This window comes from Vidua macroura, chromosome 7 (assembly GCF_024509145.1).
Source record: "Vidua macroura isolate BioBank_ID:100142 chromosome 7, ASM2450914v1, whole genome shotgun sequence".
NCBI classification, from domain to species: domain Eukaryota; kingdom Metazoa; phylum Chordata; class Aves; order Passeriformes; family Viduidae; genus Vidua; species Vidua macroura.
In genome coordinates, this window is record NC_071577.1 from 4,415,246 (window position 1) to 4,554,841 (window position 139,596).

Consider the following 139,596-nt stretch of genomic DNA (forward strand, 5'->3'; position numbering starts at 1 on the left):
ACTTAAAGAAAAAAAAAACCTTCCATTTATATTCCAAGAACAATCAAGATTTTAATTCAGATGCTGCTTTCTTCATATTTTTAATGTTGTTAAGAACAGGGCATTCAGAGATGAGGCTGGATGAGTTCTGTTATATTTATGAAGTCATGGAAATGGAAGCATCTGGATACAGTATGGAAATCCTCAAGCAAAAACTTTTTGAAATTATTACATTTTAATGTAATCCTCCAGGCTTACTCCACTAAACTGTGTGTTTATTGGATTTGGATGGAAGATGAGGCAAGAATCAAACTGATATTGTGGAATGTCAGTTAAGACTGCATAGCCTTAGGGAAGTATCCCTAAGTGTGAATGTTAATTGTATGCACTTTTCAATATGTTATTGATTCACAGCCATCATGAGCATCAAACAAATCAGCTGCAGAGCAGTATCTGTTCAATGTGCAACACTGAATCAACATTGGGTCATGACCTTCTGCTTTCTGAAGTATCAGGTAGCAAAGAAACAAAGTGAACTGTGTGCATGGGCCTGACGCTGCAGTGCATCACTCCTGCTTGGCTTATTTGGCATCAGTTCCTTAATTACCAAGTGGGAATAAATAATAAATAATAATAAAGAATAAAACCTGAGGCACCACTTGGGATGTGTTGTCCCAGGAGGAAAAGATTCTCCCTGATTCTCTTTCTGTGTGTCCCTACTGCTGCTAAACCCCAGCAGACAGAATAATTCAGCATGTGCTATCAATGACCTGTCCTAATTATCATGTACCTCCCCACAGGTTAATTAAGCTGCTGATTAATGTGGCTTTCACTTTTTCCACATAGCAGCTTTTTCTTTAATGGGATTTACCCCTCTGTAGCTATTTCCAAAAGAATTCCCTGAAGTGACTCAAGAAGTCACTTGAAATGATTCCATGAAAAGACAATGGGATCGCTATAACATTTATTTCTTCCTGTTTGCCAGGCCAAAAGGAGCTGGAAAGGAAAAGAGGAATGCAAACAGGTATTCAGGTGTGTTGCTCCTCATGTCAGGACCTTTTCTGCCACTAGCCCACCAGGATAGCTGGTGACACTTCACTGGGGATATTCCAGAGCCATCTGGACACAATCCTGTGCCCTGGGATGACCCTGCTGGAGCAGGGAGGTTGGACCATTGACCCACTGTGGTCCCTTCCAACCTGACCCATCCTGGGATTCTGTGAAACTGAAGCCAGCCAAGGACTGGAAGAGAGTTCCCATTCCCTTGAAATTCTCTCATCCTAGTCCAGGCTTGGGGGATTGCTGGACTAAGGTAAGGGTGACCAGAGCTACCTGTGAAGCTGCTGTGGGATAATGGCTTCTATTTGAGCTGGAAACTGTTGGATCCGTTCCCAGCAGCAGCTATGGGGATGGCCTGCAGGAAGCAGCTGAAAGCAAACAAACACTGGGTTTTTACTGTTTCTGAGAACTGTCTGGGTCACCTCCTTATCTGTGATTTGTATTTCTCAAGAATAGGCTGCTCAGCTCTCGGGATAAGCGGACTCACTGCCTTGGAATTACAGCTGGGAAATGCTTTTGGAAAAACAGAAGATGTGCTGGAGGAAGATAGTGTTGTCTCTCTGGCCTGGCAGGTTTGCATAGGTTTGGGGCTTTTTTTTTCCATTAAGATGAGAAATTGATTATATTATTTGGAGGGAGGTATTCCTTGGAAAACTCATGATTTCCTCACACGACACGTGTGTGATGTTCTGTTGCTATGACCTCAAAAGAAACAAACAGCTTCCTTGTCAAAAAGCCTCCAGCTCTCTTGAGCAGGCTGTGTCCCAAGAGGTCTGACTGTCTCCCTCCTCCTGAGGGTGTCTCCTGCTCCTTCCTTCAGCATTTCTCCTTGTTTCCTTTCCTTTATATAGGTCTGTGATGATCTGGTAGATCTCAGAGTCAGTCCACAGCTTCCAAAGTAATCGTGTGTTTATAATATTCTGGGAGGAAAAAGATTTTAGCCTGGGAGTAAAGCAAGATGACATTTCTACTGGCTTTTCTATTGTGTTTGACTTTGGACTGTGCATTGCATTTTATATTTCACTGTGTGTTATTCCTCACCCCTTGTGGACTACAGAATAGGAGGGAAGGAGAAGGCATAATGGAGGATAACTGGATTAAAACCAATATTTGTTTGTGGCCATGTGATGCTTCTTTCTGCCCTTAGTCTGTGAATTTATAGCAGAGGGCCAAGCAGAGCCCAGTGTCAGGGCTGAGTGTGGGGGACAGTGCTGAATCCCAGGAGAGACAATATCCTACTGCAGGGTGGGATAATCTGCTCCAGGTGGGAGCACAGTGTCTCAGAGCACTGTTACTCCATGCAAAATGTTACATTAGAGCATTGCAGGAGTGGATTCTGCTCATTCATTTCAGCTCTAAGGGCTGACAGTAGTGAGGAATTCTGTGCCAACCACACCTCCCTGAGGATTTCTTGGCTCTGTAATTCCTTACATGCTGGAGCAGATGATCTGCAGCAACATGGGGCTTCCCCTTTTTGGGGTGGCTACTGGGATTTCCCAGCACGTTCAGGCAGAAATGAATCTGCTTCTTGTATGGAAGGCCCATGTCTGCTCTGGATGTCCAAGCAATGTGTGCACAGCTCTCTGAGAGCTGGATTTCCCAGTCCTCATTGTGCAGCTCTCTCAGACACGTGAAGAAATCTCCGACTAATGCAGGAAGTTTTAATTGTTTTTCAAACTCACCCTGTGGGCAGGAAAAAAACACAAATGGAGAGAAATATGACCTTATCTGACAGGCTCTAAGCTGGGACTGATTTATATTCTGTGGTGCAACGTGGCCCAGCCCTGAGCTGCAACAGAAGGAAATTTGCCTTGCAATCAGAGAGTTGTTAAAAATGTGTCTATTTCTGTCAACCCAAGTGGGGAAACCTTTGGATCCCATTCAACAGGTTGGGATGACTCAACTCCCAGCTGAGTTGGTCACCCTGCCCCAGTACATACAGTATGTGACACAAGGATTGATTCCTCTTGGCTTGCTCACTGGGAACTTTTTTTTGTGGCATGTTGCAAAATCCTGTACTCTTAACCCCCCAGAAGCCTCGTGGTACAAGCTGGACCTTCATTACCCTCAACATATGATGAGGAATAGGAAGTTTCTGACCTAATTCCATCATCTCAGTCTCCTCCTTATCATCATTCCCAGGTTCTGTGGGACATTTCTTCCAGCATCTCATCTCTTATGAGCTCATCTCTTATGGCCTGCAGCAGGGAACAAGATTTTCCTAACCCTTTAGCAGCTGTGAGATGGAGGATGGGATTTTTCCAAAGCACTCACCCCGTGAACTGCCCTTCTGTGGAAATAAGTGGTGAGAAGTCTCAATTTTTGTGGGACCAGGGTCAGAGCAACAATAGGATTTTTGTAGAATCCCACAGATCAAGCCAAGATTCGAGCACTCAACCATCCTGAATTCTCTTTAAGGACAAGAAGGGAAATCCCAACAGGAGACCCCAAAGGAACATAACATTTTCCCTGCTCGTTTCAGCACACAGTGTGGGAGCAGAGACCTCTTGTGAACTTGCCTGAATGCTCCTACCTCTGTTTGTTGTGCAAAAGATTCTGAACAAACAGAATCTGGGCTTTTTCAGATATATCCCTGTGTGATCTTGAGTTAAATGAGCTTGGTCTTGAAGTACCAGGACATTTTATTATGAATCACCTTTGCTCTAGAGTGAAGACAGTGACATTGGTCTTAGAGGGAACAGGTTTCTCCCAAAATTATCACAATGACAATAATACAAAACAAAAAAACAACAAAAACAACAACAACAACAACAAAAAAGAAACCCAACAACAAAAAACCAAAACTGGGTAAGTTATATTTCTCTTACTTATTTTAATCAAAAGATTGGGAATTTTCAGCCTCTGATCAATGACACAATGTGAGACTGAGACTTGCAGATAAAGGAAGTGAGTGGCTCCTGTCTGAAATATTTGTAATGTAAATGGATCAAGATGATGATGATGAGGGAGGGGGGCATAAAATGATACAGTTGGTTGAACAATATGTCTCCAAGTGGTTACTTGATTAGAATTTCCACCAGAATTCAGCCCAGGTTGATTCATCTGCCTAAGGTTGTGTTCTCCATTGGTTTGAGGAATGCTGTTTCACTTCCTTGCTGCCCAGGGGGCCACAAGCCATGTGTGGTTGAGACCATTTCTTGGAGGAAGGCTGAACTTCAATTCCACTCCTCCAGGGGCCTCTTCTTGAGTCCCAACTAGAAAATGTTGCATCCTCTCAAACAGCTTTTTCCTGTAGCTGATTAAAATAAAGCAGTGTCCTCAATATCACCTGGCTTGGCAAAAACCCACTGAAATCTGAGTGAAAAGCCAACTTTTGTTGAAGTTCTCCCTGTCCCAGATGTGAAGGCTCCAGCTGTGTCAGCAGCAGCACAGAGCTGCCTCCTCCCAGTCTGTGCAGCTCCTGGCTCTGCATGTCAGCATGGTAAAAATAGCCCTGTTTGAAATCTAAGTGGAAATATTAAGGGCTTAATTATCATCTGCTTTGGAGCTAATTTTTTTTTCAGCCGAGACTGAGGAGATTGGAAGAATCTGGCTGCTGTTCCCTGCTCCTGCACCACCCAGCCACACTGAGAGCTAAAGCAACTCGGTGGCTCCTGTATTTTTAGTGGCCCATCTGGCAGGAAGGGATGAGAGGGAATTGCAGCTACTTCAATACCCCCTTGTTCCAGGCAGGAGTGTGTGCCTGTCCCCAGCAGACCCCTTGGCTGTGTGTAGCTTTATGTGAAAGAGGGAAAGTAAAATCTATTTTTAGGCAGTCTGAGTGGCCTGTTATTGGAGGCAAGGTTGTTGACTCATGCCCATCTGATATCATTTAAAGGGTTAGATATTGCCAGCTAACAAAAATAAATGCTGTTACTCCCTCCTAGTCAATAGAATTAGCTGTTCTTAGCCAACATTTGCTTTTATGGCAGAAGCTGTGCATCCCCAGGGCCCTGTTAATAATGTATACATGGCTGAGAAGGTGAAAATCTGGATTTTCTTGGGATTGTGGTGATGGAAACAGAAATATGAAGGCAGCAGTGTTGCCAGGGAGCCTTCAGCTCTCTATGTTCATCTCCATTCAAAGAACCTGCAGAAATTGTAAAGGAAGGAGACAAAAGGCTGCTCTGTGAACACCAAGGGCTCTTCCCTTTCCGTGGTAGAGTCTTGGAAAGGCCCTTCCCTCCTCCTCTTCACCCCAGCCTGCCTCAGGAGCATTCTCTCTGTTAAATAGAAACTCTTCTGCTTCCTGTCTGTTGCTTTTTGATGTCAGTTTTGAAACCCTGAATTGCTCCCTGGGGATGAGCACTGGAAAAGTGATGGGAACTGGTTTCCTATCAGCAGCTGAGATGCAATTCCTGGCTCCACTTTTCTAGGGAAAAGTGTGCAGACCTGGACAGCATCATGTGCACAGTGGGAGAGACCAAGCACCTCTCGTGGGCTGAGTGTGTGAAATCCTGAGGCAAATACTTCTTGCAGACTCAGGGCACGTGGGGGATGGGAGGGAAAACATCAGCTCAGAAAGCTTCGCCTGCTGGCTCAGGAGCAGGGAAAGAAATGCATAAAAAGTGAACATGGTTCTGTTTCTTTTTTAGGTCACAGCTGGAATTTACCATGAGGTATTTAACAGTGAAGTGGAAGAGAAGGATGAAACACCAGGAAGAGGAACTGCTTGAGAACTGGTGAGCCAAATGTCCCTTTTGAACAAGGAAGATGAAGGATTTACTTGGTGTAAGGTCACACTGTCTACAAAATCTTTGTCTTTCCTTCCCTCAGCTGGGATAAGGAAAGCCAGGGCTCCAGGTATCCCACCTGAAATGTAACATTAAGGGGAGATGTGACAGGCAGGTGGCTGTGAGTGAAACAGGCCTCCCAAATACACCTTCCACTGCTTCCACTGCAGCTGCTGTGGCCAGGCTGACTCTGGGAAACCACAGCAGCAGCCAGAGAATCCCAGAAAGAATTCCAGAGTGGTTTTTTGATGGGAGGGACCTCAAAGCCCATCTTGCTCCACCCCCTGCCATGGGCAGGGACACCTTCCACTGTCCCAGGTTGCTCCAAGCCCCATCCAGCCTGGCCTTGGACACTCCCAGGGATCCAGGGGCAGCCACAGCTTCTCTGGGCAACCTGTGCCAGGGCCTGCCCACCCTCACAGGGAAGGATTTCTTCCTAATATATAGCCTTAACCTGCCCCCTGTCAGTTCAAAGAATCATGGAATTCCATTGTGATTTAGGCTGGAAAAGACATCCAAGGCCATCGAGTCCAACCTGTGCCCAATCCCCACGTTGTCACCAGCCCAGAGCACTGAGTGCCACATCCAGGCTTTCCCTGGACACCTCCAGGGATGGGCACTCCACCACCTCCCTGAGCAGCCCCTTCTGGTGCCTGACCACCCTTTCCATGGAGAAATTCCTCCTGAACCTCCCCTGGCACAGCTTGAGGCCGATTCCTCTCGTCCTGTCCTTTGTTGCCTGGGCAAAGTTGCCAATCCCTACCTGGCTCCTGTTTTAGAGCGAGGAGGTTTCCCCTGAGCCTCCTTTCCTCCAGAGGCAGAGCTGAACTCCTCCCCAGAGCTGCCCTAATCCCTTCAGCTGCCCAGCTCCCAGCGTGATGGCCATTTCTCCCATTGAAGGAATGCTCACAGCTGCTCTCTGGGTGCACTCTTTGGCTCACCAAAGTGCCTTGATCACACTGTTAGTGTTCAGGCTAATCAACACCAAATGGGGCCTTGCTTTCAGAACAGATTTGTTTCTGTACCGTGATAAGAGGAGTCATCTCAGAAATATTCCTGGAAAGGGCTTGTTTTTCTCCCCCATGAAAATGGGGGCAGAGAATGGCACTCTAGAGCCAATATCTGAGTCAACCCCAGCCCTTTGTGGGGTTTGGAAAGGCTTCTTTAAAGTGCTGCTCAGTGTCACTGGATGGGTAAAACAAAATTTATGCTGATCCCCAGGTTAGCACTGCACGTGCTGGCATGTGTTCCCTTTCCCCTAACTAGAAAATTTACTCCAGATCTGAAAAAAAAACCTCTTCCTCAATGTAGATAAATTCCTTTCTAATAAAAACACATTTTATTTTTCTGACAAAACAAGATTTTTCACGAGGGGAGTGGGGGAAAACTGCATTCAAAAACACACAGCAAGAAAGCACATCATAAGAATATAGGCCAAGTAGTCATCAACAATTAGAATAATTTCTTGGAGAGGGCTCCAAAATAGCAAAAAAAGCTTCTTTATTTGTGCTGTGTTGATTAATGATACGCTAATAGCTGAGGCATGTCTTTAATAATTATTTGGTTTTTTAAAAACCTAAGCAGAGCCAGGATCCTCTTTGGGCTGAAGGGGCATTTGCAGTTTTCCAGCAAGGCAGACCCTGGGACCACACCCAGCAGCTCTTGGGGATCACAGCCATGCTCCCACAATGCCCAGAAAACACATGCCTAACTTTACCCTTCCTCCATAAAACTTGTGGCACACAGTGCAAAAGAAATGCTGGATAAAGGGAGAAAGGATGGAGCTGGCCAAGTCAGGCAGGAGGCTGCTGCTGGAGCCAGGAGCTGAAATCACCTCTCCTGAGGATGCTCTTTACCATCACTGCCAGAGGCAGAGCTGACCTTCCCGTGGCTCCCTGTGCACGATCCCAGGCTCCACAGGACCTGACACTTGGTTCCAGCTTCTCCCTTTTATCTTTTTTGCTCCTTGGCCCTCAGGCTGCTTTCCGAGTGGACCATAAGCATTGCTGCGAATTCCTGTCAGAGGGCTTTTCCAAGTAGAAAAGAACAAACAAAACCAAACAAAAACCACAAGCTATGACCAAAAACCTTCCCTGAGGGTTTTTTAACCCAAGCTCCCGAAGAAGTTTAATGCTCTGGTGGAGGACTTTGTCGTGCAGTGTGGTCTGAAAGGTGGGGAGGAGAAGGGAGAGCAGGAATTAATCCTGTGGCGTGTGGTGAGCAGGATGTTCACCTTGCAGACAGATGCTTTTCAGCAGTTAGTGGGGATGCAGTCCCTGCCTAACTGCCTTTAGCCAATCCCTGACCTTTTAGATCAGTGGGAAGAGCCCCAGGCAGTCAGCAGACTTGGGAAAAAAAGCCCCAAATGACAGAGAAAATTAGACTTTGGGAGCTTTGAACTGTTATTGTTTGACTCATGGCTGCGGGTATTTTCCTCTCTGTGCAGCTGTTGGGAGAACTGGGGGTGGCTACTGGGAGATGATTGAATCCATGTGACACCCCCGAGGTGAAAGAGCTCTGTGGTGAGGCCTTCAAATGTTACAGCAATCCCAAGAACCAAGAATCCTGACTGGCAACACTGGGGCTGGGAGAGCTCTGCTGTGAATTTCCTGGAGCTATTTGGGCAGTGGTAGCACCCACTGCCCCGGGCTTATGCGGGAGAGGCCGAAGGGATGGGTTGTTGCTCCCAAGAAACCGCTTGCAAGAGAAAGGAGAAACAGAAATGGCTGTTGCAAATTTGAAACAAGAAAACGGGAGGGTTGGTCAGATGTGGGGGCTAACAGCTCCTCTGGCTGCTTTTAGGTGCCTCCTTGGATGAGCTGACTGTCTAAGAAGGGTTTTAATGAGGTGAAAAGGAGCTCAGCTGCTCCAGAAGTTAGGACCAAGGATGGCTGTATCCTTGTAAATCCTGTATCAATTGCAGAGAGGAAGAGAGGCTCAGGAAGCTGCATGGCTGTGCTGCTCACAGCTGCTGATTCCTCCCTTCCCAACTCTGCTTCCAAGAGGGGTCAGAGCCAGGGCAGCAGTCAAAGTGCCAGGGAGAAGTTTCAGTGCTGATAGCCATAGTTTCTCCTCCATCTGCAAAGCTGAAAATGGAGAGAGACCAAGAAAAAGTCTGAAGTACCACAATGATGATAATAATAATCCCCAATTCCCTCGTAGTCAGTCTCATCTCACCCCACCCTTTAATTCTTCTCCAGAAATCCTTTTTCCCCAGGATTGCTGGCACCCTGAGGAGGACAGATCTGGTGCAGGAGTCGTGCTGGGGGTCAGAGAGATAGGATGGGATGTGGGTTTCTTTCAGGACAGCAAGTTCAGATCATGGTTTGCCAGAGGTTTTTCCGTGCAACCTTAAGCCTACCTTTTAAACTCCTCTCTGCCTCCATTTTCCAGCAATTAAATGGGGTGGTACTTTTCTCTTTAGCTGTTTGGATTGTCAGCTGTCTAAAACAGAGGCAGTTCCATCTCCCAGCGTGCTGGCTCCTGGCTGCAGCTGCTGCCATGACATCCCTTTTAATGAGGGAACGAGCCTCTTCCTCTCTCTGCTCAGAACCAGCACCAGGGACAAGGAGCCAGGATTTGCCTCTGAATTGCCAGATCCCAGCACGGATTAGCCAGGCACATTTACAAAAAGCCACAGGACAGTCTCTGCTCGGAGAGGGAGCCTCCCTGAAGGTTTTGTCCCAGCCCACAGTGTCCCCAGAGCAGCTGGGTCCCTCTGGACTGCTGGGCTCTCACAAGCAGGGCTGGCCCGAGGGCTCCGAGCAGGTGTTACAAATTTTCCTTCTTTTGTGGTTTTTTTTCTCAGTCAGGGCAAGACCATCTGTGACGCTCTGAGGTCATTAATGGTTTCCAGGATCGCCAGGAAATAGAAAATACTTGTGCAGCCTAGGACGTGTAGGGCAAGCAGATACTATGCTCACATATGCAGGAGCACAGAGCAGGGTGTAGGGGATTGTGAAACATTCCAGTGGTGTGGCTTCCAGCGGTTTCTGCCTAAAGGAAGATGCACAGCTGTTCCGAGCTCTCGGGGAGATGAGCTCTATTTGCATGACAAAGGCAAAAACAACGCCGTTGTCTAAGTCACCTTTTTCTCTGTGTGCCAAGCAGGGCTCCCTTCCAGCTCCTTGCTGGGACTGCTTCCACCTGCAGCCAAGGATCTCCAAGGTGTTAACCCTCAAACCCACCTGGAGACCTCGGGTGTTTTGGGCTGTAGCCCAAAAATCCAAATGAAAGCCTGCTGGAGCCAGTGGGAATCTTTCCATGAAATGCTCAAGGGTTTGCTTTGGATTTCATTTGCTCTCTGCAAAGCTGAGCCGTGGCCAGTGGAATGACTCTGCTTTGGGATACTCTGCCCCTGGAGGGCTGTTTCAGAGGTTAGGAAGAGTCTCCAGGCAGGAAGCAAATCCTACCAGGAGCACCGGGGTCTCCTGGATTCAATCACTCCCTGAAACCTTGATGAAGCTCCTTAATGGGGCAAGGCCACTTGGTGCTGCTGTCACTTGTGCACAAATCCTTCGTGGTCTGGAGGGAGCTGAGGGTGCTTGGAGGAGAGCTGGGATGTGCTTGTGTAGTTTTGTAACTGCTCATCAACATCTCTCTCAGGGTCAGTATTCATGGGGCAGCTATCAGGAACCTGGATCAAGTGGGAGGCATTGTGATAAAATGTCTGGATGTTTCATTTGCAGCCAGGAAAGGGAGCTGAGTTTTTCTCGGCTGGCGTGGATTTCTTAGGCTTTGGCAGAACAGTTTTTTTTTTTTTTTTTGACACTGTCAAAACATTTCTCTTTTTTTTTTTTTTTCTGTCCTTTTTGATGGCGATGCTTTTATCAAAATCTAACTTCAGTATGCTACAGACTGTGTGATTTTTATAGTGTATTAATAGTATTAATAGTATTATTGCTTAGCTGTTAGTGCACCAAACTATTTCTACATCTTTGAGAAGAAGAGGTTTTATGCTATCAGAAAAAAGAATCAGCTTTATTAAAGCAAACTTTACTGATATTTCTGGGTGGTTTTTTAGCAATTCACTAAATAATTTCTACACTTTTCATTTTATTTGCCTTTCTAGGAGCTTACAGAAAAATACTGGGGCTATCCAGAGACCAAAAATTATATCTCCTAGCCCACATGAGTGTGGTTCTTTCTGCAGGATGCATTTTTTGCATCCTTTTGTAAGGATGTATTTATTTCACAGGTGAGGGAGTCCCTTTGTAAGCCTGTTTCATGATCCAAGTGGTCTGGCAATAAGAACCTGCAGTAATTTAATGCTCCTGATTTTGTATGTGTTATTACACGTAGCTGACTTCACCCAGGGGGGTTTCACTGACCCCAAGGCTGGATGCCATACACAGCCAGAGGGATATTGCTAATCCTCCTATTATAACCTGGGGAATTTGGGAATTGAGACAGCAATTATTTTCCAGAGCTGGTGCAGGGAATCAAAGGGAGGTGAAACCATGAACACTGGTGCCAGAACTCCCACACAGCATCAGGACCCCCAGCAGGTCCAGCAGGTGCTACCTGTGCTTTTCATTTTGTCTTGCCAATGTTTTTCCCAGATCCCAGCCTTCTGTTGAGAGAGGCCTTGTAAGTCTCTTTCAGGAGCATCCACTCTGTACTGTTTAAAACTTTGCTCTGTCCTTGAGGAAACAGAATTTTTCCTCCCTCTCTTGAAACTTGTGCTCTCTTCAGCTGTAGCATCACAGGAAATTAATTGACATGGTCCTGCATGAAACTGTTTTCTCAACAGCTTCACCCCATCCAAAATTCTTACTCTCTGAAGAGGAGAGAGATGGACAGCACATGCATATTTTTGAATTTGCTCACAGTTAGCAGCTTACCAAGATTGTTCCAAACTTTAAAGCCCAGCTTGGGTGTAGTAAAGGGCTTAAAACAGTTTATTTTGGTCCTGCTCAGGTAAAGAAATGAATCTTTGCAGCACATGCATGGCCTCTACCCCAGTTTATCCAGAGGAGAGCCTGATTTCACTGCCAGCAGAGTTTTGACTCCATCTGGGTGAAACTGGATGGAATGGCAAGGACTGGGCAGCCAGATTGCAACAGGAGGGTGAGGGTTGGAATATCTGTGGAATGCCCAAGCAGGAATGTGGTGCAGTGGAGTCTGGCTTGAAGTGGAGACTGCCAGCCCTGCCTGCCCTGGAGAAATCCTGCAGTCCCCTGTAAGGAATTAGAGGGAGTTACCCAGTGCTTTAGGACAGATTTACAGGGGGGGATTGGAGACAGACAACCCTGCAGCAGCCTTTGTTTGGGTTTGCAGCTTTCAAGGTGCTGTAATTAAATAATAATAATAAAAATAATAATAATAGCTATTAAACAGCTGTTCCTTTATCCAAGGAGACCCTCCCCAAGCTTCCCCAGCCCCATGGAAATCCAGGAGTCTGGAGACATTTCAGACTGGCCTTTGTGCTTTGTGATGTCTTGCCTTTTTCAGGACCTTTAGATGCTACATATAAGGCAGATCCTAAAGTGAAAGATCTTAGGAAGGGGCTTGCCCTTTCCATGCACTGAGAAATGCAGTCCATTCTCCAGCTTTTGCCCATATTGCAGCTACCCAGGCTTAGAATGATCTGGTTTAAGATAACATGATAACATTCAGCTTGCCAGGGGCTGCTTCCTTCAAGTGTTACCCTCCAAATGTTTGGGCCAAGCCAGTCCCATTCTTTGTGTTGTTTGGGGTTTGGGTTTTTTTCACCATTCCCTGAGCTTTCTAGGAAAAACAGCTTCCTCTGCAACCAAATATAGTTCTAACTGCTCCACTAAGAGCACTTTTGATTTTGCTGTTCAAAGCAAATCCATCAGAACAGAGTTTTGTTAACAAAACTCTGGAGAAACAGGAGGTCAAGTGACTTGAGTAAATAGACTTCTCCTTCTCTTTGGAGCTCCCATTCAAAGCCAAGAGGAAATTTTCCTGACAAAACCACCAGTTTTAACTTTGGAGATTGCTCTTTGAGCCACAAAGAACTAATGCATGTGAGTGGATTGCATAAAGACACTTATCCACATCTTTCCAGCGCTCCCAGATGTACCCGGGGACAACGATTTTATTTTTATAAATATACTTTTCCATCAAAAGAATGAAACCCCAAACCCTAAGCCTTAGAATTTTTTTGGTGTTTCTTAGGTCCAGACATAATTTCTGATTTGAGCCAGAGGTATTTTGTTTGAGGAGGAGGTAAGGGTTTGCACAGGAGAGCAGCTGGCCAGGGCTGTCTTCACCTCTGTTTCTGACATCTGCTGGGTTTTGTTGGGGTTTTCTTTCTCCCCAGAGAGAAATCTGTGCTACTGCTTTCTTTTGCACATGGCCCAGTGCTTTTAGCTGACTTTCCACCCTCCTCTTCACATCACTGAGATGCTGCCAGCATGCAAAACACCACGTCTTGCAGAAAATTCATGCCCCAGACACTTTATATGGGACTCACACACAGGTGCCCGGGCGTGGGAAGCCTTTCCTGATGCTGTCACTCCCTTGTTTTCCCCAGGATGAGGAACCAGAGGTAAGGATGGCCGAAAATCTCATTTCAGATGGCACACCCAGCCCTCTGGCTTATATCTCCACCTCTTGTCATTCAGTAGCCTTGAGCTGCTTGTCAGGGTGGGGACCACCAGCAGTGATGGAGAGATGTGTTCAGCTCTTGGAAAATATCATTTTCATGTAGCCACAAAGCCAGGGCAGTCACTGCTCCCTGCCACTTCCTTCTCCCAGTGTCCAGAAGTGAACTTGAAGAGTCCATTTGCAGGTTTTTCAGGCCTCCAGAAATGCAAGAACTTAAGCCAAAAATATCTGGCTTTCTCTCCCAAATCTTGTGTGTAAGTGAAATACCTTGGCACAGGCACTGTGGGTCCTCAGCCTGGCAAAATCTGTATTGTGTGCAAGATTCTGGGCCCCAATGTTCCCATGTAACCTGAACTTATGATTTCTGTCAGGAAAGCTTGAATTAAGGGAAGCCTGTGGTATTCTTCAAGAGATGAAAAGGAGTAGGTTGGAAAAGCCCCAGCCTATTAAATATCCACTTGCTGATGGGAAGGGAGTACGTGGGATAGACTCTGTGGGGATTTTCTCCCTTCTTTCCACTCCTTTGGCTCTGTGCCTTTTGCCAGCGATTTCCATGGCTGTCATTCTGGTGACGTTCCTGTCAAATTCCCCCTTGGCTCATCAGACTCACTGGGCAAAAATCTCGCTCTGGTTTGGCTAAAGACCTAACTGGTCACTGTTCCCAGTCCCTGCACAGATTTCCATGCCCACAGCTGCCCGTGGCTTTTCCAGATTTCCAAGCAGCCCTGTGAACCAGCCACATCCCCATGTCCAACAAGGGGCTTCCCTTTCCTCCAAATGACTCATGGAAAAGAGGCCCTTTCTTCCAAAAGGCTCCCAAAGACATTGCAGATGTTGCAAAAAAAAAAAAAAAAGGCAAAAGGTTCCTGGAAATTACTGCATTGTTGGGATAAAATGTAAAATATTGCAAAGTGGGGTTTGTATTCCCAAGGGAATGGCAGGCTGGCTCAAGTATGCATTCCTTCCACCTAGCTTTGGAAAGACTGACTCGCCCTGTGGGGCTGCTTCTTTCTCTTTCCATCAGTTGCAGAGTCCTGCACGTGTAGCTTAGGTGGGCATTTAACTTCCAGGGTCTGTGAAGGACTCTGTAATATCTTAATTTCTCTTTTCAGGTTGGTAATGGCCAGCCCAGCTCCTGGGCAGCTGTCTTGTGCTTTAACCATAAAACGAATCACAAAATTATAGATGGTTTGGGTTGGAAGGGACCCCAAAGCTCATCCCATCCCACCCCCTGCCATGGGCAGGGACACCTTCCACTAGCCCAGGTTGCTCCAAGCCCCATCCAACCTGGCCTTGGACACTTCCAGGGATCCAGGGGCAGCCACAGCTTCTCTGGACAACCTGTGCCAGGGCCTGCCCGTCCTCACAGGGAAGTATTTCTTCAGTAGTGCAATAAATAGGTTACCAACCCAAAACCTTCTTGTTTTAAGCCAGGCACAATTATCTGGGTGCATACCAATGATGTTTGCAATTTTGGGGCTAATGTATCTGAAGGCAGAGCTTGGATTTCAAGACAATTTCTTTGTGCTGAGTGAGAGGATGCTGATTTTACTAAAGATACTTTTTGCAGGGTTTTTCATATTTCTCTGCACTGCACTGACTTAAAGAACAGCCCTCACCACAAGCTATTACATCATGAACTCGATATCTCTCCCTGGGAAAAGAAACACTTTTTAGGAAAAAAAGCAAATGGAGCATGGAACGGGGGGGAAGAAGGAAGTGCTGAGGGGAGTTCAGAAAGCCTGAGATTCCTCCAGGGTCCCCAGCTGTGCTGTATGTTGTCCCAGCTGACCAGCAGACATTTCCGCTCTGCACATTAATGCGTTCACAGCGAGATCAAAGCGCCTGCCCTGGGCGTGCTCCGGGCCAAGTGTGGATGGATGTCCTTCCTCCAAACAGCCTGATCCCAGAGCTGCCAGCCCCTTATCCCTGCCTCCTGGTACGCCTGGGGCTGAGCACGGGCTCTCTGGAGCTCATGATGGACAGCTCTTCCCAAGCGCCGCGGTCCCGGCGGCCTGGAAGCCGCATCTGCTGCCGGAATATTTCGGGTGACGGAAGCAATTTTCCTTCCGTGTTGAGGGGAAGGAGAGCAGCACACCTCTGATGGTCCCACCACACCACAGGTCCCATGCTGCCACTCTTCAGAGGTGACTCTTTGGAGGCAAGTGCCGGTGGGTGGCCTTGGGACAGCCCAGCTCATGCAGTGTTAGGAAGCTGGAGGAATCCAGTCTGGAAGGCTCCACCAGCTCTGTTGCCCCACAGGGTTGGTTTGTGATACAGCCCAGATCAAAGCCACATCCTTTACCAAAGCAGTATTTTACATCTCCACGATATTTTTTTAGAGGATGGTTCTGAAATTACAAAGTCACAGTTGTTTGGGTTGGAAGGGACCTTAAAAATCCTCTTGTTCCAAGCCCTGAACAGGTAGACTTTCCACTAGAACCAGTCCTGGCATCTTGCCTTTCTCAGTGCTCTGAGCAACCATCACTGAGCACAAAGGGACAGGAAGATCTGCTGAAAATTGAAAGTGCTGAAGACAGTGGAGTGTGTTGTGCAAGGGCTCTGTCCCCCATCAGTGTCAAATTGCACAAATCAATGTCGGCCAGAAGAAGTGAAGCAACAGCTCACTCCCTAACATGGGAATGTCCCCATATGCTGCTCCTGGCTGAGGACTGGGGGCAAGAGCAGCAAGGGGGTGGCAGTGACTGCAGAGTGTCCCTTGCCCCCACAGTGCCCAGGGGAAGGAGAACAGCACTGTTTGCCCTAGATCTGACAAGTACCAGGCCACTTTGCACCCTATAAAACCCCCCTGATGTCACTTTAAACCTAAATAATGTATCTTCCTTGAAAAGAAGCTGCTGTTCTCTGGGATCCAACCTCTTCTGGTTAGATTCCCTGGGGCTTGAATGTTTCAGGCATGTTGCTAGCACAACAAGTTAAAATGGGAACTTGTAAAATCCTATATTTGGGGTTTATTTGCATGGTTGAGCAGCAAAAGACTGTTCTTCGAAAGGGGAGAGCAGTCAAGGTCCGTCTGTGCAGTGTGGGGAAAACAACTGGTAGGTGCCAGTGGAGGAAACCCAAATATACCATGGGACTCCTCACCCTGGGGATGAGCCACCATTCCATCCAGAGGAGCATGCAGCCTCTCTCTGCCTGGCATTCTGAGGTTGCAGGTTTATTTTGATTTTAGTTTTAACTGTGCTCACCATTTAGCCCTGTCCCAAGGCTTTGGGCAGTGTGACCTTCCTGAGACTTGAGTTGCTGCTCGTGTTCTGTTCCCACAATTTTTACCTCTTTTTTTTTTTTTTTTTTTTTTTTTTTTTTTCCCTCAAATGGCCACAGCTGGATTGTATCCTGAAGGTTTTTCCAGAAGAGTTATTTAGCCAGATGGCATGTTTGTTTAGCAGTAGCTCTGGACACCAGTTCCTCCCAGATGTCCTTGAAGGAGCAGAGTGTCTTGCCCACAGCTCATCAATCCTGTGGTCTCTGCATTGCCAAAGCTTGTGGACAGCATCTGTCCTGATGTTGCTTCCAATGTATCCCAGCATTTTTTTCCATTTAAGGGCTAGGGATTTGGATTGTTTCTCCTTCCACATGAGTTTCCCCATCGTTTTGACCAATGCAAGCTCTTACTTTGCAGTGAACTTCTCCCCACATTCATTTGTTCTCTCCGATCACGACTTGCCCACTGAGCACTCCAGAATTTCCTCTCTCGCTCATTTTCTTCCTCAAAGATCCCTGATGGTCTCTGTGAACCTCTTGTTGGAGCAAAACTCCTCTCTTTTGTGAGAGTTTCATGGCTTGCCCTGCAGTCTAGCTCAGCTTGGCATTTTATCCATGTCAGTCCCCCCAGCTCTCACCCACCTCTTACATCTCCTGGCTCACTGGAGCTTCTCAAGACATCCAAAGGCATTCAAAAAGCAGGGGTTTTTTTTACAGAATTTATGAAAATGACATCCAGCCCACAGCTGTTCATGCAGTGGACATTTGCAGCCTTGCCTTCCAGCCCAATGACCAGGGCATGGAACTGGAGGGGTGGGGAAGGTGTTGGGAAACCTGAATTTTCACCTGCCCTTGCTCCATGGCAAGATTTCATTTCAGCCCTCCTTCTGCAGTGACTGGTTCAGGTGGTGTCAACAGACAAAGTAGGAATTTCTGCTTCAAAACCAAGGAAAGCATTTAAATTGTTTTTTCTTTCGCTCTGTTTCTTCTTTCAGAAATAAGGAAGCGCAGTCACAGGTTGTGGAGCTGCCTGCTTTAACACACAGCTCTGGGATCTGCCCTGAAATCCCAGCTTGTGGGGAGTTTCCAGCCCTCCTGGGGAAGGATTCACAGGTGAGTTTCAGCATGAAACCCCTAATGGCCACAGGAATAAGCGGAACAAAGATGACACCAATTTTTCTTTAAAACTCCTATTTTTAAGGCAATATCAGGATTTTCCTGAGGTTTGACTTATTTTCTTTTGCAAGAGCTGAGGCAGAGGTGGAAGCACAGCTTCCCAAGGGGCAGTGGCGAGGCTGGAGCAGGAGACCAGAGGGAGATGAGATCTCCAGCATCAGCTGCTCCAGGGAGGGAGGATCGTTGCCACTTCCTTGAGGCAGAGCTCACGGAAATTGGGAAAACTGGGAAATACTCAATAACACAAACTTATTTTGAAAGTCCTCAACTTGTGGGGTTTCCTGATTTGATCACTGGCCTAAAACTTAGGGTTTTTTGAATTGGAGGTTTCTTTTATTTAACTGAAAGGGTGGCTGGGTGGCTAATGGGATTCCTGGGCTGATTGTGTCCATAGCTTGTTAGCCCTGGGCTGGAATTCAGTCCCTCAAGAGGCTTTGAATGGGGTTGTTTTCATTTCTGTCCTCCTTGGCACAGGATGGACAGAGGCCATGACTAAACTTTTCTGGTTTCTGTGCCAGTGCAGTCATATGAGAGGTTCAGGGGCTGAAGGAAATGCTGACGTCTCTCACATGAAAAAGGAGAGGTTTTTGCACATCGGATGAAAAGGAGCAACCTCAGGCAAAATTCGGGGGACAAAAACCATCCAGCCCTTCCCAGTAGTGGTCAGAAGTATCAGCAACAGCAAAGGGTAAATGCAAAGGGAAAAAAGCTGGATCCAATGGAAACTGCTGGTCCAAGATCTCCCAGCTGGGTATCTGGCACCGTGCAGACTTGGGAGACTTCAGCAGCAACCTGAAAATGAAGAAAATTAAGAAAAAATTAAGAAAAGGCTGGCATTGACAGTGAAGTCACGGGCATTACAAAGTAGGTACCTCACTTGTGCATTGCTTAGTGACTCTAGAGAGTCCCTGCTCTAAAATCCTACAGTCAGTGCTTATTAGAAATATCCCTCTGTCCCTTCTCCCTGGAGATGCTGGGGAATGCCAAGGCATTGAGACAAACATGACCTTGCTTGTAAGATGCTGGCCTTCCTGGGGCTGAGTTCCCCCAAGCTCTTGCAGAGACCTTTGGAAGTGGCTGGAGGAATGTGCCAGTATCCCCTGACACAGGACCTGTCTTTTGTCCATGTTTTCCTAAAAACCAATGGAGAGCTTCTAAAAACACCACCCTGGCACTTCTGTGTTAAACCAAGTCCCACCTCTGCATCTTCCAGTGGCTTGGCTCCAGCTGCACTCAGCTCAGGCCACAGCAAACACTGCAGAAAGCTCTGGAATGTGCTGAAAGAAAAGGCAAAACCAGCCAGAACAAGGCCAAGCATCACCTCCTCTTAGTTTGGTAACGTGCTCCCAAGTGGGGACCCAGAAAATCCATGTCACCCCACTCCCTGGCCAGCTTTCTGCCTGCTGCCAATCCCCTCGACGAGGAGGCTGAACTGGGGGAAGGTTTCTTGCCATGCTTAGATGGTCACTGCCCCATCAGCAGCACCATCCATGCCTCTCACCATCCATCTCCCACCCCCTGGGCTTCCCTTTGGGCATCCCTTTTGGAATCCACCCAGCTGCCCCTCATCTGAGGGAGTTGTGTCCCTCACCATCATCAAGCTGTGCCATCTTCTCCTCCTTGATGGCAGAGATTTGTTGGTCCTGTGGCCCTGCCAGCCACAGGGCAGGATGTCCCTGTGTGCACTCGGGGCTGCACAAAACCTGTAACAGCAAACAGTCCCCACCCAAGGTGTCCAAAACTGTTATTTTGGAAGCAAGTGGCCAAAAAGTAAATACAGAAATAGAAAAATCAGTTTTGGCCTGCGTTGTTGGCTTTTTTTTTTTTTTTTTCTTTGTATGAGCATTTTGTGCCAGGCAAATAAACCACCCAACAACATAATCTCAGCAGAAAAATAAGTGAGAAAAGCAGTTGGGCCATCAAGTGCTATAAAAGCAGCTTTCACAGAAGGAAGTGGTGCTCTAAAGCAAGGATGTGGCACTGCTGCTCTGCACTGGATGGTGGGGCACCTTTAGTCACCGAGTGACCATCACCCCTCCCTGGGGTCTTTCTTTTTTACCCAGTGATTGCCAGAATAGGATCAGGCTCCCGTGGAAATAAATCCCTTCTGATCCTTGCTGCTGTTTGGTGATAGTGGAAGTGAAGGGGCAGCTGCTGGATTTATGGGAAAGCAGGATGATAAGGAGTCAGGGAGGAGACTTTGGCTCTCACACCGGATTTTGGGGCAAAGCTGGTGTGTTTCAGCAACACTTGTCAGCCCTGCTTTAGTTGGTGCCCAGCAAATGTGGAACTGAGCAGCACCCACATGGCTCCAGGCAGGAGCAGAATTTTAATGAGTTTTAAATTAATGACATTTAAATTAATGGATTTTAAAGACCTTTGCAGGACTGTTGTGCTGTCACACACCTGGCAACATTAAAGCTGAGCTGAATCAGTCTGTTCCAGCCACCAGAGAATGCAAACTCAGTTTTGCAGTGGTGTGAAACAGGATCTTTTGCATGGGTGGGAAGAGAGGTCTGTGTCAGGGTGACATTTAGACCTACAGTGACATTGTCCAAGCCATGCCATCCCCCAGCACAGCAGCGTGTTTGGCTCCTTCACCCATCAGTCTGGCCTTGGCAACACATCCCTGGAGATTGCCTGATTCTTATCCGTGGCCATGATGGGGAAGGAACTGGGAAATCTTGCTGCCAGCTCGGCATCTCCCCTGTCTCCTCATGGTTTGGGAACCTTCCTGCCCCCGTGAGAAGCGTGGCAGTCAGACTTCCACTGATTTGCTTGCTTTAAAGCTGTTTCATGGAAAAACTTGGTTTTTTCCTGTCTGCTAGGGGAGGACTGATCCCAGCTTTCAGCTCTGGGTGGGCTCAGAAGTGGGACAGGGGTGTTTCATCCAGCACAGCCCAGCAGAGTGTGCAGCTACCTGCCAGCTTCACGCCCCATGTGGCTGCCAGGAAAGTCGGGCTCTCACGCCTGGCTTTGATTTGCTGCAAAATATTGTTTGATCTGAAAAAATGACAGGGCAAGCAGCCAAAGAGCAAAGCTTTTGAGGACACGCTTTGAGCCAGCCCTGTGCCGCTGGGACACGGAGGAGGAATTCCGGACAAGCAGGTTTCTCCTGTGGTTAAAGGCCCCAGGGAATCAGAGGGTGCAAAGTTAAATTAAAGCTTGAGGTTTTTCCCATCTTAAGGTATTATTAGATTAAGTATTACTAGAAAGTGCTGAGTTTCTTTAAGCCCAGCTTGGGCTGTTTCAAGAAGGTGTTTGGCTGTCCCCGTAAAACACGAGTCACCACATGCTGCAGAAGAGCTCTCTGCAGAAAATTGTGTCACTGAAGTAAAGGAAAAAGATACTAATTGGAGGGAATTACTCGAATTTCTGCCTTGGATCAGCCAGTACCAACCCCTGCATTTCTGGAAAACAGCGGAGCCAAGGGCTCGGAGTGCTGGAGGAGTTACTGGCTTGTTTCCTGAGGATTAGCCACGTTGGTAGGCTTGCAAGGGAATCAAAGCTCATTTAGCAGCCTGGTTAAGGGCTGGGATAGTGTGGGAACACTGTGAGTTAAAAAGGCATGGGGGGAAAGCTGCAAAGTCAAGGGAAGAAGGATGGAAAAGCCCCATCCCGGTGCCAGTCTCCCACTTTAGGGTAGGATCACAAGCCTGCAGGGCATGAATGGAGAAACAGCCCCCTACTCCACCCCAGGCTCCCCACAGCACACCTCTGATTCCCACTCTCATGGCAGATGGCTCCAAACACGCTTGAGCCTCACTCCTCACACATTTTTCAAGATCGTAGCAGGGCTGGGCTTTGGGAGAAAGATCTCCTTTTCCACCTTGCCTCACTAATAAAATCATTCCAGAAAAATCACAGTGCAGCTGGGCTGTAGCTACACAAGGGCTGGGTTCTTCTCAGTCCCCCTGTGCTGGCATCACCAGCTTTGTTTTCTGGCTCTGGGTGTACAATCCCCCTCCATGGGTGTCCTCTGAGTTGGCTCCCACAGGGACAGTACAGACAAAACCATGTCTTGCAGGTGTTTTCCCAATTCCCAGAGGATGTTTGAGGTTTCTCCTGAGGTAGGGTGAGGACTGCTGGAGTACCAAGCTAGGATAGGTGGGGTTTTGGTAGTTGAGCTCATGAACATCACATTTCTGCCGAATTCGGAGGATTTTTCTGGGAAATGTAATGGTGTTTTCCCCTGGATGGCCTGGCTGTGACGTGGAGAGGTAGAGGATGAGCTGCCCCATCAGCTTTCCCGTGGGATCCTGCTCCATGATGCCATCCCAAGTGTGCAGGAACCAGAGCAGACGATGGTGATCTCAGGAGCATTAAACTTATTGGGGCTGTTGACTAAAGTCTCCTTTTTTTTTTTTTCCACCGGAGCGGGGACGGCAGCCGGAACGTCAACAAGGGACCTCTTCCAGCTCTCACGCAGCGATTCACGGCCACAAATCATCCCCCTGTCTTAACCAGCCCAGAGGGAAGCCCAGCCATGCAGGGTCTCTAGAAACACTTGGCTCTGCACTGATGGGTTATTTCCTCACATCCCTCATTGTCTGAGTGCTGCTGTTGTTGCCCTCCACCAGTGAGCAGAGAGGTCCTTGAAATCCAAAAAGTCTCCTTCCCGCCCCTTGCACGGGCATTTCCCTGCTCATCCCTGTGTTCAGTACACACAGGGCTCAAAGCATTCATAGGGGCTCTAAAGACATGGAGTTAGGATGATTTCTCCCCCAGCTGGTGGGGTTGGCAAGGGAACTGTTTTCAGCAGAGAACAGGCTCCTTTTGCCCTGCCCTGGTCCCCATCCCTCTCCTTGTCCCCTCTGGGAGTTCCTGTTGAGCCGTGTGGATTTGGCCTCAAGGTATTTCGTTCTTTTTCTCTTTTTTATTTTAAATTTTTCTTCTATTTTATCTTGCTCCTTTTTCCTGTTGTCTTTTCCCTTTTTTCCCTCTTCCTTCTTTCTTTTATTTTTCTTTTTTTTCCCTTTTTTTTCATTTTCCCTTTCCCCTTTTTCCCTTTCTTCTTTGTCTTTTTCCTTCTCCCATTTCCCTTTCTCTTTTTCCTTCACCCTTCTCCATTCTCCCTTTTCCCTTCTTCCTTTCTCTTTTCCCTTTTATTTATTTTGATAACCACATGCATTTCCCATTGCCCTTTTTTTGTTTCCTCTTTCCCTTTCCCTTTTATACACTTTATTTAAATACACATGCATTTTCCTCTTTCCTTTTCTCCCTTTTTTTTTTTTTTTCTCTCTAATCCTCCTTGTTCTCGTGCTGCCTTCCCTCCCCTGTCTGTCCCTTCCCTGCGGGGCCGGGCTGGCGACACCCCAGCCATGAGCTCATGCAGCTCCCGGCTGGATCCCGGATCTGCGTGGGAGGCGGGGAGACGCTGCTCAGCCCAGGGCTGGCCACATTTGGGATCGGTGGGGGCTGATCCCGACATCCAAGTGCTCTTTGTGGCTCTGAGAAGGGATGGCAAAAGGCGGCTGCAGTCTGAGCTTGGGGTCAGACCCAGCTTCTGGATGGAGGAGTGCAAGGGAGAAGCAAAGGGATTGCGCTGTCTCCTTTGGGATAACCATCCCAATCCGTTCACAAGTGGCTTTCCAAAATATCCAACATATCCAACATATAAGCTTCCAGCGATGCTCCTTGGAATAAGTGTGTGCCCATTTCAAAAATGCAGATATTTGTCTCCTCAAACATGCCCTCCTTGAAACTCAGAGGTGTCGGTTGTGTTTGAGAACAAAAGTTCTCCCTGGGGCTCCCTGCTGAGGCCAGAGCGGGTGAAACTGCAGTGAGGGGCCTGTTGGACCTTCAGGGCAAATCCAGGACCTGTGGAGAATATTTGTGGTTTGTGCTTCCCAGTTCTGAGCTTGCCAGTCCATGGGAAGCTCATTGCCAGCCTGCAAACCCCTGGCAGCGCCTCTTCTCCCAGGAACAAGGGACAGGATGAGAGGAGAGGGCCTCAAGCTGTGCCAGGGGAGGTTCAGGTTGGACATCAGGAAGAATTTCTTCGTGGAAAGGATAGTCAGGCATTGGAAAGGGGGTCCCAGGGAGATGGTGGATCCCACATCCCTGGAGGTGTCCAAGGAACACCTGGACATGGCACTCAGTGCCCTGGGCTGGGCGACGAGGTGGGGTCAAGGTTGGACTCGATGATCTTGGAGTTCTTTTCCAACCTTCATGACTTTTTCCAGCCTTAGTGATTCTATGATTTGCTGCTTGGCCACTGCAGCATTGTCTTTTCCAGCTCTTCCAAAGTCAAACATGGGCTGCTAGCAACATTCCCAGGCCTTTACAGCTGGGAAATAGCAGCGACCTCCTGAGAGAGCCTGATGTCACAAGACTTTTCAGCCTGATTTCCAGAGCAGTGGTCTGGATGTGCTTCAAACTTCTGACTGCTTTTTCCAAGCAGCCTTGTTGTTCAGGATTTTTGTCTCTCCTTTTTTTTCTGGACTCAACCTTCCCCAGCTCTCAGACCTTCTTGTGCAATCCATGTCCCATCGTAGACACGTCTGGGAGAAACGCGGAGATTTCCTGAGAGCGCTGCCATGGAAATTCCTGAGATTTCTGCTGTGGATGGGCACGTAGGGAAGGAGGAGGCAGCCATTTAGGAGGTGCATTTTCCACAGAAATGAATCCTTTCTGCTCACCCTCCGTACTCTGCACCTGCCAAAGGGTTTTTCACCCTGTGGTACCCCAGAACTGAGGGAAGGCTCAAGCATTCGCCGCTGCGCCAACTTTTTGTAGCTCCGTTGTGCCTCTGGCAGGTTGAGAGCTCGGAAATGTGGCTTGGAGCTCTCCCTGCCTGCTGGAAATACCAAGAGAGCAAAGGAGTGATGAAAACTCCTGGGGAGGTGGTGGATTTTGGCAGTGGGCTTCTCCCATGCTGCTGCTGAGGCTGGGAAAACTCATCACGTCCGCCTCTGGCATGCCTGGAGGAGTTTGGTGGGATGCACAGTTGTGGGGCGTGTAGCAGGGGAAATTAGAATGGAATTAGATGATCTTTAAGGTCCCTTCCAACCCAAAGCCTCCTGTGATCCTGTGAGTCAGGATGACCCATCTGGGAAAAGATTTGAGCCCACACTGCCTCGTGGGCACCCAGGGATCAGCACAGCCCCCTTGGGAAAGCATTCCCTGCCACAGGCTGCCAAAGGAAATGTGCAAGGGGGATGTTCTCCTCCCCATCCTTACGTGACCACCAGCATCAGATGTTCCCAGGATGGGACACAGCTGTAGGGACAACGCACGGGGCTGAGCAGAGTACAGCCTGCTCTTTTGCAAGGAGCTTGGCTCCAGACTGCAAGCAAAGCTGCCTTTTTATTCCCAAAAATAAGATTATAAAAGGGAGGCAGCGTTCCAGCTGCTGCCTGTTGCAGCAGCAGGAGAGGAGGGGTGGAAAGGATGAGCAGTTTTCAGTCTTCCCAACCCAGCAATGCCCAAACTCCTGGGGCAGGGCTGGGGGCTCAAAGTGGGGGCTTTGAATGGAGAGGGGTCAAATGGAGGGGTTAAAAAAAGCTATGGAAAAGCAGAAAAAGACCTTCTAGAGTGTTAAGTGCAGGTGTGCAGGTGATAGTTCCCAAAGAGATGGGGAGCTGCAAGCCCAGGTTAGGAAGAGTTGCCAGCCCTTTCCCTATGCCCACACCCCTTCCCAAGGCAGCTGGGGCAGGAAAATGGGGCAGATGTGGCTTTGGTCAGATTGGGGGGGGGTAGGGAAATGCTAAAATTGGGAGGTAACCCTCAAGTCAGAATCATCAAATCACAGAATATCCAGAGCTGAAAGGACCCACAAGGATCATGGAGTCCAACAATCCCACCCTGGGCATCCCTGGCAGCACTGTCCAAACCCTCCTGGGCTCTGCCAGCCTGGGGCTGTGCCCATTCCCTGGGGAGCCTGGGCAGTGCCCAGCACCCTCTGGGGAAGAGCCTTTCCCTGATCTCCAGCCTGACCCTGCCCTGACACAGCTCCAGCCATTCCCTGGGTGCTGTCCCTGTCGCAGGGAGCAGAGATTGGAGCTGCCCCAGGGTGAGGTCTGACCTCGATCTCCTCACCAGGCTGTTTAATCTGAGATTAACCCCATCCCTGCAGGCCCATGCCCTGCACAGCCAGCACACCTGGCTTCCTTCCTCAGCTCCCACTTCCAGGATGGAGCTGGCTTTAACCCCAAACACTTCAGATCTCGTTAAGCTCTAACCCGTATTTTTCTAGCACTTAACAAGGCCTTTGCACTTGGCTGTTAAACCTGGCTCACCTGCCCTGTCCTGCTGGGAAGGAGCAAAAAAGGGGCTCTGGGCTGCGTCAGGAGGATGCTCTGACTTGGCCAACTTCAAGAAATAGTCCCACAATGGGAAGAGAATTCTAATTCTCCTTGCTTAGTCTGTGTCTTAGCCCTGTGTGACGAGCTGTGGCTGTTCTCAGACACCCAGGGGCTTGTCCATTGTGGTTTTGTAGGGTAACATTTCCATTTGTAGGTTTCCTGTCGCCCAACTTGCTGGTTTTGATCCCAGATTGACACCTACAACCTGCAGGCTTTGAAGGTAGGAAGAGGGGGTGGCAGCTTCCAGTGCCCTTCTGCCTTTCTCCCATGGCTCTTTCCATCCTGGGGGAGAAATGGCATTCCATAATCCATCCTGAGGGAGAAATAGCATTAAATATAATGCCCCTGACATTCTGGGGCCACCTGCATCCATTGCAGAGCTGAGCTGCTTTATAAGCCCATGGAAAAAGGATGGAAGGTGAGAAAGCACAGAGAAAAGAGGGAGAATTATGGTGCAGGTGGGGATTTTGAGTGATTCTTTTGGAAAAAGCTTTTGGATCTCCAACTTTTTGCTGAGTGTCAGGTGTTTAACCCAAAATCCACCCCTTCATAACTCCAGACACTGGGAGTCCAAGGATATGGATGTTTCACCCAGCAAGCCGTGCAGGGACCCCAGTAGCCAGGGCAGGATTTTGGCTTTTCCAAAATAAATTCTCATTTCTAGCAACTTAAAAAAAAAAAAAAAAAATTAACTGGGGTGAAATGCAATGCCATGAGATCTGTGGAGCTGTGGGAAAGGTTTGGCTCACTGTATGTAACCCTCCTACTGCAAAACTGCTCTTTTAACACTTTTTACTTAGAAAACCATTCTTGCCCCGAAAATCCCCAGAATTCCAGGGATAAATATGTGAGCAGTGAGTGAGCATATTGACTCCCTTTTCCAAATGGCACTAGGTTAAGCTTTCAGCTGCTGGACAGTGAGTGGTAATGCTGTCACCCCAGATTTGCCATCAGCAAATGGAGGGATGTTCTAAGGGCTGGAGCAGGGAAGCAGCAGGGGAGCCTGGAATCCAAACACTACAGAGGAGCAGCCACAGTGCTCCACTTATTTCCAAAGGCTGTGTCACACCTCTGCAATACTCCAGTCAATCTAATGCAATGCTCATTTTTTTTCATTAACCTCCAACGCAACCTCCCCATCTGCTGAATTAATCACTGCTGGAAAGCCAGAGGAGTATTTTAGAAATAACAAACTACTGATTCTGTCCCTAACAACCTCTTTTTGGTTTTTTTTTTTCTTCAGGCCTTTCAGTTCCACTCCAGTTCATTGACCATGCTCTTGCAGAGCCCATTTATAAGGCATAAATATAAAATATAGATATTAACTCTCACACATTTAAATGATTTCTGTCTTTTTTCAAGAGCAGTGGTTTATTTGGCCTTTGCCTATTAGGACACTCCCATTTCAGAGGCGATCCCCAGCAGCACATTGGGGTGCTTTCATCCCAGGTTTGGAAGCTAATTTTTGGTGAGTGAGAGCTGGATGTTATTCCTAGAGTGTTTCCCTGGCTGCAAGGCACGGAGCTATGAGTTTGGAAAGCATGGAATGGTTCAGGTTGGAAGGGACTTTAAAGCTCATCTTGGTTCCACCCCCTGCCATGGGCAGGGACACCTTCCACTAGCCCAGGTTGCTCCAAGCCCCATCCAACCTGGCTTTGGGCACTTCCAAGGATCCAGGGGCAGCCCCAGCTTCTCTGGGCACTGCCCACCCTCACAGGGAAGAATTCCTTCCTAATATTTAATGTAAATCTAATCTCTTTCAGTTTGAACTCATTCATGGCACTTTGAAGCCATTCCCCCTTGCCCTGTCATGCCAGGCCCTTATAAAAAGTTTCTCTCTGTGTTTCCTGTAGGCTCCCTTTCAGGTACTGGATGGCCACAATTTGGTTGCCTCAGAGCCTTCTCCAGGCTGAACAATCCCAATTCTTTCAGCCTTTCCTGACAGCAGAGCTGCTCCGTCCCTCTGATCATCTCCATAGCCCTGCTCTGCACTACTCCGTGTCCCCCCTGCCCTGGGGACCCCAGAGCTGGACACACAACTCCCCATTTTGTGGTTTTCCCTCAGCAGAGCCTTTTCCTCTCAGGTGGCCCTGGGATCCCCAGGCAGCACCCATCACTCTCCCACATCCCTCCCCCTTGCATCTTGCTGCCTGGCTGGGAAAAACCCCAAAAGATGGGGGTCTGAACCTCCTGCCCTTCCCAGCCCCGGGGAGCAGAGCACCAGGTTCATCCTCAAGCCCCTGCCCGGGTTATATCTTTATAATATCAGGGTCATATCTTTACATTATCAGGGTTATACCTTTATAATATCAGGATTATATCTTTATAATATCAGGATGATATCTTTATAACATCAGGATGATATCTTTATAATATCAGGGTTATATCTTTACATTATCAGGATTATATCTTTATATTATCAGGGTTATATCTTTATAATATCAGGATGATATCTTTATAATATCAGGGTTATATCTTTACATTATCAGGGTTATACCTTTATAATATCAGGGTTATATCTTTATAATATCAGGGTTATACCTTTATAATATCAGGATGATATCTTTATAATATCAGGGTTATATCTTTACATTATCAGGATTATATCTTTATAATATCAGGGTTATATCTTTATAATATCAGGATTATATCTTTATAATATCAGGGTTATATCTTTACATTATCAGGCTTATATCTTTATATTATCAGGATGATATCTTTATAATATCAGGGTTATATCTTTATATTATCAGGTTTTACGGAGCAGCAGGGTGAGCTCATCGCAGCCGGCCGCGCTTTTATTTCGGCGCGGTCGCCGCGGCAACGGAGGGCGAAACAAAACACGGGGTTGAGCGCAGCGAAGTTTCCTGGCTGCTGGGGCTCATTTTTCTTCGTGAGCTGGCTTTGGGAGGCTGCGGAGCGGCCGCTCATGGAAACTCAAACGTCTTTCCCTCTCCCCTGTCTGCTCCCCCGTCTCTCTCCGCAGCGATGGAGATAAAGGTTACACATCTGGTTCGGATCTGCTCTGTTTAACCAAAAAAAAAAAAAAAAAAAAAAAAAAAAAAAAAAAAAAAAACCGCCCCAAAAAAGCCGTGCTCCTGCTGTCCCATAAATCATCCCGCAGCTGGAGCGCACTCCCGGCTCTCGCTGGGGCTGTTTATCCCGCCACGTCCCACTGAGCCGTGGGGTTTGCTTTTGGGAAGGCTGCGCTTCCCGAGAGCTGCCTGCTGCCATTTTGAGTGATCCCCGGCCTCTGGGCAAGGTCTGAGAAGTTTAAAGTTATGGTGGATTAAAGTTTGGGGATTTAGAACCAGCCGGGATGCTCTGCTCGGCTCAGGGGATTGACACTTGCTTGCAGTGAGCTCCCTGCCAGGTGCTGCTCCCCAGGAGCACCTATTCTGCCCCAAAACACTCATGGGGCTGCAAAACATAGGCAGAAAGCAACAGAGCACCTAGAAAATCTAGGATCTTCCAAATCCCCTTCTTTTACCTGATCATCTCCATCTTACTGCAATGGTTTTAGGGTTGGGAGTTGCAGTATTTCCATCCCAAAAGCAGCAGACCCCAGGCCAAGGAAATGCCCACACTTCTGTCCCCATTTCCTGAAGATCCTTTGCTGCAGGCTCCAGGTTTATCTGCATCTCTGCTCAAGCACTTGGATACAGTCCTGATTTCCAGGAATGCCCAGCATGGAAGACATCGTTTCCCTTGAACTCCTGACCTTGCAATGTCAACACTGGCCGTGTAGGGCATTGCTGGAAAGCCCAGGAAGGATCTGGGCAGGTACATCTGAGCATCTGTAGACTTCTAGACTGGCTTCTTTTAGTGATGCAATAAATTTAATAGTGGCTAATAAAATGTGTCAGAGCCACTTTGCCTCTCCTTGTAAAGGTCTCCCTAGAAGGCTGTGATTAACTGCAAAGCTGCAGCATTGAGGGAACCTAACCAAGCATTAAATGCTGGTGCTGTCCTAAATTTAAGGGTCTGGCTTCAATGTTGAACTCTAGGACACATCCTGCTCTTCATTTTAATGACACCACTGGTACCATAAGTGGTTATGTCTGTGCTCTAGGGTTGATCCCTGGAGTTCTCAACAGCAGGCTCGTTGCTTTCTGGTCTCCAAGGGCAGCAGAGTCATCCAGAACCCTCTGGATTTCACCTGGGAAAAGTGAGATTTGACAGTGACTTTTTGTAATAGTTTGTCCCAGGGACTGTCCACTATCACTCTTTAAGGACAAAGTGTGGGTGTAGGAGGGAGTGTAGGATTTTGTGTCTCCTTCTGGGAAGCCTGACTGTGAAATGGTCCATAAGGAAATTCCCTGGTAAAATAAGGACTGGTGGCTCTGCTGATTACACCTCACCCATCTCCCTTCAGGACCTGAAGGGGCAATTACAAGAAAGATGTAGTGACAGGACAAGGGGGAATGAATTCAAACTGAGGCTTTAGATGGGATATTGGGAAGGAATTCTTCCCTGTGAGGGTGGGGAGGCCCTGGCACAAGGTGCCCAGAGAAGCTGTGGCTGCCCCTGGATCCCTGGAAGTGTCCAAGGCCAGGCAGGACGGGGCTTGGGGCAGCCTGGGCTAGTGGAAGGTGTCCCTGCCCATGGCAGGGGGTGGAACAAGAGGAGCTTTAAGGTCCCTCCCAACCCATCCCATTCTGTGATTGTTTCCTTGGCACAGAATTAGCACTCAGATTTGAAGACACAGCATTACACTCAAGGCTCACCTGCACTTTATGCAGGTCCCTGAGGCAGGGTCACCTCAACCAACACCAGCCCTGTGAAGGTTTCCCTGACCCAATCCTGGAAAAGTCCAGAGATTTAGAGCAACTCCAGTGACACTTTCATCTCACAACGTGCCCTCAGCTTGAAGGGGAATTCTAGGCTGGAGTCTGGCTCTTATGGCAATGGCCATCCCCATCCTGGGGACCTTTTGAAGCAAGTCCAGGGGCTTTTTTAATGCAGGTGAGGTCTACATAAGAAATCCTTCTTAAAGGGGGGTCTGAGGCCACCCCAAAAGCAGCAGGGCGTGGCTCTGGGGGCTCCCCAGCGGCAGCCGGGAGCGGCACGCGTGGCTCGGGCCATGCCGGGCTATTTTTACTCCCGGTCTGGTCCCGCAGCCACGCTGGCAGATGCGCTCCCAGCTGCAGATGACTTCCATGTGCAGCCCCTCGTGGCCGCTGGCCGGGGGCCCGGGGCGTAACGCGCTTCCTAAAAAGGCTCGGGAGGCGCCTGCAACGCCCCGGGGATGGGAGGGGATGGGAGGGGACGAGGGGCCCCTTCCCGAGCTTCCTTCTGCCCCCGGCGCGCTGAGCATCCCCGGGCTGCGCCCTGGCATCCTAGAGGGCTGCACGGGCCGTGGAAAGCCGCTTCCCGGGAAACGGAGGCATTGGGAAAACCTCTCCCGTGCTGCAGAGGGCTGGGAGGACGGAGGGAAGGGTCAATTTAACCTAAGTGCAGCTTTTAAACCCCGTGAGAGCAGAAAGGCGGGGGGGCTTGGCCATGCCCGGTGCATGCAGGGCAGGCTCCTGAATCCCTCGGAGCCATTGCAAGAGCCAGTTACAATAATAAATACAGAAATAAATAAATAAAATTTGCCCATTCCCCTCGTTTTCTAACGAAGCCCTTGTGGTGTGCTCGGGGAAGGTGCCAAATAAACAGCGCAGCTGCCACGGCTTGGCTCATCCCCTGCCGAGCTGTCCCCTGTCCCCACAAGTGGCTCTGTGCTGACAGGAAGTTTTAGGGTCTGGGCTGCCTGAACTGTAAATCCCCACGAGGACAAAGCCCAGAGCAGCCCTGTGGGCTCTTCTTGCAGCCTCGGAAGCCCGTGGATCACTCAGAAACTCAGTGTGGCAAAGGGTGTGGTGAAGGGCAGATCCCCCTGGGAGACGCCTCCAGAGGCGTCCTTGCTGTGTGTGCAACACGCGTGGAGCATCTCCTGTCGTGGCCCAGGGGGACCTGCCTGAAGTGCTTCAGAAAGCAGCAGGACAGCACCAGGTGGTCTTCTCCTCGTGACAGTCCCACCCGTGGAAGAGCACCTGGATAAGCCCTGAATGGCAAGGGTCTCCTTCCCAAGATTCAACCAATCCGACCCAGCTTTCCAAAAGAACTCTCCCAGTTCTCCCTCAATAATGCCCTGGTGTTGGTGTTCCAGCTGCCCTCTCCATTGTAGTATTCACACATCCTCTAAACAGAAAAAAAAGCTTTCTCAGGATTTTTCCTGAGAGAAGCAGAGAAAAGAATGATCAAAACAATTCTTATCTCACTTGCTACTACTCGTCCTTGTACAGATGTAAAATGTGTTATAGAGATTGTTTATCCAAGGTAATTACTTGATTAGATTCTAGTGATAGTATTTTAGATTAATTAACCAGTTAAGTCACAGTTGGGACTCTTGGCAGAGAGTCACAGGTTTTTCTTAGTAGTGATATAGTTCTTATTAGTATAATATAGTGTAATATAATTATAGTATAATATAGTTGAATAAAATAATTAATTAATTAACCCTCTGATATCATCGAGTTCTAAACATCATTTTTCCTGTCGGGCACAAGATTTTACTACACTCCATGGCATGTGCCTGCAAGGCTCATTTTTTCTTCTGGGCACCTCCAGCAGGCCATGGGAAGCGTTATCAAGCCCTGCCTGGGGACAGCAAAGGAGGCCCAGGGAAACTGAGGACGTCAGCCCCACAGCCCAGAGCTGCCCTGTGCCCTGGGGTGGCCACTTTCCTCTGCTCTCTGCTTTCAGGGGGGATTTTTGAAGGGGCAGGGCAATGTGAATTGGTTCTGGGAATTTTATCTTCCTTGGGTGAGCTCAGAGAAGGAGAGGAAGGGTAAAAATCATGGCTGTGGAAAGCAAAGGAGACAGATGAAAATACTTATGGGGTCATTGAGTCACACAGGGACACCCAGGACTGGCTCAGGCAAAGTTGCTAAATGCCATGTCCAGCTGAGTTTAGATTCCTTCAGGATGGAGATTTCACAACCAAGACATCTCTGTTTCCACCTTTTTTCCAAGCTGGAAGTCTCCAGGTTGCCAGCAGCCTCTCAGTGCTGTCCCCCTGAATACCCTTACTGCATCTATCCTCCCTTTGAGGCACAGTGGGATTCCCCACCCCCCCCCACACAAAATAATTGCTTTCCAGACCCTGAAAATTTATTCCATTGATACCCACACTGGCTTTAACAAGACAAACCCACAAGTTTCTCAAAACCTCCATTAGACTTTATTTAAAAGTTCTTTGTATAGACTTCCTGACACAGTATCCACAATAAAAATAAAAACCCCCCTCCCTCCCACTGCTCCCCCTCCCCAGACTGCTTTGCTTTGTATTTTATAAAACATACAACATCAGAAGAATGCCAGAGGCATCCTACACCACAATTTAAAGATTTGTTAACTGAGGCCTTGGTCCCAGCAGTGCATTTGCATTTGGAAACTTTGCTTCCTTTTCCTTGCTAGTTCGGTTGGCCACATGTGGTACAAATGCATACAAGAGATCTAGTCTGAGATCGAATCCAGCAAAAGGAGAAAAAAAATTTTAAAAAAGAGGAAGAGTGAAAATGGAACCACTTGTTTATCAGAATCAGCCACTCCCTTACACAAAGGCTTCCCCTGTAAAGTTACGTTCAGTTATGAGAAGGATAAAAGCAAGCAGGTAACGAGTTGCAGTGAAATTATTATGATTTTTTTTTTTTTACTCATTTTTATGGTGCCTTAGATAGGCAGACAGCCAGAACTGGGGGGAAAAAGGCTAATTTAGAGACGTGTTGAGAGACAATAACAATCTGCACTTAGGTAAATATTTGGCAATGTTGAAGCTATACAATATAACCCGGGCACGTGTAGCACTCAGTCCACAAACAGTTTAGCACCATATTGATAGGTCATGCAGCAAAACCCTCTCCTCGGGGCTTGCTTGGGAGTTAAAAGCATGAAATATTACAGTGCAAGGTTGTCTATACCCTTAGCTTCTATAGGGGCAAGGTGGCAAAGGTGATGCTGTCTCAGAGGTAAGTGTTGGCCAGCCCCTGGCTCTATGTCCCCATCGTCGTCACCGCGCCGGGGTTGATGGTACCTGGTGGGGAAAGGAGGAATGAATAAGGTTTTGATGCAGGATATTGAGGGAAGATAAACGAGGTAACTGCCAGGAGCCCAACCCCACGCAGCAGAGGGGGAATGCCAGGGATTTGGCTGGTGCCTCTTACCAGGGGTGCAGAGTTTTTCACATTCTTTCTGCGTGTTGAACCTGTTCTCGTTGCCGCCGCAGCCGCCGTACCAGAAGCGGGCGCAGCTCTTGGTCTCGGGGTCGTAGTACCACTTCAGCACAAAGTTCCTGCACGTGCCCTCGTCCTTCTGCAGCCGGCAGATGTCCATGACTGTGGAAAAGAGCAGGAGCAACAGTGGTCAGTAGCACTCCTGGGTGAAGAAGCCTTTTCTGAGTGAGTCTGCAGGGCAGGGCTGGAATGCAAGCTGAGAAAGGGCACCCGCATCTCAGACTGTGCACATCTCCTGGGGCTAAATCCCATCTCCATCTTTGCAAAGAGAACCTCTTTCCCTGGGGGCCACCAACCCCGGTGTCTCCTGTGTTGCTGCCATGCATCCAGGAGCGATGAAGGAAGAGTGTTGCATGGCTGTGGTTGTCTGCAAATCCCTTGGATCTCTAAGAAATGTGTTGGCAGGTCTCAGAGCTGGGAGAGGACTGGCTGGGCTGCAAGGCAAGAAGTACTGGCACCACTAAAATGACTGACTTCATTTAAAAGAGAAATTTTCCATGGGAAGATGCTCCTGGGTCCACCACACGCTGCCCATGGCATCTTGCATCCCTCACTGGGTGAGCGGGGAGCAAAACAGCAGAGCTCTTGGATTGCGGCAAAATGAAATTGCCAAATAATTTTTTAAAAATAAAATTTAAAAAAATACCTGATATCAGCCACTGATTTGCCATCAGGTCACACAGCTCCCTCCACACAGGAAAGCAGAAGGAGCTTGTGCCACCTCTGCTCAGCACAGCATAAACACCACAGATAAGGGGGAGTCAGAAATCAGTATTGACCTTACAGTTCAGCTTTGCTTCTGGGCTCCTACAGCCAAAAGCTTCCCCAGGCCTTAGGCAGGCTCTTTGCCTTTTTTATATTCAGATTTTCTTTTTCCAAAGCTCATCTCCCTTCTTCCCCACCTTCCAAAACACTGAAATCCATCAGATGTGAACACAGGAATGACTTTACCCCAAACCCTGCACAGGAATGAAATCCAAACACTAATCAAAACAGAAGAATTTCTTTTGCATATATAACCTAATTTTCCCCTATTTCAGTCTGAAATTAAACAAAAGTTAACCCAAAAATTTCCAAGAATTGATGGAGAGCAAGAACTAGGGAGTTAAAATGTGTTTTAAGCTGTAGCAGGTTGAAAAGATGGGAAGAGACAGGGTTTTAAGTCATCCCACAGTGAAAATGTGCCTGGGCTCCTCAGTTACACTTAAGAATTACTTTTGTCATGGTAAAAAAGTTAGTTACAACAAAAAAATAAAACCATAAAATCATTAATGTTGGAAAAGTCCTCTAAGACCCTTGAGCCCAACCATTACCCCAGCACTGCCAAGCCCACCACTAAACCATGCCTCATGTTCCACATCTACACATGAAGAATGATATCAAAAAAGTCCATAATTAAAGGGAATCACAGCATTTAAAAGCCAGAGCTCAACTTCCAAAGAGAAGTGGGTCTGGTGCACGTTTTTGCACCCAAAGTGCCTTAAGGTTTGGGAGCTCAACTCATTTCTCATTGTTGCACCTGCTGAGGGCTGAACCCAGAGCCTGAGCCATCACCCAGCACCTTGAAAGCTGAGCTGCACTGAACTCCTGTGTCCATCTTCCATGTGGATTCAAGCTCTGGCTTTGCAGAAAATGGAAAGGGAATAAAGTGAGCAGAGCACAGCGGGCAGAGACCTGAACATCCCTCCAGGGCCCCTTGGCTGCTTTTCTTGACTCTGTGCCCAGGGCAGAGCAGTGCCAAGTTGATGAAATATCACTTCTAGCCTCAGAAACAGTTGCTGGAAACATCATCAAAGCATGTGACAGTGATCAGAAGGTGCTGGCCCGTGGGACAGGGCTAGCAGGAACATGCACCCTCCAGAGAAAACCTCATCAGGGAGGCTTCCCTGCTCTCCCAGGGTGGAATCCTGCTCTGGAGTGAAGCTGTGCACTGCTTCCTCTGGCAACAAAGTGCTCAAACTACAGCCAGGGGATCCATGATGCCCATTTGCGTCCCCAAAGCACCTTGAGATCCCCTTTTGCCACCCCAGACATTTCTGTGGCTGCTGGTGGCCGCCTCCTCCTTGCCTCCACATCTTTGCAGGGCTGCCAGTGACAAAAATTCCCAAACGTGATTTAAGGACCCTAAAATGAACCTAAGAAAGTCAAATGATGTGGAAGGGTCTGTAATTTGCCTTTTCAAACCCCGTCATGCCACTGCAAGGACTAAAGCCCTGCCTTTAGGTACCAGAGCTGTCTTCACTCCTTGGTTTCCCTCCCAGCTCCACAAAGGGCCCCAAAACACCTCTGGGAGGGGGAGGCTGCTCTGATAAGGATTTTCTGGGCTCTGTTCCCATCCCAACCCCTTGCTGAACTACCACAGGTGATTTCAAGCTTCTTCTCCCTTCCCAGGTCTTGCAGAGGTTTGCAAACATAACCCCTTAACCTCAGAAACTCCTTGAGGAGAGGAGGGCATCGCCGTTGTCCTGCGGGCTCCTCCCTCAGCCTTGACTTTTCTCTTTTGGTGATGAAGGAAAACGTCTCCATGCAATGCCTGAGCCCCATGGAGTCACTTTCCATCAGGTGCTTTGGTTACAGGCAGCGAAATGTTGGGAAATCTCTGCATTCCAGCAGAGGGGTGGTACTTCTTGGTCACACAGAGGTAACACAAACTGGTTTGGGACCGTGCCGTGCTCCAGTTCAGCAACCCCAGGTCCCTCATGAAATCCAGTGAGCTTTGCCACTCAGGCTGTGCCAACACAGCACGTCCTAGTGGGACAACACACATGCAAAGTGACTGGCTCATGCAAAGCAGATGGAAGGGCATGGTTGTGTGAAGGAGCAAGTGAAAACTAAGTCTGTGCTACTTTTGATCTGGGGTTGGACAGGCTTGGATGCATGCTGTGGAATGGTCAAGGTGAAATAATGGGTTTGCTCTGTTTGTGATGATTAATTTTTTGGGGGATGTGTTACCTGATGATAATCTTTTCTCAAGGGGTGGCTGCTGCATGGCTTTCTCATCTGCTGCTGGAGGAGGAAAAAGTGCACGGGTTTGGATTTTAAATGGTGCTTTCTCTCTGATCCAAACATCATTTGACAACAGGACAAAATGCAAAAGGGTGAATCCTCATGGGGTACTTACATGGCTTTAAGCATTTGTTATTGCACTCAGCTTCGGTCTCAAATCTATTGGCATTACCTCCACAGCCACCATACCAACCCTGGCTGCAGAACTTGTGTTTGGAGTCAAAGAACCACACAATCTGATAGTCCTTGCACTGCATGCCCATGTCAAAGTCCAGCAAGCAAGGATCTGGCCAATCTGCATGGCAAAAGGTGCAAAGGTTAAGTGATTCTGAGAGGGTTAAAAGCTGAAAAAGCAAAGAGATTGAAAAGAGAAAAAAAGGGGAAATAAAGCCTGGTTTGGGACTGGTAGCATTTCCCTCTTGTTTGTTTTGTCTTGCCTTGCTGGATGCAAACCTTCCTCAGCCTCCACTTTACCTCTTCTTGCTCTTGGTTTTGTCACAGATCCAAACCCCAGATCCTTGGAGTAACATAGTGGGAACCCCTTACTCCCCACTGGTGCACTCAGGACTGAGCCCTCACGCAAATCCCCCCACTCTCTTTTCAAAGCTCTTTGTCTTGGCAGTAACTTCTAGTCCTTAAGTGTGTTTATCTCTAAAGTTGCACCTGGTATATGTGAAGGCTCAATGAAGGCTTAAATATATGTTCCTTTCCTGTTCCAAAAATGATAATTTAGGTCCAAATCCCAGAGTTTTTATTAGCTGTGCTGGGCCATCCATGCTATTTTACCTATATAAGGAGGGCAGAGTGTGGGCTTTCCTCGAAGGTCTCTTGGAAGATTTACACATGGGTGTCTCCCATGAACTAGAGGAGGCTCAGCTAAACCCATCCCCAATTCCCTGCCCTCTTTAGAGTCTTTATCCTGTTGAAAACCTTTGGATTAGCATCCTTGGGGAATGCTCCCCCCAGATTGCTGGCTGCCATAAATCCTCAGGCAGAGGCATTTGCTGAACGTGGGCCAGCAAATGGAGCTGAGATGGAGAGGTCTGTGTGGAAGTGCAGAGCAGGCACACAGCACATCCCTTTTCCCTGGAGCAGGAGAAGCCCACATTTTCCCATGGGCTGGTGCCAAGGGGTTAAACAAAGCCAGGGGGTGCTTGTCACCTGGTGGGAACAAGGGGGGGATGAGGGGGATGTCAGTGCCAGGGAGAGGGGCCAAATGAGCAGGAGCACATGGGAAGGGAATGATGAAGGGTCATGCAGGAAGGAGAAACGAGTTGGTCCCGCACAAGCCCTTGGCCCCTAGGCTGCACAAAGCTCCAGTGGTGCCACCAGCCAGGCACGAATGAGATCCATGCTCATCCCACTCAACACCAGCAGCCAGAGCTCAACAGCAGCTCCACAACTCCTGGCTGAACACACTGAGCAGCAGCATTTCCCAGAGCTCTCAGACCACTTTGTGAAGAAAATGAGCCACAGCGCAAGCAAAATGTTTGAAGGAAAACATGGGAGCGATGACTCAGGGATGAATTTTGGACAACAGATCAATTGTTGGTGTGCCTGCAGTGGCTGTGCTGCTTCATGAAGGCTGAGAGCCCTTTCAGTCCTGGAGGAGGGGTTGTGACACTGATGGTACCACTGAGTGTGACAGCAGCGGTGTGATGAGCTTGGTGTCACCCAAAGCCATGGAATGAGGCAGAGACCCCAGTGCAGGGCTCTGACCCGTCCTGCCAAGGGTGTCACCAAGGCCATGATCAGCTGGCTCTGCAAAGCCAAGGACTTGCAGATCCCTTGGTGTTAGTGGGACTGTGAGAGCCCCCAGCCCAGCAATCCCCCCGTGGCCCGCACTCACCACTCTCAGGCCCTTCCAGTGGCTCAGTGTTGAGCATCATGTTGGCCAGGGACACCTGGGCCTGCGCCGGGGTCTCTGTGGACGAGAGGCAGAGGGTCAGTCAAGGGGGAGGGCATCAGCAGCAGCACCCTCAGTGCAGTCACAAACTCACTCCCTGGCCCCAGCCCCAGCACAGGGGCCAGATCTGGATCTGTTTAGCCCAGCACACACTTAGGAGAAATGTTTATTGGAGGCAGCTGATGGGATGAGCAATCCCCAACAGCCCGGCTGCACCAGGATGGGATCGCCTTCTGTCCCCAGCCAGTGGCTCTGCTTGGGCTCATCCTCGGGGGTCACCACAGAGGAGCAGCCTCAGGGCCCCGTGTGACTGCTTTGGATGGCCCCACTTACCCCCCAGCATCGACAGGGCAGGGGTTCAGGAGCTGGATGTGGCCTCTCTGGAGCCAGTTTAGCTTTGGTCTCCTGGCCTTGGAGATGGCAGAATAAAAATGGCATCCCCCAGGGGAGCCAGTCCATGATGGATCTCTACTCTCTTGTTCCCTCAAGGGCTCTTTTGGACCACACTCCTCCCATCAGGCTTCACATCCCTCTAGGAGCTATGGTGAGGATTGTCACAGGTGAAAAAAATTCCATGGAGGGGTCTGCAGCCACAGGAAGGGCTGGATTTGCTTTTCTTTACTATATGGTTTGGGTGTGGCTAAGGGGGGCAATCCTACTCAGTGTCCAGGTCACAGCTTGCCACCACTGCCTACTCAGTTTATTCCCACTCAAGATTTATTCCATGGGAAAAGCAGCTTCCCTGGGCATTGGGAGCTCCAATTCAGCACATGCTAATGTTACTTCTACCCACTGATGTCTTTTCTCAATATTTTTGTAAGCATCTTTGTTGCTTGCAAAGGTAAGGGACTGGTCCAAACCCACTGAAGCCAGAGGAAAGGCTCTCCATGGGCACTGGAATTGTCTTGGAAGTGCCAGAGGAAGCCAGACACAGCACTGGCAGAGCCAGCACAAACTTCCCACCACTAAGCCAAGTCACCTCTGTGCCAACTGTATTAAAAAAACTTGGCTGTGTCTTAGACAGCAACTTTTGGCCATGCCAGAGAGTTTGGTGATGGATCTGCACACATGGAGTTTGGATCCCCAAGGGACTAAACCTTCCTTTTCATCTCCTCTTTGTGGGTTTTTCTGGATAGTGTGGGAGGCAGATCAGTAGCTATGGGAATGGCTATTAGGGAAGCAGCTTTTATTGCTTATTTTGAAATGGGGCTGGATTGAGTTTACCAGTTTGACTCATTATTAATTGCAGTAGTGCAGGCCGGGCCCCCTTCTGCACCGATGTACAAACCCTCCAGCACGTAACAAACCCACTCTGGGACTGCCTTTAATTATCCCACATTCTGTGCTGAAGTGTAAACTCCCATTTTTCAAAGAAACACATTTGCCACGTCTCATACCCTGCTGATGATGACAGACATGAGGTGACACGACTTAGCACAGCCAGGGCTGGGATTGTTGGTACCAACTGATTCCTGACCCCTTTTTTTTTTTTTTTTTTTTTCCCTCCCACTTTTTGTGTCCACTTAATGAAAAAAATAAATGCCCCCATGTTTTTAAGAGTCACTTACTCGTGCTGAATGACCCTGTGTAGGTTACTTTGGGCTGGGATTTTTGGTAGCCAGTGACGACGACGACGTATTTCTGCCCGCTCCTGAGCCCTCGGATCACGTGCTCGGTGCCAGTCAGGTTTTGCCTCTGCACAAGGGAGTGGTCGTGTGCCAAGGTGACAGTGACATCAAAGGTGTTGTGGGGCTCGGGGCTGGCCCAGCGCAGCCTGGCGCTGCTCTCGGTGACATCTGTGATCTGGATGTCGTGGGTCTTTGCTGCAGGGCAGAACCAGAAGGGACAGCAAGCAGTGAATGAAGAGGGAAAGATCTCAAGGAAAAAGTGCCTCATTGCTGCAGAATCTTCTTTCCATGGCAAGTGCAAGCCAGGCTGGTACTTGGCTGTGTCAAATGCCACTGCAGGGGAGGCTTGGTTTTCCATAGCTCAGATGATTCACCAAGTGGTTTATTTATCTTTAATAATCTGTTGCAATCTAGAAATTCAAAGTCCTTTCCCGCCCCGCCCCCCCCAAGATTCTCACAGCTTGAAATTCCCAGCACTTTCCCAACAACTGTAAATGTGCCCAGTCAGATCCTTCCTTCTCTAGGGTGCAATGGATTCACTGAGCTGCTGAAGACCTTCAAGCCAAGCCTGCCTAAGAGTGAACATAAAATCAAAGCCTGGTTGGAAGGGACCTTCAAGACCATCTCATTCCAACCCCCATTCCATGGGCAGGGACACCTTCCACTAGTCCAGGGTTGCTCCAAGCCCTGTCCAACCTGGTCTTGAGCACTTCCAGAGATGCTAACCTTAACAGGTCAAAGAAGTTACTATGGAAAGGTTTTCCTGCTCTGCCTGGATGAGACCTTTATAAATAAACACTGCTTGAAGCACTGGTAGGGCAAGAAACACCAGAAAAGTTTATTTCCCTCAACCTGATAAAAGCATTAGCCTTGCAAAAGCTGATTGCTTTTATTTATTGCTTTTTATTATTTATGCAGGGACTTGCCATCAGTGACTGGATGAGCTTCCCTGTGCTTGGACACACTCTTTGATCCTTGCTCAGCTAGTGCAGACCTGCCTGAACCCCCTTGCAAAAATTCCTGGGAAACCCCCTTTGCATGACCTGTGCTCCCATGAAAGAGGCTTGGCATTCCCAAATAGATCTCCACACTGATCCATTGATGAACTAACTATTCCTATTAGCTGAGAGTTCAAACAACACCACTATATGAACCACCATAAATAGCAAAACTTGGCCAAGGGGTGATGCTACAAGGAAATAATGGAAATAAATGAGCCACACTAGAAAGAGAAGCTCTCTCTAGAGGGATGGATTGTTCCTGCTTGTGTTTTGCCTAGGGGCACCCATTTTTTGCACAAAATTCTTAACACAAGCTGACAATGCCCCAGCGCAGACTTCCTGATTTACACCTAAAACCGAAATTTGGCCTCTGGGTGACATTTCCCACAGGAGTAATCCTGTCAGGGGGCAAGAAGAGCCACAGCCTGCTGTGGTTCAGCCTAGAGGGAGGCAGTGCCCACACGGGGAGAGCTGTTCACGTACCACTGTGTCTCCTCCTGCCGCCGGCCGCGGTGGCTGTGGCGTTGCCGGTGGCCCGGCCGCTGGCTTTGGTGTGGGTGGTGGCACTGGCCGCTCCCTGGGCAGTGGCGTTGCCCTGGGCCACGGAGCTGGCCGGGGTGGTCTCGGTGGCTCTGGCCTGGGCCGTGGTGCTGGCAGGGGTGGTTCTGGCATGGGCGCTCGCCACTGGCCTGATGGTTGCGCTGACCGTGGTGCTGGCAGTGAAGGTCTGGCTGGCGGTCGCGTTGGGAGCCACGAACCTGAGCAGAATTTTGGAAGTGGAGATGAGCTGACGTAGAAACCATTGGCAAGAACCCACCTGAGGTCAAGAGTCTTTGCCAGCTTTAGATTTGCCCACAGTGAGGAGTGAAAACTGATCCAAGGAGTGAAAAGTGCCCCCAGTGGAAGGCGTCCCTGCCTGTGGCAAGGGGTTGGAAGAAGGTATTCTTTAAGGTTCCTTCCAACCCAAACTGTTCTGCGATTCTCTGATAAGGGTGAACTCAGCAGACAGATCTGTAGCACGCCTGACTTCCAGGATCTTGGCCTTCTAAAGCCAGGACAGCTCTGTGCCACCAGTGAGTCTGGGTGACACAAGCTTTCACTTCTCTTCAGAAAATATTAGCATGGGTGCTGTGTATCAGATAACCCAGGGCAGCCCAGCCTCTGAAAATAATGTTTGGAGTAGAAAGCCCCAAATTCATAGTAATTTCTGGAATTCCTGACCTACACGATCAAAGTCAGCATATACCTCCTTCATATTTTTATACACATATAAATTTACCCCAAATTTAAAACTATACATCATCCTTCTCTGTAAGATATCTCTATTGCTCTTTTGACACATCACTGGAGAAACCAGTAATGTTAATTGAAATATTATTAGAATTATACTCATTAAAAGATAATCCTGATTTTTGAAAGTGAAGTTGCTTTTTCTTTCCCTTTTCCCCAAAGCATTACTCACACTGCTTTCTGCCCGATGAGCACGGGGTGCTGGCTCTGAACTTGCTGACCATTCTGGAGCCACTCACATTGTTTCCTTATCTCTGGAGACAGGTAGAAAGCAAATTCACCTGGAGACAGAGAGAGACATTAAATACTGGAGTTGAGGATGGTGGATACCTACCACCAACACATTACATTTATTTCTTCTTAAAACAAACAAACAAACAAACAAAATAACTTTCCTTTTCTTGCTTGATGTTTGGGTACTGCAACACCCTGGGCTGGGAGATTTGTTATTCCAGTTTACAAACATGAGGGCCTTAACTACAAGAGGGCTGTTTGCCTGAGTCTGTCACTTATAAACATATTTCGTGTAACAGGACACTTCCAACCACACAGGTAATGTTATTTTTTCAAGAGGTAGAAGTTTCCAGGAGTGCTGTAAGCAGTAAATTGAAAAAGCAAACTGATATAACCTAAACATTTATTTCCAGATGTTTGCTTCCTATTTGGTGCGAGACATTCCTGAACCTGTGGTATATCAGCCCACTAATCTGGTTTTCAGGAATTTTTGCTAAAACCTAGATTTCCTAAAAGAGGTCTAATTCTTATCCTCGCTGGATGGGTATGTTTAGGATCTGTGGCAGCTGGAGGTCTAGCCTGGGTTCTCTAGCTAAGCTGAGATGTAGATTTTTGAGGCACAGCCAGCACATCCCAAATACAGCAGCTTTATTTATCCCTGAGCAAAGAATCCTGTACATCTGGTCCTTAAATCTGCACAGAGCAACTCCAGATCTCAGCCTGAGCCAGCCAAGGGCCTGCTGGGCATGACGTTTATGCAGAAGTCGGGAAGAAAGATCTGCTGGGTGTTCAAGGAGCTCCAAGGAAGTGCTGCAAAGGGCCTCAGCAGGACCTATGGGAGAGGTAGGCCAGGTGGGATGAGATCAGAATCCACAGGTGAGCCCATGGAGACCAAGGCAAAGTGCACTGAAGTGCAAACTCTACTTGGTGGATCAAAATGGAAGGTGATGGGGAGGCCAAAGCGAACTAAACCCAGACATACTCAACGAGGTAAATTATGAGCAGCCCAAATTGCGCCAAACAGTACAAACGATAAAAAAGAGACTGATTTCAGTGGGTCCTGCTGCTCAAAACCTTTCAGAGGCCACGTGTTGCCCCTTCCGTGACACTCGGGCTGCAGGATGTTACACTTACTTCTGATAAAGGACGGCAGCAGCGTCCCAAAACGCAGCAAAGGCTCTTCATGGAGCTCTCCTGGTTTATCAACCAGCTTGAAGAACACGTCATTTGGCTCGCTGGCAAGGCTGTAGATGTTCTTGGCATTCACCTTCCTGCCAATGCCCAAGACAACAAAGAAGTACCCTTTGCATTTTGCATTGATGACAACCCTCTGCAGGTGCTCAAGTTCTTTTTTGTTCACTTTTCCAGTCATCATCAGAACTATGACTTTTAGGTCCCGAGGGCTCGGCACACTTTCAAAGACATGAGCAATTGTGTGTTCAATTGCACTTCCCAGAGCCCTCGTGCCATGAAGCTGGGTCATTTGGTTGTGGAGGTAATTAATGATCTTCTCTTTGGATGCATAATCGGTTAGTGAGAACTCAGTTTTTACTGGTGGGAAGCTTGAGTTGGTTTCGTGTTCATAAGGAGCTTGCTGGAGAACGGCCACTCTGGCGTGGTGCTGGGATACTTTTGGCTCTGAGCTGATTTCCAGGTTAGTTACAATGTGGGAAATGTACTTCCTCATCTCGCTGAACTGCAGAGGGGTGGTGGACTCGGAGCTGTCCAGGATGAAGGCTATGTCCGTGTCCACGTCCGTGGGGGCTGCCCTTCTGTCTCGGAATGCAGGTCTCTGGCCAGTTCCAACACAGCTGGGATGGGGGTCACACACATCTGGGGAAAAAATACAGGGGCTTTCACCTGCAGGACCCAAATAAAACTCTCCCTCATCACTGTAAACATCTCTTGTGTCACATGAAACACCATCAAGCCCTGGACATTCACTGGTCCATTGCTCGATACCAAAGTCATTTCATCCCACAACACATTCAGTTATGTGTTCAGCATTTTTTTATGTGCTCCTTTGTCCAAGGGGATCCCTGAAGCACTCTGTCATAAGTGGCAGAAGGCCATCTTTTACAGCACTTAGCTATCAGTATTTGGGCTATGAAAGTGGCAACCACACAAAAAAAAGGAGCTTCTCTTTACAAAGCAGAGAACGCCCAGCAAACCTCATTCACAATGCCAATGTTTGCCTCTCAACCCAAGAATCCCTTGTATCCCTCAACAAAAGGGCCGACTCCCAAGCTGGGCTTCCCTTCTTACAACCGGCTGCTGTGTGGCCAGAAGGATTTGGAGCTGCCTAGAGGAGAAATCGGATGCTTTACCCAAACAAATGTGACAAGTCAAAAGCCTCTGAATGGTTTGATTCAGCTGACCGCCGCTGGTTGGAAGAACAATGGCGTGACCGACCGCTGTGTTGTTGATCTGGTGAGATGGAAACAGAAACACACGGAGTCAGTAACGCTGCCTTCTGTTGCTCTCAGCTCAGAGGAGGGCAGGGTAACCCACGGCTCTGAGGGATTCTCTGCTCAGCACAATGCTCTCGGTGGATCCCTTTTGGAGGAGCCTAGTGTCCCCGATGTCACTTTAGAGTCATAAACTCCAGGAAAAGGGACCACTTGAACCAGTGCTCAGTGAGTTTATCTGGGGCTTTTTCGTGGGTTTCAGTCTCTGCCCATCCACTCTCCCTCTGCCAACAAAGCTAATGTACTCCCACCTTCCCTCTCTGTCAGACTTTTCCTCCTGTTTCATCCCACACCTGGCACCCTGGAGCCATGGCCTGGGAGAAGAGTGACTCCTGAGAGTCTCACTAGCACTTCCCAGCATGTGCTATGGCGATTACGGAATTAGGGTTTCTCTCCTAATGGGTGGATGCGTTTGGCCAGCAATACTCTCTTCCACATTTGAGAGGCCTATGAAAGCCAAGCATTGCTTGTGGCATCCAACACCATGAAATCAGACCGAGGGCATGAGCAGAAAATAAAGAAAGGGTGAAGGACCCCAACCTCCAGAGCTCTGGCAAGAACAGCATCCTGCCTGCTGGTGAGGAACACTGGCACAACCCCGGCGTCGTAGAGCTTCAGCACAGCATCGTTGAGCTGCGGGGACGCCCTCGTGTCCCCGTTGCTGAAGAAGACAGCCACCTTCCTCATCAGGAAGCCACTGCGGGCACGCTTGAAGGTATTCCTGGCCACGAAGGACATGGCGGTCTCCAGACTCCGTGGCTTCGTGGTCAGAGTTGCCTGGAAGTTTTGGATCTGCTGGAGGAGGCTGGATTTCTTCCTGGCGTCAGCAAAGCGGATCTCGGTGGTGACCTCGTTGTTGTAGGTGACCAGAGCCACCCGTGCTCCCCGGGGACAGTTGCTCTCGGCGATGGTTAAGTTGTTGACCACCCTGAGCACGGTTTGCTTCATCCTGTTGAAAACCTCCCTCACGACGCCCGAGGAGGTGTCAATAGCGAAGGCCAGCTCGGTTGGGAAGACAGGGCACTCCTTGGGACCTGTTGGGAATGTGCATCGGGAACAAGTCATGCCTCAAACAGCTGTCAGGATCCAAGGACAGTGTCCTCAGCAGGGGTAAATCATTCATATGTGGGGAGAGCAACAACTGTGACAAGCAGCCACCCTGGGGGTTTAAAGGACCGAATGAGACTTACCATAGCAGCAAGCTGTGGAGAAGATGGAGAGAAAAAAACAGCTTGGTCAGTGCCATTCTTGTAACGTGATGGGCAAATAAGGGTAGAGAGAGGGGCTTAGCAAAGCACTGAGGAGGTACTCACGGCATTTGTCTTTGATGTTCCGCACCAGCGCACATTGCTTTAGGAAATAAAGAAAGGGGGGAAAGAGATATGTCACACAGCCAACCCAAGGGTGTTCCAAAACAAGAGAGGAATTATGCCACACTTACATCTCTGGATTCTCCTTTCTCGCCTTTAAGGCCCTGTTTCAAAGAATGAAGAGAAGTTGAGTGCAAAGTGTATCTCCAGGGTGCCTTACGAACCCTGTCAGAATAACTACTGAGCCATGGGTCATGCAGGAGACAAGGGAAAATCTGTTTGTTTTCAGCTGTGTTTCCAGCAACAGAGTGCAGGGCTCTTCTGTGTGAGAAGTAAACCTAGCTGAGGACAAACCCAAAAGGGAGGCTGGAACTGGATGGTCTTTAAGATCCCTTCCAATCCAGACCATTCTATGAGTTACGATGCTCCACGTTCACCTTGGCCTTTCTAGGGAGCCTCGTTCCAGACAGATTTGGTCATGGCCTATATCCTGTGTGGGGTGGTGAATGATAAAGAGATGAGAATCTCCTAGAAGGAATTTTAAGGGACATATTGCCATGGGGAATTCCTAATGCCTGGTAAAAGCATGTCTCTTTGACTTTTTCCCTTGGTTTGAGGAAGGGTAAATATCTGTCAGCAATAAACAGCTGCTTAAAAATTTATAGAGACACATCCAAGACAAATAAAGAGGGATTTCCCCAACTTGAAATCAGCAGGAGACAGTGATGGACTTATTTTTCAATGCCTGGCACCCACAGGCACTGTTACATGAAGCCAATCAGCAATGCAATGAACACTTACAGATGGCCCAGGGTATCCAACCTCTCCTTTCTGACCGGGTGTCCCAGGTACTCCTGCATTTCCCTAGAAAGAGAGAGCAGAGAAGTCCTCTCCATGAACATCTGCAGGAGGACTCCCAGGAGCACTTGGAGGAAAAGGTGTGTCCATCTTTCAGGGCATTCATGCAGAAGGGAAAATTTGTACCATGGTCCAACTTACTCTGCGGCCTCTGTTTCCTTTGGGGCCGGGGCCTCCAGCGACACCACGGTCACCAGGTCCACCCTAGGAGGGGAAAACCACAAACAGCAGCTCTAAACCTGCACAGGCCCATGGAAAATTGCTTGGAAAATAAGTGCACAGCTCACGGGCTGCACCTACCTTTGGCCCTGCGTAACCTACAAAGCCGCGTTCTCCCTGAAACAACAGAAAGGTTAATTTGGATATGTTCTGGAAAATGCCCTCATCCATCTGCGCTGGAGGTCTTGGCTGCTTCCTTGTCCTTCTTGAGGAGGTGGGAATGCTGAGTGTACACCTACCTTCCTGCCTTTAGGACCCGGGCCACCAATTCCATCTCGTCCATCATCGCCCTAAAATTGGAAAGGCAGAGTCATTAATATGTAAATGATATGTCATATGTAAACAGCTTAAACCCCACAGATCCAGCAGCACCAATAGAAAGAACCCACTGAAGCCACAGGCCTTTGTGAAACTCTTAAATGTTCCTTGAAGTTCCTTAAGTGTCCTTAGAGGTGTGAGGGCATGACCACACTCACCATCTCTCCTCGTGGGCCCGGCTGTCCGTTCGGCCCTTTGGGTCCAGGGTTTCCAGGCTCACCCTAAAAGGAGGAGCATCTGTTAAAGCATGTGCTGGAATTCCAGGCTGCTCTGAGCCTTCCCCTCTCCATCAACACTGGTTGCTTCCCACAGAGCAATCTGCAACTCTCCACGTGGCAGAAAGGCATGAGTGGACCTACACAGCCCGAAATACTGCCACGTGCATGCTCTTTTGTGGGATCTTTGGTGATTTCAGGAAAGATAAAACCTTCCCTCGTGGGCATTTTCTGAGAATGTGCTCAGGAAAGTTGACTGGGGAATCTCAGTTGCTCAGTTACTTTTGCCTTTCTGTTCTCTGAAATGTGAGTCTAACGAGACAATGAGCACAGAGTTGCCTCTCTCCACACTGTGAAAGCCCAAGAGGTTCATCTCATGTATTTCTTTAAGCCCACGCAAAATTCAACAGCTTTTCAATGCAGCTTTAGTTGCTGCTGCCCAGTGCTCCTGAAGACATACCTTTCTTCCCAGGGGACCAATCCTGCCACGTTCTCCTGGGGGTCCTGGGGGTCCACTCCCAGCCTGGAATGGAAATGGGGAGAGGCATGTTGGCAACGTTCAAGAAAACTCAGAGGCCAGGAGCTAGGGAAGTGGATGACCATAGAAATCATGCATTGACTGCTCGGGCTGGTGTCTCTCAAAACACCTCAGGAAATTCAGAAGTCTGCTTCATGTTTGGGAAGAGCTGGAGGTCCAGCTCAGTTCAATGCAAATGCCAGCAGCAATTTATATTGTCCCTAAGAGAACACCCACAGGAAAGCAGGAGGGGGGAAATCGTGCTGGGGGTGGGGAAATGCAATATGGCTTTGTGTCAATAGGTGTGGCTGAGGAATGCAGCAGGAGGGAGAAATAAATACATGGGGTGGCCCCTGCAGGCATGTGAGATGGTCAAGCTCTGGCTTCAGAGAATGAAACATCACAGAGATGCCCCACCAGTCACTCAAGGATCCTCTTTAACTAAAATTGCAAAAATGGGCCAAACACTGAAGGCCTGACCCCTCTGTGGTTGCTTTTAGCTCTTTCTCTTCTGTAACTCTTGATCAAGAAGTCTTAAGCATAAGCTGAGAGGAGAATCACGCTGGAAGAGAGTGTTAAAAGAGAGTGGAGCAGAGCTGGAGCCCTAGGAGAGGGGAATGTGAAGATACATAGGAATCTTATTAGTTCAACAACAGTATAGTTGGGCCAAGGTCTGGGAAGCAGCAGACTTACCCTGGGTCCAGGGACACCCTGCTCTCCTCTGATGCCTGGTGTGCCAACCTGGCCAGGGGGACCCTGTGTGGGAAGAAAAGAGAGGCTGTCAGCACATGTGGGCAGAAACACGCCAAGATCCAAGGGGAAGCAAATGCTGCAGTGTCTGAGGGATGCTTTGCAGACACGTCACACCTTGGCTGGCGTGATCACAGTGGGACAGCCAGGCCACAGCACACCCAAAAATACCCAAATCCCAACAGTCTTTGTGGGTGAGACTCTTTGGGGAAGTGGCTGTGATGAAGTGACACCACACCATCATGAGGCAAGGGCTTTCCTCTGCTGTGAGCTCACTGACCTGTGGCCCCCGCATGCCTTGCTCTCCAGCTGGCCCTGGCTGACCAGGCGAGCCCTTGGTGCCCTGGAAGTATAAAACAGCACAGTGCAGGTTAGCATGAGAGGACGTGGTCAGCACCATGGGAAGGGAAAGGGGACATCAGGGTATCCACAGCTGCACAAAGAGCAGGGAAGAATGGATTTTCAGCTGGGCTTTTTCTTTGTTGTTTTTTTTTTTTCCAAGATGTGGTGATAGCAGACAATAAGCACAGTGACTGCCCCATTGCAGGGGGCAATTTGCCTCCTGCAATCGATAGCCATCAACCATCACGCCTTGGCCCTGTTACACTGCTCCAGCAGCACATGGGGACAAAACATCCAACCAGGGAATGCTGTGGGAGACAGGCAGGCACGTGGACAGCTGGTTCTGCACCAAGGAGCACACAGGGAGATGAGCCTGAGGAGGAGGAGGAGGAGTTGGGAAATTTGGAGGAGAGAGGAGGCAGAGGGGAACAAGAAAAGCCTGCGTGTGCCTTCTCTTGGCAAATCCCTCTGGGTGCTGAGGCTGCCTGGCCCGTGGTATGGCAGGAGCCCCATGTGTTGTCCCATCACCACCTACCTTTACTCCTATAGGCCCCCTTCGTCCTGCCATGCCCTGCAAATGAAGGAACAATGAGGTTTGTTGATCTAACATGTAAGCACACCTTTCTCTATTGCTTTTAGATAAATGCTTCTTATCAGTGCTTCTTATAGTCCAAAAATTACATTTGGCTGTTTTAAACTGCTGGGGGGAAAGGGAAATCCAGATGGTCAGATCTCTTAAATCAGACCTGGGCATGTTTTTTCCCTCCTCACATCCCCCACGTAGGTGAGCTGCTCCCTCATGCATGTCAGGAGTGTGTCACCATCCCTGGGACGGGAGGGACAAGCAGCAGGGAACAATCCCAGCTCAAGCTCCATTTTTGCCTTTCCAAAAGCAGCAGCCAAATGCAGATGCATATCATGGAATCACAGATTGGTTTGGATTGGAAGGGACCTTCAAGACCATCTAATTCCAACCTCCTGCCATGGGCAAGGACACCTTCCACTAGACCAGGTTGTTCCAAGAACTATCCAACCTGGCCTTATATATAAATCATGTGTAACTCCACTAATCTGAGCACTGAGTTACTTGCATGGGAATAAATTTGACTTTTAAAGTCTCTACAACAAGCCAGGAAGGCATGAGGAATCTTCCTTTTGAGATTTTTGTTCTTTTTTGGGGGGTGGCTTATTAGGTTTTGTAGTTGAATTCCTGATGTCTGTGAAACAAAATACATGGAAAGGAAGGAGGGGAAAAGTTATGGTCAATCTAAGCTTGGGCCTTGCTGACTGGAGGTCTGGCAACTCACCCTCCTCCCCACTTCACCATCTTGGCCCTCCAGCCCTGCCGGTCCAGGATCTCCCTAAGGGAAAAACAAAACACAAGTGAGAGCCCTGAGATGAGCAGGCACTGGGAAAACACATTCAGTTCTCAAAAAATGGCTCCTTTCATGCTTCAACACAAGTTAATAGTCCTGCCTTTGGTGGGAATCCTTCTAACAACTCACAGAGACTTTCCATCAAGTTTCTGAGCCAGCAGAGGTCAACATTCCTATTCTTTGGGAAATGCCTTCTGAGAATTTAAGACACATTTTTTTATTGTGAGCTGATGTGAAAACAGATGGGTTTTGAAATTTTCTAAGGAGCTTGTGGGGCTTTTTTCCTTGCAAAGGTGAATCAGGAGGTTTAGATTTGGTGTCATCTAATCAGTTATCTGCTTTTGTATATGACCCATGAGACCATACAAAGGTAATTTCCAAGTACAAAGTTCTTTTCAGAGGCAATATCCCAAAAATGCATTGTAAAATAATAGTAATTTTTTTTAAGGTGCATTTTAGACAAAACATCTTCTAAACTGACATCTTCCCAGAGAAAGTTTTGGTTGCAAACCAACAACATTTTCTAGTGGAAAAAAATATTCCATCTGACAAGGCACAATGAGTTTAAGGAACTTGCATCTTTTTGGCAGCATCCTTTTTTCTCCCTTTCTCTGGCCCATTCTGTTGTAAAAACCAAAAAAACCAACACAAGACAACAAAGAAATTTTACCATTGGTCCAATTTCACCCTTTTGTCCTCTGGGGCCCCGTTGAGTATTATCAGCTCCTGAATCTCCCTGAAAGCAACAGAGCAATGAGAAACACCTGTGTAAGTGGGACATGAAAATCAAATTTCATAAACTGAGAGAGTTCTTTGCTAGAGCTGAGAACCAACTTTTCTTTTTTTTTTTTCCTTTTGTGACTGAAATAGATGAAGTATTGCTGCTGTTTTCAGACAGACACAGCTTTTCAACTGAGAAGTAATACCGAAGAAGATGAGGAAGGGGAATTTAATACGGTGAAGCAGTGATTGATGGGTTGGTGTAACATGGTATCCATGTGTCACTTCTGAGTCCTTGCCACTGTGAAACAGCATTTAATAAGCCAGAGCCACCCTCTCTGATGACCCCAGGATCAGTGGAAAGTGGGTGGAAAATCAAGAAGATGCCTTAGCAGTATTTACCGGATCTCCACGGAGCCCACGGTCGCCTCGTTCCCCTCGTTCACCCTTAACTCCCTTATCTCCCTGAGGGAAGAGATGGAGAGTTAGGAAGAGCAGCTCTTGCTTCTTGAAAGCATCTCTGCCCAGCCCTCAGCCCTGAGGGGAGCACGATGGCTTTCCACCCTCCCTTGGCTCAAGTCTACCTCTACAGCATCATTTATCCCTACTGTAAAAGAGATTAGAGCCTACCCTCCTGCCAGAATATCCCTTCTCTCCAGAGGAGCCAGGCAAGCCCTTGTCTCCCTAAAAAAAAAAAAAAAGAAAACTATTTTAGAATATTTGCCACTTCCAAGGTGCTTTTTAGATACTTCACTGAAGCATCAAGCCATTAAGAGAAAAACGATTAAAATTACTGACCTCTTCTCCATCAATGCCATCCAGACCCATTTCTCCCAGTTCACCCTGTGGAAGGGAGGCAAGGGGCAAATGCTCACTGAGAGGGAGGGGGAATGAGGAGGGGGATATTGATGTGCCACACACTCACGCTCACTGCTGTGGCATGAGGAAATAGCTCCCTACCTTCTCTCCTGGGAATCCCCGAGAACCCTAAGGAGATAGAAAAGAGAGTTATTCCACTTTTGTCCAGCTCACTGCCATAGGAAGCAGTGGAGAAGAAGGGCTGGGCTTGGTGGCAGACACAGAACCACAACCAGGAGAGGACTTTCCCTAATTTCTCTTATGTCAATGTTTGTCTTCAGCTGCCTCCCCAGCACTTGTGCCAAGATAAAATATGTGGGGCATGGGGATTAATCCAGCTGATCCAATAATATATCTCACTCCTTGCCACAACTCTTCCTTCTGACTGACTGACAAACTGACTTTAGTTTCTCCCTGCACCCATTTTTATGTTAATCCAGAGCCACTCCTAGTGCCTTTGTCCAAGGCTGAACAGATTTTTAACAAGACTCAGTATCTCAGCTAATGGGCTTGGTTCATGCATTCCTCTTCTCCCTGCCAGAGGATCATGTGGTGAGAGCAAATGGTAGGAAACATCCCCTTAATTTCACTACTTCCCATAAACATTATATGTTTCACCACCTTTTCTGGCTTGGGGTGCAGCTGCTGTCCTGGACCATTAGCTCAAGGTTCCCCTTTAAAGCCTCAGCCATGGCTCACTTGTCTCCCTCTTCCCCAGCAGCAGAGTTCCACCCACTCACTGTCCCAGCCCTGTGCCAAGACACGCACATCCATCTCTTCCCAAATCTTCCCCCCAGAGCCAGACTGCAGAAGACAGATCATCCTTGTCTGTGGATTGAGCCTGGGTCTCTGGGCTGCATTTTTGCTCTTCATAGCAACACCAAAGCCACAACAGCCTCTGAAAGCCCTGGTGCCTGGCCAGGTGGACACAACCACTCAAGGGCACGTGGCAGAGGTTGTGTGAGCTCCTGAAGCAGCAGGAATTACCCCTGGGGGACTCCCACCCACTGCACTCTGGGTCTGCTCTGTCCAGGCTTGTCCCACACGTACCTTTGTTCCTCTGTGCCCGGGACATCCCTGGAAACCTTGTGTCCCATTCACACCCGGTGGTCCACGCTCACCCTGGTGCATAGAGGGGAAAAACAACAGTCAGGAGTTGCCTGCTAAGCCTTTTTCTGTGGCTGTCTGTCACAGGAGGTGGCTTGGAGGCACAGGAGCAGCAGGTTTTGCCTGGCAACTCTTGCCCACAACCTTCCTCATGTAGAGACCAACTGCAAGTCTTCATCATTGAGAGAGAAACCTCCTTCCCAGTCCCTCAGCTGTGAAAGAGCTTTGTGAAACTTCTCTTTCAAAACTAAAATGACAAGAAGAAGCCCTCAGAGTTCTGCACAGATGTCTAATCCCATCCTGACCTTCAAGCCCCAGGGAAACATTGCCCGGTGGGCGATGTCTCACAGCAGCCTTTGGCCCCTGCCTGTGCTGTTGGAAAAGCCATGAGCACCGTCAGCCCCTTGGCCTCGGCTTCAGCCCTTGGGAGTGATGCATGGAGGGATGTTTATTCCAGGGCTGACGTGGGAGTCATGCAGAGTTTGGATGAAGAGTGTTAGTAAGAATTCACGGGATTCACATTGTCTGCTGTGTGAGGGATAGGAACGTCACTCTTGGTTCCGCTTTTGGACTAACTCAAATCTTTCAGCTGCAGGTGGTATGGATAACTTTGGCATAGGCTGCAGATTTGATGAAGTTGATTGAGGATTTTATTTGCCTTAGGGAATAGCACAGAGATGGGTGACATTAAATAATGGGAGTTATTCCCCCATCACCCTTCTCCAGCTCTCCAGAAGCTCCCTACTGACTTTCTCTCGGGAGAAGCTGGGACCAGCAACTCAGCATGTCAGGTGTGGGAAAGTCAGAGTTCTGCTGTCTCTTCTAACCCACATCCACATTCCCAGCAGAAAAAAATGTGGAGGCTTTTCATTTAGTGGAAACACCTCCAAACACTTGACTGTGGTGAGGTCCCCATTTGAACAGGGGCAGTCACTCACCGGTCCTCCTTCATCACCAGGGTAGCCTCCGTAGCCAAGATCTCCTGTGACACCCTAGAAGACAACAAACAAAATTGTGAATTTCCTTCATAGTTCTGTGATTGATATTCAAGGTTTTCTTAGGTAAGCACAAAGCAGCTGCTTGGTCATATGCATTAATGAGAGATACGATCTCCTTTTGATGTCCCTAAATTGTTTCACAGGACGTTTCACCCTGTCTTTCCAGACATTTGTCCCTGCTCTCTTGGATGTTTTGCAGCATTGAGGCTGTGGTGAAAGGGAAGAAGAGCCCTCAATTGCTCTGCATATCCCAGGGTCAGTTCTCAAATGGAGGAGTAAATGAAGCTGACCTCCCAATTAACAGCATCCACTGCAACTACAGGACCTGCACGTCACCACCAGGCTCCCGTGCACAGGGACCCTTCATCCCCAGATGAAGTGACTTACCTTTGGTCCTATAGGGCCAGGCACACCTCTGTCCCCTCTCTGTCCTGAGCACTTGCAGGGAACCTTGCAGCATGTCCTCTCTGCGATGTTGTCCTGCAGGAAAAATGGGAAGTGAAAGCGTTAGAAACCTCCCAGAGCCCCAACACCTGATTTTGGACACCAGAGGGAAGGGTTTAATCAGAAACTGCGTGGGGCAGAATTCACTGAGTGCATGTAATAGGACATCAGTCCCCAGAGCTCTCTTCTGTCACTGAAGAGAGAAATCTCATCATCAAAGGAAAAAATTCCAGTCTGTGGAGCAGGCCACGAGAAAGTCACAGCTCACCAGCAACCCGCAGGCTGAGAACAGTTTGCAAGCACACAGTAAAGGAGAAAAAAAAACTTTAAAAAGAATGGTATGGACTCAGAGAAACCACAGCTTGGTTTTACATCATCCAACAGAAAGAAGAGGAAAAAAAAATCACTTTCTTTTCCAAGTACATTGCTGGCTGCAAACGTTTCCTGCCAGCTTCGCACATTCACATTTTGGAAGGATTTTCCTAGGCTGAATTACCTGGGGAGGGGATGAGGACCAACTCTTATCCCAAAACCCAGGGCTCACTCACAAATGGCCACACTTTGATTTGTGGGTAAGGACCCAGCAAGGTTACCACAGGGACCAGTGGTTAAACCCAATCTTATTAAATCTATTGGAAAAGGATCTCAATCATGCTGGTAGCAGCTGAGAAGTTGGGAGGAACTAGACACACAGAGGTTGACAGCAAACTAACTCAACACTCGAGAGGGACTCTGCATTGGGAGTAAAGTAAATCTATGAAGAAGAAAGAATCATGGAATGGGTTAGGTTGGAAGGGACTTAAAGGGTAACGCCTTCACTTGTAAAAGCATGTCTAAAATACAGGCAGTGCATGAGATCAGGGAAAGAAACCTCGAAAGCAACGCTTCTACAAGAGGTTTAGCACTGACCAGGCACGACAGGGCATTACTGTAAGGTTAAAAAAACCAACAGTGTAAACACAGGCAGAGGGCGGGGTTTTGGCACTGCAGCTTTTGATGGCATCTTATCCCGTCCCATTTGACCTAAAGCCTCGGCTGGAGTAGGGTTTCTTCAGGAGTGGGAAGAGACCGTGATCTGCTCTGAACTTTGTTTGCTGTGGCATCTGTGAAAAGAGCTGACGTGAGGCAGGGAGGGGAGAGGAGCAGAGCCAAGAGGGTGTAATCCAGCCACGGCTCAGCCCCGCAGGAGATCCAGCCGTGGGCTTTCCTCCAGCATTACAAGGCAGCACTGCCTGTGCCAAGTTACTTACGAGCTGCTCTGCCAGCTCAAAATCCAAGTCCAGCAGATTAACTCTGAGTGGTCTGTTGTAGGTGAACCCACGGCCAAACTCCAGCTGCATCACTCTGTCAAAGTTGGTCACTCGGTCCAGCCCGATGAAGATGAGAGCGTTGACTCCTGGCAGGGAGAAGCAGAAGGGGATTTGTGATGGGGAGAGGTGCTCTGGAGGGCCTACACACCCTCCCCTGGGATAACACATGGTTATGCACATCTTTGATTGCAAACAGAGCCTTTTCAATAGAGAACAAGGATTTTCAGACACATCCAGTGTAAGCTGCCCACATGCTTAGGTGGCAGCAGGCAGCTAAACATCACAGGAAGGCAGTGAAGAACAGCAAGTTCATGTAGAACTCACAAAATCCTTAGCCCATACTATCAAAAGCAGATGAATTTAGGAGAAATGGTGGTAAGATGGGCTACATGTTAACATGGACTATAATCACTGCCTGGAAGAGCAAAAAAATTACCTTCTGAGTGTAAAGTAGACGAAGCAGCCTCCAGCTGATTTATTGGCTCATCTACACCATCAGTAAAATGGATTATGACCTGGGAGAGAAGCAAATTTCCATCAGGACCCAGAGTATTTCAGGTGTGAATCACAATCAATATGCAACCTGAAGGGCCTTTCTCCAATGCTTCATCTGAGAGAACGTGAGGGGACTTCTACACCTTTTCCAGGCCATGAAGCTCTGCATTCCTGTGCCAGGTTCCTGTACGTTCCTGTTGCTGTACATCATGCAGGTGTTGCTAGAGCACAACACAGGAAATATCTGGAGAGTGATAATTTGCAGCTAAGCAGTGATTGTGGGAACTGGCTGCAGTGATGCTCATCAATTGTCAGGACAGGACCACGACAACGCAGGCAGAGTGCAGCAAACAAGTAGGGCTTAAGTGACTAAATTTATGGTGAATAAATTCAATTAATTTATTTTTTTTTAATTATTATGAGTTTACAGTTTCTTTACCAACCAAAGGACATCAGAAGTCAGCTTTGCTGGCCAATACCACCCCAGAGGCCTTGGCCCTGACTCACCTTGGTACTGCCAGCGGGCGAGGATCGGAATTTGCTCAGGTAGGACCTCAGTGTGTCGGCCCTGAGGTAATAGGGCCCGCGGGTCCGCATGTCCAGGAACCTCTCCAAGAGCTCGGGCCGGTACTCGGAGAAGTCCAGCCCCTCCACGGGTCCCCCCTGGGCCTGGGCCATGATGGCCACCCTGACGTTGGGTGCCTGGTTGCCAGTGCAGCTGATCTTCTGCATCTGCGTTATCCTGTTCAGCACGGACTCCACTCTCGACTCCAGGCCTCGCTGGGAACTGAAGATGTTTTGACCGGGCCCAACATCACTGACATCAAAGCCAATTATCACGTCTAAGTCACAGTCTGAGAGGGGAATGAAGAAAGAGAGAAGAGCATCATGGAGCAATGCAATGATTGGTTTTCAAGTAATGGCTTTTCTAATTACTCTTTTAGTAGTTAATGAGGGCACTGCATCAAGAACTGACACCACTTGCCGCACAAGTGCCTTCTGTTTCCTTTCACCATAGCAGTGATAACCTGGGAAAACTTGCGTTTTATTAATTTACTTTTTTTTAATTTTAGCACTGGAACAAGCTGCCTAAACCAAGTCCAAGAGAAATTTGCATTTTCATCAGGCAGCTAAGACTGCTTCTCTCTCTCCAGCACATGGAAACCTGTCAGTACTTGTACAGTGTGCACCTTCTGCCTGTGCTGGAAGTGATGCTCAGAGAATCACAGGGAGGTGTTTGAATTTTCTTTGATACTAGCCACACTGCCTGGTTAATATCTTATCCACTCTTGGGATAACTTAATACCACCAGCAGGGGTTTGCTTTTCCCAGCACTCAGTTTTTCTTCTCAGCTGAAGCTGCTGCTCAACTCAGGGCTGTTGTGCCTCTCTTTCCACTTCTCCAGAGGTTTAGGAGACGCCTCTGCTCAAAGTCAGAGGGCTGAGCTGTGATCAGCCGTGCTGGGAGTAGGACTGGCTGTAATGTAGTAAGTAAAACCAGCTGCTGGGAGTCTGATCCGACAGCAATACCAGCTCACTTACTCACCACAATTCCCCTGCTTGGCTTCTGAAGTAGCCAAATCATGGGATTCCTTCTTAAGGCAATTTTACCTTAAACTACAGCCACTCATGCTCTGTTTTTTTTCCTCATATACCTGTCATGAGATCAGGTGGGCATCCAGGATGATCTGACAAGGGAAATTCTGGTTTTCCCCTCCATTGTCTAAAGGGGTTACAAGAGAGCTGGGACATAGGGTCTGGACAAGATCTTGCAGTGACAGCAGGGGGAATGGCTTCCCACTGCCAGAGGGCAGGGTTAGATGGGATATAGGGAAGAAATTCTTCCCTGTGAGGGTGGTGAGGCCCTAGCAGACGTTGCCCAGAGAAGCTGTGGCTGCCCCATCCCTGGAAGTGTTCAAGGACAGGTTGGACAGGGCTTGAAGCAATCTGGGAGAGTGGGAGGTGTTTCATGGCAGGGAAGTTGGAACGAGATGGTTTTTGGGGTGCCCTCCCACTAAAACTATACTAGAATTCTGTGATTTCCTGCATACCATGCATGCAAGAATGGCCAAAAATTTCAATTATATTGTAATAGACACAGGGAGGGGAAACAACAGCCATCACTTTTCATTTTGGCAGGAAACAAGTTGGTCTGTCAAGATAATACTGGTATCATGTCCCTGTGAGAAAGTCCAAAGTGGGATTTAGTCCAAAGGCTAAATGTGGTGGTAGGAGGCCAATGATTTAGTGCTGAAATGAGTTCCACCACGATGGCACCTCTGTGGTGATGTTACTCCAGTCATTCACAGGCTGAAGGCCATAGACAGGGAACTCTTGTACCAAAAGTTTGCAGCCTCCATCAGACCCCTGGAGGAGAAATGAGCCCATCCTGCACCTCAGGCCATAGGCAAAGCACAACAGTAGGACAGACAAGTCCACCAAAACACACTGGGCATTAAAAGCCACCCCTGAGAATGACCTGAGAACATCATGAAGGGATTGTCCTTACCTCTTGTCACATCTGTTGGTGCTGGGCACAATCTCTCCTCCATGGCAGCTTCCAGCGTGACCAGGACCTGCTCGTTCAGCTCTGACAGCTCCTGGGCTGTGGATGCCCTGAAACTCATGGCGCTCTCACTGGCCAGCAGGCTGACTTCCTTCAGGTCAATGTTCTTCACGCCGACTGCGAACACCTTGACGCCTTTCTGCGTGATTTCCAAGGAGGCCCTAGGCCCATCATCCATAGACCTCCCACCCGTGACGATGAAGGCGATCTGGGGCACCCTCTGGTCAATCCTGCTGCCGGCCTCCTTCACAAAGTGTCTTTCCTGGATGTGCTTGATGGCCGCGCCGGTGTTCGCCACTCGCCCGCCTTTGTAGATGACTTTGTTGATAGCATCTAAAATCTGAGCTTTGGTGGAGTGGTCCTTGAGGAAAAACTCATCAGTGACATCCGAGTTGTACTGGGCCAGTCCTACCTGGATAGAGTCGCCATCCCTGTAAATGGCATCCACCACGGAGTAGACAAACTGGAGAACTTCTTGGAAGTTATCTCTCCCCAGATTGATGGAGCCATCCAGCAAAAACACAATGTCGGCCTGCTTTTTACCTCCTGAAAAGATTACAAAGAAAATACAGTTGTTAGTAATTGTTTGCAGCATCTATAACATTTAAGCCTCTCAGGGCTTTGTGAAGTAGCATTTTGCAAATGAAATTTCTCTCTCCTCTCTACCACTTTAATTTCATTGGCCCTTGGTGGGATTTTACATCCATACAAGACAATTTTCGTATAACACTTCATACAGCATTACTTCTGATAGGCACCCTCATCTCCTTTCAGATTTAATTATATTCTTTCCTAACTCAACAACTTCAAAGAATTCTTTTAATCAATGGAGCTAAAGGTTTGGGAATCAAAAGGTGTTATTACAGCATCATTTTCACTTTATACAAATACCATCTATACTCTGTTCAGAAAAGTCTCCAGGATGAATAGCAGCCTTACCAGGTGGGAATGGTCCAGGTGAGTCTGTTGTAGGTATGGGGAGCTCATCAAGAATGTTCTGCACCCTCTTTTCTAAGGTTGAGAGTCCCGTGAAATCCTGTACCACAAGCACGCGCCCAGGATCATTGGTAATGACCTGCAGCTGGTCCCTGTCCACATTCCTGGCTCCGACACCCAGAGGTTTGATGCTTGTGGAAGTGATCACTCTGGCAGGTCTGTCCACATCATCCTGGGACCGGTCTCCAAGGATGACGACCAGGTGCTGGGGCACTCCGTCTTCTATCCTGCTCCCCGCTGACTTGATGAAGTAGTTCTTCACCACGAAGTCCAGGGCTTTGCCAGCATTCAGGGGGGACCCACCTCTAAGCCTCAAGCGGCGGATGGCTTCCAGGACGGCATTTTTGGACTTGTGGGTCTTCAAGTAGAACTCGGGGAACACACCATTGCTGAACTGCACCACCCCAATCCGCACTTTGTTCGGCCCCACTTCCAGCTGCTGGACAATTCTGCTGATGAAATCCCGAATATGAGCAAGCCCATCCGGCCGAACGCTGTCAGAGCTGTCAATGAGGAAGACTATGTCCTTTTCATCTCCAGAAACATCTGCGGGGAAACGAGAAGAGAGGAAATTATTGGCGTGCCAAGCCTTTGCTTAAGCTTTGCTGGAGGATTTCTGTGCGATCTGCTGTCATGTGAGGTAGAACCACGTGGCATATTTTGGCCAACTTGAGGCACGATGCTTCAGGGAGCCTCTCCAAAAGGGCCTGTGTGCAAGTGGGAATGTGTGTCTGCCTAGTGTTTGAGGCATGCATTACTCAGAGCCTTGTCTGTTTCATTCATCAGTACTCTTCTCTGGATTTGTCAAAGTTTCCACCTTTATTTTGCCCCAGATTTATGCCTGTTTCCTAGAAAGCTTCTAAGTGGGAATAGGCAATTGTATACATTGTGTATTTGAATTGAAATTGACCCAAATAGGTGTCATGTCTAGGTACTTGACTTGAAAATCATAGGTTATAATGTATTTAGGTACTTGGGTAGAATTGCCATCTGTCTAAAGCTTTCCTTCTAAAATTGTATATGTGCTACGACTCTGTTTTTAACTAAGGAAAATCTTGACTTAAAGAGGAGGTCTTTTGGGCAACATCTGTTTGAGTAGCAGCCCAGAGAGAGCCAGTGCCTTACCTACGGGGGGTTGCACATCTCCCAGCAGCCGCCTGATTTGGTCCACAGTCAGGGTTTCAATTGGAGTCAGCAGCTTCTGCTCGAGGCTGGGCAGCTCCTGGAAGCTGGAGACTTGGAATACATATTCAGGACTAAGGGAAATCTGTATCATCTCTTCAGTATCCACGTTCTTTGCTATCATCATAGGTGCCACCCCCACTTGCTTGACTTGGAGGGATGGATACTCCAAGTCATCGTCGGACTTGCGGGAGGAGAGGATGACCAAGAACTGCGGGACGCCCTCCTCTATGCGGCTCCCGGAGGGCCGGGTGAAGATGGTCTTGGCCACGAACTCCAGGGCCTCCCCCACGTTCACCAGCTGGCCACCTTTGGAGCGCAGCTGCCTCACGGCGTTCTGCACCTCGTCCTTGGTGGAGTGGGTGTTGAGCAGGAACTCCACGTGGGGATGCTCGCTGAACTGGACCACCGAAATCCTGGTGGTGTCGATGCCCACGTCCAGGTTGTTCACGATCCTCCCGATGAGGTCGCGGACGAGGTAGAACTCCTGGGCGGCGTAGCGAGAGCCATCAACCAGGAACACGACGTCCCTCTTCACACCCGCTGCAGGAGAGAAGGCATCGGTCAGAAGAAGCACCAGGAATTGCTTATGGAGAGCAGCTAAGCTCATCACCTACACCACTGACCCATGCCTCTGGCCATGGGGATGGTACTTCTTTGTCTCCCTGCCTGGGATAACTCCTGGGAGCCCCAGCAGGAAGTTCTGGGTTCAACCCAGAGACACAACCAGTCTGCTAGATACATCCCAGGGAGTGCAAGAACAGCAAATTCTAGAGCAAAGGAAGCAAGAGGGACCAACGGGACACCTGGAACAGTAATTCCTTGTGAGATCTCCACCCAAGAAAATGTAGCCTGGTGGTAGTCCTTACTCAGGGCGGGTTGCTTTACACTCAGAACCACCACCCTTTCTTTGGCTTTGCCTTCTAGGAAAGATTCTATCTTATTATTCTCTCAGCTTCTGCCTTTCCAGGATGATTTTTTGATTCCTAATAAAGTGTTTTCTGCAGTGGTAATTCAGGTAATTCAGAGCCTGAATTATCGCAGAATATCACACTGTTAAATGGAGATGGAGGGAAGTGGTCTAGCTTAGAAGGGAATGAACAGGGTAGGACAGTGAATTTCTAAGGAACTGATACGGGCTGGATACTCTTCATCCAAGGCATATGCTGGCTGGATTTCATTCCCAGGGAGACCAGAAATATAAGATCTGATCCTTCTCCTGATGCCCACTTCCAATTTCCCTTTCCTCGGTGAATGAGGGAGGCAAAAGTAGGAAAAATCAGCATATCTTATATTTAGCAGAAAGCTGACCTTGATTTGTAGTAGTGTGAAGGTGTCCCTGTAGCATATAAATGACACAATTTCCATTCCAGAAGGAACAGCATGGACTTAAAAATCCATCCACTTAAAATAAGATTAAGGCAATAGCATTCACTTTGTGGGTCTTCCATGTGGATACGGCATGGACCACCTCGAGGGGCTGGGCTTAAAGGTGGCTCCGTTTAATTGCACAGCTCCTACCAACCCTGAGTGCACCAACAGGGGGACCACGACAGACTTGGAGTCTTAGCCATGACCATCTTTGCTTTTCTCAGTTTGTGTTGCAGCCATGATGCTACTAAACATCATATTTTGCCACTGGCTCTCGGTGCAGACACAAACATCTTCTCACCTGGGCTGGGTGATGTAAAAACCAGGTCAGGGGCAAGAGATTCTATCTCTTGCTTGGTCAGCCGGATGACTCTGTTGGAGACGACCTGCTGCACCGAGTCCAGCTGGCTGAAGTCGGGCACAGAGATAGCAAAATCTGGGAGGAAGGAAATGGTCTGCAGCTCTGTGAGGTCGGCGTTTCCAATCCCAATGCCGAAGGGCACCGTGCCACTCGTCTTCAGGACCACTGAGGGCCTCCTGACATCGTCCTGGGACCGGTCAGCAGTCAGCAGGATCAGGAACTGCGGGACGCCCTCCGCTATCCTGCTGCCGCTTGACACCGTGAACACGTTCTTGATGAGATAGTCGAGGGCTGCCCCCGTGTTCAGAGGAGACCCTCCCATGAGCTTCAGCTGCTGGATGGCGCTGACGAGATCTGCTTTGTCCTCGTGGGTGTCCAGCAAGAACTCGGGCTGTATGGTGTTGCTGTACTGTGCGACAGCCACACGCACCTTGTCACGGCCAATGTCCAGGCTCTCGACAACTCTTTGGACAAACGTCTTCAGGAGAGGGAAACCTCTTCTGACACCATCCGAGCCATCGATCAGAAACACCACATCCTTCTTCTCACCTCTCTCAACTACTGTTTGAGACAAGTAAGGGAAGGGGGGGGGCGGAAAGTGAGATTCTCTTTTGCAGTGGTTAATATTCTCCTCATACATTGAACCGAAGGAGAACAAAGCTCGGGGAGGGGAAGGCGAGGTGTCAGGAAAGGTGGTTCGGTTCCTTTGCCACTGGATGCAGTCCCTGGTGAGGGGGCAGATGGGTGGAAGCTGGTGGAAACCGGAGGGCAGTGCACTCCATGCCTTACCCACCGAGTCGTAGAATCATAGACCCATAGGAAATAGGGCACCAAGGGACTTCTGGGTGCCACCTGCTACCTGAGGCTGGGAGAAGCCAAAGCTCCCAAGGGGCATGGGAAGGTGGCATGTGGCTTTGCAGCATGCAACAAGAGCCTGGGATCTTTTGTTGGCAAGAAACAATGAGTTTCTGGATGAAATGGCATATGGGGAGTGCTCACAGGGAGATGGTGAAGAGAGGGAGAGAAAAGCTTTTCTGGCGCATTACTGAACTTAGAAATAAATACTTCTGAAAAGAAATTAAGAAATTTCTGGAGAGGACATCCAGCTAAAAATGCTGAAATGCTCTTCTAAAATGCTAGATACTGGTCCTTTTTTTTTTTTTTTTTCTTCTTCACTATCTTCAGGAAGAAAAAAACATGCTAATTGTGACCAAACTATTCTTCTCAAAAAAAAAGTCAAACAAAAACCACAAAGAAACAAACAAACAAATCTCAAAATCAAGACCATGAAGTGTCAAAGATCAGAGAACTTTGACCTGTTATGCTATTGACCAACAGAATTGCAAAGCTTTGGCTGGGCCAAGCAGAAAACATCACAGCCTCTCAAACACAGCAACTGCTGGATGACATCCCAAAAAGTACTGTTGGCTTGTTTAGAGCAAGGTCGAGTGGGACAAACAGGAGCATGATCTGCCCCTCTGGAGAAAATATTAATTATCTACTTACGAATGATTAGTTATATAAAGAGTAAACAAGGGCAGTTGAATTCTTAATTCAGACTTCAGATCAAATTTATTTCTTAAGAGGATTGTTGGAAATATGGTGAGTTAATGCATAGGAGAGGAATATTAATATAGGTGGGAAGAGGGAGCAGACATTGCCTGGTGTATCCCAGTTTCATATACTTCCTATAAAGCTCAGGAACAATGGAAAAGTCCTAATAAAAATCCCTGTGTAGCAGATAAAGAAGAAAAAAGTATGGTTGCTCCTATGGAATGGATGTCTTTTAGCCAAGAATACTAGGGAAACTGGGTGGGTGCTGCTGTCCCTGAGTAAATAGCACAATTATTAATAGTCCTTGGTGGTCAAAGGAATTCCAAATGGTCTGGACAAGACAGAAATGGTTTTAAAAGGGAGGATGGAATTCAAGAGCACTGCTTGCACAAGTCTTGGTTGAGACAGAAGCTGCACAAATATGGGAAGGGTCATGAATCTGCATGGAAAGGATGGGGTAAGAGATGACCAGGGGATGCCGTTGTGACGCTCTGGTCATTTGGAGCAGGCTGATGCTGGGGAGGCAAGAGTGAAAAGGTAGAAGAAAACCTACAAGACCTACAAGGAAGGATTGAATGAGCTGGGTACACAGCTGGTGACATGAGGACTGAGACAAGACCTATATGTCAAGCCTAAAGTAGATGAAAAGGCTGCAGAAAAATCTAAAATCTTTTCATCTATCTAAAGTAGATGAAAAGATGAAAATTCAGGAACAAACTGGCATCTGTGTCCTCCTCAGGTTGAAGGAGATGCAGAAGACTTCAGCTGTGACTAGGGAGACAGAAGGGTGACGTGAAGGGTAAGTGTTGTCTGATAAAAGCAGCTGCACAGATTGGCTATGGAATCTGGGAAGTCTCCCCCAAAGGGTTTCCAGAAGAGATCAGATCAATGTCATTTGGTTCTGGGCAAAGCGATCCTGCTGGGGGACAAGGGTGTGTAGCAGATGGCACCCTGAGATTCCTTCCAGCCCTATTTCTTTTTTATGTTTCTATGGTTCTAAGTCCATCTGCCCCTTTATGGAGAGAAGAGATGGATGTTATTACACTTTTCCTTGTTTCCACCTCCTCTTGGGAGACGAGCTAATGCTCCAATTAGGGCTGCCTCAGGAAATCACACAGCTGGACATGCATAATTTCCAGTACTGCGGTGTGAATTTGTTGCTGTGGCCATGGAATTCTTTTAAAGACTTTTTAAAAATTATTCTTCAATTAATCCATCTCATCTACTGAGCTTGAATGGTAACTGAGTCAAGAGCATCTGATTTATTGGTGTGTATGTAGAAAATGTAGAAACTGCCATCATATCCTGGAAGAGATAACAGAGCAAGAGTGAATCCAGTGTGCTGGAATCCACTCCTCCAGAAGAGGGAAGATGGAAAGAGAAATTGAGACAAGCCAGTATTTGCTTCTTTTAGCTCTTGCCCAGCATTGCACATCAATTAATGCAACATCTCTGGGGCAACAATGTCCTGTTATTTCAGGTTTGTCCCATATTTTACACACTGGAAACAGCGCCAGCAGCAGCTCTTGCTGCTGAACAAAGGCATTTTCCCCATTTATCATCAAAATTTGGTTTGGCACTTAATGCTTTGCCGGATCAGAGTGTGCGCAGAGAAAACTCCAAGTACAGCAGCAGTTTCTACACAATCTTTTTAAACATCATCAGACCCAGATGCTCCAGTTACCAACTGAGTGGGGCATGTAAGTCGTGTCTTTCAGCCTCTTGGGAACCCCGAGGCTCCCTGTACCTGTTGGCTGAAGCTGGACTCTTCTCAGCAGGTTGACTATGTTTGGCTGAAGCTCTGCAATCCGTTGGAGGGATTCGACGTTCAGAAGGAATTCCGGGGCGTAAACAATCCTTTCCAGCTCTACGGGGTCAGCATTTTTGGCTTTGATACCAAAGGTTACAACTCCAGCATGCTTCAGAACATCTGTTGGCTCCTCCACATCATCAGTTGATCTCCCAGCAACAAGGAGGATCAAAAACTGAGGAACCCCTTCTTCGATCCTGCTTCCAGCTTCCTTCACAAACAGCCTTCTTATAGCCTCATCAAGTGCAGCTCCAATGTTCAGTTGCTTCCCAGTTTTTAACCTCATCCTTTTCACTTTGGCAAGCATATCTTGCTTGGATGAGTATTCGGCAAAGTCAAATTCGACTTGGATGGTGTCGCTGAACTGAGCTACAGCGACTCGCGTGGCATCGGAACCCACGTTCAGGTCAGAAATGACTTTGTGTACAAAATCCCGGACGGCAGGAAAGCTGCCCAAGAGGTTGGCTGAGCCATCAATCAGGAATAAAACATCTTTCTTGCTTTCTAGAATAAATTCACAAATGAAAAGAGGGAGGGAAAAAAAGAAATGAAAGCATTTTTCTTCTCATACGTCATCCTAGACAATTGTCTGCAAGTTAGCTGGGCTTCAATCCTTCAATATTCTCATTTACCAAAGTATTCAAAGTCTGCAGAGCTATACAGCACCTGAGGAAGAAGGGGAAGCAAGGACATGTCTGTCCTGAGACTCAATAAATTTGGGCACCAGACGGAAATATCATATATTGTATCACATCAGCTCACATCATGAATTGGCTGGTTCAATGATGTTTTAGGTCTAGCAATATGTTGACAATACAGACATGAAGTAAAGCAGCAGTGGAGGGTTGGTTGGGGTTTTTTTTCCTATTTAAAGGCTCAGTAGACAACAAATAGATAGTTCATGCACATGTACACAAAGCGTTTTCTGGATCTTATCTCACTTGCATCACAAGGAGCATCTAAATCCATAAAGCCTTTCACCTGTTTCAGTTTGATGCCCTTTTGATCTCATTGAATACCCAAGGCAAACCCAATCCTCTTGCACCTTCATATTAATCTTAAACCGTCTCCTTTCCATACTAACTCATCCCAGTTGTTCCTATGTCTTCCTGGACACATAGCCACAATAATGGAATTCATGAGAAAATACCTGTTTAAAAAGAGTTAGACTTGCCAAAAGCCTTTGTGTTTAATATTGGAGGATAACTTTGAATTTCTGGAGTCAAATCCAGCCTCTGTGACAGCCTGAGGACATCACTGACCAAGTGGCTCTGGGGATGGATTTGACCACCTGTTCCTGGCTAGACCTCTGCTCCTGTGTGCTCTTTGGCATGATTTTAACCTTTCCACACTGCTTCTTGTGGTCAAAATCTCATGCTCCCATTGCCTGATTTACTGCACAAGATGCATTTACAGGTTGTGGCCCTATTATGGGAGCAGCAAGGGATCACCAGAGTCAGTGACTGGTGGGCACAGACTTACTCAGGTCCTCCTTTGGTCCTGACCTACCAAAAGACTTTAAACTGTGCTTTTAAGGTGTGGTAGCAATGACTTGAACAAAATTAAGAGCTTCCAGCGTCAAGCCATGTATTCATAGAATCATAGAATGGTTTGGTTTGGAAGGGACCTTAAAGATCATCAAGTTAAGCACAGCCATAACCACTTTGATGACTCAGGGCTTGGACACGTGTCAAGGCATACAGCGGAAACAAGAAATTTACTTAAACAAGATTAACTTCATGCAGTCAGCATGCAGGAAGGTAGGTATTATTACCTGTTGGGGCGAGTGGAACCTCTTCCACACCTCCACTAACATATGTTGTTATAGGCTTATTTAACTCCTGCGGTAAAGCTGCCAGAGCACTGAAATCATCCATAAAATACACCATTCTTGGATTAAAGGCAATCTGTTCAAGTTCTGCCTTATCCGCATTCCTAACGCCAACAGCAAAGGTCAGCACTCCGGCCCGAGTTAATTCATTGGAAACTTGGAGGAAGGGATCGGCAGAGCTCCCTGCCGTCACCAGGACTAGGACCTGGGGCACTTGTTCATTTATTCTGCTCCCACCGGCCTCCGTGAAGTGATTTGAGAGCACAAAGTTCAGCGCGGAGCCAGTGTTCAGCACCGACCCCCCCTTGGGCCTCAGCTGCCCCAGGCGCTGGATTATGTCAGATTTGGTTTGGTAGGAGTACAGGGAGAACTCGGTTTTGGGGGTGTCGCTAAATTGCACTAAGCCAACTCGCATTTTGTCACTGCCGACATCAAGGTAGTTAACTAGGGTGGCAACAAAGTCCCGCACAAAGGGGAAGTTGGCATTTCCGACGTTGAGTGATCCATCCAAAAGAAAGATGATATCCCTTTTGGTTACTTGAACTGCAGTAGAGCACAGAAAACAACATGAGACATCACAGAAAACAAAAAAATGGAAAATTTTTTATCATGTGTGCATGCAGCATACGCTGTACACGCATGTGAACCGTGTTGCGGGGGGGGAGAGAGAGAGGAGCAAGGGTGTGATCAGCACAGAAGTAACAAGGACCTTGCTGGAAATGACTGAATTGGGCAGGGAAGGATTAGCATCTCTTTTAAATGTCAGGCTCAACAGCTACATGAGGATATCCGCCTTCTTGAGCTCTGCACTTTACTGTCTTTTATTATGGACATCCATTTCGTGGGCTGTTGAAGGGGAAGAAATTTCCCACTTTTGGCAGCTCTCAGTTCCTGTTTTTAAGGTTAAATCCTTCCTGGGCTATCTCCAAGCATCTGAGCTCCAGGACATAGGTCTACACCCCAAGACACCACAGAGTCATCACCCTGTGCTCTTTTTTTGCTCTAAACATGTCCAGATCACAGACCAAAATGCCAAGCTTTTATGCAGAATCTCGGAGAACTGATGTCATCCAAGACATCCTCCTAGATGCCTTCCTCCAAATGAGTTATTCAAGGATTTATTTATGCCCATTGCTAATTCTGCCCATTATATTTCTGTTTAAATAATTTCTGGCTAGATTAATCCATTTTCTATCTTGCCTTGTCCCTGTAAGCTTGCTGTTCTGTATATAAAATATATAAATACTGAGCTATTCAGAACAAAAAGGAAATAAAGGGCTCTTCGGAATACAGGGATTGCTCTCAGATTTTACAGATTGCCTTGGCTTTCTGTATTTTATATTTTTCCCAGAAAAGTGTTGTTCAAGGCCCAGGGTGAGACAATAGCAGGTTAAAATGCAACTGCCCAGTGTCAAAATCAATTTTGTTGCTACCAATAATAATTTGCAGGGGCAGGATATGGTCCCGTAGTTATTGTGTGTGAATAGCTGTGAGCACAAAAAAAGGACTGGAAAAATAGAGAAGCTGCATGAATGATCTTTAAAGAATGAGAAAACACAGGAACATTTTTAATTTACATTGAAAAATAAGCACATCAGCTTTGGTGTATAGCCATGCAAAACTGTATTAGCTGGAAACACACTCTGAAACAAAGCTTATTAAATGATAAGTCCTGTGATATTCATCTTCATTAAGGACAAGTATTGGCAAACTGATTTCAAAATGTCTTCTTTTCATGTAAATCAGACACATGCTTTAATCCTTTCAGGATTCTTTCCAAACATTCTGTTTCTTTTCCACTGCGGTTTATAATTGTAAATTACGTGAGAAACTAGAAAAAATATGGACACAATTCAACAGCTACTTAGGCCAGTGGGAGCCTCACTATTGATCTTACTGGGAGCTGGAAGAAATCCTGGTTTTCTAATGTTCATATGCCATGAGACAGAAATACAAGGTTCAAATATGATCTAGTGCAACATGGATTTCGCCTCAAGCATCTCTATTGTGAAGAAATCCTGAGAAATTTGGTATAAAATCTCTATGCACCTAGAACATCTCTTGAAATGCAGGGGGAACTTCCTCAAAAGCCATGACCCTATCAGTTGGTTTCTTCCAAAGTCTACTGAAGTCAATGGCAAGGACAATTAAAAAGAGTCTACTGGCTTCGTGGAGCTTTGGATAATCTTCCAAACAGATTAAATGAAAATACTGAAATATCCTTGCATGCCTCTTAGGGCTCGAGCTGAACAAGTCATAAGAAAACTAAGTATGTTGTTAAATGGTGAGTTTCCATCCAACAGTGTCAGCTGTGAATATCTCCACAAACAAACTGGCTTATGTTCTTTACACTCCAAAGAAACCTCTACTCTCCTGAGCAAGCACCCACTATAGATGATTCCCAAACTGAGGAAGAGACTTCAACAATCACAGGTGTCCCATTCATATACAGACCCTAAGAAGAGCAAAACCCTCCACTGAACAGTTTGGGTACCTAACTAGTAAAGCACATCTTCCACATCCAGGCCTTTAAATGTTGGTGACAAAATCAGAATGGGAAAAAAATCTCCAGGAAGGAACCATAAATCTGTAATGACAAGCACACTACCAAGTTCACTGACCTGTTCATGCACTCACATTTAACCATGCTGGAACATGCATTTGGTATGGTTTTCCCCATTATCTTTACATGTCATAGAATAAGAATTGGCAAACTTATAAACCACACCTCCTTAATTAGAAAAAGGCCTTTAATTACCTGAGGGTGGCTCTGGGACAATCAGTCCTCCAGAGAGTGTCCGGATAGGTGACAGCACTTCAGGAAGGATGGCTTGCATGAACTGAAGGCGGAAGTCGTTCGGGTTGAACACAAAATCTCGTTCATGAGCAATTTCTTGAAGCTCTGCCAGGTCAGCGTTTCTTGACCCAACGGCAAGGGTCACTATCCTGTTCCTCTTCATCTCTGCTGCAGCTTGGTCAACAGCATCCCTGGACTTACCCCCAGTGATGAGCACCAGCATGGGGAGCACCCCTTCCTCCACCCTGCACCCAGCAGCACTGGTGAAGAAGTTGGTCCTCACAAAGTCCAGTGCCGAGCCAGTGTTGAGTGTCGTGCCACCCATGAGCTTCATCTTCCTCACATTGGCCATCACATCCTTCCTGGTCTGGTGGGTGTTAAAATAAAACTCTGGCTTCACAGTGTCTGCGTACTGTGCCACCGCCACTTGGATCAGGTCGGGTCCAACCTCCAGCCTTTGGACAATTTTGGCAACGAAATCACGAATTGCATTAAAGGGGGCGGCCCCCAAAGCAGTTGAGCCATCTATCAGGAAGACTATATCCTTCTTGTTCACTTCAATAACTGCAAGTAACACATGAACATCATGTTAGCCTTCAGAACACTCCGCATCAATTCTGTGACAATAGCTCAGCAATGTTCAGGACCTCTTGTTTGCTTGGAGTACTGTTACTCTAAACGCCTTTAAAAAGGTCTTGCTTTCCAAAAAGAATTATTATTTTAGGCTCTAGCAGAGGAGTAACAGTAAATCTGACTCTTTCCCCTTTCTAAAACACCAAAGAGTTGAAGAGTTGCAAATACTGTTATTTTTTACACACCTGGACATTAAAATACATGTACATGTCAAAGCAAGAATGAAAGGCAGTAAGGAGAAATCTTGGCATTCAGAGGGCACATGAGATAAAATAAGCAGGTGATGCTCCTTCCATCTGCAGAGTAACCACCTGAATGGTGGTGGTTTGGTACGAGAAGTATTAGGTTCCTGAGAGCAATGACACAAGGAAAGAGCAGCCTCCACCTACTCAACATACCTGGATTTTGGGTCTTTCCATCCTAAATCTTATTCCTCATCTAACAAAAACAAGTTATGGTTTTTCTTGGCACAGCTGGCCCAGTCATGGATGAGCTGGATTATGTTCTGGTGGCTATGTCTTTAACAAACAGGTTCCCTGGCTTGTAACTTCTGAAACTTTATTATTCATGATGGCACAAGACACAGAAAGGGCACAATTGTCTTTCCAGTACCCTGGCTAAGTTTGAAGAAGGATAGTCAGGGAGGAAAAAAAAACCCTGCTTTGTGGCATTGGAACTAAAGCGTGATGGTTCCATCATCATGATATTTAATACAGCAAATATATTTTTTAAAAAGGTAGATATTAACAAGACCAATACGATTGTGATAACAGCATTATATATGACTATTATGCTGCCTAACCTTAATACCATCTTTTAGACAAATCCTCTCACATCATCACCTCCCTGATCTCATGCCATTGACCTGAGAAAGGAAACTTTGTGTTGCTTCCAAGCTATGCTGGAGCACTATGAATCATTGTGTTATGCTGGATTTGGGGTATCCTTAAATCACCCACCCACCTAAAAGCTCCTGAGGTGGGTTCAGGATTCAAGGAGGCAGGTCCATCACCTCCCAGGCTTACTGCCACCCCCAGTGCACAGCCTGCTCCCGCGGGGATCTCGCATTCCCCAGGGCAAGCGGTAGCAAACGCTGCCTTGCCCTGCCTGGACGGAGAAGAGCAGCCCCCAGCCCATCAGGGCTCCTCTGCGTGGAGGCTGTTTACTTTGGATTTCAACAAAGAACAAAACTTTGGCTGCAGTCCTCCTTGGCCAGACACCAGCTGGCCATGGATAGCGGTGCTCCCCAAGGCTGGGTGCCGTCAGGTTTCTCACTATGGGTGAGTGCCATGAGACTGGGCTGCCCCAAGGGGTGACTTGGAGCTGGGGGTGACATTTGTGACTCAGCTGCCCCTCTGCCAAAAGATCCTGAAAGATCTGCTTGCCTTGCAGAACCTTTGCAAACGCCTCTCATGGAGTCGTGCTAGAAATAGTGTCACTAAGGACCAATCGTAAAAAAATGGAAGTTTAAAATTGCCTGCCATGGTGCTGTCAGGCATAAAATGATGAGGACATGGACAAAGCAAACGTGGTGGTGCCCTCCTCAAGCCACAACCTCAAGCGAGCTGACAGTGGTCTGCAATTGGCTGCCCATGCTGCCAGAACAGAGCTACACAAAAAGCAACGAGGGTTTATGTAAATGATCCCTTTCCCAGAGCCATGATTTCCAGCATTCATCCCTCCAGCCAGGCTTTTTTTCCTCCTCAGTTACTCCAAGGAGGAGAGGGTTGAAAACAGGAAACCTTCCAAATGGATAGCAAGGGCTGACATCGCTGCTTTGTATGACCCAGGAGAAATGTCCAAAGCACATCCTTAGCTTGTCAGCAGCTAGAAACCCAAAAGTGGAGAGCCTGGAAACTTTTGACTTTTGGGGAAAACATCAAAGGGGCTTTGGAAAGATGAGGGAGGCTGGGAAAGAAGAGTTTCCTCCACTTCTCATTCCTTTTGCAGCTCTCAAATCCTGCAGTATTTTTTGTCAGAGGAATGCAAGAACTAAACCCAAAACACACAGGAAGAAACAACCCACGGTTACAGTTTGCATGGACACAATTAATGCAAAAGCCTTTAAGCAGGGCTGTGCACATCTCATAGGGTTTAATCCAAAGCCCTGTAAAGCTGATGACAAGTCTCCCAAGAATTTCGAAGGATTTGGGATCAAAGCATTATATCTTTGACTCTCAAAGTTGGGAATGTTGGAGGGTGTCAGCGCTGAACCCAGCCCTGCATAGTTCCATCCTCATTGCCATGTCAGCTCTCTGGTGAAGCACCTCATCTAACTTCATCATCCAGGCTCCCCCAGTGGGTGAAGGAGCAGAAAGACACTTTGGAGCTCCCCTTCAGCCCAGGATGAACAGCTGGCAAGCTAAAGAGAAGCAAGATGACTTCAGCATTTCATAGGAGAACTTGGCACCACAGAGGGTTTGGCATCCCTTTTGGGCTACAGCGTCTCCCAAACTGCTTTACAATTCTGCCTTCCAAGTCGTCGATGTCAATCAAGCAAACCAGTCAAAATTGATTTCCATGGGTTCCAGGGGAAGGAAATTCCCTAAAGATCCTTTGAAAATAATCTACCTCCCCATTTAGCACATCCATCTGTATGTAACTGTACAGGCTGACGTAGCACCTTCCACAAATGAGCTGGCACTTTAAGTGAGAAATATGCAAGTGCAGATGAAACAAAATGTACCAAAATCTTTTAATCTTGCCATTCAAACTGTTACTAATCAGACAGGAGGAAAGAGAGATTTTCCACTGAGTTGCACGGATCCTGGCATACACATCTTAGCTATACATGCTGACTTCATATTATTTGGCTAAATAGGGTTCTTGTAGGGTGCTACAAGAAAAAGTTCTTAATGTTCTTTCCTGGAATAATCAAGGCAAGGTCACAGATCTTTAAGGCAAATTCCTCCCTTTGATTTGAGCCACAGGATAGCAATCATGTTTAGGCATGGATCAGCGAAGACATCTGGAATGCAGTTTTATATGTCAACATGCACCATGAGGAACAGTGTGTACAGAACTCCAGACTGACAACAGGATCCCAAAAGTGCTGTTTGCATTAAGCATCCTGTTAATTAAGTGCAGCAGCTCCAGGCTGGCCCCTTCCAGGGACCTGTGCAATACGTCATATTGTGTCTTTCATAAATCACCTATTTGCCCCGTAAATCCATATATTCATTATCCTACCATGCCTGAGCTGATGCTACTCCAGAAATAATGTCAATGGGACTTATGGGTGGCAAAGTAACCGAAGTGGAATATTAACACCTGCATTTTTAATTCCCATGGCCCCGTGGATAGCCGCAAACTTTCTCAGCGATGGATCAAAAGTAGGGATTTCACTTCAGAAGAGCTAAGGGCTGTTCAGTTTTTAAATTCAACAACACAGGAATGTCACCCTTTTACCAAGGGCAGCCCAGAGCTTCAGTGAGTTGCGGAATTTTACTGTTTTTGCAAGCAGATAATTTCAACTCTGGTACCTAGGGATCCATTTAGCATTCCTGTTACCTTCCTCAGCCACATTTTATGGTCATGACACTTCCAACTGAAATATAATGTAAGCTTACATGGCATAAATATTTTTACAACTGGTAGTGCTGCAGTGTTTACTCCCAGGGTGCTTAGATATCTCAAGAAGGATTATATGAGGTTTTTTTATTATACCTTTTTTTTTAATATATTCTGCTCCTGCCTTTTAAAACACCCCACATGTCATGCCAGTTATTACAACAAGACTTCATGGTTTTTGAGAGATAACCTACTGGGCCAATGAGTTCCTGCACAGAAACATCACTTCTCCATAACGAGACCAGAGAGATTAATTGAAAAAAAAAATTAAAATTTTAAAAAATTAAAAATTTTTAAAAATTAAAATAAATACTTAAAGCTTTAAATATGCTCGTAAAGCGTGCAAAAGTTCAATCATTCATCGATTCACCGAAATGCAAGGGTCTAGAAAGGCATACATACCTTCAGTCACAATGGTTGGGGCCGCTAACAAAATGAGTCTTTGGGCCACTCCAACAATGTTGGGCAGTAATAATTCTTGAAGAGCATCAAGGTTACGGATATCCAGGGCAGTATAGGCGAAGCTTCCATCAGTAGCAATCTGCTGCAGCTCTGCACTGTCAGCATTCAGGACCCCAATGCTAAACGAAAATATACCAGCTTGCTTCACCGCTAACAAGCCCTCTCGGATATCATCACTAGACTCTCCACCACTTATCAGCACTAAAATCTGAGGCACCGCTTCCTCTATCCTGCTGCCTCCCGCCTGGGTGAAGAGGTTCTCCACCACAAACTCCAGTGCCGCACCGGTGTTCGCTTCCTCGCCCCCGCGGAATCCGAGTGCCTTCACGGCATCCAGGACATCCGCTTTTGTGGAGTAGCTGTTCAAAGCGAACTCGGTTCTGGGTTGATCACTATACTGCACCACCCCAATGTGTATCTGCTGAGCTCCAACTCTGAGGATTTCAATCAAATTTACAAGGAAATCGCGTATGGCTGGAAAATTGACACCTCCGATGTTGTTTGATCCATCAATAAGGAAAATTAGGTCAGCGGACTCTTGAGCTTTAAAAAAAAGAAATGCAAAAGGTGAAAGCATTAAAATGAGTGATTACATGCAGTTGTAACAGTGTTCTGACATGTTTCTTGGAAAACCAGTGAGAAACACGAAAATGAGAAAACAAAACAACGTGATCACTGAGGAGGTGACTTTTGCCTCTTAGTTCTGCATTCTGATTGAATATGAGCTCTCAGGCCCTTCCCAGTAGCATCCACAACCCATCAAGGGAGGGCTTGAGTGGACACAACACGAGCCAGTGGCTGTAGTAACATGGGGTCAGCATTATTGGCATGCAAGGAGAAACTTCAGCAAAGTACAGTTTTTGGGAATCTAGGACATTCCGTCAGTGGCCAGTACTGCCCAAACATTCAGACAGAGCCAAAAGAAAAAGGTGGACTTTGCTGGCAATGAAGGTAGAGGGTGAGGAGGTTTTTATCATTGCTGCCTTCTATTTTTTGGGAGGAAAAAAGCCAACATTTACTGGATGCAGGGAAAGTTTCAGCCTCTCTGTCACAATTCTGCTCTTTTGCTGGTTAAACACAGAGGCTGAATATATGGGCTTCTCCCACCATGAATAAGTATTATTTAAAACACACTTGTAAGAAACAATTGAAAAGTTTTTAGCTATTTTTCTTTGATGGTAACTCTTTGACCAGCTGCCAGCATCCACCTGAAGTTATGTCTCTAGCAGGCTGACCCACGCAGTTCTCAACCCAGGCCACACAAAAATGGTGTCCCTTTAAATATTTTGCACAAAGATGGGTTGATTACTGCCAGAGGGGTCTGGTCTGTACTTTTCATATGGATTCTGAATATTCAATCAAGGAATGCAGAATCAGGTTAAAAAAGGATGATGAAATCAGTCATGACACAATTATCCAACTCTAGTTGTTATGACCATACCCAGATGATCACAAGCATTTGCTGAGAATATACACACACCAAACAAAGCTTGTACATGGCATGAATGTGATGTTGAGGGGGAGTATTTTTGCTGTGAGACTTACCAAAGCAGACCCAAAATTCCCTGGTGTCTGCTCTTACTCCTTTTGCTCAACTAATTTTACCATCGACATCACCAAGAGCTGTATGCATGCAAAAAAGAGGGAGGGGAAAAAACCCCAGAGCATGCTCAGATGTTTCCATGCTGTTACTCTCCACTCACATTAAGAACTCAAATTTCAGACTATTTGCAAATGAACGATGAGCAACATTTGGAAATCCCTCTGTCAGCTCTCAACTTCTGAAAGCCAAAGGTGAAACCAGCAGCAAAGCTGGCATGTGGTTTAGCAAGGCCAGGAATAAACCCGAGAGCTTTGCTATTAACCAGCACTGCCAGTAAATTATTTATTTATTGCTGATTTAGTTGTTTTTCTAGTACATGTTTTCATAAACCAGGAGATTCAAATAATGCTGCAATTCCAGCGACAAAGGAGAAGGTCTCCAAGTCACCATTGCTCCCCTGGACCAACTTATTGGCCGGTGTTGGCTCAGAGGAAGTCACCAGGGTTCAGAATTTCAAGGTGCTCCAGGATTTATTTTTCCATTGAGGCAAAATTTAGAGGTGCTTAGGCTTGGTTTTACTGAGCCAGTTTCAGCTGGGGCTTACACGTTTCACTTCATTGTAAAAATGAAAGGGAAACCTCACAGTGGTTTTGCCCAGGGATGCTTTAGATATCCTGGATATCTTTTTGGAGGAACAAGAGTTCTAATGGGTTGCTCCCACGGAAGAGAAAATAGATATGAAACAGATGCGTTGGATAATTTGTCATCACTGTAAATAAACCTTGTACTTCAGTGCAAATTTATGGAACAAGCTGGTGTGGAGAACAAATAAAAGCATGCTGGTTACACAACTAAGCAAGGAGGGTCAGATGAGACAGACAGCTCAGATTTAACAAATACTTGAGGGCAAACTCGGGGCTGACTGTTATACTTACGTGAGTCAGCTCCAGGGACTGCCACAGACCAACAGTTTTGGTTCTCTTTACTAGAACCACCTCAGGACTGGGGCTTTTTTACACTTCCATTCCATATTAGGGCTCATTTCTAACATAGCATCAATGGCAATTTTAGACATTTTAATGCCACATGTAGTAATCAGCTGAATAAATGACTTCTTAAACTCTTATTTGTATCATGTTTTGCACACTGTTATCACCCAAGGTTTAGGGTGATCTTTTCCCATGTTTAACAATGCTCTGTATATCACCCATGCAAGTCACACAGGGACAACACTACAACAGTAGGATTAACTTAAATTCGTGCTATAGGATGGGAAGGAAATGCTTGCAAAAAATACCTTTGAGCAGAAACAAACTTGGGACTGCACGATATACACAAAGTAGGAATTTGGCTTTAAAGCTTTTAAAGGAATGTCTGTGATTCCAGATGTTTCCATTCAATGGGGTTACCTGCTAGCATGGCCCAGAGGAGGACAGCCAGCTTGCAGAGACCAATCTCCCAATTGATTTCAAGAGGGAAGCACTGGGGTTCTTCAGGGCTAAGATGCCCAACAGCCACGGGAATGCTGTCAGCAGCATAATGTTCATTTCCCACATATATTGGTGTCATTTCCTTAGCTTTGGCAAGCCTTTTGTTGTAATTGTGGGGCAGCTAGTCCCCTGTGGCTTTCCTGTGACCTTGGATATTTGCCCTGTCAAGCGTTTTGCACGACAAAAAACACACATGAGCACGGCCTTTTGGTGTTGCTCGGTGTCATGCAGTGATGGAGAGCACCCAGTGGGACTGGCGTGAGGGTTAATCAGGCAAGACAACACAGGGGGATTAATGTCACACTGCCTCATCACACTGCTGTGGCCTTACGTCGCCCCACAAGCTCTCGACCTTCAGATGGAGTCTCAGGAATAAAAAGAAAGGTTTGATCCCCAGGACTTCTGTTTTGAAAAACAACAAAGCTGCTCAGAAGGCTCTTGCCATGCTGGAATTTCAAAAACAGAGAAGGGATGGAGGAAGACTGGTTTGGTTTGGTTTTTTTTTTTTCAGGGAAATTGGGCCCTGTGTTGCAGTCAGTGCAGGTCTGTTGAAGCCAACGTGGTTTGCAGGAAGGTTTCAGTTATGGGAAGGATCCAGTGCTCCAGCAGGTGGAAGCCATGGGCTTGTAGAGAAGACTTTTCAACCATACACCTTCTCCAGGTGCATGAGGAGAGAGGTTAAGGGACAGCTCAGGGGTGGGCTTGCAGCAGAGAAATTCCCCACCCAGCTTCTTTTGCTGTCTTCAGACAAGAATGTGACTTTCTGGAATGACACACTGCTCAAGAATGTGACTTTCTGGAATGGCACACTGCACATCCCCCTGTCCCCCCACCTGGTTCTAAGGGACATCCATCATGGTGTCCCTGCAACCAGCAGCAACCTTCTCAGTCTCCAGAGGATTTTCAGTCAGGGTCACCACCATGTCTAGTGTGTTCATCCCCTGTTTCCCCACCTTGGGAGTAAAGAGGACAGGGCAATTTACTAACTCTGCAGAGCTCCCTGCGCTTGAATTTCCATGCCATATGTGCCAAAGGATGGCCACAAGGTGCCACTGCCCATTCAAGGATTCCTGCCCTGACTCCTGGCAGCCGTGGCTCAGTCTGCAAACAGCACCTTGGCAGCTGCAAACACGGGGCCACACACGTCAAACCTTTATTTTTAAACCTCTGAACGTCCATCTCAGTCTTGCCCCTACAGAGTGGCAACGCCAAACAGCACAGCGCCAGCAGATACCACCAGTCAGCCATTACCTGTGATGTCTTTAACCAGTCCTTTGGCTCCAGCCTTTTCTGGAGTCATGGAGGAGCGGACACTTGCCACTAAGTCCCCAACTATGCCGTGGAGAGTGGTAAAATTCTCTAGGTTGAAGCGGTGCGTATCGAGGGGTCCGCTCGCTACTTCCTGCAAGGGCCCTTCCACTGCGTCCTGAACGCCGACCGCAAACAGGTTTACACGGGCCGAGTTAAGGAGAGATGAGGGCAGAGCCACATCATCCCGGGGCTGTCCGTCTGTTAGCACTACAATAACCTGGGGCACGCCTTCACTGGCTCTGCTTCCAGCAGCTTTAGTGAGGTGCTTCTCGATTAGGTACTCTAATCCTTTTCCAGGCTCGGCGCCTCCCCCCACGTAAGTCATGTTGGCAATATGGGACAGGACGTCCTGGGTGGAGGGGTAGGTATTTAACTGGAACTCTGTGTGGGGGTTTCCGCTGAACTGGACCAGGGCAAAGCGAAAATCATTTCCTCCCACATCTAAAGCTTTTACAACATCATACAGAAACTCTCGAACGAGTTGGAAGTGTTCCTTCCCAACGCTCCAGGAGGAATCCACTAGAAATATTATATCAGCCACGGCAATGGTTTTGACAGCTTTAAAAAAACAGATGGGGGTTTAGGATTTTCTATCGGTCAGCACAAGCATGCCTCCTCCTCCTCCTCCTCCTCCTCCTCACCCAAAACAACCAACAGCCTCCTTGGCATGGTGAAAGTGAAGCTCGGCTTCCCCTTATCGCCCGCAGCAAAATGGAGAACGACCACGCAGCCACCAGAGCCCTGGCCCCGCAGGCGCTGGGGGACAGCATGCCACCTGCCCTGCCCAGAGAGGGGGAGCTGAGGTGCTCCTGCCCATGGGTTTGGACACCAGCCCTGAGCCAGACAGAGACAGCAGCTTCACCTGTTAGCTCAGGCTCATTCAGCTCCTAGCTGCCTGTGTCTCTTGCATGGCTTTTGCTGGCTCCATGGTAGTGCTCAAGGAAGGAAGGACAGCTTGGTTTAAGCAGCCTGGGTGCTGGCATGAGTTTTCTGTATTTTTCCCTGCTGTTAACACCAGCTTGGTGACACCAGCTGCAGTCCTAAAGGTGCCAGCACCACCTCTTTAAACAGCTTTTCTGCAGGTTAGTGGCAGTGGTTTTCTCACTGCTAAAAGCCCTCCTACACATGCAGGGAGGGCAGAACAGCTCTGCCCAGGAGAAGACCCTCTCAGGAGCACCCTGAGTGCAGGTCCCACACCCTGTGCCCTGCAGAGCATCCTCCATGGCACTGAGAGTGTCATGCTTGTGGAGGCACCGCGAGCGTTGGCCAAGGCCCGTGTCGCAAGGACCCTCAGCAAGGTGGGAGCTGAGGAGCAGAAGGTCATCCATCCACAACATCCCATGGACATGCATGTCAAACACCAAACAGTGCCAATGAGTGCTTGTACACAGGGCCACAGTCAGGTGAAGCAGCCCGGGCTTACCTGCTTGCTGCTGAGCACCAACCGAGCCAAAGCTTGAGAGCAGGAGGCAAAACATTGCCACGAGGGGCAAATGTCGATGTTTCCTCATTTTGCTCTTTTATGAGTTTTCCTTTTAGTCTCTTTTTTTTTTTTTTTTGAAGCACCTGACGTGAGACCTAAGGGGTGGAAAACAGGGAGAGTTAGAATTAGCAGCAGTGGTAGCCAGGCACAGATGAGACATAAGGTAGAAAAGCCAAACCATGTGAGTTTACAAGGCTTTTGTGGCACTTTGGCAGGAAAAAAATTCTTTACTGCTGGACAGAGTGACAATTCACATAATTTTCACCCTTAATCACCTCTGTGGAATTAGATTTTTTTTTTTTTTTTTTGCCTGTGCTGTCCCAGGCAATGTGTAATATACAGGAAAATGCTTAGGCTTCTCTACCAGAACACACAGTGGCCTCCCACCTGCCCTCCCCACCCCTGGATGACCAGCTGATACATCTTTGCCAACATACTTCCTCTTGCTGCGGCCTTTTCTCACTTTATTTCTTCCAAACACCACAATAATTGCCCTGAACATCCTCCCTTGCCTCAGCTCACCTTTTCAGCTGTCCCAAATATACAAATGGAAATTTAAGCACTCTAGACCCAAGTGAGCCACATGATCTGGCTGCACAGCAAAAAGCCCTTGGACTCCCCCAGGCTCAGAGCCCCAGTTGTGGAATAGCCTGTGCTGGCTGATCATATTTTGGAAAGGCACCAAAAATAATATTTTATCTGCTGGAGCCAAAAATATAATTTAAGTAAGTTTCTTATCTGTGATCCACCTGGCAAGCCTTCTGAAACAACGTCTCCACCATGAAGGCTGTTTTTCTGTTGTCATAGAGATGACCAATTTATTATTTAATCTTCATTTCCAAGCCTACAGAGCAGAAACCAGCAAGGCTTGCTTAACTGGGAAAATATCCTCCCAAAAGGGGACACAGTGATTTAATACCTTTCATTCCCCAAAGGGGATCAATTACTCAAATCAGCCACAAGGGACTCCAATACATCAAACTGTTAACCAGGTCATCATAAAAGAAAAAAAAAAGAAAAAAGGTGATTCATTTTTCTTATTACCATCCTTGCCAATTCCATCAATCCAGACAGTTACAACCAATACAAGAGTCTAAGAGGGCTAAGGGGAAGAGTAACTCTTATTTTTGAGGAAAACTGTGGTAATTGCACTGATGGTTATTGCTGGCATGGCTGGAAACAGAACCAAGAGTCAGGAATATGGGAAAATCTGGACATAAGGAGCTAATCCCATTTCTGCTGTAGAGACACTCCTCAGGGATATCAGAGGGCAGTTCTGTGGAAAGGAGGGGACAACTTCCACCTGGCTTCCTGAAATCCAGTGTGTCCCTGACACTTCCTCTGGCTCCCTGTGTGTCAAAGCTGGGCTGGGGTCTGGTCTTTCTTGGGAGAAGAGATTTGCAGCATTTGGTCTTTCCTGTGCCCCAGATGGAATTTATGAATGTCCTATAGCACAAGTCTGGGAAAAGCTCTCTTCTGCCTTTTCCCCAGCTAATAATGATGATGATGACGATGATAATAATAATAATAATAATATCAGATTATAATAATAATATCAGATACATTGAACAGGCCCCCAGAGCCAGCAGTTAGCACAATGTTAATCAAGACATGGCAAAGTCTTCCCTTTTATTGGCAACCCCTCAATTTATAGAGGCAGCTGCTGCAGCCCACAGGTATCATCATCATTCCTGAAGAGACTAAACCATCACCTTTGTGAGCTGGCATCCATCCATCCCCCTGGCTGTTCCAGTGCAAGCCAAACTTCCCAGTGCCTCCAGCAGGAGCAAACCTGCTCAGATGGACTGTGTCCCTGATGGGCAACTTGTTCCCAGAAAAAAAAAGTTTCACCCAGAGGATGCATGGAGAGGGTTTGTCCCCTGAGCACACAAATACAGAAAGGTCTGTAGGTCCCAGAGCTGAGTTCTGCAAAAAGTACCGAGCTCATGACAGCCACCCACCCAACCCCATGGGAGAGTCTTCCCCCTGGGAAGAAATTTATGGAAGAGCTGCAAGTTTTTGAGTGGGATTCGCTTGCAGCGTCCATTGGGATTGTACAGAAGCCTAGAAGAGCCTAAAGTGCTGGACAATGCTCTCAGGCACAGGATGGGATTGTTGGGGTGTCCTGTGCAGGGCCAGGAGTTGGATTTTGATGATCCTTGTGGCTTCCTTCCAGCTCAGGATATTCCATGCTTCTCTGATTCAAGATGTGTATGTCTCAAATAAATCCTCATAGCTGTGCAGCCAACCAAGGATCGCCGGTGATAACAACCAAGGATTGTTGGCAGTAACCCACTCTGGGAAAGAACAGGATGTGGCTGGAGAAAAGGCCACACGGAGGTAGGGCAGCATTTTATGGGACAAATGTCTTTATTCTGCCTCGGGGAGATAAGCACAGCACAGGGATAATGTTGAGAAGCAGGAAGACCTCTGGAGCCCCTCGACCCATTTCAAGAAAGGTCTAGGAAAAACTTGTTAGCTAATTTGCATAGAAAGTGAGAATTTTTTCTCCAGGGAGGGAGAAATGTAGCTATTAAAGGTGCAGCCATGAAGCCCAGGTGCATCTGTGCCCCTGGATACCCCATCAGCTGGATCAATGCTGCAGTCAGGAATGGTGATCTCTCTCCCTTCCTTTCTGTCTCTCCCTCTTTAATCCATCACCCTCTCCCTCTTCCCTTTCACTCTGTCCTTTATCCACGAGCCACTGCCACGTGCTTATACTGAAATGAGGGAGATCAGCAACTAACACACCAAATTCCATGCCAAGTGTGTAATTTGTTAATGACGCTTTGTAAGCTTTTGCAGGCCCTCTCACTTTTGTCTTTTCTTTCAACCATGAGCATCTACAAACCTTAGGAGCCCCCTTCCCCTTAAGGGTGGGATGCTACAGAGTGAAAAGGCTGCTAGCATTGAATGAAAAATATGAAATAAAATTCGTGCTAAGGAAAACAGCCCACTAAAGAAATGTGTGCTGTAAAACTGCTTATATTTCTTTCCCAAAATGCAGGAAGTTATGTTATCATCCTGTTTATTAGCTGCTGGCAGCCAATCCCTCTTCAGACACAACAGCTGGGGATGAGCAGAGCATCAAGATAAGCCAGTGAAAATTGATGTCTTGCTGGCTAAAAAGTGACAGGACTGAAGCAAACGTTTGGGGGCTTTTTTGGTTTTAACGTCGAGCAGCTGCTCAGAGCCTGTTTACAGCCACGAGATGTAGGCGAAGGGAAAAGTGAAACTCCCTGAGGCTTGGAATCTCCCCTGCCCACAGCATCACCCATGAACTCCCACAGCAGTGGGAAGCTGAGATTTTCCACACAATTTCTTAGGTTGGAAAAGACCTCCAAGACCGAGTCCAACCTGGGGACCGATTCCCACCTTGTCACCCATCCTCGAGCACTGAGTGCCACATCCATGTGTTCCTTGGACACCTCCAGGGATGGAGATTCCACCACTCCCTGGGCAGCCCATTCACCTCATTCCCCATTTTCTCTTTTAGGAGGCTTCCAGATCTATCTCCAGCTTTCTCTGTGACATCCATCATGGTGTTTATAGTTCTGTGCAAGCAGAGGGACTTGTCCATCAACAAGAGATGAGTTTTAGCATCATACAAAACCATCCTAAACTCAAAGGAGCCAGGATTAGTCATCAGAAGGAAAAAGGCAGCAAAGTCTTGCAGGAAAAGGTGATGGATGTCTCCTGGAGGTTGACAGCTTAAGGAAAAGAAGAGCCTTTAAGAAGAGCTGCTTCTGAGCAGGATTTTATCTTATAGCCCCCTCTCCACGGCACTCATTAGCTAATGAGGAAGAGTTCAGTGCTTGCAGAAATGGGCGGACAAGGAGATGATTCTCCTGTAGGAGATGGTCCTTGAGGAGAAGATGCAGCAAGGACAGCAACTTTTTTTGTAAAGGTAATGTAGTGGGGGTTAGGTGGGTGGGGGCAATTTATTTTTTCTTTCCTTGGATGGGGGAGTTCACCCAAAACTCTGCTCAGCTCTGTTTTGACTGAGCAAAGTCTCTGGCTCAGTGAGAAAAGTGGGTTTAAGACAACGAATAATGTGATTTTTATTGCTTGGCTTGCCTCAGTGAGGCACAAGAAGCAATTTCCGTTGCTCAATGTGTTCTTGCTTTGTGTCCCAAATTACCATCGGTCACAGAAGCTGGAGGTGGCACCAGCTTGCCGGGAATGGATGACAAAACCAGAGATGTGAAATCATTTTAATACTTGGTTATGGTAAGTATTTGTTTTGTAACTTTATTCTCTGGCATTGTTGGGTTTTCAATAATGTATTTTCAACAAGGCAATTTAATTGTGGATTTATTTCATTTTTTAAATGAAAAGTTCCTTGCAGGCCTGTGGGGTGAAAGCTCTGGTGAAGCTTTTACTATATCCATTTCAAGCTGGAAAAATATGCTGAAAAACCTGACTCTTTCCTTTAAGAAAGGAAAGAGTTTTTCTGAATCAAGTCAGCACCAAAGACTGGGGAGCCAATTTCTTCATGATTCATGTGCTAAAAGATTAACTCCTGTAGCCTTCAATAATCTGAAAGTTTTATGTCTGTCTAGAGTTTATATAGTGTGTGCTGACTTCTTAATATTACAGTATTTCATCAGAAGAAATACATCTGTTCCTAATACTGCTCTCAAAAAGCAATCATTTCTACCTCCAACACAATGAAGTGATTTCCTTAAATATTTTCCCCAGCAGCTATTTTTTGCATATATTGCATACTTCTCTGCACATAAAATTTGGTATTTTACATTTTCTTTTCCTTTGAGTAGACGTTTTAAATTCACTTTCTAATCAGTTGTTTGCTTGTGTGCGTTGGGGAGGGGGTTTTTCACTAGAGTGTAGTTAAAATAGAATAGATGGGATAATGGGAAGAAATTCTTCCCTGTGAGGGTGGGGATGCCCTCATACAGAGTGCCCAGAGAAACTGTGGCTGCACCATCCCTGGAAGTGTTGAAGGGGGCAGGAACAAAATTGTTTTTAATGTCCCTTCCAACCCAAACCATTTTGTGATTGTATTTACGACATTTGTTCCCATAATCTCCCCGTTCCTGTGACACATTCCTGCTGGAAAGCTGAGCAGCCTCTGGGAAGGAGCAGAGCATGGCAAGCATGGTAGGCAGAGCCATGGCTGGCACATTTTCTGGGGACGAATGGCCTGGATTTGGGCTTGGCCTTGTGCAGCTTTCCCAGCTGGCATGCCCAGGGACCTTTGGGATGCCTCACTGCCCCTAATCACAGGATATCTGGTCCAGTTTTCCTGCCCAGCCATGCAGCATATCCCCAAAAAATATATTGACTAAAAACCTGAGAAGCAATTGCAGCCCTTGTGCATGTGGGGTGGATCATGCTTTTCTCATGGGGAAAAAGAGGTGCATTTGCAGCTGGCTCCCAACAGCTTTTCTGAAAGGGGGACAGGGATAGCAAAGCATCAACCCACAGGTGGTGCAGGGTGCTGTGAGCATCCTCTAGGCCCCTCCAGAAGTCTCTCATGGCTTCTGTCTTCACCTGCATTTGCTTTGTGGGGATTTTCCCTTGTCCATCATCACCCTGTTTCCCAACCAAACTGCTCAGCCTCAAATTCCCTTGGCTTGGCTGTTCTCTGCTGCATGGGGACAGCAGTTGTAAGCCCTGCCAGTGGCATGGAAGTGGACACCAGGCACCCAGAACAACTACTTGCATCCCCAGCAGTGGGATACGATTGCACTCATGGCTGTGGAGTGAGCAGCTGGGAGAAGCAGCTCCCAAAATCCTGACGTGGAGCAAGGGAGCTGCAGATTGCCCTCTGGAGGTGAGGCACGCTCCTCTCTCGCTTGGATGAATTCCCCCTTCAATTTCCCTGAGCTGGGGAAAACGATAGCCAAAAGCCACTCCCAGCATGATTTTGAGGCTGAATGCCATGATTTTTTCCATGAGAAAAAAAAAAAAAAAAAAAAAAAGCAAGCTTGGTCAACTTTTCCAAGGGACAGAAGTGTCCCATGCCTGGCCACCCCTTCATCACAGAACACTATTCCACTTCAACACAGCCCTTCGGAGAAGCAAAGCTACTTCCAGAGACTCAGGATGAGCTGAACAGGACGGATCCTGGATTTATTCATGGCTCCAGGTGGAGACTTGATTTGTCTCAGCTCTTCTGAAGCGTAAATGTTGCTGCCAAGTGTTACTGGGAAGGTGAGGCTTGTGGGGTTGAGGGTTGCCCCTGAAAAAATTTATTCTTACAAAGGCAGATTTGAACATTAAAAAAAAAAAAAAAAAAAAAAAAAGTAGCCTGAAAGGGTGGAAAAAATCTCCCTGCTTTTGCAAGCCACTGGAGCTCTGATTTTTGAAAACCAGTGTTCAGCAAAGCAATAGAGGTGCTTCCATATCCTACCCAGGCAAGTTCCCTGGGTGCTAGAATTTAATATGAATCACATATTCATTGCTGTCCTTCTAAGCATGCCGTTGGCTTCAAATCTAGTTGTTTTCTCCATCCAAAGACTGAGACCAAAATAGAGTCATTAATAAGAGGAAAGGGAGTATTTGCTAAAAAAAAAAAAAAAACAAAAAAAAAAAAAAACCACAAAAAAAAAAGGGGAAACTCCCTCAAAGATCAATGAGTCTTTATGTATAGTAACCGGAGCCTCCCGGAGCCTCTCCACCCAAACAAATCGGCTCCTTAATGTGGAACACAGATCACTTAAAAAAGGTGGAAAAAGTGATGGGCATGTGGAGGGGCAAGGCTGGCTGTGATTCACGGCGGGGAGCAGGCACGCAATGCCACCCGGCGCCGTGCACGCCCAGCACAGGCCAGGCTCACCCCTTTGCTGGAAATCCAGTGGGGAACACAATCCAAGGCTGGCAAGGCTGTGCAGTTACCACAGCTTGTACTGATGGAAGGAATAAGATGTTCCCTCCTGTTCCTGGACAGGCACGTAGCAAAAGTAGAAGAGGAACTTTTTTTTTTTTTTTTTTAATATTTTTCCCCCTCCTTGACATGTGGGAATAAAGCAGGGGCTGGTTTAGCTCACCCTGAAATCAGGGAAAGTTACTGAGCTTGAATGGAAAATCGTAGAGATGTTTGAAAAACCAGAAAGGGGACTGGGGTGGGTGCTGGAAACTGGAGAGGGAATGAATGAACGATGGTGTGGTGGCAGCAAGCACGCAGCCCTGCACTCCTGTCTTAAACACTGTCACAGCCCTGGTCATGGTCAACGTCTCTGCAAAGACAGAGAAAGTGTGGGGATGAAAAGCATGCTTCCCTGAGCACTGACTGAAGGGATGGTGCCAGGGAGATGTGGAGCTGAGTCTCTCCTCTGCCACTGCATTCTTACATGACCTTGGAGGAATTCTCCAGCTCCCTGTAAAAACCTTTGTCTGGAAACATCTCTCTACAAACCTCCTGAACTGGGTATTTGTGCCCCAGAAGCATCACTACATAAGCACCATAATTACCCAGCCACAAATACTGATTCTTTTTTCCCTAAAGCAGCAAGAAATGGGGCAAAGCCAGAATTTTGAAAAGCGCAGGAAGGATTCCTCCCCCAAGAGCACACATGAGTCATCACAGCAACCAGAAACGAGCTGAGAGTTTCCCATTGCACTCACTGGAACCAGAGGGGCTTTGGCTACTCCCATTCCAGCCAGTTTTGGCCCTTTTGCTTGGTCAGGAAACCAGTTTGGCCACAAGCATTTCTCGCCCCAGCTCTACTTTGGGAAGGGAGGGCTTCGCTGAGCCCAGTGGGATGATGGCAGGGTGTCTCCAGATTAGTCATAGCCACCCCCTCAGCAAGTCCCAGGAGGCTGAGGGCAACTGGGGCTGCGGGGGGAAAGGGCTGGGGAAGGCAGGAGGAGAGCAGACGGGAGCTGTGCAGAGGCTCCATGCATGGCTGGAGAGCCCTTTCCCTTAGGGGAAAAGCTGCTGTTTGGCTAATTTCCCTCTCTGTGGATGACCACAAGAGGATGAGGATTATCCTTGGAGCCACATGCTGGCCCACCCCAGAGCAGTGGGAACATGTCTGGCAGCAGGACCTGAATTAGCACAGCTGAGCACCTCTGCTGTGTTCATCCGACTTCACCTTGGGGCAGGAGGGGTGAGGGCAGCTGTCCAACAACCCCCAGCCCTGGGAGCAGGGAAGGGGCACTGAGATACCCCCTCAGCAGGTTCCTTGCGAGGTCCCATTGATGTGCCCACCTCCTTGTGCTGATACATCTTCCCAAACCACCACATGCCCTCCTTGGGGCACTGCTTCCCGTGTCATCCTGCTCCCATCTCATCACACTGCTTCTGCAGTGATTCTGAGGCATCTAATCCAAAAACCACGCTGAGGCAGCAGGGGAAGCACACTGGTCTGTGCTTTTGAATGGGTTTAGTTCCCCTGCAGTGGTGGGGACAGGAGTGTTCCCACACACCTGTGGTGCATCAGCTCCGGGCTGAACAAGCCGGCAGCATCGCTCCGCTTTTCTAAGAATGATGCAAGCCTGGGAATGGCTGAAAAAACCCCCAAATACTGCCACCCCACCAAGGAGAAGAACCATGCCTTAGCAGCTGCTGAGCTTAGGCTGAGGGCTCCCACGCGGAAAGCAGCTCTTACCCCTGAGTGAACCTCCAGAAGAGTTGCTTACTCCAGGATTTTCCGCTCCGAAGCGCCTCTCACCCTTGCTTCATGGCGTGCGGTCTGCTCAGCCTTCCCAGTCCCCTCCGGCCGTGCTCGGTGGGGTGCAGGCACTGCTGGGGTGAGGGAATGGCGGGGCACCAGCGGGACGAGGGGACTGGTGGGACGCTGGTCCCTGCGCGACGGCTGCCGTGGGTCTGAGCGAGGCCGGAGGAGGCAGCTGGCTCGGCAGTGCCGGGGGGCCGGGCGAGCCGGCGTCGCAAATGGGATCCAGATGGTTGGTGCTGGCGCTCCCGGGGCTGAGGTCAGAGCTGCTCATCACACAAAGTCCCCCCCCTCCGCTTCGGGGGACGCCTCCGCGCTCTGTGGCTTCCCCCTCTCCGTGCTGGCCCTGCCGCGTCCAAGGCGCTGCTCCCTTGTGGGTGAGAAATAGATATTAAAATAAAAAATAAAAAAAAAAAAAAAAGAGGAAATATTAAAAAAAAAGCCCTTTGGGATTGGAGGAAGCTGATTAAACCATGGCTTTTGGTCGGGAAGGGCTGGTCCTGGATGTTTGCAGGAGTCGGGATGTGCCAAGGACCATGCCAAGTTACGCAGGGCTCCGGAGCAGCACCGCTCGGAGATGCTCGAGGCTGGGTGAAGCACAGCCTCTCTCCCTGAGTGGTTATAACACCAGCACCAGGGGAGAGAATCTCTTCCCACTGAAATGCAGCAGCAGGTTTTTATAGGGGAGGCAGAAGTGGGGGTTTTATGTTATACATAACTTATAAATAAAAGTTAACACCTTAGGGTAAGGATAACTATTTAAAAGATATATAGGTTTCATTTTATGTTATACACAACTTATAAATAAAAGTTAACACCTTAGCATAACTATTTTAAAAGATATATAGGTTTAAAAATAAAAGTTTAAAAGGCAGCAAATCCAGTCTGCAAGTTCCCGACTGGAGGTTTTAAATTTTTTTTTTAAGCATATGTTAAGTGAAAGAATATTTTAACCTTTCATTAGGCAGAGGCTAATAAATTTGGGGCTAATTTTATTCCTGTGTCTTGAGTGACAGCAGACCACTGGCCAAAGTTAAACATTTCAGGCTGGACCGGGTTGTGTTTTGCAATAAACGCTGGTATGGAAACTTTAACTCTTATCTCTTGCTCCTGCTTGATTCCATACAAGGCTGGAGTGGAGATGGCGTGCCTGGAATCAAATAGTCAAGTTATTTTCTTTTCAAAGGGGGATTTATGATGTTTGCTCTTGGGTTTGTGCTGTTTGAAAGACCAGCCACGTAAAGAAATAGCTGGAATGCTTCAGGGAAGTGCTGAGCCCTTGGACTGAGGCAATAGCTCCTTTTAGAAACTGTGCTTGGCGTGGTGCTGGCAGAGACTGAAGACACAGTGGAGAAACTCCCCAGCCTCGTGCCCAAAGGCAAGCAGGGCGTTATGCCACCCCTCCAAAATCTGTCAAACTGGAGCTTACAGGCAGGGAGTTCCCAAATAATAAATGAGCCTGGCAAAAGGGAGCTGCAGCTCCTCTCTGGGTGTCAGTGGGCACTGAATGGAGGGTGGTGGAAATGGGAACTGCTGGAAAGCCATGACAATGAGCTTATTTTATTTTATTTTTATTTTTTTAAGATTTTTATTTTCACCCAGGGTGAGGGACAACTGCTAAAAGATAAAATACATGTGATGGAGGAGCATTATGTGGGCAGAAGCATCCACACAAAAGGCCTTCCCAGGTGATTTCAGCTGTTGGGCAGAGCTCAGCTGGGATGCCCCATCCCTAGAAGTGCTCCTGGCCAGGTTGGACAGGGCTTGGAGCAACCAGGTCTAGTGGAAAATGTCCCTGCCCATTGCAGGGGGACAGAACAAGGTGGTCTTCAAGGTCCCTTCCAGGGGTCCCAACCCAGGCTATTCTGAGATTCAATAAAGCAAGAACTTGAGGCTACAGCTGCTACTGTAATAAAGAATTGTATCCACCAGTGGTTCCAGTTTGCCACCAGTAACCAGTATGCAGCTGGGATCTGTGTTGCCTTTTCTTCAGATCTGCCTAGAAAACCAGAGTTTTCTGAGGGAGTGCAGGGAAACACTTTAATTGACTGAAAAAAAAACCAAAAGAACAAACCACAGGAAAGCTCCACGCACCCCCAGAACAGTAGTGAAAAACAGCCAAGTCAGAGAATTCCAGATAAATAATGTAACAACACTGGTGAAATGTGTGTGAGCCGTGCTGTGTGCCTATCACAGCTCAGTTGAGAACACGATTAACTCGGGACTTAGATTGATTTCTTTTCGTGCTGTTAGCATTTCTTCTTTCTTTTTTTTTTTTTTTTTTTTCCCTTTGTCTTAACATGGTTTTAATATTGAAGTGACTTTTACCAAGTGCTCCAGTAATTAAATGAGGCTGCAAGAGCTCTTCAACTCCCATCTGACTGCCTCTGTGGCTGTAATAACCAAGCTGGAAGATTTTCCTTTCCAAAAAGGGGCTTTATTACTGACACATAATGGGGGAGCAGCCAGACAGGATGCTCAGGGCATTTTGGTGTGGGGTTATTTTTTCCCCCCCTTTCACTCACGACCCTTTACAATCCTTCCTTTAAGCAGTTCCCTCTCCATTTGTGTTGGTGACTCCCAGCAAAGCCATCCCCATTCCCATCATGGGAACCTGGGCTGTGGCTGCTGTGGCATTTTGGGAGTGGGTGATCCCCCTGGGGAGAGGGTGACATCTGCAGGGACAGACTACTTTCCACCCCCAGACACCAAACAAACCCTCTGATAATTAGTAAAAGACTGGATCACATCACACTGGTAATTTCTAGAGGCAGCTGGGACTAAGTTTAGCAATGTTTCCTCCCTGGTGCATTAATAACTAGACGTGATTAATGCTATGAGTCAGGACGAGGGTTTTGAGGAATTCTCTTTCAACCCATGAAAAAAATGAAAAGCTCTCTGTGCTACATCATTTCTAGGATGCAAAGGTGACTTTGACGTCCTTCCTACCACCAGAATGAGGGTTCCAGCTTAAAAACAAATCCAGTAAAACTGGCAGAGAGTGGTTAAATTTTGCAGTTCTTTTCTGATGTGCCTCACCTGGGCAATTTCTACCCTGACTTAGGAAACCTCTGTGGATTTTGCCCGTGTGTGATTCAGGCAAAGCACAGGGTGCCTGGCTGCGGGTCCCTGGTGACACATGGTGACACCCAGGAGCATCCCACCTGGGCTCCATCCTTGAGCACCATCTGCTGGCTTTTCCTCCAGGGACTCCTCGGGCACCTGCCAAACCCAAAGTCATCTTTTCTCCCTCAAATAAAAGCTGCTCCTGCAAGACAGAGAAGCTTCTTGCTCTGAAATTAGGGAGCACTACCAAAACCAAGGCTTGCTCCATCACTTTCCTATCATCAGCTGAGCATCTGCACATTGGTTCAGAGGTGCAGGGTCCCACCTCTCACAGCCCTATTTTGAAGAACAAACTTTTTGTCCTGCTTGGAAATCATGGCAAAGAGCAGTTCTGCTGGGACAGAGGGCAGGGCTGCAGATTGCATTTTAATTTGGCTTGCAATAGATGGTTTTCATTAGTTCCAAAGGATTTGCTATTGCTTTTACCCGAATACCTCCCCAGCACCCTGGTTAGGAAGTGGTCCAGGAAATATTTTCCTGAAGTCCTCTTGGTTCTGCTTTTCTCCTGTGCTTTCTCTTGGTCTGCCTGCCTTCGTGCAAATATTTCTTGATGTATTTTTGTCTCATCAAATGACTTTGGAACAGTCAGGGAAAGGGGCAAGAGCATCTCTACATGGGCAGGTCAGAGTGGGAATTAAGAAAAGATAAGAGACACTTGGATCTGCCCTTCCTATCCTGCAGCACTGGCCAAGAATTTAAAACATCTCTGCAAAATCTCCCATCTTCCATCCCTGGAAGTGTTCAAGGCTGGGTTAGATGGGCCTTGGGGCAACCTGGTCTAGTGGAAAGTGTCCCTGTCCATGGCAGGTGGTTGGAACAAGATGAATTTTAATGTCTCTCCATATCCAAACCATTCTGTGATTTTATGATTCTATGATATTTTTTTTTCTCCCTCTCATAAAAAATCTCAGCAACAAAAACAAGCCCACACCAGGCTGTGTGCATTATCTGAGTGTGTATACACACACTTAATCCACAGCCTGCAAAAGAGATCATCATTCAAAAGGTGAAACTTGGAGCTCTAACCAACCACATCCTGCAAAAAGCCCTTGTGCTAGAAGGGATTTTCAGCTTCTGTGATTACAGGGAACAAACTACGCTCAAGTATGTAAATAATGTGGATTTTTTCTCCTCTAACACAATGCACAGCCTGTAGGTCAGTAAACTCTCATGTGAACTGTGATGCTTGGCTTCTAGGAAAGATAGCTCAGCTCTTTTTCAGAAAAAAAGATAACTCAGGGAGCACAAAATGCATTTTGGCCAACACAGACCTTGCCAGCCTTTGCTTTGGGTTACTCCTGTTTTCTTGTTTTAGAGCCTTCCAGGTGATGCCTTGCACAAGAGGATGAAAAAATCTTTCCAAGTCTTGGCCTTAACGTCCTGTGGCAACTTGTGCTGCACAAAAAACTGTTTGAAATGGGCTGGATTTCAACAGTTCAACGAAACTTCCAACTTTTGTGATGGAAAAGCCTGTTACTAATTACAGGGAGAGAGGTGAGGTGGCTTGAAAAGAGCTGGAGTCAGAAATACTCACTGCCCACACGGACAGGATGATGTAACGGCAGACGAGCCGAAGAGGAATTATAAGGGAATTATTTGTACTCAAAGAGGAATTGTAAGGAATTATTCATACCCATGAATGAGTGTTGTGTTATTTTGGGAAGATGCAGAGGGGGAAAATAGACCTGGGGGTTTGCTGTAGGCTGTTCCTTGGGAACCTGTAGGCATTGTGCCCCAGTGCTGGAGAGAAAAAAGTCATGTGTTATGGCAAAAGGGAGAGGAGAGCCCAGGAAATGCAGAGCTCTGTGTTGGTGTGCCACACATCCCAGGCCCCGGGGGGATGTTCCTGTTAGGGTTACCTACTGGAGAAATAAGAAAATACATTTTTTTATCTTGCCAACCTGTTTTTTTACATGATAGAATATTCCATGGCTTTCCTTGCCTGTGAGTAGGGTGAGACAGAAGTTGGGGATGCTGGAGTCTGAAATGACCTGTGGGGATCACGGCCCATACCCCAACCTTGTCAGGGTTTCTGCTTCTCCCCTGGTGCACCAGGTCCTGAGTCAGCCCTGGCAGTGATTTCCTGATATGGGGTCTCTCAAAAATGCTGCTGCTTTTTAATCTTTGGGGCTAAGTTGAACAGGCTTCATTCAGCTGTGAAAATTGGGCCACTCTCCTGAGTTGAATTAAAGGGTGGGAAAATACCTACATTCTGCTCAAGGTGAGCACAGGGGTTTGAGGAGGGTTGAATCCACTCTGCATCTCTTTCCATAGAATCACAGGAGGAGGGTTTGGGTTGGAAGGGACCTTAAATCTCATCCCATCCCACCCCCTGCCATGGGCAGGGACACCTTCCACTATCCCAAGTTGCTCCAAGTCCCATCCAACCTGGCCTTGAATACTTCCAGGGATCCAGGGGAAACCACTCTGGGCACCCTGTGCCAAGGCCTCACCACCCTCACAGGGAAGAATTTCTTCCCAATATCCCATCTAACCCTGCTCTCTGGCATTGAGAAACCATTTCCCCCCACCCTGTGATTCCATGCCTCTCTTAAAAGTCCTTCTCCAGCTCTCTTGGAGCGACTGTAGCCACTGGAAGGTGCTCTAAGGTCTCCCTGAAGCCATGGGAGTTCCCCTGGGTGGGCACAGGGATCCAGGCTGCATCACCTCGCTCTCTTCCTTGTAAACCTCCCGTGGGTTGATGGGGGAGCTTACATAAACATCATCTCCACATCGTGGCTGTTTTGTTTGGAGCTCCAGTCCAAAAAATCCCAGGAAACAGCACGTATGTGGTCGGTATGTATTTATTCCTGAGGGGCTTGTCCACAATTTATACAGAGCATATGGAACAACTTGTGCTTGAGTTGTTTGCCTTGAGATGTTTGATACATCTGGAGACGCCGAGTTTCTAACAAGGAGGGAAATCTTTGGAAGCTAAAAAGCCACCGGTTTTTGCCTTTAGAAGCTCACTTGAAGCTGGTCTAGGCAATTTTCAGAGAGATGGATTTTGCTGCATGACAGCTCTGTTGGAGAATTTTTCTTAAAGCAAACATCAGTTCCTCGGCACTGCCAGGTAATTCCCACGCAGTCAAATACAAACTAGTAAGAAAGTGGGAGACCTTAATTCAGTATTGAAGTAATTTTCAAATCGTGAAAAACAAACCAAATTAATCTGGTACAGTGGCACAAGTGACCAGATGTAAGCTCCTGCTTAAAACTGGGGTAACAGGGGTAAAAAAAAAAAAAAGCATTAGGAAATACTTTCCTGGGGAAAATAATGTTGTTTTGCTAATTTGCTTGGCAAGTGGATTTGTTGTTTGTTTGGGGTTTTTTTTTGCTAAGGAAGCCAGCCTGGTTTTATAGAGCCAAAGGAGAATTTGAGTCTTTTTGTCCTGTACTTCAGTTTTGGGGAGGAGATTGCTATTGGGAAGCATCTCCAAATTAATGGGAAACCTCTTTTCTCCATATTTAGGTGTCTCTTTGGGCAACCAGCGCCTGCAGCACTCACAGTGCCAGGATCCTGCCACAGCCCCTGGGCTGGGGATGTCCCTGGATGTGAAAGATCAACCTGTGCTGGGACAGGAAGAGGTGGGGATGGCTTTGCATGGTTACAGTTGCTGTTTATCAGCCTTTCCAACCACTCGTGGCAGAAGGAGTGGAAAAACAGCCTTCAGCGCTCCATATAAAACCTGGAGCCAGCGGCCTTGCCAGCCTTACAAAGTGTCCTCTGTCAAATGGCTCATTCATTCATGCTGCAGCGGGGACACGTGAAAATCACATCATTTCCCCAAGGTGGAACAGCAGCGTGCTTGTCCCTAAAAAATCCCAGTGTGGCAGCAGGTCACCTGTCACCTACAAGCAAGCTGGAACAGGGATGATCTTTATGGCACTGAGCATCCATGGGAGTCAAGCTCAGGCAGAATGAGCCTGAGTGCCAGCAAAGCCTGATGGAGATTTCTGGCTCCCTGAGGAACAAAAATAACATGGCCAGGAATGCTGTCCCCTTCCCTCTGGGCTGGCACATCACCATGCCTAGGGAGGAGGTGCATGGAGAGGATGAGCTCACAGTGGGTGATGGCCTGTCCTAATCCCTTGCTCCCAAACTGTGACCAGGCACTCTGCCCTGTCACCCCCAAGGGCGTCCCTTTCATCTGAACCTGCTCTGCAAAGCTCAGGGTTTTGGAGTATGGAGCCTGATCCACTTCCAAGGGAATGTTTTATCCTCTTGAGAGCAAGTCCAGCTGCAGCCTTCCTAGTCCAGTCCCTTCCAAATATATGGAACCTCTGCCATCCTGTCCCTTTGGCAAGCTGCTGCTGCCCAGCCATGTGCCAGGACAAGGCTCTGTATCCAAGATAACTGATGCTCCAGCTCCAAGCCCAGCTTTACCTCCATGGGATGCATGAAAACAGAGGCAGTGTACTCACCAGCTGCTCCTCCTCTGTAGGGATGTGTCCCAAAGCTTGGATTGTCCTGCTTTAATCTGGGTGTGCTTTTTCCTGTTTTATCTAACACTCAGGGGTCTCTGGTCCTCCAAGCAGCAAGAAGAGGGATGGCAAGTTGCCAACAAGCACCATTCACTAACACCAGCATTTCTTTCACGGTTGATCTGCATTAGGCTCCCTCTCTGCCTTCAGAGCAACCTAATTCTTTGGAAATTTGGGGTTTTGTCATCTGACATGGCAGCTCTGATTCATCAATCCATCAGGCTTATTGTCCTTTAATTAGGAGGACCTGCATCCAGCCTGGCCACTGGTGAGGTTATCACTAGCCAGAAAATACTTGTGCAATTTATTGGGTAAATGTGATCCTTTTTTTGATTCTTAAGGAAGCTTTATCCACCTCAGTGCATCATGGAAAAGCTGTATCCTGCAAAGGTACAGCCCAGGCTGCAGCACTGAGGCTCTAGGCAATCCCTCAGCTTTTCCATATTGCCATTCCCTCCCCAATTTGGGTGCACACACCAGAAGGTCAGCTCTGGCAGGGCACTTAAACAGTGGGAGTGCAGGAACAGGATAGCTGGGAGAAGTGGCTTTCCCTATGGCATCATCATCCCTGCAGCTGGATAAATCCCTCATGGAAGGCAACAAGCTCAGTGATGTTCAGGGACCATCACTGTGTCCAGCATCTCCCAAGGCCTGCTGACTTCTTGTGATGTTTTGAGGGGGCTGGGGTGCATTATGTGGCTTTAAACTGATTTGTGTGGCTCTAGAGATATGAGGTTCTGTACTGGGGAACGCCTTGAAGGCAGTGGTTTCCCCCAGCTGTGCTTTGGTGGAGCCCAGGAGCAGATACATGGCAAAGGGGGATCAAATCTTCTTTGGGATTCAACAACAGGAGCTGTTTTTACACAAATGACCTGAAACTCGTCAATTTTGGGAAAGCAAATTTAGTATTCAGCTAGGATGAGAAAAATACCAGAGAAAGAGAGAGAGGAGATTTGGTTTTTTTCCTCTGTTAGAGGCCAGCCCTGGCCAGGCTCCACCAGTCACGGGATAGCAGCTGTGATTTTCCTTCTCTACCAGCAGAAGGAACAGGGAGGAGAAAATGTCGGGTTTAAGCCTTCCACGAGGGGCTGTGTGGGGCTATAAGTGCTCTGAGGTCTATGGGGGCTGTTGGGGCCACAGGGGCTGTGAAGGCTAGAGCTGCAAGGGCTATAGGGGTTGTGGGGGCTGTGAGGACTAGGGGGACTTGGAAGGTTATGGGGTCTGTGAGGACTCTGGGGGCCATGGGATCCATGGTGGCTGTGAATGTTATAGGGCCTTTGAGGCCTGCTGGGGCTATGGGGCCTGTGAGGGCTAAGACAGCCATGGCGACAGCCAAGGCCATTTACAGGTAGGAGGAGTGATTGACAGGTGGGACTAGGTGATTGACAGGCCATCAGATTGATTGACAGCTGGGACTAAGAGTGATTGAGAAGGGGGTCAGCCCCTCAGTGAGGGCGACAAGGGGCAGGGCAGCAGGATTCAAACTGAGGGGAAAGATGAGTGAAAAAGAGTGGGAAAGGTCAGGGGAAAAGGAGGCAAAAAATAATGAGGAAAATGATGGGGAAGGGGCAGGAAAAGATAGCTAAAATGAGGGGGAAAGGGCTGGAAATGTGAGGTGAAAAAGGGTGGGAAAGATGAGTGAAAAAGAGTGGGAAAGGTCAGGGGAAAAAGGAGACAAAAAATAATGAGGAATATCATGGGGAAGGGGCAGGAAAAGACACCTAAAATGAGGGGGAAAGGGCTGGAAATGTGAGGTGAAAAAGGGTGGGAAAGATGAGCGAAAGAGTGGGAAAGGTCAGAGGGAAAGGGAGACAAAAAAAAGGGGTGAGGAATTTACTTCAAGGAATATCATGGGGAAGGGGCAGGAAAAGATCGCTAAAATGAGGGGGAAAGGGCTGGAAATGTGAGGTGAAAAAGGGTGGGAAAGATGAGTGAAAAAGAGTGGGAAAGGTCAGGGGAAAAAGGAGACAAAAAATGAGGAACATGATGGGGAAGGGGCAGGAAAAGACACCTAAAATGAGGGGGAAAGGGCTGGAAATGTGAGGTGAAAAAGGGCGGGAAATGTGAGAGAAGAAAGGGCGGGAAAAAGGAGGAATAATGGCGGAAACGGTGAGGGGGAAAGGAAAGAAAAAAAGGGTGGGAAAATGAAAGAAAAAAAGGTCTGGAAAGATGAGGAGAAAAGGGAAAGAAAAACAGCCGGCAGCCCCAGCACGGTGAGGACGAACGCTCCCACAGCCGAGCTGCCGTGCAGAACCTCCCAGGGAAGCTTGGTGTCGCTCCAGGCCTTGGGAATGCAGCAAAGCAGGGCGGCTGGAAGGGAAAGAAGCCTGGAAGGAGCCGTGCCGGACCCTCCGCTCTCGCCGTGCTCACCTGCGTTCCCAGGAGGGCGCAGAAGGAGGTGGGAAACCCGCAGGGCTGGAGCTGGGACACCCGCCCGGCTGGAGCTGGGACACCCGCCCGGCTGCCACCCGCGGCCGCTCCGCTCATCCCGGCCGGGTTTCGCATTGGAGGGGGATTCTACTTATTTATTTGTTTTCCCGGCGGAAAATAAATAAATAAAGGAGACAACTCAGACCCGCAGGGAAAAAAAAAAATCCAAACAAAAAGCCACGCTGGAGGCACTCCAGCACGTGGTCTGGAAGGGGAAGGGATCAGTGGTGTCAGACCCCGGCCGGGTCCCAGAGCACGCCCAGCCCCGGGTGAGGGATCTCAAACAGACATAAAGTCAGTTCTTCCTCTCAGACACCTCTCCAATGGCAGTCTATGGGGTTTTTATATAATATATTGCGTTGGAAGGGACTTCAAAGCTCATCTCATTCCACTCCTCTGCTACAAGCAGGGTCACCTACCACTGTCCCAGGGTGCTCCAAGCCCCGTCCAGCCTGGCCTTGGACACTGCCAGGGATGGAGCAGCCACAGCTTCTCTGGGCACCCTGTGCCAGGGCCTCCCCACCCTTACTGTAAAAAACTTTTCTCAGTGCTTATATCTATATTGACCTCTATCCTTCGGTTTAAAACCATCACCCCTTGTGCTGAGGGGTGGGGCATCCCCAGGTGTGGCTGGTGCGGGTGATGAGTGGGACAGCATTTGGGGACCCTGGGAAGATCTTTTTTCTTTCTTCTTTCTGCTTCATCTTCTCCATCCCTCACCAGTGCATCTCAGTGCCTCCAGTTGCTCCCCAGTGCATCCTTTTGACCCCAGAACAGAGGCAGGGAGTTGAGGGGGAAAGGGGTTTAAATTGAGGGAAAACCGTCCTTTTCCATTATTATTTGTATTTAAACTAAGACCCCTTCACCTGTGATTTAAAGGTTATCAATTGACCAAAAACCTGCCTTTTCTGTGTTTTGGGGGTATCAATTAATTGACCTGGAATCCCCATTTTCCAGTTTAAATGAAAAAGAAAGAATTTTTTATGTCATGTGTTGGGTTTGAATTGAGGGCAACACCCCACCCCCACCCCCACCCCCCATTTTAATAATCTTAAGGTTTAAATTGAGAGGGAATCCCTGTTGTCCCTCACCTTTTTAAGGCTAAAATTGAGGGATATCATCCCATTTTTCCCATCATTTGGGTATGGGTCCTATGGGTTGTGAGGGCTTTGGGAGCTCTGAGGCCTGTAGGGTCCGTGTAGGCTATAGGGTCTGTAAGGACTATCTGTTATATGAGGGATGTGACAGCTATGGGGTTTGTTTAGGGTTATGGGCTGTGTTAGGGATGTGAGGGCTGTGGGGGCTGTTTGGGGTATGTGGGCTCTGAGGTCTGTGTAGGGTATGGGGGCTTTGGGGGGCTGACAGTGCTGTGAGGCTCATGGGGTTTTTGGGGATCTCTGAGGGCTGTGGGATCTGTGAGGTCTGTGGGGGCTGAGAGGGCTCCCTAATGGTCACGTTGGTTGGGAAAAATGTCCTTATATCTTCAACCCCATGAATGATACTCCACAAACTTTGTTTTCATGTTCTCAGTGATAGTTTCCTAATTGCTACAGATGTCAGAGCAGCGTTATCCGTGATAATTAAAGTTGAATGGTTATTTTCTCTAAGTGAGGCTGTTGGGGTCATTCCAAATGAGATGTGGTCATGCCATAGCATAATTTAATTGCTGTATTAATGGATGAAACCCATGGCAATCCCTCGTGAGTCACATGCAGAAATAGCAGTGGCATTGTATGCTCCTTCCCTGTCCTGCTTGTTCTTCTCCGCTATGATGGTGCTGATAAGGTGTCTTTGTAAAGCTGCCAAGAAACTGAAGGAAGAAGGAATGCCATCCCAGCGAGATCTCATGACTTGGAGATGATTGTAGAAGGATGGGGGGAGAGGCAGAGGCACCCAGGAAACTCCAGCAACGTGCCTGTTGGAGCTCCTGTTTTTGTTATGCTCCTGTGAATAAGGGTCCTGTGACCTCTGCCTGTGGCTTTGAAATGGGCTGGAGGTGCCCGTGGATGCTCCTGGTTCGACTCCATCTGGCTTTTGGAAACTCCTCTAGCTTGGCCAGGTGTTTGGGATGACCCTGTGTTGAGGGGAGCCAAAACACCCATCGGTGTTGATGGAATGAGAAGCAAAGCTGGAGCTGACTCCACTGTAAATCACCATTTCAGCACCTTGTGCATGCACATCTGCCCTCAGCAGCACTTAAGGCAGCTCTTTGGAAAATTGGGTACTGGAGAAATTAGTGGGGTTTTGCCCTTTGGTTTGGCCCCTTCAGCAGGAGGCAAATGAGGATGTGGGAGTGTTGGATGGCTTCACTGAGGTGGTGTTTGCTGTCTTTAGAAGCAACTGGATATTATCTTCGCTCATCAGTTTTGTTGAACTCTGATTATGGATTTACTTCCAGTTATCAGTTAAAACATTGTGAAATGAATGGCTGGAGGAGGGCCAGGCCACATGTCCCATATATCAGTTTACAGTTGTCTTACAAGAACTGCAAAGATAACAGTTCATGTGACTGTTATTTTTAAAAGAGTGGCCCTGCAGCTAGAAGTGCATTTCTCTTAAAGATGCCCCAGAAATCCATCATTTTCCCCATGTGGCAATAACTAAAATCAGAAATGGAGCCTGGGATCCATCTATGCCTGGTTTCCCAGGAGAGGCTTAGCTTATGACACTTCCCTCTCCCATTTTGCCACCAGGTCCCCGATTCAACTGGAATCAAGGTCCATTTGAGCCTCCAGCTAATAGGAAACACGAAACTTTCCCTTTACATCCCTGCTCCTGATCTCCACCACACACATGTGTGGTCACTGCAGGGGCTGGTGGACACTTAGGCAGATATAAAACATCATCTGGCCCTACAACTTGGAATCATAAAGGGTGGAAAAGACTTCTAAGACTGACTCCAACCATTAACACTGCCAGTTCCACCACTAACCGTGTCCCCAAGTGCCACATCCATGTATTTTTTGGAGGCTTCCACGTGACAGTGTCTGCCTGAGTGGTTCTGGGTGTGTGGTTTGGTGGTTTTTGTTTTTTTCCCTTTTGCATGAGTTTGTAAGATCTGGGAGCCTTTATTCACGGTTGTATGATGGGAGAGGGAGCTGTGAGTGGGGGCAGGTTTAATTGTCCTCCTTAAGGCAGAGGATTGATGGAAGCTGGTGATTGTCTGAACTGCTAAAAAATCCAACAAACTGCTTTGAAAGGGAATAAAAAAAAAAGAAAACAATTCTATCTTTGCTGTTATGCACACCAGTGGGCTGAGGGAGGAGAGTTTTCCTAAAGAGACTGTTCCCAGGCAATAATTTGCCAACGGAATACTTTGAATTTATTCCTGCACCCGGGACATTTCCCTTGAGGTGGTTTTCTGGCTAAGCCCGCCCTTTTTAGGGGGTATTGGCACTGCTGAACACTGGCATTTTTTCCCCATGTTCATTGCATAGCAGGCCACATCTTCCTGATTTAACGCAACCCCTTTATCCTTTTGGACGAGAATGTATTGGGATCTAGGGCGGTCAGAGCTGCTGGCGCGATTGGAGCGGGAGGCCCTGGAACAGGGGCTCGTTGTGATGTTAATTAGTAGCTATTGACCGCTCCCTGTTCGGATGCAGTGGGGCGCAAGGGCTCTCAAACACGCTTACATAAGGACCTGCCCGGCTGATATCTGGCTCCTGCCAATAAACTGATTGCTTTTGTCGGGACCTCTCCTGGACGAGGAGCTGGAAATCAATTTCTGGCTTCCAGGGAAGATCATGCATCCCCGGTGTCCAAGCTCAAACACCGCATCTGTAGTTATAGCCTTTCCTGCACAAAACCCATCCTAATTCGGGTTCAAAATGCTTTTCTGGCTCTGTTCATGGAGTTTAAGCTAATCTGTGTTTCAAGTGAGTTACCAGGGTGGATAATTCCCTGTACCCCTGGGTGGGCAGCAGGGATTTTAGTCCCACCAGGCAGAGGTTTTCCTCTCTGGTCTTGCTGTCTTGCTCCCTGTTCACATTCCTGTCAGGGAGAAGGAAAAAAAAAAAAAAAAAAAATACAGAGTACCATCAATATTTGCTCTGATGAAGGTGAGAAATGGGTTTACTTTAATATCCCTAGACACAGAGGGAGTGTTTTACTGGAGCAAGGCAACAGCTTCGGCCGTCGGATATATATTACAATTTATATCTCTTTGCTTATGTGGTGCATTTAAAATCCTGTCAAACCGTCTTTTCTTGCTCACGGCAAGCGAGGGAAGTGCTGCGTCCTAATTAAGCTGTTTGCCACCAGCAAAGCTCAGCTGCCCAAATTGCTGTGAGGGCAATGCAGGACGCTAGTCTCTGGTGTGTGGGGGGGGGGAAAGCCAGATGCGCCGAAGTTTTCCTCACAAACTGCTGCTAGGGGCAAAATGTGTGTAATGAGACGAGACACAGAAGAGCGGGCTGGGGAGCAGAGCACCCTGGTGGGGCAGGAGCCACCGCGATGGAGCCGGTCCTCCCGGGCGTGCAGGCACAGCTCCTCCCGGGGATGCTCCGCTCCCTCCCAAAGCCCCGTGGCCTGCCTTCCCCGGGGAGGCGTTTGAAGGCTCCCTTTCATTCGCACACCCTGCATCAAGCAGGCAGAGTAAACATCTCCCGTAGCCCCAGCCGGGCGGGCGAGGTCTGGAGCGGCTGCAGCTGCGGGCAGAACCCCGGGGGAAGGCAGGGCCGCCCTCCCGGCTGGCGAGGAGTCCCCGCAGCCGATAGGCGCCGTGCCAGCCCCGCTCGGCGGCCGGCTCCGCGGGCAGGCTCGCCCGGCAGAGCGGCTGCGGTGCTGGCAGGAGCCGGCTGGCCTGCCCGCAGCTCTGCCCCTGCCCGGTTATATGGGCAGCCGCGGAGGTGGGGCTGAGCTCTTCCCCCTTCGTCAGCAGCATCCCAGGGTACGGGACAGCGAGCGCTCGGGGGGAGCGAGTAACGGGAGCGGCTTCAAGTCTCGCCGAGACGAGATGGGCAGGAAGCTGGACCTCTCCAAGCTCACCGATGAAGAAGCCAAGCATGTTTGGGAAGTCGTTCAACGGGACTTTGATCTGCGGAAAAAAGAGGAGGAACGGCTGGAGTGAGTATCTGCTCTCCGGTCCCTGAGTTGGGGGCAAGCCAGCCAGAACCTCGGGTCCCCGTGGGCTGTAGGGATAAAACAACCTGCTGAGGCTGTGGGCGAGGAAGGCAGGCAGGAGACCGGGCTGTGGAAGTCAAACACGGTTAATAGATTGCGTTATCAGCGGCAAGGTGACGCATTCGGGCAGCAAAGGTGCAAACTGGCGCCGTGCCACCGGCAGCGATGCGGATCGGTGACACCGCCGCACTTTATGGGGACAAATACCAGGAAATACCAGGCTTGAGGCTGGTGTGGCTCTCAAGGGCAGGCTTCACCCGGGAGCAGAGGATGGGATTTGGCTCCCTTGGTTTCGCTTAATGTGATGGGTCTCGTGTGTTTTGGGCAGGAATTGGTCAGTGGGTCCTGGGAATCCTGAAAAAATAACTGAGAGGAGTAGTAAACTTACTAGTAAACCTATTTTAGTAGACTTAAATACGCAATACCAGGGGCTGTGCTGTCCTGGAAAGATTTTAGGGGCCCACAGATTGGGAAAAGACTGAAAAGTCACTGGAGCAGCAAATTCTATGAACTTCTAAATCCTTATGAACAGGGTGTTGGACCAAAGTGCTGTTTAAAAAATGTTCTGTCAAATGAAATTAAGTTTTGAGCATGAGAAATCACAGGGGTTCAGGTTTTGTTCATGAACTTCATCAGATGCTGAACTTAATAATGCCTCAACATATTTCAAGAAGCTGCAGTGACCCTCTTCAGGGTCTGGCCAAGTTATCGTTATCCCAGAGGGATGGTCCATGCTCTCAGACTGGATTTGGGCTGTGCTGCACTCCCACTGAGCCCTCAGACCCTCCCAGCTCTGAATTTTGTGTGCCAGGGCTGGTGTTGATACCAATGCCTGGAGACCAGGAGCTCATTAGTTCCTCTATCAGATCCAAAAGAAGGGATAAGGAGTGATAGCCATCCTCAGTTTGGGATATCTGCATCCCTCAAAACCTTTCAATCATGGGACCCTCTCCATTTACACCAATGGCTACAAGAAACTCTCCTCAGTTGTGTATTTTTCATCGCCCTGATTACTTTTTTTTTTTTTTTTTTGCCTAAGAAAAGCCAGCCTGAGTGAAGGGCAGAGATAATTCAATATCATCATCTACTGCCTTCCTCTGCTGGTAGCTCTGAAGAGCAGGAAGGAGATCAGACAGGGGTATTTTTAAAAATTATCACCCTGCAAAGGGTGAATGTCTCCCTTGTGATGCATCTAAGCTCAGCCTGGAGGGAGGAGGTGGAGACCTACTTTGCTGTGCCCTGCAGCAAAGAATTGGGTGAGGTGAATTCCTTCCTTACTCGACCTTGGCGCCAGACTGGCTTATCTGGGTCCTCTCTGATGCCCAGGAAGCTTCCAAATTGAATACCATGTTCTGGGAGATGCAGGATGGGGGAAGGTCTTGGGATGCTCCTACCCAGCTGCTATCTCTCCTCCTAAGGACCATTCCCCTGGTTTCTTATTTTTATTTTCTTCTTTAATCGTGCCCTGCAGAGGGCTGGCATTAAGCATTCTGAACTACAGAAATTTCTGTACTTTCTGAATAATTTCTGCAACAGACCAGACCACCAGCCTGGGAAAGTATGCCACATTCCTGAGTGCTGGACATGGAGCTACACGAGAATTTTCTGCCTGTAACAAGCTGGGACATGATGTGACATTACGGGAGACCCTGCAGCCATTCACTCCTTGCTCTGACCAGTCCCATTTACTTTTGTATTCATTTACTTTTCTATTCATCGGGCTTGTCTCAACCTGCCAGCCTTGAAGAAATGTCCTGTCCACCCCCTCCTCAGCTTGGTCTTTTTCTTCCCTTTTTTATTGCTTCTCTGTATTTTTTTTTTTTTTTTGGCAGAAGCTATTCACCAACAAGGGACAAAGGCTCTAGCTGGCCACAGACGGCACAGGCATGTGAAGGCAATGCTTTGCCCAAAAAACTAAATAATGACCATTTTGAGAGGTCTCTCCCTGGTTCTTTCCTGAAACATCCATGCCCACAACCCCATTTTTGGGGGATGGCTCCCTGCATCTCTCCTGGAGCTCTGTAGGTCCAATCCTGCTGCAGCTGGCATCCTGACACCACAGATTTATTCATACTGCCGTGAGCAGAGCAGAGAAGGGGCTGGCTGGTGCTCCTGCTAGCAAGAGGAGACAAGAGGCATGCGGTTCCTGCGGGTTTTAAACTGGTTTGGCTGAGACTCTTCCTTCCTTTGGCAGGTCTGCTGGGTGAGGGAGGAGAGCTGAAGGGATCCAACCGGTCTCTGGGAACCAGAAAAAGCAGTTCCAGTAAAAAAGATTGGATCCTGCTGGCAACAGCCTTAGCACGGGAGTGGAAAAGGAGTAGAGTCCAACCCAAGGGTTTTCTATTTCAGGGTTTCTTTTCAGAAGTCACTTAAATTTACTGCTGGGACACTTGCACCACTTTGTCCAAATTCACTGCTAGTGAAGGGTGGAAGGATTATACAAACCAGGTGCCCAGTTTTCTGTCTTTATGCTGGTTTTTACATCTCCCACATGCAAATGCCAGTTTGTGTCACTCCTGTGTGACCACAAAGAGAGGAGTGACATCAAAAAATGTGTCTTGTGGTGTGCTGGCTGCCAGCTGGCCAGAAAATTCTTCCTTGTGAAAAAAAAAAAATCAAAAGCTGAGCCCTAATGTGCAAACTGATTAAACAGAGATTGGCTTGCTTGACATGCCTGCCCTTCCCACTGCCAGTCACACCACTGCTCCCAGGGCCAGCCAGGCTCCTCTTGTGGTCACCCCAGCGTCAGTGTGGCAGGGCAAGCATCACCGTGTGCCTCGTGGTCCACACTGTGATCCTGAAGCAGCCTCCAGACCTGATTGCTTGAGGGTTTTAACCCAAGCTGACTTCTGCTCTGGAAAACACAGCTTCCTAACCCTGTCTAGAGAGAAAACAACTTTCTAGGACCTTCCCTACAAGTCAAACATTTTCCTCTCAGCCATGGCCCCAAAGGCAAACATACCTGAGGCGGTGCGTGGCACGGGCAGCAAACAGAGAGCTTTTGGGCAGTGCAGGGTGCCCCACCAGCCTGGCAGGCATCTCAGCTGTCCCCAGCTGGCCCCAGCTGGGGCCTCAGCCTCATGCAGACACTCTTTGCAATGGGGACCTGCTCTGGCAGCCAGGTCTGGAGGGTGAAGGAATCCTGCAGGGATGCACTGCCAGGTGAAGGTGCTCTTGGAAAGCGCTTCCCTTTCACGGGATTGTCACAAGTACCTCCTCCTGCTGCATCCTCTGAACAGCCAGAACCTTGTTGCACAGAACTTAATAAAGTTCTCTGCTGAATTTTTAGTACTGTAGGACTATATTAAAACCCCTTTTAATCCTTTTTAATCCCAGATTTCTTTTCTTTTTTATTTTTTTTTCCCTTTTTAAAACTAAGAATTCCAGAAAGATTTTAATTCCCTGCAGGACTCCAGGCTTGAAGACTGTGTCATGTTGGGATACAGCCACAGGGTTTGAGAAGAGCTGCTCTCCCGAGGTTCCTGGCATTAGTGATAAACACCCTGTGAAACAAACAGGACAGGTTTTGGCACAATCACTTTTTTTAAATATGATCCTAGCTGGTCTTGTCCAACTCAGAATATTCTGTGATTCTACTATTAAATTAAATCTAATATTAAACTCCAGTTACCCGTCCTGAATCTGGAGCCCACTTTGTTGTTAGCTTATTTAACTCGTGATATGTTATTTATTAGATTTGCCCTACAGCTGTTTCCACAAGCTGCAGACTTGCAATGTTCACTGGAAAATCATTCCTGAAATGATTGTGGCATGATGGGCTTTGCCATGTGAGAGTTTGCAGTGAGATGAAAACAAACTCAAGTTTTTGGGGGTGTTTCCTACAGGGAGCTGAAATGCAAGATCGACCAGGAGAGCAGCAAGAGAGAGTTCCTGACCAATCAGTCCCACCTCAACGAAACTCACTGTGTGCACTGCCTGCAGCCCTTCAAGTTCCTGCTGAACAGCAAACGGCAGTGCCTGGACTGCCACTTCTACACCTGCAAGAACTGCAGCCGCTACAACAAGAAGGAGCAGGGCTGGGTCTGTGATCCCTGCCGCCTCTCCAGGTGCTGCTCCTCAGGGAATCACAGGATGGTTTGGGCTGGAAGGCACCTTAAAGCCCATCTTGTTCCACCCCCCTGCCCTTCCACTAGAGCTCTGTCTAGCCTGGCCTGGAACACTCCCAGGGATCCAGGGGCAGCCACAGCCTTTCTGGGCACCCTGTTGCCCTTTCTGGGCACCCTGTTCCCTGTTCCCACCCTCACAGGGAAAAATTCCTTCCCTGTATCCCATCTAACTCTGCCCTCTGGCAGTGGGAAGCCATTCCTCTTGTCCTGTCACTCCAAGCCCTTGTCTCAAGTCCCTCTCCAGCTCTCCTGGAGCCCCTTTAGGCACAGGAAGGGGCTTTAAGGTCTCCCCAGAGCTTTCTCTTCTCCAGGTGAACACCTCCAGCTCTCCCAGCCTGGCTCCAGAGCAGAGGGGCTCCAGTCCTCAGAGCACCTTTGTGGCCTCCTCTGGTCTTGTTCCAGCAGCTCCATGTCCTTTTTTTTGGGGGCCCGAGAGCTGGAGGCAGCTCTGCAGGTGGGGTCTTACCTGACTGGGGCAGAGGGGCTGGCTGCTCCCCTGCTGGGGGATCAGCCCAGCACACGAGGGGGTTTCTGGGTGCCAGTGCACATTTCTGGCTCTTGTCAACATTCTCACCCTCCAGCACCCCCAAGTCCTCCTCCCCAGAGCTGTTCCCAATCCATTCTCCACCCAGCCTGTATATTCGCTTGGGATTGCTGCAACCCAGGGGCAGGACCTTGCACTTGGCCTTGTTGAACCACATGAATTTCTCAGGACCCCACCTCTCAAGGCTGTCACAGTCCCTCTGAGTGTCATTCCTTCCCTCCAGCATGTGACAGCACCACACAGCTTGGTGTGTCAGTGGACTGAGGGAACACTCAATCCCATTGCCCACGTCAGCAGCATATATGTTAAAGAATTCCAGATCCCATATCAGCCCCTGGGAACACCACTCCTCACTGCTCTGCTCTGAGGGACAAGGGGATGAGGCTCAACAAGACTTGCCCAAACTCAGCATCCTTTTAGATGAAAGCATGCCGTGTTTTTGTTAAGATACAGCTTTTTGGGGGAGGGTCTGCTCACCTGGGTGTGCCTCCTCTCTTTGGGCAGGATCGTGAAGATCGGCTCCCTGGAGTGGTACTACGAGCACGTGCGGTCCCGCTTCAAGAGGTTTGGAAGTGCCAAAGTGCTGCAGTCCCTCTATGGCAGGCTGCAGCCAGGCCAGGGGCTCAACTCTGCCTTTCTGGGTGAGGAATGGCCACACTGCTGCTCGTGGGGAATCTGTGCTGCACCACCTCGGGGTGCAGCAGTGTTGATGCTGCTCTGAGTGTCGTGGGGTACCAAGACTGCTCAGAACATCTCAGGGAGGAAGCAGAGGTTCAGGGTTCTTTGTTCAGTCACAGAGCAGGTGTTTTTGATGGCTTTTCTACTGTTTAGTCTTAAGTTTTTACCACAGATTGGAGAATGTAAGATAATTACAGTTGGAAAACACTTCTAGATCATCCAGTACTACCAAGACCACCATTAACCACATCCCCAGGTGCCAGATCCATGTGGTTTTTTGAACACTTCCAAGGATAGTGGTTCCACCACTTCCTTGACCACCCTTTCAATGAAAAAAAAAATTCCCTAATGCCTCATGTTTAATTTTCAAAGTCCCACGTCCTGCAGTTTGTAAGTACATACATTTGCAGCTCTTTTTTTTTTTCCTTTATTTTTGGTCTTTTCATCGCAGAGCTTGTGGAATTAACCCTAGTTTAACCTGCAGGATAAAACCAGCCCTAATTTTTTTATCCAAGACCTGATGATTTTTACAACCAACCCGATTATCCCCTGGCACTGACAAAACTGTGACAAAATTGGTGAGCTACCTGTCACCATAACTGTTTTCTTCAGAGCTTCATGGAACTTCCATATTTCTGATTTTGGTCCAAGAGTGCATAAATATATGCTTATATTAATATAGCATTATTACTAACCAGCTCCTCGTTGTTATAGAGCTCCTACTCCTTGGCCTGTTTCCTTTGGAAGCCAATGTGGAGTTTATTCCCATCTTGAGGAGCCACAGAAAAGTTTGCACACATACCATTGACATGACCTGATTCAACTGCTCCAATCACTCTTTTAGCCAGGCCACTCGTGGCAGAAATAGCAGCAAAAAAAATTAATGGACTGAGAGACAATCCATGCATTGTTTGGACCAAAAATGCATCAAAGCCCACAAAGCCCAACCAAGAGTGAAGGTAACAGCGCCTTGGGCTGCTTTAAATTGAGATTCTGATGCCTTTTTCAAAGGGAAATGATTTTGTTGTTTATTACTTCATTAACACCAGTGAATTGGCTTGACCCTCAAGCAAGCAAGAATCTCCTCCTGGGATGTATCTCCAGCCATCTGCAGTTGGCTGTGCCTCCCTCTGCAGCTCCCAGGCATGTTGCATCAGCCTGGGGAAGCAGTGGTGAGCGGCTCTTTGACTTTTAAAAGTCAAGTCCTGTCTCCAAGCGCCTGTTTTGTTCCCTCTAAAGAGCCTTTTTAACCATTTTTTCTTGTGAGGGCTAGAGAATGAGAATTCCAGTTAGCCATGGCTCTGAGGCTTGCTCTCTGCTCGAGGAACAGGAAGAAAATGTGATTATTCATTTTTCCCACCATTTTTCTCTTTGTTTAGGTCTTCATGACAGAGTTTATAGCCTGCCAGACATTAACAGTAAGTAAAAAAGGGGATTACAGTAGGGGGCTTGCAGTTCAAGTAAAGGTTTCCAAAATCTTTATCTCTTCACATCCCCCCAGCTGTGGGCATTTCTGGGGAGATTTGGAGTGGTCAGACCAAGGAAGACGTTCCTACACTGCAGTGGAGATGGACTGTAGTGCTCAACCCCTGCATTGTGGTACATCTCAGGTCTCCAAGGGTAGATTTGGATACAACAGGACTTTTAGTTACATGCCAAACCTGAAGTTTGCAAGCACTCGTTATCTCAAAGCAATGGGTCGTTGATAAACAGAAGAGCTGGCTGATGGGAACAAGGAATAGCTCCTGAGCCTTCAAGCACTGGAGTCACCCAGGTGGACCTCGGGGTGCTTTCTGTGGTGCAGGTGCCCCTTCTCTTCCACATCTGTGATTTTGCACATCTGGCAGGGGAAGCAATGAGAGGCCAGCAGAAAAAAAAAAAAAAAAAAAAATTCAGGAGTTTCTTCTAATCTGGGCTTTTTCACCCCATGTAAGAAGCATGGCCTCGCCTGCAGGTACACTGGTGTGACCACCAGGGTGGGGACTGACCTGCTGCCTGTGTCCCCTCCAGGAGAGTGCCAGCTGCTCAGCAGCCGCGACGCCGGGGATGACAGCGATGAGGAAGACAACGTCCTTGGTGGGGCTGAAGCAGAGCGCTACAGCAGAGTAAGTATTTGGTTCTGGAGCTGCCTCACTCTGGGCCCCTGGCCTGCCCTAGGTGATGCTGGTGGTGGCTTTCTGTGCCACTTTCAAAACTGGACCTTTCCCTCTGGTTTTCTTCTCTGAGATATGCTCCTCTCCCAGTTTGTGTAAAAACAACCATGTCAGAAACATCATAAATACTTCTGCTCTGGAAAAAAGACCAACTCCTAACACTATGGACATCACCAATTAATATAAACTGCTGCTACCTGTATAATGAGAACCCACCTGCTTTGGGTTTTTTAATAATGACCTCCCAAATATTCAGAGACATCTGCCTGCAACATCCTTCTTCTGAGGATGGGGACATGCTTCAGGGCTCAAAAGGATTACCTGGATCTCTCTCTGAGCTGTAACCTGCCTCAGCTTTCCCACAGTGCCTTTATAAACCAGGAGAGAGATTCTCACTCTGCTTAAGGCAGCTGTGCTTGAGCCAGAGGCTGTGGAAATTAGGAACTCACTTTTCCTTGCCTTTAGCACAAGCACACACCGTACCTGGCTCCCTTCAAGCAGGACAGCATCAGGCCCAAATTCTCTCTGCAAAAAGCAGAGCAAACTCAGGCAAACTAAGGAGAGAAAGGTCCTCCCTCCCCCTTTCCTCAAGGTCAACTGTGTCTTACACTGAATTTGCCTTTCTTGCACTTTCTGTGCTAAAGATGTGCAAGACAAAGCGGCTGCTGTCTGTGCACCCCTTTGATTTCGAACTGGACTCGGATTACTCTGCTCAGTCTCGCCGCCAGTCTGTGCAGCTCTCTCCAGCAGCCAGCAGCCCAGATGCTTTCCAGGTACTGGGAGACTCCTGGGGGGTTCCTTTCCTTTCTTCCTCCTTTTCCTTGCTTGCTACCACTGCTCCTTCAGCCTCAGAGCTCCTTCAGCCGGTGTTGGGAGACAATGGTGCCAATCCCTCATCCCCATCGCTGCTTGCAATCTCTTCTTCCAGCTGAAGTCCTTTGCTTCAGGCCAAGTCAGGAGCAGGACATCTGATCCAAGTGAGGATGAGTGCTAAGATGAGACAGCAAGAGGTTCTCTGGCTGTGTCCCTGCAGATTTCCTTGCTCTCAGCAGACAATAATTTTCTTGTGCTGTCCCAAGGCTAGGGGACACACCCTGGTTCCCAGCGGGTTCAGTGCTCGAGGGGTTAAATGAAATCAGGTTCTTCTCCCATCTTCCCATCCAGTTTGGGGCTGGGTTTGCCGTGTGGTGGCACTGGGGTGCAGCTGGCCAGCAGCTCCATGAGGCACATCTTGTGAGGTTGAGATGAATCCCACAGAGGCAGCGTGAGTGAGGGCCAGCCGGAGGGATGAACACCAGCAGGACAAAAACTGCAGGAATGCTGGTTGCTTCGAACTAGGAGACTAGATGGACTTCAATATCCAGAGCTTCTGGCCAGGAGCAAGACTCAGGCAGATCCAGACAGTACAGTGAGCTGTGCCCTGTGATCCCACCTAGGGCCAGGGGTTGACCAACCCCACCTTCCTGCTCTGGGGAGGAACAAAGATGGGGTGACCCTGGGGTCTTCCAGCCTAAGAGGCTTCAGGTCCAGCTTTTTGGGACCTCTTGTTTGCCTTTCCTGGTGAAGCTGCACTTTTAAAGCATTAAACAGCTCCTTCTTTGTAAGAATGCTCTGATTAAACTCTATTCTTGGGTAGAAGTAGGATGTGCTGAGATTTGTAACAACTTAAATAAATAAATCTGCACAATTCCACACAAAATTATTAGAATTTGGGGAAATAATTAGATCCCTCTTTTTGTTTGTCTTTACCCCCTTTTTTTGTAGCAGAATTCAGTGTGAGGGCTGGTCTCTGTCAAACTGAATTTATGGATTACAAATTATTTGAGGAGGTGGCTGTTTGAATAAGTAGAAGGGGATAGTATTTTAGAGGATCAGAGAGTTTTGCAGTCTGGCTGAAGGAACTCTGTGCTTGTCAAAATTACCAGTGCCCCCTGGCAGTGATGGGAAGTATTGCTCAGGGTTCAGCAGCCAGGCAAAGCCTTTAAATGGGATTATTAGGAACTTTTATATTTTATATAAATATAATTGGCATTATAAAAGGTCAATCCATGCATATATTGAAGAATGAAGAGAGGAGCTCTTAGTGAAGGTCAGGAGAGACAAGGACTTGTAGAATCATAGAACAAGTTGGGTTGGAGGGACTGTAAAGGTCATCTCATTCCAACTCCTTCCACTATCCCAGGTTGCTCCAAGCCCTGCCCAGCCTGGCCTTGGATACTTCCAGGGATCCAGGGGCAGCCACAGCTCCACATTGTTCTTACTCTGGGGGCCCCTGAGCTGGAGGCAGCACTACAGGTGGGGTCACACAAGTGGAATCTCTGTGGGCAGCTGCTCAGCAGCATCCTCAACTCTCAGTCCTTCCCAGATTTCCCCAACTCAGCTGAAGATGGCTCCCAGGAGTCCAGGATCACGGATGCAGACCTGGTGTTCCACCACGTCCTGCAGGAGCCGGGGGTGAGCGCTCCGGAGCAGCACTTCAGCACCGAGGTTCGGCTCACCGTCAACGCACGGAGGAGGAGCCTGGAAAGAAACCCAAAGCCTGGTTGGTGTCCTTGTCCAGGTTCCTCTTGTATCCTCTTGGGACAAGTGGCTGCAGGTGTTGGACCAAAGTGAAAACATCTTTGGGGTTTTTTTCTGAGCAACCTCAAAGCCACTAAGAGGGTCAACACAAGTTATCCGTCTGCAAAAGGGATTTTTCTTAGGAAAGAATCTGGCTGATGTTATTTAGTTGTAAAAGGGCTGATCTTGTTCCCAACAAAGCCAAAAGGGTTGTTCCTAAGGTATCCATCCCTTTCATACCTACTGGTGATTTCCAGGGCAGAAACTAGATACAATCCAATGGATGCTTCTAGAAACAATGGGAGGTGTTTCCTGCTGCAGGCAGAGTTCAACTCCTTAGTAAAGGGTGTTGTGGCTGCAGAAAGCTTTGAGTTTTTAGGGGACTTGGACAAGAACTGGAGGTCCCTAAGTGGCATCCTTTTAGCTGGCAGGGTGCATGGGTAGGCTACATGGATTTGTGAGTTTATAAATACCATATAAGAGGCAGAATTTGCCTTTTACAGCCTCTGTTTTTCCTGCAGCGATAGCAGAGCCAGGAGGGCTGGATATTGGCTTGTGCATATGCAAATGTAGAATATATGTCCTTCTGTGTCTCCAGTGGCCTGGCTGTATTTTCAGGACATTTGGGAATGCTGGGTAGACCTTAACATGGCTGTTTAAATTACCATTCCAAGTCCTGCTGGAGCATCACGGCAGCAAGCATGTTAATTCTATTTTCTCTCATTGTTTTTTGTCTCATTTTAAATTCTCCTTTACACAGGAGACTTTCCACTCTTTTTAAATGCTCCATCCTAGGCTGATACCTCTCTAGCCTGAGCTTAAACATCTTCCAACCCTGGACAGTGTGCAAAGGGCAGCATCCAAACCTGGGCTCCCACAAAATTGGGAAGGCAGTAGTGTTTTTTAGTGAGGCTGTTCAGGGTATGAGAGCAAGGATGGTGCTCCTCATGCCTTGTGTGGGACCCTGCTGTATTTGGTGCTGTGTGGAGCTGCAGCCTGGTCCGTCCTGAAACTTGGTCTGGCTTGCAGAAGCACCTCCTGCCGAAGGGTAGGAAGTCTGATCTGGGGAAATGCCTCATTATTTGCTTGTCTTAAGGATGGATGTCCAGGAAAGAACTCAGGGGTGATGCCCTGTGAAGGCTGACCTAGAACAGAGGCCAGGCAGAGTTAAAGAATAAAGTAGGGATTTTTTAGAAGGCCTCAATGGATCCACCTTGGGCAGCACAAGAGCCCAGCCAGGGCTACACCCAAGATGAACCAAAATGGTCACAAAATGGACAACCAGTCACAGGGTCTCTCACTTTTATAAGTTCTGGTCCATTTGCATATTGGAGTTAATTGTTCAATTCCAGCTTTAGCCCATGAAGTCCCATCCTGCTTGTTTTTCTCTCTTCATTCTGCCATTGTTTCTGCTCTTGGGCCTGAGATTTGGATCATTTGTCCTTGGTCCCCAGCCAGAGAAGGAATTGTTTTGTCTCTCTGCTCTGTGAAGAGAGCTCAGCATCCCCCAATATGAAGCTCAGAAGTGCACACTAAAGCAGCACAGAATGTGAGAAATAGAAAAGCTAAAAGCTGAGGCACCGTTGTGAACGCCTTGTACCTTTCTCTCCCCAAGGCATCCCCTGGAACGAGCCGCCCCGGGCCCGGTACTCGGCCGACATGGACACCTCCGACGAGGAGGTGAGGGGAGCCCAGCTCCCAGCCCACCACACCAAACGCCGGAACAGAGCCTCCTCCCAGGAGAACATCAGCCACTCCTCCAACCAGGTACCAAACTGCCTCTGCTGACACCCAGCCCGTGGCCACGTCCCTCTTATTGCCTCCGAGGTGCAGGGTGGTTCAGAGGGGAAGAGAAGCAGCAATGGCCAGCTGGGGTGTGCTTTTCCAGTCACAGCAAAAAGAAAACCAGGCACTGCTTGGTGCTTCCATGGCCCACGCTGCCATCACAATAACAAACCTGCCTTTGTTGCTGCTCATTTTCCAGCTTGTTCTTATTAATCTGAGTTACTTGTGGCTTCTTGTCTCCAGAAAGGCTTGCTTAAATTGAATGTGCCAGTGCTTAATAACCAGGTGGAGGTCTGGAGATGGATATTTAATAAGCACCAAGATCCTTCTCTTCCTCTGCAGTGTGTTCCTGCCTCGGTAGGACTGGGTCAGGATGACCTGTCACATACCTCTCCTGAGTGATGGTAATGGGGGGAACAGTCTAAAGAAAGGTGTGAAACAGGATCTAAGCTTGTGTTTTAATTGTCAAGCAAGGACCTGCTGTTCCTGGTGCTCCCTTTGCCAGTGGTGGGCAGTGAGGATGGTAAAGCTGATCTGGTTCCTCAGATCTCATGAGCAGCAAAATGCAGGGTGGTGTTTGGCTACACATGCAGAGGCAGAATCACTTTCCAGTCTCAGAGGTGGTAATTTGGCACATCCTGGACCCCTCTTTGGGTAATCAGTGTGAGATCTGTGACCACAACCATCCCTCAGCACCACACTTCATGTGCCTGGGTAGGCAAAAAAGCTTCTCTTTGCCGGTTACTTCTGTGGGCACATGTTTTAATTAGCAAATGCCTTTCCTTCCTCAGCCAGTAGTAAATGGGAGACACCCTGGACTGGGTGTCCTTAATGAGGCCACGCCGTGTTAGGCATGAAATGTGCACTATGCTTTACAGTGGGGAAATGGGCCCAAATTCCTACCAACGCCTCCCACGACTTCCTCCAGGAGCTGGGAAAGCTCCCACACCGGGCTGTGGTTTGTTCCCTCACACCTGGAGGAAGGCTGGTGGGGACCCTTGTCACCCTAATGGTTACGAGGCATCTTCTCACTCCCACTTTACCCTCATTTGCTCTTGTGGCAGCGTTGCTAATTAGCTTAAATAGCTCCCCATGCTCCCTGCCCTTTGTGCTGCTGATGTGTTTACAGCCAGCAACCATCCTCCCACCCAGCCTCCTCCTCACCCAGCTCTAACTAACCGGGGGCTGTTCCCTAGTCCTGTCACTCCAGGAGCTGAAGGTTCAAGAACAAAACTTAAAAAAAGAAAAACTCTATTTAAAAAAGCACTTAAACTTGATTGGACACGAAAAGAAACCCTGAATTGGTACCTGTGTGGGTCTTTGCCTTTAGGTTTTTAAAAGTCAGGTAGCAACAGGACCAAGCCACAAGGAATAGCTCCAATTTACCAAGTTTCTCCCCAGAAGCCATTCTGCTGTACCTCAAGGGAGCTCAGTGGTTCTGGATTCCCAAAGCTTTGATGCTCTCTGGCTCCTCTTCTTTACATAAAGCTTCTGTTAGGGGCTTGGGTAGAGTAACCTGTCCTCCCCCCTCAGCAGCAAGGCGTAGTTTCCCCTACCTGATGTTGTGGGCTGTGCTTTAAGCTTATTGCCCTCGAATGTTTTAATGCAGAGCACAGTTTGCCAGCCTTTGTCACGCTGGGAGAAGTGCAGGGTGACCCAGTCCCTGATGGAGATGTGCCCTAATGGGGTGACCACCCTGCATTAAAGCCAGCCTTGACTGGGAAGGAGAGTGAAGCTTTTCAGCTGCTATCCTGGTAGATAGCCATCAATATCAACAGCAGCCCGTGCTTCAGGCTCTGATCTCTCCCAGCCTCTTCCTTATGGAGGTAGGGCAGTGGTGCCTCCTGGTTTGTCACCATCTCTGAGGCTGATGGCTCATCAGAGGCTTCTCATTGTCACTGGGAGCCATGCAAGACTCAGGCCTTAAACAGGACTGAAAAACCACTTAGCAATGGACTGAAGTGCTTCCTGCCAGGGGTTTTAATGCTGCTTGGAGATGCTTTCAGTTCGGGGTGGTAATGACAGCTCTGCTCTCCACGGTGCCAGGTTTTTATATTCATCTTCCCTTAAGCAGATGCAATCATCCCTAGCTGTTGTGAAGGTCTAATTAATCAAAGGCTGACAAGCACAAAAACTAAGTGAGAGGATGGAAATTGTTACAAAAACAAAGCCTGCCCCTCACATCTCTTTGTTACCACCTCTGCTTACTGCTTTTGCTGCTTGCTCCCCTTTGAATGGGCAGAAGCCACTCGGAACAGCAGTGATGCACTGGTAGTGTCATAAAACAGGCAATATTTATCATCATTTATGTTTTATTTGTCTGGATCAAAGGAAAGAGACTTAGTTGGTTTTTTTTTCAAAGAAAGAAAAACTTCAATTTCTAAAGGAAAAAAAAACCCTTCCTTTAATGTTTACAGTGATCATAGATTATAGATCATAGAGATGTTTTGGTTTAAATGGATCTGAAAAGTATCTCATTCCACCCCCCTGCCATGGGCAGGGACACCTTCCACTGTCCCAGGGTGCTCCAAACCCTGTCCAGCCTGGCCTTGGACACTTCCAGGGATGCAGGGGCAGCCACAGCTTCTGTGGTCACCCTGTGCCAGGGCCTCAGCACCCTCACAGGGAAGAATTCCTTCCTAATGCCTAATCCAAATCCACCCCCACCACAAAGGTTTGTCTGGGTTCTTAAGCACAGGAAGTAACTTCTCTTTGATTTTCAGGATTCTCCCTGTCTTTAATTTCTCTGCCCTTCTCTCCATGCCCCATTTTAGTCAGAAGAGTGAGGGAGAAGAGAGGGGCGAGCATCTGGGTAAATCAATGCACAGAGAAGTCAGAAAATTTCAAAGTGGTGGGGAAAACTTTCAGGTTCGGTTTTGGATTTTTTCATGGGGAATTCTTGCCCTCTTCCCCCTTCCTCTCCACCACTGTGTTGGCAGGCATGTGGTTACAGCTTGAAAAACATGTTAGTAGGAAGTGAAAATGGATGTTGGCTTCAGTTTGGGGCAGCATGGGAATGATGGTGAGATGGGTGGCTTTATTACAGGCTGGTGCTTTTATTGGTGATGGGTTTTTACATTCACTGCATCAAAGCTCCAGGAAGTTGGTGGGAATTGCCTTGTGCTGGGGGCTTGGCATTGCTTGGAGTTTTCCAGATTTGAGGTTGCTCTGCACCTCCTGGAGCTTACTGGCATTTTTAAGACGTTACTTAAAAGATTTTATTTTTTAATGTCTTTCAACTCTGCCCACAGTGGCAGTGTGCTGCTGCTTGCTTTCCTCTGCTGGTTGCACTGTTTCCTGACTGTCCTGGCAGTGGTGGCTGGGCTGTTCTCTCCTCCTTTTCCCTCTCTCTCTGTCTCTCCCCTTTCCTGTAGATCCATGAACTCAACACTCGCATGTCCGCAATCGAGCGCGTGCTGAACCGCTTGGAGGAAAAAATCCTGACGCGCCCTGACGAGGTAACCGGGCAGGAATCCTGCAGGGATGGAGTGTGGGCTCTGCTGCTCCCTTCCCCTGGCCACTGCAGAGGCTTCTCTGAAGCAGCCAGCACTGCAGGGATAGACAAAATCATGGAAATATTTAGGTTGGAAGAGACCTCTAAGATCACTGAGCCCAACCATTCCCCCACCACTGCCAAGTCCTTCACTGAACCCTGTCCCTAAGTGCCACAATGACCTGGGCTGTTTGAGTTCACTCCTCTGTTTTGGCCTTGGAGGCTGCTCTCCAGTTCCAGGTGATGGAGTGCCTTAGAAAACATTGCATGGCAGGGCAGAAACTGCAGGAAATTTAACCCATTTAGAGCCTGTGCAAACCAGTGCCTTCCTTGCCCCCTCTGCACAAGGAAAATTTGGTTTCAGGCTGATAGTTCATGAAGTGCTAATTTGAGGAGTTTTGTTAGGTGGTGTCTGTATCTGCAGAGCTGTGACAGCTCATTTGAAATCATGGGACACTCAACTAGTGCCTGTGAGGAAGGCACTAGGTTATTGTGACTGTGAGAGCTGAGTCAAGGAGCATTTCTGTATCTCTTCTGAGCTGCCCTGATCTTACCATGCCATCAAACTTGGAAGAAAGCAGCTAAATTAAGTTAAAGCTGAGCAACAGTGTAGAATCTGTGAATACTTAGACCGCTTAACATTGATTTTTGGGTTTCTAATTTTAGACTGTGCACTCTTTTCCTTCATGTGAACCCATCACCACTCTGGCAGCTGATGGCTCAGTAGACTGGATGGTGATAATTAGGGCAAAGCCCCCAAGCATGGATGAAACAATGCAATTTCTACAATTTTTTCTAAAATTCTCAGAGGAAGATGGCCACAATTTTAATCATTCAGGGTTTCCATCAGTAATCCCGACCAAGGGAGTAAGAGGTTTTCACAGTGTCAGGTTCCCACATTTTATTCCCATATCCAGGGCTAATCAGAGCACAGGCAGTGGGTCTAAAGAGCTGTGGGACAGGCTGAGGTTAACTACAAAGCAAAGTTTTCCAGCAGAAAGGATAGCAGAGCCCTGGAATAGGTTGCCTGGGGAAAAGATTGCCTGCTGCAGATGCTGCTGTTGGAGGCTGTTAAAAACCAGCTCAGACAAAACCCCACCAGGTATGATGCAGGTAATTGTATTCCCATCTTAATGCAGGGGTCAGCAAGTTCAGGAACTTCTGGAGATCTCTTTTGGTGCCTGAGAGTTTAACAGGATTCTTCTCCAGCTACCATGAATTGCACCTAACAACGGGGGTGGGTGGCAATTTGCCATCTATCCTACAGGGAAATTTGATGTGTGGGTTCTCATCCCAAATGAGATTATCCAGAGGTTCCAAAAGTTACCTCAGGGAGTGGCAATTCCCATGGCTGCTTCCCTCTCCCCGGTGGACCTTGTTTCTGGGTTGCTGTGATCTCTGCCCTCAGAACCACCAGCCATGCCATGGTTCCTAACTAAAATGTGGTGATTTTTGGTCCCAAATCCCTCATTCCCACCTTTTTAAGGGTGGAGGGAAGGCAATTTTCCACGGAGAAAACCAAGCAGGTTCTGTGCGTGGGGGAAAATGGGAGTGGAGGTTCTTTAGGTCAAGTGTTTGTGTTCCTCAGGGAGGAGCTGGAGCGCAGCTCGCTGGGCTCTGCTGTTCCCTGGGTGGTTTGAAAGCCCCTCTGTGGTCACACTCCTTGAGCTCCCCTGCCTGGTGAGCCTGTCTGGACCCAGGCAGGCCCCGTGTCCACCACAGGAGGTTCTCACACCTTTCCCTTCTTCTGCTCTTCCAGTCTCTGGCCCCAGAGTCCCACACTGATCCCGATGCTGAGGAGGAGGAGTTGAAGAGGAAGCTGGAGGAGTTAGCCAGCAACATCAGTGATAAGGAAGTCTCTTCTGACGAGGAGGAGCGTGAAGAAGAGAAGAGAGCAAAGAAACCAGAGATGAATTCCTCCAGCGATGCCGTGGCCAGGGATGTTCGAAAGGTAATCTGTGCCCTACCACCCACATCATTCCAGGCTGCATCCATGATTCCTCCTGCTCTCAGTGGTTTATGGTTTTGCACCGTGAAAACGTGACTCTTCTTCTGTCCCACAACTCCACCAGGGCTGTGGCTGTGTCTGCTTTAACAATGTCAAGGGGTAGGGAAGTGCCAGGGTGTTAGATCTGGATATTTCTCCTTGTAGGCTCTCCCAGTCTCAGCCAAGAGTCAAAAGTAAAGCCTCTGAGAGTTCTTGCAGGCTACTGTCTGTCATGGAGAGGTACACAGCCTCCACATCTACTTAAAGGAGTTGTCCCAGCATCTGGAAGTCACTATGGAAAAGAGTCCTGGGCTGGGAGAAGAGCTCAGTGATGATTTGGTACCTACAGCAACCTTTGTCAGGCACCTGCTACAGCCTGAAATGTCTTTTCCACACCTGTCAGTGCTCCTGAGTCCCTAAACCCCTGATCCCACTTCCACTCTGCTAGATCAGCATCTCTTGCATTTCCAGCTCTGTGCTAACTCCTGTCCCTACTCCGTGGTGGGTGACCCGTGGGGACAGGGGTCAGGGAGAGGAGGACAGATCACAGCAGCATGTCTCCAGTTGTGCAGAGGTTCCAAGATGATCCATTAGCACAGATGGAGAGGTCAGCACTCCCTGTTGGGTCTCTGTGGGCTGGTTTGCTCATTCCCTCCCTCCTGCCTTGGCTGTGGAAGGGGGATGTGTGCATTTGCTCCAAAATGCTGGCAAAGGAAGGAAGCGGGCATGCTGCCCATCTCCTCTCCTCTCCTCTCCTCTCCTCTCCTCTCCTCTCCTCTCCTCTCCTCTCCTCTCCTCTCCTCTCCTCTCCTCTCCTCTCCTCTCCTCTCCTCTCCTCTCCTCTCCTCTCCTCTCCTCTCCTCTCCTCTCCTCTCCTCTCCTCTCCTCTCCTCTCCTCTCCTCTCCTCTCCTCTCCTCTCCTCTCCTCCAAAGCTCCATTCATCCGAGGTTGTGATGACTTTCATGGTGCCATGAAGCCTCCCTTTAATGTGCATTTGTTCCTCACAACACAAAACCTGGTGGGTTTGGGCCCCATTTGCTGTGCTCTCACTGCCACTGGAGCAGCAGTGCATCCTTACCCACAGCATCCTTTGCTGCCTCCTTTTTCCTGAAAGCTGCTTTCAGATGGTTGCTGCAGCCAGACTTAACTTCTCCTAGATTGAACAATCTGCATCATCTTAATAACTATTTCTAACTAAGTGCAGATAAGTGGTAACTCACCAAGCCAAGGTGACTTAGTTTCTGTGTGAGCTGCTGGGTGAGCAGACAGAGGCTCAAACCCTGAACTGTTTGTGTGGTATCAGTGTAAGATTCTGGTTTCTTATGAAATTAAGCCTGGATCCTCCAAATTTGCTACTTTCTTTGCCCCCAGGCCCTGCTATGAAGCAGGGAGGTGTATTGAGATAGAAATGTCTGCAGTAGCTGGACCAGCCTTGGTTAAAGGCTGTCAGCATGGATAATGTTTAACAACAACTTTCCTTATACTTGCAAAAGATCCAGGCTTGGATTTTGTGTCATTCTGAGGGATTTTGGATATGAGGTTCCTCCAGTCAAGAGGAAATCTTCTGACTAGGGGAGCACTGTGATGGAAGCACACGAACCTAATGGAAAATGTGAAAAAACTCTGCTGTACCATGAAGGCACCATAAAATGATAAAAATGTCATCTGGACTGAGTTAGCTGGTTCTCTGCAGGACAGCCTGCCCGGAAATACGTGCAGCTGTAAACACAACCAGCACATATGTCACCCCCATCTCCTTGGTTTCTAGGGAATTATCAGCTGGGAGAGGCGTGATGAGTTTCTTGGGCCCATTTTTACCCGTGTTTAGCACCTCATCAAGCCAAGGGCAGCACTTAGGGGCATGATTGCCATCAGTGCTCCTTGGGGTGGGAAGAGAGGACATAATTAGCCAAGTTCTGGCGCTGTGGCAATACAATCATTTTATGGGGTCAGGTTGTTTTTGTTCTTTTGCCACAAACTCAAGGAGTTGTTTGCATCCCCGCTCAGGCCCGCTGAGGTGTAAAGCAATATGCTGCAATTAGATCTTAACTGCTGCATAACCGAGTGGCCCTCAGGTGGCCAGGTGCTTCCAGTGAGTGAAGCATCCCTCCATAACCTCTTTTCCAAGCCTTTGGAGGTGACCTCTTTTGTCACAGCCATCCTGCAGAAAGCACGGGCTGAGATCAAAGCTCTGCCTAGCCATCTGATGGAGAGCCCTTCATGAGCAGTGTAAGCCCCTTAATTACCAGTCCTCCCTCTTCCCACAGCTCCTGGAGGTCTGGTGTCCCTGTGCCCCCTGGCTTGTGCTGTTTTATACACCACATTCAAATAACATCCATATTTTTTCTATCCCCTCCCTCCCTCCCTCCCTCCCTGTGCTTTGGCTCTCGCAGAGGTCGTCGGCTCAGGCTTTGAGTGAGATCACGGCCAAAGTGCTGAGAGCCATAAACGCCACGGAGGCAGCGGTGTGGGAGTCGGTGCATGGACAGAGCCAGGGCTGTGCCCTCCCTGCGGGGCAGCTTCCAGGCCTGCCAGATGGGAAAGAGGTGGCCGAAGTGTACCGGGAGCTTGAGGAAAATGTAAGGCTCCCCAGAGCTTTTGGGCAGAGGGGGGTTGGGAACACAGAGGAATCCCCCCCCAAAATTTTGCTTGTTAAGGGGGTAGGTCAGCACTGAAAGGATGGTCAGCAGAGGGATTAAAAAGTCTGGTCTCAGAGGATGGTACAACAGCAAAAGAAGATGCTGTGTCTTGTGGCTTTCCTTCCCTTGGTTCCTGGGTGATGAATGTGGTCCCCACCTTGCTGTAGCATGGCTTTGCTGGACTTCAGCAGTCCCTGCTCCAGCAAAACTTGTGTCCCATTCCCTTCAGTTCCACTGTGTGTTTCATCAAGGGGTTTATGGGCATCACCCCCCTCTTCACTAAGGCTGCCTGTGCCTGGGGCTGATGGGCTGGTGCAGGTGACAAGTTCACAGCCAGACCTCAATCCCCCTGCAAGGTTTGTGTGACCCCGGAGCACTGACAGCTTTTTTAGCAACCATAAACCCATAGGAATTGATTCCCTGTGGAAACGTTGTGCATCCACAGTGCCCTGTACCAAGCTCCAAAGAAACAGTTCAAAGAAGAGTTGGATCTCCGTCTGAGTGGTCGGGTTTTGCTGTAGGGAATGTCCTGCAATGGGGAGCAGGGTTTTAGGACACACTCTGTGGCTCATTTCTCACTGGGGAAAGCTTATAAGTAAAAGCAGGGAGCTGCAGCACCTGGATGCTTTCTGGCCAAATACAGCATCCCAGGGGAAGAGGGCTGGATACATGAAGGTTTTGGGGTTCCTTCTCTCCCAAGAGAGGGGATAGGGCTGGGAAGGACGTGAACTTGGGGCTTAGTGCTGCTGCTGCTGTCAGCTGGGGTCGGGGGGGGGGTAGACAATGGCCCTGGGAGGTGTGTGTGTCATCCTGCCACTCCCTCGGGGATCCTGGCTGAGTCACAGCTGGCTGGCCACTCTGTTCTCCTCTGCAAGGCATGCCACCCACCTTGCAGGGCACTGGGAGAGTCTGATGGGCCAACAACAAATCCCTGTGACTCAGGTTGGGTGGTGCCTGGCCTTAGGATTTGCACTGGGATGGGTGGGACCCCCTGGGAGCATGGTGCTGTGGTTTGGGTGGATGGGCTGTAGTTCAGTGCATGCAGAGGGCTCCTGCCAGGCAGCTTTGCACAATGCCCAGCCCAGGGAAAGCTGAGAGGGCTGGAGGAGCAGCAGCTGCCATAGAGATCTTGGGATCAGTCAGCAGAACAGTGGCCACATCTGATCATCTGTTGGGACTGCATACTGATGTGTTAATGTCTCCTGAGCTGCCTTGCTTGGACATGTGTCCTTGTAGTTACCTGGGAGGAGACAAGTGGCAGTAAAACCAGAGGTTTTATTGGGATAGATCCTTTTACCCTTCTTCTCCAGGCAGCAAAGGCTGCCCTACTCTGACCCTGCTCCCAGCAACACAGACACCCTTAAAACAGACTGAGCAGGTTTGGAGAATCAGTTTGTCTCCTTCCCAGCTCTGCCCTCACAGGACACAGCAGCCTGAGCTGGTTTGCAGGTACCTGCTCTCCCTCCGAGCACACGGCACAAAGCACTGCTGCTTCTCGAGCAGGTCACTGAGTTTTGGTCCTTCCTTGTGTTCCCACTGAGCCTCTTACCACTTCACACTGTTGCTAATTGCTCTCAAAAAGCCCAGGGAAGGGAGAAAATGAGAAGAAAAGCCGTGTCAGAGCTGACTGGCACTGTCTGTGCTGCAAGGCAAGAAGGCAGTCAAAACAGAGTGACAGGAGCTGCTGCATCTGGGGCTGCAGTCACAGCAGGAGAGGAGAACTCCAAGAAGGTTAATCTCTCAATGCAGTTTTTCCTTTTGCTGTATTTCAGGTGTACCTGACTGCTGGAAAGACCTACCAGCTCGAGAAGACCCTGAAGGAGCTTGAGGAAGGGGCTCAGCACAGTGGCACTACTGACTCGGAGCTGTCGGAGCTGGAGGACAAAGTGGCCTCAGCAGCTGCTCAGGTGCAGCAGGCAGAGAGTGAGGTGAGGGCCTGACCCTGACAGATGCTTTGCCTGGCCACTGATGGCAAACAAAGCCACTGATGGATCCTCCAACCACCATCTGTGTGTCTTTTCTCCTCCTCCTAAAGATATCTGATATCGAATCCCGGATTGCAGCTCTGTCTGCTGCAGGGCTGACAGTGAAGTCTGTGGAAAAGGCAAAGAAGAAGTCGAGTGTGCAGGTGAGCGTGGAGGGTGGTGGCTGTGATGTGCCTGCTCCCCTGAGCTGTAGCTGCTGCCCCTGGGTGCTGGGAAGGGCTGCCTGGCTCGCTGAGCCATTCCCAGCTCTCCCCGTGCTGCCTGGTGCTCTGCCATGGCAGACTGAGGTGTCTGCCTCCTCTTGCACCCCCACAGACACCTCTGCCTTCCTCTGTCCACAGGCTGCCTGTCTCCATTCTCCTGGTCCTGCCAGCAGCAGTCCTGGGGAGTCTTTGGATGACATTAAAGTGAGTGTGTGTCTAATCACAGGCTGTGCCTGTGGCACAGCATTAAGCCTGGACACAACCAGGGGGCCGCCATCAAAGCGGTGGCCCCAGTGGAGACCTCTGCCCTCCCATCCCTTCCCCACAGCAGGCTGCTGCCCTTCTCTTGCAGGCAATGCCCGGACTGCAGAGGTTCAGGAGGAAGTTCAACAGTCCCCTGGAAATCACCAGTAAGGACCACGACCCTGCCCGTGGGAGATGGGCACCTGTGGGTGGCTGGGCTGGGCTCTGGGGGATGCTGCTCCTCTCTCTCTCCCCCTCTGCATCCAGCTGTGGGTCTGCAGGGTACTCCCCTTGCCTGTGCTCACAGCCTGCTGGCAGGACAGCCACAGGGGACACCTGTGCTGGGTAACTGGGAAAGGAGGCAGCAGCTGGCAGGGCTGTGGCAGTGATGGGACAGCAGAGATCAGGCTGAGGTGGCTGAGTCCTCCAAAAACCAGGACTTCTCTGCAGCCACCCCACAGTTCAGGGAGACACCTGTGTGCTTTCATCCCCTGGGCTGTTAGGTCTCAAAGCCTCACCTAAGCCCATCCTCTCTTCTGACAGCAATTTCTCCCTTGCTTGGCCATCTTGGGGAAGGTATCCTTCCCTGGGTGGCGTGCCCCACCCCTGGAAGTGTGCCAGGCCAGGCTGGACGGGGCTTGGAGCAACCTGGTCTAGTGGAAGGTGTCCCTGCCCATGGCAGGGGGTGGAACAAGAGGGGATTCCAAGTTCCTTTCAACCCGAACCATTCCATGACTCTGTGAATCTTGACCCTGCTGCCCACCTGACTCAGCCACTGGTCCCTGCTGGGAGGCAAGAAGCCCTCCAGGGCCCAGCTATGGACAAACAGCAGCTTGGGAGAGCTTCAAAGTAGATGGTGACCTGAAACTTGGCCCAGCAGCTGGTGTGGTGGGAGGACAATCACTGGAAATGCCTCATTCTGACCAATATCAGCGAGACCTATTAGGAAATTACTTTTCTATTTCTCTCTTATCTCTCCTCACAAGCTTAAAGGCAGAAAGAGTGGCTCTCCTTCCAGATAATGGAAGATGAAGGGAGGGAAGGGGGGAAAGATCATTTCTTGCAGAGGTAGAGCAGCATTTCCCCCATTCACACAGACAATTAACAGTGCTGTTCCCCAGGCTGGGCTGCTGGGTGGAAAGGTCCCTTGTCCTCATCCTGAGGAGGAGTCATCTGCTCTCCTTCCTGCACAGGGCAGGCAGATAAAGGCAGCCCTGTGAGGAGATAGAGGGAAGTGCAATGGGGACAGACGTCACCAGGCAAACCTAATCCCCGTGCCTGGGCTGGGCCAGGGGGTGATTTGGTCTCCTGGCTGCCTGCCTGGCAGGGCAGTGACTTGGAAAGTTGGGCCTGAAAAGGTGCAGCTGGTGGAAGTTGGTGGCAGAGGAGAGGAAATGAATTAACAGGTCAAGGGAGTCTCAAGGCTGGGGCAGTGAGAGCTGAGAGCTTCTCCCAGGCTGGGGTTTGGTTGTACCACAGAGCTTTCCAGAGCAGAGTGTGGAAAGGCTGACCCAGGCTGACCCAGCCCACGCAGGGCTCTGGAGAGCTGAGCAGCAGCAGCTCTCGTCTCCTCGTTAGCAAAGCGCTCCCCATCACCCTCCCGGAGAGGGGAGTGCCGGGATGCATCCAAACCCGCAGCCAGAGGGGGATTAGTCAATCCCAAGTGACTTGGGTGGGCCGCTGAAACCTCTGGTGAGGTGGGTGAGGAGCTGCTGCCCACCTCTCCTCCCTCCCTGCAGGTTTTGACGACTCCTTTGACCGCAACTCCGTGTACCGCGGCTCGCTGACGCAGAGGAACCCCAACGGCAAGAACAGGAGGGTGGAGCGGCTCTTTGCGGTACGGAGCCAGCCCCACGGCAGGGCTGCTGGCCTGGCTTCCTCTGGGACCTGTCCTCCCCCACTTCCTCCTCAAGCTGGTGGAGCCCTCAGCTCTCAGTGTTGCTCCCCCAGTGCTGTCTGGTGAGGGCAGGAACGCCCGGGCCCCACCCCCTGAGGTCGGGGATGCCACAAGCGCCAGAAAAGATGAACGTCTCTGAATTCCCGCTGCCTGCGTGGGCCGTGGGATGGGGCAGGGACTCACTCCGTGCAGTGGCAGCTAGGAGGGGACAAGGAGATGCTGGGTTGGCTCAGGGTGGCGTGGACACGGTGGTGGGCTGAGGTTTCTCCTTCTTGTGCCCTGCAGAAGCCTGTGATGACCCACCTGTCCTGAGGAGAGGGGACCTTCCTGCTACCGCATTTCAGTGAAGATACAAGACCTCGGCAAAGCAAAGCCTCTCACAGCCTTCCCTGCAACACTTTCTCCTCCTTCTCCTGAGCCCCTCTCTCCCTAAAACCCTGGACAGAAAGGAAGCCAGAGGCCATGGGCAGGAGGCTTTGCTGGGAGTTGATGGGAAGAGGAGCAAAGCATGTGGCCAGGGGTTCTCAAGGGAGGATGCTGGAATGAGACCTTGGGTTGGGGCAGCTCTTTGGTACTGGGCCAGCCAAGGGCACCAGAGAGGTGCAGAGCAGGAGCGACCTCCTCGGGGGGAGCTGGGTGTGTCAGTGTGACATTCAGCACAGGGCAGGGACAGCCCTCGCTTGGCAGAAGCTGTCAGTGCCTGTCCCTGCTCTCTCCCAGGCTGCTGTGAGCAGGGACACAAGCTGACAGTGAGTGTGAAATGCCCTTGGGGTATCCCAGGTAGAAGAGGGACCCAGGCATCCCAGTGCAGGGATTCACATCCCAATGCTGGTCCCAATGCCCTGCCGTGTCCAGTGGAGCTTTGCTTCCCTGCCCTGAGCAGCAAAGGAGGATGAGATCAGTGCTGGTCCCCTCCCAGCAAGCACTTGCTCTCTGCCCCAAGCCATGCAAACACCCACTGAGGCTTCTGCCACCAGCCTGAAGCAGCTGTGGCCATCAGGGGATGGGAGTGGTGGCTAGAAAAGTGGGAGGAAAGGCTGGTGGGCTTGCTGGGGATATTGGTTTGCTTTTTCAGCTCTTGAAGACATCTCCACTGCATGTGAGGCTGTATCAGCGAGATACAGAACCCCAGCACGCAGAGTGTAGGTGCTCCTGTGCTCCACAGAGGGGTCAGCCCCTGCCAAGATGCACTTGGGTGAATGAGCATGTCCCCTGTCCCTGGTGATGGCATTGTGGAGCCTCTTAGGGCCACCCCACCCTTTGGCAGGGCTGTGATGACCTTTGGGGGTTGCAGCAGCCCTGGGCCCCTGGTGTCAGCCTCCCCCAGCTCCCCCAGGACGTTTGCTTTCCTCCAACATTCGACTCTCCAGTGATCCCAGTGGATCAGTGCTGGCCCCATACCCATCAGGATGGGCAGAGGGTTGCTTTCTCTTGCAGGTCCCTTTGGAAGAGGTTTTTTGGTCAGTTCCTGTCCTGTACAGCCCCCACTCTCCTCTGTCCCTCCTTCCCAAAGTGGGGAGGATCGCTGGCAGCTGGAGCAGGGACATCAGACCAGTGCTGAGCTTTCCCTGCATGGCCACCCAGGCTGGATCATTTTAGGCAATTCCTGTGCATCTGAGCTAAAAACACTTTAATTACGAGCAGTAGGGTGAGTTCTCATGCAAGTAACACTCACTTGGCTTTGCTAGGAGTAGAGGCTGCTAACTGCCTAGGAATTGGTCCTGTGCTCATCCCAGAGAGTGTTCTAAGTCCATAGTCTGGGCTTCCCAGCTTGGAAACAAAACCAGTTTCTTAATTTAAAATTAAATCCTTGTGGCCTGAAGCTCAAAAGGGTAAGTGCAAACCTCTGCTGTCGCAGAAACTCCCAGACACTGCGGCTTCACTGGGTCCAGCCAGTGGCTGTGCTGGGGTGGCAGCTCCTGGGCTGGAAAAGGGAGCACCACCAAGATCATCCACAGGGTTTGCACCCACCCTTCTGGCATCAGGGTTCAGCCTTCACCCCAGCCCCATCTCTTGCTTGTCTGGTTCCAGCCATGGCTCCAGTCCTTCCACACCTGTCCCTGTGGAGGAATCCTCACGGGGAACCTCAGCAGTGCAGACCAAGGCATCGTTCAGTAGCCACCCACCTTGTTCTTTGCTGGTTTCCTGACCCATTTGCCTGTGTAGAGATGATAATAAATGTTCACTAAATCATGCAATAAAGAAACTTTTGTGTCCAGAACCACCCACCCATTTCCCAGTGTCTGTCTTTTCAGCACACTCGAGTGAAGGCTCCTTTCTCTTCCCATGGAATCCCAGAATGGGTGGGCTTGGAAGGGACCTCAAAGCCTGTCTGCCCACACCCCCTGCCAAGGCCAGGGACACCTTCCACTAGCCCAGGTTGTTCCAAGCTCTGTCCAAGCTGGCCTTGAACACTTTCAGGCATGGGGCGGCCACAATTTTCGTGGGCACCCTATGCCAGGATGTCCCCACCCTCACAAGGAAGAATTCGTTCCCAACATCCCATCTGTCCCTGCCCTCTGGCAGTGGGAAGCCATTCCCTGTGTCCTGTCCCTCCATCCTTTGTCCCAAGTCCCTCTGCAGCTCTCCTGGAGCCCCTTAAGGCACTGGAAGTTCTCTAAGATCTTCTCAGAGCCTTCTCTCCTCCAGCTGAGCACCCCCAGCTCTCCCAGCCTGGCTCCAGCCCTCAGAGCACCTTCATGGCCTCTTCTGGACTTGCTCCAGCAGCTCCGTGTCCATCCGTTTCTTTAACCATCCTGTGCACTCCTTGCTTTAAAGCTGGCCAGGTGGAGCAGGCAGGAGCTGAACCAGCAGCACTGCAGCCAAGTGGGGGCAGCTGGTGCACATCAGGGTGGCCACATGACTGGCCAGACACTGGCCACAAGTGTGATGATGTGGGTCAGTGGTGCCCAGTGGGCAAAGGAGATGCCCAGGCTGGCGCTGAGGAGGGGCTGACCCTGAAATAAAGGCACTGCTCCAACTTGCATGGAAACCCTGACCCCAGTCTGGCAGCTGAAGCCACAAGAAACACAAGCCCACAGCATCAAGGGATTGCTTTAAATCTGAATTAAATATTAGCAGCAGCCCTGGGGTGGAGAGAGGCCTGCTGAGCCCGGGGTGGGGATTTCCCTGGCTGAAGGCCAAGCTGGGGCAGGTTCTCCTCTCTTCAGCCCTTTCCCTGCCTTGCTGCACACCTGTGGCAATCCCCCTGTGTCCCACGCTGCTCCTGCCACCTCTCCCCAGCACGGGCTGTGCTCAGGCAGGGGAGGTGGGCACTGCCTGAGGTGGAGCTCTGTCCCAGGGCAAAGCCACCCCACATGGGGGTGGCAGACAGAGACCTTCCCCCTGCCCACACCCCACTGGTGACGGTGTCTTCACAGTCCTGCCAGCCCAGAGGTGTCCCTGTTTTGGGATGTCTCTAGTCCCACTTTTGTCTGTTTGGACACCAACTGACCGTCACGCTGGAGCCCCAGGCTGGCTCCTCCAGTGTCACAGCTAGCAGAATCAACATCAGAAAGATTTAAAATCCCTTTTAAATGGGAGTGGGGGGGGGGGGGGGGCTGGGGATTTGGAGCCCTCATGCCCAGAGAACGAGCCCGTTCCTGCCAACCCGTGTGCCCCGGCACATTGCCTTCCTCCGGTCTCTGTATTTAGTGTTCTGCTTTCCCTAGAGCAGTTTTTTTTGGGGGGAGTGGAGGGGAAGGGGTGGTGGTACCGGTGCAAATCCTGCGGTGCTCACGCTGTTCCCTCCAGCGCTCAGGGCAGCAGCACCGACCCCAGCAGTGGGCGCCGGGTGGGTGAAGGAGCAAAAAAACCTCTCCTTGTCCGAAATAACCCCGCGTCGAGGACGGCGATTATCATATTCCCAAACCATCTCCCTCAGCCAGCGCCAGATAACGCGCTGGTCCCTTCTGACTCATGAAAATCCCGGTGCTGATTTGATGAGAGGGGACAGCGGGGAGGGGAGATGCCCCGGCTCGGTCCCCGCCGGGGCTCGCCTCTGACATCAGCACGAAAGCGGCCATAAAAGCAGCCACCGGAGGGGACTCCGGCTCACACAGCCGCCTCAGCGGGACGGCAGCCGGCCACCTCTGCTCGCCTCGCCCCGGTAAGTGCGGCCCCGCGGTCGGGAGCGACGCTTTTCTCTGCCTGATGCTCTTGCTGCTGGGTAATTCCCGAGCGCTGCTTTGCCTCCGTCTGTCCGTCCTGCGTCTGTCCAGCCGGCTGGTGGATATGGGGGAGGTCCAAAAGTTGGTGGCCACAGCAAACCTGAGCTCCCGGGAGCCCGGTGTGTCTCCTGCTCAGCACGCTGCGAACTTTTCCTTCGCAAAAGTCGCTGGAAATGGAGCGGCCGCCGCAGCCCCGCCGTGTCCTGCCTCGCCCAGCTCCTCCGTTTGGCTCCCTTGCCTGCTCCCTGCTTTGGGTGGCTGCAGAGACCCAGCCCATCACTCAGCCCGCCCCTGCTCAGCGCCTCAGCGCCGTGAAGTGTGGCACAGGGTGTTGTTCCCAGGCTGTCACTTCAGCAGCCACGGCCAGGGTGGGTGCCAAGGGTGCAGAGGTGGTCATCATCCATCCATCCATCCATCCATCCATCCATCCATCCATCCATCCATCCATCCATCCATCATCCATCCATCCATCATCCATCCATCCATCCCTGCATCCATCATCCATCCATCCATCCATCCATCCATCCATCCATCCATCCATCATCCATCCATCCATCCATCCATCCATCCATCCATCCATCCATCCATCATCCATCCATCCATCATCCATCCATCATCCATCCATCATCCATCCATCCATCCATCCATCCATCCATCCATCCATCCATCCATCCATCCCTCTGCAGCCAGCCCTGCATTTTGCTGGTGGACCCCATCCCTTGGGCTCTGGGGTCCCACAGGTTTATTGAGGGTCCCAGAGAAAATCACACCTGACCTAAGGCACTAGACTAGGACCAAAAGCGATTTCAATGACCATGAGGTTTGTGCAGCTCGTGTTTGGAGGTGGTATTTTCCCCAGAGGTGTCAGCACCAGGAAAACCCCTGGCTTTGTTCTGTGGCTGTCCCCAAGCCCAGGGAGGCTGTGCCGGGGACACACATCAACAGCCAAATCCCTTCTCTCCTGCAGTCACATCGGGGTGTTCAGCAGGGTTCAGGAGACTTCACGGCCAAGTCACAGCAGCCTGAAAGTGCTGGGGATGAAGCTGGGGGTCGCCTGCCTCCTGTGGCTGCTGCTCGTCTGCCTGACCCCACTCGCCACCCACGGCCGCGTCCTTGAGCGCTCCATGGAAATCAGGAGTAAGGAGAACATGAGTAAGGGACTCATCCCAGCCACCCCCTGCCCCCTCTGCATCCCCAGGCTCAGCTGCACTTGGTGGGTGAGGAGCTGCTGCCACTGTGCAGGAGCACAGCTCTGCTTTGAAACAGCCTTTGCAACAGCTTTTATCCTCCTCATCCCCTTCCCTGCTCCCATCCCCTCGCTCACGGGCGCAGTGCCCCGTCCCCTTCCACGTCCCCCAACCCCCTGACGGGTTCTCGGCTCTTCCCTCGCAGACCCGGACATCGACCCCTCGTGGTACACGGGCCGCGGGATCCGGCCGGTGGGGCGCTTCGGGAGGCGACGAGCCCTGGGCGGGGGCAGCCAGCCCGGCGGGCCCGGGCAGCGAGGCTGTGCAGCCCCCCGCCCTCCCCGGCTGGGGCTGAACCCCTGAGCTGGAGCTGACAATAAAATCCCTTCTCCTCTCACCCCTGTGTCCCAGCCTCTCTGTTCCAAACCGCAGCGTGGGTGGGCAGGGGGGGGTGCGACCCCCAAATCTGCATGGTCGCCATGGGTTTCTGCCTGTGTGACAGTGTGACAGCCCTTCCCTCTCACGTTTATCCCCTCACACCCCAAGAAACACCCTAAAAATAAGCTCAGAGGGACCCCTTTCCAAGGGATATCCCCTGGGGTCCCACAGCCAGCTCCCAGAGATGTCCCCAGCACGTTCATTTCCATGAGCTGGGGACAGAAACAGCCACCCCATTTCTGGGGAGCTGGGGTCAGAAGCTGCTGGGGAGAATGTGATGCTCTGTCCACCACACTGCCATGCCCCAAAACCTCAGAGATCACTGCCCTGCAGACAGGGTGAGTGCTGCTGCCTCTGGAGAGAGCACAGGTGGATTTTTCTTCTCTTCCAGCCAAGGGGAGCTCCCACAGCAGACACAATTGTGTAAAGGGGAGGCCCAGCAAGGCACGGGGCACTGTGACACCACACGTTGGCTTTGGCTCCCTCCTGGCTCAGTGATTGCCCCCAAGGATGAGCTGTGACCCCTGTAATGGGGTGGATGGGGTGAGGAGAGCACTGGCTCTGGTCCCTGCCATCCCCAGGCTTCCTGTGGTTCCCTGCAGGCTGACATGCAGGATAGAGGGAAAAAAAAATACACCTTTAGGGCAATATTCCCTTTATTTGCAGCCTGGGTGTAAAACCACCGGGATCTTTGCTTTGGGAAATTAGATTTTCAGAGGGAAAGGGAGATGGAGGAGGTGACAGCTGGGGCTGGGGGGATGTCACCAGTCAGGGTTGGTGGCAGTGTTCCTGCCAGGTTGTGCTTTTCTCTGGAAATGGAAGATTGGTGGAAGAAACCCCCGTGCTTTATCTCCCAGCTGAAGATGGAGCTGAAGGGCTGAAGAGGCCCCGTGTACCCAGGGTGGGCTCTGAAGGGGCTGTGAGAGGGAGGGTGCTCAGGCTGAGCTGTCCCTGCAGCTCTGAGCCCCCCAGCTTTGTCCCTGGCCCTGCTGAGTGCAGAGTGTCACATCCTCAGCTCCGGCAGCACCTCGTCCTCGCCCCGCTCGCCCGCAGGTCCACGGTCGACCTCCCACGTGGGGATGGCTTGGATGCCTTCTCTTTTTCCCTCCTCAGGAGCTCTTGGACTAGGAGGAAACACGAGGCAAAGAAGGGCTCCTTTCTCCTGCCAGTGGTTGGGATGCAATGGCCACCCCGTGTCCCACCCCAGGGCACCATCCCTCAGCTCCCTGAACAGCTGAGCTGGGGACACCATTGCACTCCCAGACTGGATAGCAATGCAAAATAAAATTGTGCCTCTGGGAGAAGCCTGGAAGCCCTGTCTGACACTGGAATATCTCGGGATGGATCTGTCCGTCCTTCTGCCTTAAGGGGTGGTGCAGGCTGGACTGGCTGGGGGGAACATCTCAGTGACAAGTAGGAGCAATGAAGGGGCTGAGCCTTTCAGGGGCTGGGCCCATGGTTCACCTGCCTCTGCTCTCACCTGGAGCCATCCCATAACTCACCTATGGCCATGAAGACATCATTTACTTGGTGGTTGGATTTTGCAGACGTCTCCATGAACAGGAGGCCTTTTGTTTGTGCAAAGTCTTCCCCCTCCTAAGAGAAGCAAGCAGAGTTATTCCCCTGCCCCCTCTGGGGCTGCTCATTCAGTTTTATGGTGGATTTCATGTACAGGGACTTCAGAGGTGTCTGAAAACCTCTTAAACGCTTGGATTTCCTTGGAAATTTTCCTTGGATGTATCCCAGTGCTTTCTGTGCGGGGTGATGAGGGAAACCCAGGCGCTCACCTCAGTGGTGACCTCTCGCTCGGCAGCAAGGTCAGTCTTGTTGCCCACCAGAGCAATCACGATTTCATCGGGAAGGAATTTCTTCTCCAGCTCCTCCAGCCACAGCTTTGCTCTGCTGAATGTTTGCTGGAGAGATGGAGACAAAACCACACAGTGATCAGGTTTTGATTTAACCCCTTTGTCTCAGGCAAAGACAGCTGGGTGGCACCAAACCAAAGAGGGTGGGGAGGTTCTGATTGAGGGATAAATCACCCAGAATGGGATTCATGGTGGCAGAAACCACCCCTGAGTGGTGGCACGGTCCTGCCAGGGGGCTTACCTTGTTAGCAATGTCATAAACGAGGAGGGCAGCGTGGGCATCCCGGTAGTAGAGGTGACAGACACTCTGGTACTTCTCCTGGCCCGCCGTGTCCCAGATCTCAAACTTGACAGTGGCCTCCTCCAGGTCGAGTATCTGTGTGAAGAAGGAGCCTGCAGGCAAGACACAGCATGTGTGCTCACTTGGAGGGAGCTCAGATCCCCTGCCCTGAGGCCAAACCCATCCTGAGGGTCATCAGTGATGTTCTAATGCACAGAATCCAGGGGGGGACTTCTTGTGATCGCTGGCACTGGGCTGAGGTGGCCCTTCCTGGCAGCAGATTTGGGTGGACGACACCAGGTTTGATGCTGGATAACTCTGAGCTTTGCAGAATAGCCCTGAGACAGAGACAGCTCCACCTTGCTGGTGGGTCAGAGCTGTGAATGGGAATATCCATGGAAGAGGAGCCTCCATCCTTTCCTCCAGGGAGCAGATGGCTGGTCCACAAGCAGAGGGACAAGAGGAGAAGCTCCACTTTGCTCTGCTCCACCAGCTGGCTCTCCAGTTGCAGGTGGGATCACAGCCTCTGTACATGCTGTGCCTTAAGGCAAAACCCAGGTGCGTCTCATAAAATGAATTTATTTAAGGTCTAGGTGCTGCAGGACCTAGGCAGGGGGAATTGACACTAGGTGATCTTTAATGCAAACCTTTCTAAGAGACCCTCCTGGGGCGCCTAAATAGCTGGGAAGGCAGCACAGCATGCAAAGAGCAGATGGGCTGCACAGTTCACTCATTATTCTGCCGCTCACCTGCCTCTAAAAAGCAGCACAAAGCCAGACCTGTGCAACGTGGATGCGGCTTTGCTGGAGCTGGAAATGGGCTGGAAATGCAGAGATGTGAAGGGGGAGGTTCTGCCTTTTGGGCAAATCTGCACCATGCTTCAAAGTGGGTCTGT

At 48.9% G+C, this 139,596-nt stretch overlaps 4 protein-coding genes across 21 annotated transcripts in view; 2 read left to right on the forward strand and 2 right to left on the reverse strand.

Moving 5' to 3' along the window:
* Positions 1–33,193: 33,193 nt before the first annotated feature.
* On the reverse strand, positions 33,194–91,448 carry COL6A3 (collagen type VI alpha 3 chain). 10 transcript variants are annotated; one of them, XM_053982783.1, is made up of 46 exons: positions 91,238–91,448; positions 82,602–82,756; positions 81,119–81,736; positions 76,775–77,377; positions 72,131–72,733; positions 69,316–69,915; positions 67,479–68,045; positions 64,118–64,738; positions 62,389–62,988; positions 61,207–61,809; positions 60,211–60,813; positions 58,210–58,556; positions 57,644–57,722; positions 57,148–57,293; positions 55,841–55,933; positions 55,394–55,447; positions 54,399–54,470; positions 53,451–53,477; positions 53,289–53,333; positions 53,121–53,174; positions 52,893–52,955; positions 52,441–52,506; positions 51,702–51,755; positions 50,930–50,965; positions 50,333–50,395; positions 49,996–50,058; positions 49,246–49,308; positions 48,729–48,791; positions 48,492–48,542; positions 48,334–48,369; positions 48,175–48,237; positions 47,977–48,039; positions 47,307–47,339; positions 47,179–47,215; positions 47,056–47,067; positions 46,406–46,899; positions 45,725–45,824; positions 44,532–45,230; positions 43,336–43,444; positions 42,357–42,631; positions 40,813–41,067; positions 39,188–39,262; positions 37,454–37,633; positions 37,285–37,338; positions 34,264–34,434; positions 33,194–34,133 (listed from the first exon to the last, which is right to left on the reverse strand). In XM_053982783.1, exons 2-46 carry the CDS (start codon positions 82,687–82,689, stop codon positions 34,093–34,095), a joined length of 9,642 nt encoding a protein of 3,213 aa, XP_053838758.1. In that variant the 5' UTR covers positions 82,690–82,756; positions 91,238–91,448; the 3' UTR covers positions 33,194–34,092. The 10 variants fall into 10 exon arrangements, with proteins under 10 accessions (XP_053838758.1, XP_053838751.1, XP_053838750.1 ...); XM_053982776.1 differs by lacking the exon at positions 81,119–81,736 and having other exon boundaries at positions 64,118–64,735; positions 91,238–91,447; XM_053982775.1 differs by lacking the exon at positions 81,119–81,736 and having other exon boundaries at positions 91,238–91,447.
* Positions 91,449–101,048: 9,600 nt separating this feature from the next.
* Positions 101,049–132,990, forward strand: MLPH (melanophilin). Of its 8 annotated transcripts, XM_053982704.1 has the most exons (18): positions 101,050–101,312; positions 106,227–106,411; positions 110,314–110,535; positions 111,644–111,780; positions 113,197–113,235; positions 113,828–113,922; positions 114,615–114,743; positions 116,326–116,512; positions 118,145–118,296; positions 121,689–121,772; positions 123,567–123,758; positions 126,189–126,374; positions 128,207–128,362; positions 128,470–128,562; positions 128,761–128,826; positions 128,975–129,032; positions 130,605–130,702; positions 131,048–132,990. In XM_053982704.1, exons 2-18 carry the CDS (start codon positions 106,302–106,304, stop codon positions 131,072–131,074), a joined length of 2,031 nt encoding a protein of 676 aa, XP_053838679.1. In that variant the 5' UTR covers positions 101,050–101,312; positions 106,227–106,301; the 3' UTR covers positions 131,075–132,990. The 8 variants fall into 8 exon arrangements, with proteins under 8 accessions (XP_053838678.1, XP_053838679.1, XP_053838676.1 ...); XM_053982701.1 differs by lacking the exon at positions 106,227–106,411; XM_053982702.1 differs by lacking the exon at positions 101,050–101,312 and having other exon boundaries at positions 106,097–106,411.
* Positions 132,991–134,833: 1,843 nt separating this feature from the next.
* On the forward strand, positions 134,834–136,487 carry PRLH (prolactin releasing hormone). Its single transcript, XM_053983025.1, has 3 exons — positions 134,834–134,870; positions 135,899–136,083; positions 136,324–136,487. The coding sequence occupies exons 2-3, from the start codon at positions 135,969–135,971 to the stop codon at positions 136,479–136,481; spliced, it is 273 nt and encodes a 90-aa protein (XP_053839000.1). The 5' UTR covers positions 134,834–134,870; positions 135,899–135,968; the 3' UTR covers positions 136,482–136,487.
* A 719-nt stretch (positions 136,488–137,206) lies between these two features.
* The window catches only part of RAB17 (RAB17, member RAS oncogene family), a 6,110-nt gene continuing 3,720 nt past the window's right edge, over positions 137,207–139,596 (reverse strand). For both annotated transcript variants that reach the window (XM_053982533.1, XM_053982534.1), the window contains exons 3-6: positions 138,663–138,814; positions 138,344–138,469; positions 138,059–138,152; positions 137,207–137,680 (exon numbers count right to left, since the gene is read on the reverse strand). In XM_053982533.1, coding sequence (XP_053838508.1) covers positions 137,568–137,680; positions 138,059–138,152; positions 138,344–138,469; positions 138,663–138,814 — 485 coding nt within the window. In that variant the 3' untranslated portion in view covers positions 137,207–137,567. The remainder of the gene's footprint in view (positions 137,681–138,058; positions 138,153–138,343; positions 138,470–138,662; positions 138,815–139,596) is intronic.

Excerpts from the sequence above, each read along its gene's own strand:
- COL6A3 (XM_053982783.1), bottom strand. The coding sequence starts at position 82,689 with ATGAGGAAACATCGACATTTGCCCCTCGTGGCAATGTTTTGCCTCCTG. Across the intron at positions 48,370-48,491 it reads CGGGTCCTAAAGGCAGGAAG|GGAGAACGCGGCTTTGTAGG; the intron begins GTAGGTGTACAC and ends CTGTTGTTTCAG. Across the intron at positions 39,263-40,812 it reads CACAGGGTCATTCAGCACGA|AGACCCCGGCGCAGGCCCAG; the intron begins GTAAGTGACTCT and ends TCTCGTCCACAG.
- MLPH (XM_053982701.1), top strand. The coding sequence starts at position 101,059 with ATGAAAGAAAAAAAGGTCTGGAAAGATGAGGAGAAAAGGGAAAGAAAA. Across the intron at positions 114,744-116,325 it reads GCAGCCCAGATGCTTTCCAG|TCCTTCCCAGATTTCCCCAA; the intron begins GTACTGGGAGAC and ends CTCAACTCTCAG. Across the intron at positions 129,033-130,604 it reads CAGTCCCCTGGAAATCACCA|GTTTTGACGACTCCTTTGAC; the intron begins GTAAGGACCACG and ends CCCTCCCTGCAG.
- PRLH (XM_053983025.1), top strand. The coding sequence starts at position 135,969 with ATGAAGCTGGGGGTCGCCTGCCTCCTGTGGCTGCTGCTCGTCTGCCTG. Across the intron at positions 136,084-136,323 it reads CAGGAGTAAGGAGAACATGA|ACCCGGACATCGACCCCTCG; the intron begins GTAAGGGACTCA and ends CTTCCCTCGCAG.